At 60.5% G+C, this 115,028-nt stretch overlaps 3 protein-coding genes and 7 long non-coding RNA genes across 31 annotated transcripts; 4 read left to right on the top strand and 6 right to left on the bottom strand.

The window, feature by feature from the left end:
- Positions 1-7,914: 7,914 nt before the first annotated feature.
- On the bottom strand, positions 7,915-36,462 carry ABO (ABO, alpha 1-3-N-acetylgalactosaminyltransferase and alpha 1-3-galactosyltransferase). Its single transcript, XM_082696137.1, has 9 exons — positions 36,334-36,462; positions 34,425-34,623; positions 27,142-27,214; positions 23,535-23,585; positions 22,774-22,815; positions 22,314-22,361; positions 21,441-21,476; positions 20,269-20,397; positions 7,915-14,207 (listed from the first exon to the last, which is right to left on the bottom strand). The coding sequence occupies exons 2-9, from the start codon at positions 34,435-34,437 to the stop codon at positions 13,520-13,522; spliced, it is 1,080 nt and encodes a 359-aa protein (XP_082552263.1). The 5' UTR covers positions 34,438-34,623; positions 36,334-36,462; the 3' UTR covers positions 7,915-13,519.
- A 158-nt stretch (positions 36,463-36,620) lies between these two features.
- On the top strand, positions 36,621-41,248 carry LOC309846744. The gene is made up of 2 exons (XR_014302119.1): positions 36,621-36,759; positions 36,952-41,248. It is a non-coding gene; the product is annotated as an uncharacterized lncRNA (long non-coding RNA).
- LOC309846736 lies at positions 37,377-41,957 on the bottom strand. Its single transcript, XR_014302111.1, has 2 exons — positions 38,731-41,957; positions 37,377-37,840 (listed from the first exon to the last, which is right to left on the bottom strand). It is a non-coding gene; the product is annotated as an uncharacterized lncRNA (long non-coding RNA).
- A 1,680-nt stretch (positions 41,958-43,637) lies between these two features.
- Positions 43,638-51,531, top strand: LOC309846727. The gene is made up of 4 exons (XR_014302101.1): positions 43,638-46,878; positions 47,363-47,466; positions 49,761-50,055; positions 50,424-51,531. It is a non-coding gene; the product is annotated as an uncharacterized lncRNA (long non-coding RNA).
- Positions 51,532-51,713: 182 nt separating this feature from the next.
- Positions 51,714-59,316, bottom strand: LOC309846735. Its single transcript, XR_014302110.1, has 3 exons — positions 59,244-59,316; positions 54,278-54,364; positions 51,714-53,357 (listed from the first exon to the last, which is right to left on the bottom strand). It is a non-coding gene; the product is annotated as an uncharacterized lncRNA (long non-coding RNA).
- Positions 59,317-59,350: 34 nt separating this feature from the next.
- Positions 59,351-67,465, top strand: GBGT1 (globoside alpha-1,3-N-acetylgalactosaminyltransferase 1 (FORS blood group)). 4 transcript variants are annotated; one of them, XM_082696142.1, is made up of 7 exons: positions 59,351-59,565; positions 60,201-60,388; positions 60,914-60,979; positions 64,037-64,087; positions 64,170-64,205; positions 64,903-65,037; positions 66,224-67,465. In XM_082696142.1, exons 2-7 carry the CDS (start codon positions 60,318-60,320, stop codon positions 66,876-66,878), a joined length of 1,014 nt encoding a protein of 337 aa, XP_082552268.1. In that variant the 5' UTR covers positions 59,351-59,565; positions 60,201-60,317; the 3' UTR covers positions 66,879-67,465. The 4 variants fall into 4 exon arrangements, with proteins under 4 accessions (XP_082552268.1, XP_082552269.1, XP_082552270.1 ...); XM_082696143.1 differs by having other exon boundaries at positions 59,365-59,565; positions 60,280-60,388; XM_082696144.1 differs by lacking the exon at positions 60,201-60,388 and having other exon boundaries at positions 59,368-59,565.
- LOC309846728 lies at positions 60,918-71,277 on the bottom strand. The gene is made up of 2 exons (XR_014302102.1): positions 70,911-71,277; positions 60,918-62,526 (listed from the first exon to the last, which is right to left on the bottom strand). It is a non-coding gene; the product is annotated as an uncharacterized lncRNA (long non-coding RNA).
- Positions 71,278-71,417: 140 nt separating this feature from the next.
- On the top strand, positions 71,418-114,598 carry RALGDS (ral guanine nucleotide dissociation stimulator). 10 transcript variants are annotated; one of them, XM_082696088.1, is made up of 18 exons: positions 71,418-71,723; positions 101,780-101,890; positions 103,068-103,261; positions 103,505-103,564; positions 104,397-104,590; positions 104,836-105,311; positions 106,090-106,305; positions 106,592-106,695; positions 107,089-107,173; positions 108,134-108,202; positions 108,653-108,739; positions 109,262-109,294; positions 109,587-109,708; positions 109,872-109,967; positions 110,201-110,402; positions 110,557-110,799; positions 111,856-111,970; positions 113,519-114,598. In XM_082696088.1, exons 1-18 carry the CDS (start codon positions 71,706-71,708, stop codon positions 113,692-113,694), a joined length of 2,601 nt encoding a protein of 866 aa, XP_082552214.1. In that variant the 5' UTR covers positions 71,418-71,705; the 3' UTR covers positions 113,695-114,598. The 10 variants fall into 10 exon arrangements, with proteins under 10 accessions (XP_082552214.1, XP_082552222.1, XP_082552221.1 ...); XM_082696096.1 differs by having other exon boundaries at positions 103,469-103,564; XM_082696095.1 differs by having other exon boundaries at positions 103,466-103,564.
- Positions 74,068-81,195, bottom strand: LOC309846723. 10 transcript variants are annotated; one of them, XR_014302091.1, is made up of 4 exons: positions 80,120-81,187; positions 77,980-79,182; positions 77,340-77,650; positions 74,068-76,495 (listed from the first exon to the last, which is right to left on the bottom strand). It is a non-coding gene; the product is annotated as an uncharacterized lncRNA (long non-coding RNA). The 10 variants fall into 10 exon arrangements; XR_014302092.1 differs by having other exon boundaries at positions 74,068-75,632; XR_014302093.1 differs by having other exon boundaries at positions 74,068-77,650; positions 77,980-78,204; positions 78,925-79,182; positions 80,120-80,483.
- On the bottom strand, positions 85,824-92,762 carry LOC309846745. The gene is made up of 2 exons (XR_014302120.1): positions 88,288-92,762; positions 85,824-87,609 (listed from the first exon to the last, which is right to left on the bottom strand). It is a non-coding gene; the product is annotated as an uncharacterized lncRNA (long non-coding RNA).
- Positions 114,599-115,028: the final 430 nt, after the last annotated feature.

Genomic DNA, 115,028 nt, shown 5'->3' with positions numbered 1-115,028 from the left:
TGGGTGGGGGAAAATCCACCCCGTCTTCCTGGCCTTGGGTAAAACCGACCTCTGCTGGGAAGCAGCACAGGGCAGTGCACGGCTGGGGGAGCCACAGAGAGGCAGGCGGAACACGTAGGAGCTTTCTGACCCTCAGGCACAGGATTTGACTCCATTGACAAGTCCAGGCTGCGACGGTACTATTAAAGTGAAAGCATCCTGAAACCAGACCTTCCCCACGCCAGGCTTCATGATTGCTGCTCCTTGTAGTTGCTACCCTTGACTTAGTGGCTTTTCTGAACTAACTTTGTCATGTCTGTGTTCTTGTGTGCGGCCCCTGAGGGCGAAGACTGTAAATTTTTTCCGGCGAGATAAACACAACACCAGGCGAAGTGGGTGTAGGGCAAGGTTTATTTATTTATTTTTAGATTTTATTTATTTATTTGACAGACAGAGATCACAAGTAGGCAGAGAGGCAGGTAGAGAGAGCGGGGTGGGGGGGGGGGACAGGCTTCCTACTGAGCAGAGAGTCAGATGTTGGGCTCAATCCCAGGACCCTGGGATCATGACCTGAGCCGAAGGCAGAGGCTTTAACCCACTGAGCCACCCAAGCGCCCCTAAGGCAAGGTTTATTAAAGGTTCTCTCCGGTGAAGTTTCAGGGCCCAGGTGAAGGGGAGCCAAGAAAGTTGCACCGGGAGGAGGTGGGCACCCTCGGGCGAGGTTCCACAACTCTGGAAAGCAGAGTGGGGAAGTCGCGCCCAGGGCAGGGAGGAGGAGGCTTTTAAGGGGTCTTGGGGGGGGACTCGGGGGTCTTTTGGCAAGTTTCCCTTATTCGGATATCTCGCCTGCTCGTCGGGGTCCCATTGGTCCATAGGAGCCTGGGGCGGGGGTCTCAGATTCCTGCTTGAGTCTTTGTTCTCCTGTCCGAGTTCAGGTCTGGTGGCGGGAACTTTCGCCATCTTAAGTAGCCCTTTCTGCCAGCCCAACAGTGACCATGTGTGCCACTGCACGAACTGGCTGGCTGTGACCCACAGCCGTTGGCCGACACAAGGGGCACAAGACAGACAGGAAGCAGGGGAGAGGGAGTGGTCCTGGCAGAGGGCACAGTGCATGCAAAACCTCGGAGTCGGGCCTGTACAGTGCGTGCAGGACGCCCGCAGCCCCCTGGGTGGGACACAGGGTGGGGGGCCGCGGTGGGAGAGGTGAGCTAGAGAGGACGGGCGGGCGGGAGCAGAGCACAGAGGGGCTCATAGGTTATGTTCCGGGAAACCGCTGCGGCTCCAGGAGGAGAATGGGCTCTGTGCAGCGGGGGCCAGGGAGACAGCATGGAAACTGCCGGAAAGACGAGGCAGCCTCACCTAGAGCAGGGCAGGGAGCCCGCAGAGCTACTCTGTGGGAACAGGGAGGTAGGGAGAGGCAGGAGAGGAAGACTTGTTCCCAGCAGTGTGGGGGAGGGGGAGGACGCAGGGAAGATTGCCAGGCGTCCTGCTGGGGCGGGGGGGAGGTGACGCCTTTCACTAAATCTGGGTCTTGAGAGCAGCAGCTGGCCAGGAGCTGGGGGTCATTGTGGGACACACAGGTGAGCCCAGAGCCAGAAGGTGGGACATCAGAAGAGAGGTTGAGGCTAAAACCAGACGGGTGGGGGTCAGACCCTCAGGTGACCCCGTCAAGTCCACAGAAGCAGCCTGGCTGCTCTGGGCAGCCCCGAGGGGAAGAGGATGAGGCCCGGGTCAGCGACGCATTGCCCAGGTGCAGCGTGAGCCTGCCCAGCAGCCCCTGTCCCCCAGCTCACAGCCAGTGCCCCGGGCTGTGACCCTGCCCTCACCCCACTTACCTGGCCCCTGCTCGTCTGATCCCTAGAATCATGCTTCTGAGGCTCGGGAAGCCAGGGCTGTGGAAAGAGCCATCACAGGCCACTGCTGAGGAGGGGCGACCTGGGAGGGCTGTCCACCCATCCCCAGAGAAGCAGGAGCTGGGGCCCGTGCGGGGAGCCCAGCGTGCCTGGCGCAGCTGCCGGGGCTTGGGCGGGACCAGGAGGAATTAACCCCAGCGCAGGGGTGACAAATCACACCCACGGGGCGGCAGGAGGGCTGTCACTGTGGACAGCGCTGCCATGTGACCTCCCGCGGTGGCCAGAATGAGACCCTGTATGAGGACAGTGCAGCCGAGGCTGCTCCAGGGAGCAAATCCTGGCCATGTCCCCATCCTCCAGCCATGGGCCTTTACTCCATTGTTCTAGAAACTTCTCTATGTGGAAGCTAAGAGCATGGCAGGCCCGCTGGCCTTCCGCACTCCCCAGCACATGGCTCCCCATCCGTAAGTGGGAAGGACAGCTCACTCACAAGGGGGGCCTCAGTGCGAGGGTTGGGGTGGAGGGACAGCTCATCAGGCTGTGTCACCACTGTGGGGGCGCTGGGGTGAGGGACAGCTCTGCCGTTGCTGCTTGGAAGGTCCAGACGGCGGCACACGTTTCTTGCCCAAAGAGGACCAAGACTAGTGTTATCAGGAGGAAGGCCACAGTGCGAAGGGAGCGGCATTTTGTTTTTCCTGCGAAGCAGCAGAGGGGCCCGGGTCCCTGCGCTCTGCTCCCGGCAGCCTGCCCACTTCCCTCCTGTGGGCGGCACGTCGCCTCCCATCGAGGCTGCCTCCCGCTGGCAGGTGGCTGGAGCCTTCTGCCCGAATCGGACGACCTGATCCACGACTGGCTTCCCTCCTGCTCACAGGGAGAGGGCAGGCGGCTCCGTGTTCCCAGCACATGGCCCGGGGTTCCCCACGGATCCCGGAGTTCGGCGGGTCTCCCTAGGGCCTCTTTCCCCCGAGCCTGCCCCTACCTTGCAGTCTGAATGCCCGCGCCGAAACGAGCACTAGAGGACGACACCGAAGACGCGACCACCGCAAACACGCACGCGCCCTGCAGCCTGGCCCCAGAGCACACGGGCGAGCGCGGCCACGGCTAAAGGGGCAAGTGTCCACTCAATGGCTGCACTTGGAGTTTCCAAAATCCTACTTCAGTGTCGTGAGGGACGCGGTCAGTGAGGGGCGGGATCACGAGACAACAGCTGGTACAGGAGGCTAGGACGCGCACAAGCCAGCGAGACCGCCCGAGGGCACGACAGTTTTATTTCTTCATTTGGGGGAGGGTGGAGAGTGCACAAGTGGGAGGAGGGGCAGAGGGAGAGGGAGAAGCAGGCTCCCCACTGAGCAGGGAGCCCAGCCTGGGGCTCCATCCCAGGACCCCGAGATCATGACCTGACCCGAAGGCAGACACTTAACTTAATGAGCCAACCAAGTGCCCCCGGAAAGCTTTTAGAAGAAAACAAAGGACTACATTTCTGTCACCGGGGCAAGCAGAGATTTCTTACACATGACACCGAAGCACAGAGAATACATAGAGTTCATCAAAATTAAAACCTTTGCCGTCAAAAACCTCATGATGAAAATTCAAAGACAGGCAACAAATGAGGAAAAAAAAAAAAAACATTTGCAAACCAGCCCTCTAATGAGGACCAGGTATCCCAAATTAAGGAATTCTTAAAATTCAACAAAGAAGATGAGTCCTCGTCTTGGTGCGCCCCTGGTACGTCCATACAGTGGAATGACTCAGCAAGAAAAACAAGCATGGGGAACCCGCTCCGGCGCGGCGGAACCGTGAAAACACGCTCTCACAGACAGAGGAGGCAGCTGCGAGAGGTCACGTGGTCGAAGACTCCATCGATATGAAAAGTCCAGAAAAGGGGAAGCTCCAGGGACAGAAAGTGGTTGCCTGGGGTGGGTTGGAACAGGGAGTGTTGGAGCAGGTGGGCACCGGGGAATTCTGGGGAACATTCCACGATTCAGGACACAGCTCTGGGAACTGCCTACAAATGATGGAGCAGCGCCGTTAGAAGAGGTGCTAGTTATGGCGGGCAAACGACACCCTGATAAAGCTATGACAATAAGGTCATCCTGGGCTCCTGGATGACTCAGTAGGTTACGCGTCCAACTCTTGGTCTCAGCTCAGGTCATGGGCTCAGCAGGAGTCTGCTGAGGGTTTTCTCTCCCTCCCTTTCTGCCCTTCCCCCCCTCAAACAAATAATTCTTAAAAAGATACAGTAAGTGCCATCAACAGAACGCTGGCCTCTGAGCTCCGGGAAGAGAAACCCTAGGTTATTCAGAGGCAGGCCCAGTCCAGACGGAGTGGAGGTCAGGCCTGTAATTCTGAGCGACCCCACTGCTCCCTGAGACCGCCGCAGGAGAGGAGCGCCGGAGCCGGAGCCCTGCCATTTCCCAGGACTCCGGGGCACGGCACTGTCTGTGCTCCAGGGTGCAGGGTCTGAGGGTGAAGGAGCTGAGGACGTCGTGGGAGCCACCCACAAAGCAGCCTGGTCGCCCCACACCCGGCTGACCGCCTGCCGCCTTGCCCGCCCTCTCCACGGCCCTCCAGGTCCCCTTCCTGCCTCTCTCTCTCTCAGACTGGCTCCTTCGCTCAGCCCCTTGTCCTCCCGCTCTCCCCTCACATGCCCAGCTGATCACCGGGGAGCCGTCCCCCAAACTGGGTCCTCTCTTGGCACGCCTGCCTCCCTCATTTTCACACCCCGGGGGGCTGGCTCTCCATTCATGTCTCCAAGGTCACCTTCTCACCTGGCTCCCTGTGGCAGCTGTCCCTCCCAGTCCCAGGCCTTCTGGTACTTATCAAGTCTTTAAAAACACCGGTGGAGTAAAGGGATAAGGGCTGTAGGGAACCTGAGAAGGGGGATCGTTCCCCAGCGTTCTCAAAAGACCTGAACTCAGTCTTCAGGTCTGCATGGGGTCAGTCATGGGCCAGAAGTGGCGGGAACCACAGGGCTGTGGGGACCAGCAGCAGAGCCCTTGGTCCTCAAGAGTCCCAGAGCAGGTAGCACGCTGGTCCCTGCAGCCTGAGGTCAACCCGGACAGCGCAGGACACTGTGAAATGGGGTTCTGGGGTGAACAGTCTGGAAAGAGTTCTTGAGATGCCGTAGGCTCAAGAAAGGTAGTTTTATTAAAGCTCGGGGACAGGCCCCGAGGGCAGAAAGAGCTGCACTGTGGTCACGAGGAGAGACTGATTCTATAGTTTTAGGTTAGGGGCACCTTAGGACGAGGGTGAGTCTGTAAGGAATTTGGAAGCAAGGTTCCCAGGACCTGGAGGGACGAGCTGCGGCTAGGAAGAGCTCACTGCCTCGGGTCCAGTAAAACCTGTCGTGAGACCCTTCAGATGTACATCCTCGGGTCATATGCTTAGGGGATGACCGACAACACATATCTCCAAGGGGACTTTTACAGCATCCTGGGGGTCGGGCTAGTGTCAAACTAAGGCTGCCTTCCGCCTCTAGCGAACATGACCACTGGGGCGGCTCAGGTCCCAGAGGAAGGTCGCTCTGCCTGTCCTAAGGACTTGTCAATGGGTGTAAGTTGTAAGGAAGTTTGATTTTTTTTTTCTCTATTTCTTTTGCTTTGTTTTCCACAGCAAGTTCCTGGGGCACGAGGACCTCGTGGGCAGATGCATGAGTTCTCGCCCTGACTGCAGCCCCCACCCCAGGGGTGTACGTGGGTCATGACTAACTTGGCTGCACACTTCCCGTGTGGTTTGCTGTATCAATGCCGTGAATCCATTTTTTTTTAAAGATTTTATTTATTTATTTGACAGAGAGAGATCACAAGTAGGCAGAGAGAGAGAGGAGGAAGCAGGCTCCCCGCCGAGCAGAGAGCCCGATGTGGGACTCGATCCCAGGACCCTGAGATCATGACCTGAGCCGAAGGCAGCGGCTTAACCCACTGAGCCACCCAGGTGCCCATGTGAATCCATTTTTTGAGGAGAAAAGGGACAGAGGGCCATAAAGGAGGCTGAGGGCACAAGCAGGAGGCAGGAGCTGCCGCTGAAAGGACCTGGACCCCAGGGTCCACTGGGGGGGTCCTTCCTGCCTTGTGACCCAGAGGGTGACTCAGAGCTCCCTCAACCAGTTTTCCACCAGTAAATGAGAGGCCCACTCACCACCCGGCTTTCCTGAGGGTCAGGGGCGGGAGCAGAGCCCTGGCTCACAGTAAACACTAAGGAGCGGGAAGTATTTGGGGGCACAGCGAGCCTGAGCATCACAACCCATGACAGCTACTCCCAGACATGCTCCAGGGCCGCGCCCTTGTCCCCCATGCTGGGGGGGCTGCTCTCTGCGATGCTCCCCCTCACCCCCAAACACCTGTCGGCCCAGGGCGGAGACACGCGCAGTCCTGGACATCAGAGCACTGCGGGGCGGCCCCCACCGCACCTCCTGGCCGTCGGCCCACCACGCCCTGGCCGCAGGGACGCTCGCGCGGCCTGAGCACCCTAGTGCAGGGAGAGGCAGCGGCGGGTGCAGAGGGCCGCTCGCAGGGGCCCCAATCTCCGAGGGACCGGGATCCAGACCTCAGACCTCGGGGGCGCCCAGCCCGCCTGGTCCGGGGAAGCTCCCGACTGCCCGTCGCGGCCCGAGGCTATGGGAGCCCCTGCCCGGCCTCGGGCGCGCTGCTCCACATCCAGACCACGGCCCCTCGGGCTCCGGCGGACGCCAGTCACCGGCCAGTGTCTGCGGCGTCTCGGCCTCGGCCCCGCGTCCCTGGCGACCTCCTCGCATCCTTTTGGCGCCGGCAGGGCTCCTGCCTCTCTGCGACCTTCCCCTCGGCTTCCCGGGCGCCGACGGGGGCGGCTGCGGTGGGCCCGACTCCCCACCGCCCGACGGAGCGAGGGGAGCAAGAACCAGGGCCTGGAGAGGAAACCCTTGGTCCCGGACGACCCACCGGGTGGAGAGGCGGGCGTTCCCAGACCCGCACTGTCCAGGCCGGTCCCAGCAAGCCCGGCCCCGCCCCTGGGCTCGACCCCGCCCCGCCCCTGATCTCGGCCCCGCCCCTGGCCCTGTCTGTGGGCACCAAGCCCGGTCCCTGGTGGAACACAGAGCCCAGACCCCTGCTCCGCCCACCCACCGTCAAGGTGGAACCAGGCGTGGGCGGGACCGTGCCGCCCTCCGCCCGCAGAACGCTACCCCCCACCCCTGGCAGCCCCCCGCGATCCCACCCAACGTGGGTTCCCCATTTCCCAGATCCTAGGACCCCTCCGTGGCCTATGGATGCTGACTGAGTGCCCCTAGGTGCCTAAGCGGCTGCGCCCCAAAAAGTCTGGGCCGTGATATGGTGTCCCTCTTGTGTGTGTGGGGGGGGGTGGGGGTTGCAGGAAGGGACATTCTGAGGACGGGCAGGATAACCACCATAGCCCACTCCTCTCCAGAGCACTGTTCCAGAGGCTTCCTCCCAGTCTGCAGAGCAATGTGGTAGGAGCTCCTGGGATTCTCCTGCCACAGGTGAGGAAGCTGCGACTCAGGGAGCGGAGGCACACCTGAGGGAGGAGGACTCACCTGCCCTCCTGCCTTGCTCAGTCCCAGAACTTCCTTACTCCCCGCTCTACTCAGCTCAGCCAGGATCTTTCCTACCAGAATGTCACCTCCCCTGTGCTCCATCAGGGAGCAGAGCCCTCCGGAAGCCCAGGGTTCTGGGCCTGACACTCCTCTTTCTCACTCTCTGCCCCTGTCCCCTCCCTGTCTCCAGGCAGATGATGACATTCCCCCTGGCTTTAGCAGACGACACCTCCCTAAGGCTCTCCAGTACTGTAGGGACACCTGCACACAGCCTCAGCTGGTCTGTGCTGTGTCCCCAGTGGCCCCCTCTTCCCCAGCTGTAAGGCAAGAAGGGAACATACAAAGGAGCAGCCCTCCAGCTGTGGCTCGCGAGGGAAACTGGGACACCAACGCAACTCGGACACAGTGGGACAGGGTCGCTGGTCATCTGGAGGCTGCTGCGGCAAGCAGACGAGACGCTAAAATACCGAAATGCCACCAAAGGGTGACCCCAGACATGGAAACAAAGACTCACAAGTGTCATCACAGGAGGAACACACAATGAGAAAAAGCGGGGACAGAAGAGATGGCGGCCGGTGCCTTTAATAGCGAGGCAGGGGAAAAGAAAGTCACGGTGAGTGCAGGGGAGCACACAAAGGGTCACAGCAGAATGATTAGTTTGATGGAACTAGAAAGCTCAACAATTGATGCGAACAGAAATCAGGATCTAGGATGGCAAATATAAGCCCGAAATGTATGGATGATCCCAAGTGTGAAGAGCTTCGATGGTCCTGGTAGGAGATAAAGAGGCGTCGATCGTGTGACATGCATTTTAAAGAAAAATAGTTACCTGACAGCTTGAAAAACATTAGCAAGGAGCCAAAATATTATAGGAGAAGGTCCATCAAGAAAATCAGGTGTGTGGGGCGCCTGGGGGGCTCAGGTCTGGATCTCCACATGGGCTCTGTACTCCGCGGGGCGTCTGCTTGAGATTCTCTCTCCCTCTGGTCCTCCCCTTTCCGATACATAAATAAAATCTGTGGTTTTCTGGAAAAGGCATAGCTCCGGAGACCTGAAGAGCTCAGAGCTCATCAGTCACCTCCCTGGCTGGGGAGGAGGGAGGGACAGGCAGAGCACCGGGGATCCTGGGGGACAGTGAAACTCCTCTGTCCGATGCCGTCTGGCAGGTGCACGTCATTCTCTATGGCCCCAAACCCATGGGGTGTACAACACCAAGAGGGACCCCTCATGGAAACCACGGACTTCATGTAACGTGGGCGCACCGAGAGTGTCTCCCATGTCGAATATGACAAGTGCCCCACACGAAGACAGGAGGTCAGCGCTAGGAAAAGTTGTGCTGGAGGGAGGGGCGCAGCCGGCGAAATGTCCGGTGTGCTCAGTCCTTCTGGGCGTCTCAGACTGCTCTGAAGACATAAAACCCATTGAAGCAAAGAGGCAGTAGACACAGAGCATTGGAACAGAAAAGCTGACTGAACCCATGTTACGGGTCGAGTAATGCCCCCCACAAAATACAGCTTGATGTCCTAAGCCCTGGCACCCGTGAACACGACTCGATGTGGACTAGGGGCTTTGTGGGTGCAGTCAAGACACAAATTAACGTGAGGTCATAGCGGAGTCGAGTCGCTCATGACCCAGGATGACTGATGGGCTCACCAGCAGGGGAGAGAAGCGCAGAGGACAGCAGCCGCAGAGAGACGGAGCAGGGAAGCTGCGAGCCCAGGAAGACTGAGGGCGGGCGGCCACCGCCGGGTGCTGGGAGATGCAGGGAGGCTTCTTCTACCCCGAATCTCAGAAGGACCGAGGCTCTGCCGACACCGGCATCCCAGACTTCCAGCCTCCAGGACTGGAGAGAGCAAATTTCCGTTGTTTTCAGCCACTCGGCTCTGGTGCTTGGCTACGACAGTCCTCAGACGCTAATGCAGCCCCACCACCGAGTGTGCTGTGACTGACACACGCGGAGAGTCCTGGTCCTCTTATCTGGCATCTCATCCACATCCGTTACACATGAAATAGGCCCGGCAGTTGTGTACACCCTCCACCGCCTATCCCTGCATGAAAAACATCCGTCCCCTCCATGAAGTCCCCTGGTGCCCCGTGTCCAGACGAGCACCGCCACCTCCCTCCGTGGCAGCCCCTGTCTGGGATCAGTCACCACAGAGGGGTATCGCCCCCGCTTGGCTAGGGCCCGTGGAATCCGACTGCCTGTGCCCTCCCGGGTCTGGTCTCCCACTCAGCATGGCGTCCTGGAGACTCATCTGCGTTCCTCAAGCGCGTGCGACCCATTGCGTCTCTGAGCTGAGGAGTTCTCCAGTCAGGGAACGTCCCACTTCGCTTGCCTGCCCTTCTCTTGGTGGACATCCGAATTGTCTCCGGTCTGGGGCTTTATCAAGAAGGCCGATCGAAACATTCCTATACAAGTCTTTGTGCGGACATGTGTTTTCAGGTCTCTTGGGCAAATACCGGGGAGTGGAACTGAGGGTTTCCAGGGTGGGTGTGTGTGAACTTGCCCAGAAAGTGCCAGTCATTCTCCGGAGCGCTTGTACCATTTTGCCTCCATTCTTTGCAAATGCCCACAACAACGTTTCGAATGATCCATCAGTAAGCCATAAAAGAAGCTCAACACACTCCCCAGAGTTAAAATTATGCACTTGCTCTATGCTTGCTATGAAACTATACATCCAGAAACACACAACTAAAAGATTGCAACAGGAATCACAACCGACTCTTGGAAGTTTTAAGATTTCTTTTAAATAATTCTGAGTTAAAGAGGAAATAAAGCAGACTGTTTGGAAAGGAATGACAATGTGGACGAACCAACCAACAACAGGGTAGAGGCTTCTTTCAACAAATGAAATAAAGCAGATAATCCTGGAAACTCACGTAAAAAGATCAGAAAGGTGGAGAAAGAAAGCACAAAGAAACAGCATTAGCGATAAGACAGTATGATTTTAGATTACAGAGATTGAACGTTACTGTAAAGCTTAAATCCTCTTCTTTTTGCCAACAAATCTGAAAATCAACGTGTGAGGTAGACAATCCTCCGAGAGAATGTAAATGGACACACTTGACTCAGGAAGTAGAACACCGGAATGCGACTCTAGAAGGAACTCATGTGCCACAGAAGGAACCAGAAGAGCCCACCAGGTGTTAGCGCCATCGGTGACAGTAGGCTCCGCGGGCTTTCTGAGCAAAAACAAACCTCGAGATGATCCAGATATCCCAGAGCATAGAAAATAACGTTCTGAATTCAGTCTCCCAGACCATCTGGACCACGATAGCACAGTCTGCTGAGAAGACCCCAAACGACCCCCTTAGATGGGTCCTCCGGGTGACTACGGACAGAAGGAAGAAGAAACCAAAATGGCAGAGTGACGCACCGCCACCGAGTAGGGCCAGTTCCAGATCTGGGAGGGGAATGAAGCCCAGAAATAAGGATTTTGCATTTACAAGTCACGCACATTAATAATAAAGAGAGAAATTATATGATTCTCACAGTAGACTACAAAAAGATTTGACCCAACTCAAAATCCACTCCTGATTTAGCGGGAAAAACTACAGTTTTCATTAAGCAAGACTAGAGGGAAACATTCTCAGCGTAACAAGAGAGGGTGCCAGGCAGCAACCACAGGCAGAGTGTCCTGCGCGGAGTCCCCAGTGACGCTCCACTTCAAGTAAGGAAGGCAACAGGGATGCGCCAGGCCAGCCACGGAGCCCCGCGGAGCACTGTCTGCAGGTGACTCTGGCTGGACACGGCCCGGGGGGCTAGTCCCGAATCGTCATTTCACAGAAGACCAAAGAGTGCAAACTGTGTGGACCAGAAGCCAGGGGGTGTGCAGGGCAGCGTGCTCCGAGCCACGAGAACAGTGGACAAGAGGGAGAGAGAGAAACTGAACCAAAGATGAAAGAAATGGGGAAGCTCCAATTGTTTTTCTTCAATCTCAAGAACTACTTTCTTCATCAAGTGATTTTTGAAGGAAGTGTTAGGAGGGAGCTGGACAGGTAGGTCGTCAGGCCAGAGTCCACAACAAGAAAATATGGAGTCAGGATGGCTAAGATCAAGCAGCGCTAACATCCCATTTTACGGCTTAGACAGGACCTAACTAACATTCTGCTTTATACCTTTGCAGAAATGACTTCAGCAAAACATCCTGAACTAAGGCAATTAACCACAAGGCATTTGTCCCTATCACGGGCAGGGGGCAGTTAAGACATAAGCCCCCAGATGTCAGCAAAAAAGGACCATCAACACATTGACATTAACCTAACAGGGGACAGATATGTGACCAAAGCCCGAATGGCAGGACTCAACAAGCCCTGACTGCTTAAGATAGTTTTGCACAAGAGCTCATAAAACCCCCTAAAGTTAGAAACTCTAGGGGCAGCCCCCTCAGAGCCCCCGCCTCTGGGAGGTTTACACGCTTGCTCAATCTACTTTGCTTTGGTGTCCACCACTCTTCATCGGGTCTGCCTCGTCATTCTCAGAAGCTGCGGGACCAAGAGCTGCGGGCACTAAAGGCAGAGAATTCCTGCAACAGAAGGATCCTGTGTGTTGTGTTCTGTGAGCTCTCAGCTGCTCAGAACGGGGGGCTGGGCACACACGGAGGATGGTCTGCAGAGATGGGGGCGGAGCGGGGGCAGGTGCACCAGCACAGGGGAAGCACCTGCGGCCGCCAGCATGGGCCAGGCGCTGGGGGCGAGGAAGCGGCGGTCTCCCTCCAGCCTCAGGAGGACCCAGCCCTGGCTTGTGAGCCTTCCCGCGGACTGCGCTCCTGAGGCCACCTCCAGCAGCCAGCGGTAGTGCTGCTCAGCTGGGCGCAATACTTTTGAAAACTCCAGCCAGGGAGTCGGGGAAGCGTCTGACTCTTTATTTCGGCTCAGGTCCTAATTTCAGGGTCGTGAGATGGAGCTCCCAGCCGGCCTCCACACAGGAGGAGCCTGTTTAAGATTCTCTCCCACTGACCCACCCCGCCTCTCACTTGCATGCTCTCTCTCTCTCTCTTTCTCTCTCAAAAACATAAATTAAATAAATAAAAACTCCAGCAGGCTCCTTTCTGCAATTTGACAAAAGATGTAAAAGTGACATGGAAATGCAACAGCCGAGAGCCATCAAAGTACTCGTGAGGAAACAGGCGGGAGGGCGTGCGGCCCGGACGGAGGCTGGACTACGGGCCTCCAGTAACTAAGACGGGGGTTATGGCCACAAGCCCAGACCCACAGACAGACCCAGGCCCATGGGGACGGGCGACACTAGGAGGCCGATGATATTGCAAGTCAGGGAAAAGACCTTTCCTCTAAGTTTCCAAATGGGTTTTCAATCAGTGGTGCTCAGATAATGGTTATCCAGAGACAGGAAAATTAAATCAAATCCTGACATTAAAAGCACACACAAATCAGTATCAGTAGATTAAAGACCTAAGTGTGAGGCAAAAACATAAAACTTCTGGACACTATCTTCTAACAGAAGACACTATCTTCATGATTTTGAAGCAGGAAAGGAGTTCTTAAATTCACCCATGTGAAAAGAGTTATAGTAGCAACATAAAAACCAGAAGAAGAGATTCTTAGCTCGTGTCTGAGAAAAGTACTAACACCTTAAGCAATAACAAACTCCCACAAATCCGTAAGAAACAGAAAAACAACCCAAAGCCACCAGCTACCGATACACACAAACCAAACCCAGAAGCGTGCTTTCAGGCTGGGCCTCACCCATTGTCTGGGAACAGCGCCGGGCTTTGAGGGGTCATGTTTCGAGAGTCTCTGGGCATCAGGCACTGTGTGGGTACTGGTGTGTACAAAGAAGAGATCCTCACCTCTGCCCTCAGGAGCCCACATTGTGAGGACCAAGACCAGTGGGAAATGGAGGCCGAAGGGCAGGGCTCGGCCAGGAGGAGACGCTCTGGGCTTCACAGAGACACAGCGAGGAGCCGCGCATCTCAGTGGTAGGAGGAAGAGTCGATCAGAGAAGGCTTCCCGGGGACGGCGACCTTGCAGGCACCTTGAAGGACAGCCCGGTTTATACTGAGGATGAAGGGGGAGCCTCCCGGGGAAAAGGACTCCGAGACCCAGGCGCTCAGGACAGCACCACATCCCCCGTGCCTTCCCAGGGGAAGCCCTGCTAAGGCGGCCGCCTTGTCGGGAGACATCCCGGGCCCCGGGCTCCTCAGTGGCGGATTTCGGCGTGATTCTTGGGCACCGCCACGTAGCGCAGTCTCTTGAGGTAAGGCGGCCTCTGCAGCATCTGTTCGTCCCACAGGTACTCCGGGGACAGCACCTTGGTGGGCTTGTGGTAGAGAAGGTACCTGTTCAGGTGGCTCTCGTCATGCCACACGGCCTCGATCCCATTGGCCTGATCGACCACCATCGCCTGGTGACAGGCCGAGGTCAGCCGGAGAACCTCGGCCACTGACCCCCCAAAAAAGCCTCCTGCGTAGTAGAAGTCACCCTCGTCTCTGGGAATGTAGGCTTGGGACTGCGGCCGGCGCTCGTAGGTGAAGGACTCGCGGGCCGCCCTGAAGAAGCCGGGGTGCAGGGTGCCGAAGAGGGGGGACAGGATCTCCACGCCCACCTGGTCGCTGAACTTCATGTCCACGTCCATGCACACCAGGTAGTCCACCTCGCGGAGGAAGCGCTGCTGTGAGAAATTGCTGATCATCTCCATGCGGTGCATGGACACCTCCTGCCAGCGCGCATAATTCCGGACCTTGAGGACCACCAGCTGCCTCCCTTCGGCGAGGGGCACGTTGGGCACATCGGCTGGCCGGTCGGTGAAGATGTAGTAGGTGACCCTGTGTCCCACCATGAAGTACCTCTCCGCCGTCTGCAGGAACAGCTCCAGGAAGACCACGTACCTAAGAGCAACGACAGCACCGCAGAAAGAGACGGTGGGCATCACACAGACCAAACAGCCACCGAAGAACAGGCGAGCGTGAGCAGCTTATGGCACCACAGCCACACCTCGAGGGCACCCTGCTCAGTGAAATCAGCCAGGGGCGCCGTTCAGGCGCTTCCTGATCGCACTCGCACGGGCATCTAGAATGGGCAGATTCATAGAAACACGCAGCAGGAGGCGGGTGCCAGAGGCTGGGGGCGGGGACACAGGGAGCCAGAGTGTAAGGGTACAGAGCTTCATTCTTCCCAGAGGAAAATGCTTGTGAAGGTGGGCAGGTCCTTTCCTATTGATCACGTAGCCTCAACCATAAGGTATTTTCTTAATCCATGAGATTGGCAAAAATTCAAAGGATGGGTAACATCTAATGACCAGTCTCTCCCAACTAAGGACCCACCAATGGCTTCTTCTCCTTAAAAAAGAAAATGCGAATCAAGATCCTACAGTGGTCTACCAGACCATACAAGGTCTGCCCCTGACCTCGGCTCCTTCCGGCTGTCCTGCTGTGCTCACCCCTGCCGCACCTTGCACCCTCTGACTGGTGCCCGGAACCGCCCGTGCCCCATAGCTCCTCCTGCTGGCAGCAGCACAGGTGCAAGCCGACGGGAAAACGCAGCGGGCTGTGCACCGGACCCGTACATTTTTCCAGGTGGAAATCAGAACTCAATAAAAAGGAGCGAATAAGTCCACAAAGAAATGTGCAAACAAACCTCTCTCCACCCCTGACCCAGCTTGACCTGTTTTAGAGCCCAAATGACCATGGAGCATATTTTGTATTTGTGTTTTACTTGTTCTTCTGTCTTTTCCCACTAGACTACAGCTCCATGAAAACAGGGCCTTCACCTGTGTGGGTAACTGCCTTATCCCTACAGTCCACACACAGTGAGTTTGCAGGAAAGACCTTGGTAACAGATGAGAAAGTGGCTACTTCGCTGTGTGGTTGAGGGCAAGGGAAGGCAGGTATTCTCGTATGCCACTAATGAAAAGACCAATTTTTATAATCCTTTCAGAGGGCATACGAGAAAATATATCAACACTTTAAAGATTTATTTATTGAGAAAGAGTTTGTGGGGGTGGGGGAGGAGCAGACTCCCCGCTGAGCACAGAGCCCAATGTGGGGCTTGATCCCACAACGTTAGGTCATGACCCGAGCCAAAATCGAGAGGTGGACGCCCTACTGACTGAGAACCACCAATATACCAAAGCTTTAAATGTGCCCATTCTCCCCCAGATTCACTTCCAGGACTCCTCTCCACAGATTGGCTCATATGTCGGAACAAAGACCCAAGTATAAAGGTTTACAGGCGACTCGCATCACAAAATTCTGTGGCACATGCAGAGTGGTCAGAACCTCCCTAGATGGTGGATGGGGATATAAAATAGTACAACCAATATGCGAACATATTGGGAATGTTTTACAATACTATACATGATTTTGACCTAGGACTGAGCAATTCCACTCCTGGATGTTCGATCAAGGAAAACTATAATGTACATCCACAAAAGATCTGTCCGACTATCCATATTTATTCATAATGTCCAAAACCTGGAAACGGGGTGTCGGGCAAAAGAAAAATGGGTTAACCAACGACAGTACACCCACGCGATGGATGGAGTGCTGCGCGACAAAACAGAGCTGCTGATGCATGCAAAACTGCGGTAAATCCCCAAGGGATGATTCTGAGTGAGGAAAGACAACACTGAACAGTATGTACTTTACAATTCCATCTTAAAGAGTGGGGAAAAAAGTCAAAACACTCCTGCGGGGGAGGTAGGAGGGGGAGGCATTGGCTGGGAAGGGGCCCGAGGGAACTTCGTGAGGGCTGGTGGGAATGGCGTATGAGTAGAAAGGATTCTGGTTACACAACTATATGCATTTGCCAAAACTCAGCAAACCTTTGTGTATACAATTTACCTGGAAAGAAGGAAAGCCACCAACGCATCTCGAGTTCTAGTTGATGATCACTGCTGATGTCCCGGATTCACCTTCCGTGTATATCAAAAGCAGTAAGAACTGACAGGTGGACAGAAGGGTGACAGGTGGGCAGATGAGCGATCATGCCAGCATAATAAAATGTTCCTCGCAAAGCTTACAGATTTATGGGAAACCATGAAAAGAAAGAGTGTATGCAATATGGGAATCCCAAAAGGAGAAAAGAACGAGAAAGGGACAGAAAATGCATTTAAAGCAATAATGGCTGAAAACTTCCCAAATGAGCCAGGGACATCCAGATTCATGAGGCTCAAAGGACCCCAAAAAAATCTGAACCTGAAAGGAATTAGAGAGAGATACATTAGAATTAAATTGCCAGACGTCAAAGACAAGGAGGGCGCCTGGCTGGCTCAGTTGGAAGGCGGTGAGGCTCTTGATCTTGGGGTCGTGAGTTCGAGCCCCACATTGGGAATAGCCATTACTAAAAAAATGAATAAACCTTAAAAAGTCAAAGACAAGGAGAAAAATGTCAAAGTAGCAAGAGAAAAATAAAGTCACCATGTATAAGGTAACCCTTCTCTGAAGACTACGGGAAGCTTTCTCAACAAAACACTGCAGGCCAGGCGAGAGTGAGAAGACGTATTCAGAATACTGGGGCACCTGGGTGGCTCAGTCGGTTGGGTGTCTGACTCTTGATGTCAACTCAGGTCGTGATCTCAGGGCTGTGGGATCAAGCCCCTCGTCAGGAGCCTGCGTAAGATTCTCTCCCTCTGCCCCCCCTTCCCACTCCCATGCTCTCTCCTTCTCCAAAAAACAAAAACAAAAGTAAAAATATTGAAAGAATCCTACCCCAGCAAAGCTGCTTTTCAGAAACAGAGAGATAAAGCCTTTCCCAAAAAAAGCTGAGGGGGTCTGTCAGCCCCAGCCACGCCTTACAAGAAATGTCCCAGGGCATCCCACTCTTCCAGCAGAAAGAAACCGGTTCCAGTGACTTCCTATGAGCCTACTGATGCATGTAGACAACTCACTGGTAACGGTAAGCGTCAGTCAAAGTAAGACTCCCTAGTGTCACAGCAGTGCATACGTCACTTGCAACTCTTCCTCGAAAGTTAAAAAAAAAAAAAAAACCATAAAAACAAATCGTAACCACAATAATTTTTTCACGGAAACACCATATTTAAAAATGCACAAATTGCAGCATCAATCACCAAACATGCGAGGGGGAGAGGATGAAAACCAGAGCTTATGGAGGCTATTGAAGTCAGGTTGTTATCAGCTGGTTATTGGGAGAAGATATTTTATGTAACCCGACAATCACAGCAGGAAAGCCGGTCACAGACACACAAAAGATTATGGTGAGGGCGTCAAAGCTAAAGAGAAACGAGCAATAAAGGTCCACAGGTAGAAAACCGTGAGCAAACCGGTGAAAGTAAGTCTTTCCCTCTCGATAATTACTTTAGACGTTTCTAAATGTAAAAGGATTCTGCAATCAAGAGACACTGAGTAATAAATGGATATATATATATATATACATATATATATATATTTTTTTTTTTCCCAAAGATCCAACGATATTCTGCCTGGAAGAGACTCACTCTAGCTTTAGACACACAGAGCAAGAGCAAAAAAAACCAAAAAAGCTGTTTCAAGCCAACAGTGTCTCCAAAACGGGGGTAGCTATCCTGACATCAAAGTGGGCTTCGAAGTAAAAATGATCAAACAAGATGAAGAATGTTATGATCTGATGATAAAGTGCTCGATCCCGGACGAAGAAATGACAACTGTAAACTCTTACGCACCCGACATGGGCGCACCCAAACCCATAAGGCAAATACTCACAAAACTAGAAGAGAAATAAGCAGCAATACCGCATTGATTGGGGACTTTAGTAACCCCACTCCCAAGCACGGACAGATCATCCAGACAGAGACGCGGTGAGGAAACAGCATCTTTGAACAATGCTGCAGACCCAGCGGACCTCCCGCACACACCCAGAATGTTCTATCCAACAGCAGCAGAACACACGTTCTTCTCAAGGGCACATGGGACACTTTCTGGGTAGACCATATGTTGGGCCATGAAACAGATGTTAGCAAACTCAAGAAGTTGAAATCAGACCAAAGAAAATGTTCAAATGGCCAGGAGGTCCATGAAAATGCTCAACGTCACTCATCCCCAGAGAAATCCAGTTCAAAACCACAACAAGATGTCACCTCACACCTGTTGAAAGGCGAGTGTCTGCAAGACGGGAGATAACACGTGTTGGTGAGCACATGGGAGAAAGGGAACCCGCGTGCTCCGTTGGGAGGGAAGGCAAACCTGTGTGGCCACCGTGGGAGGCAGTAGGGAAGCTCCTCCACAGTTACAGAGAGAAGGGCCCTGGGGCGTCCGGGGGCTCAGTTGGTTCCGAGTTGGACTCTTGGTTTGGGCTCAGGTCCTGCTCTCAGGGTGGTGAGACTGAGCCCGCATCGGGGTGTCCGTCGGGCCCTGTGCTGAGCCAGGATCCTGCTTGGGTTTCTCGTTAGCTCTGACTCTCCTCTGCTCACAATCTTTGTCTCTCTCAAATAAATAAAATCTTTTTTTAAAAAAAGATTTTATTTATTTATTTGACAGATGGAGATCACAAGTAGGCAGAGAGACAGATAGAGAGAGGAGGAAGCAGGCTTGATCCCAGGACCCCGGGATCATGACCTGAGCTGAAGGCTTAACCCACTGAGCCACCCAGGTGCCCCAAATAAAATCTTAAAAAAAAAAAAAAAAGAACTGCCCGAGGATCCAACAATCCCACTTCTGGAGGCATAGAGGTAGGTGACAGAGACAGGGATCGGGACAGAAGATCAAAGCTGTATCTCCAAGCGACAACTTCTCTCCCATGTGTGCTGCGTCATCGCTTACCAGAGCCAAGACACGGAAGGTACCGAAGTGCCCATCAGCAGCTGACCGGACACACAAGGCGTGTGCGCATGACATGCGTCACTCCACCACGATAAATAAAACAGCCCTGCCATGTGCAGCAACAGGCTTAAAACCTGAGGCCACAAGGCTCTATAACATGGGTCAGGCAGACGGACGAACACCGTACAACCTCACCCGCACGCGGAACCTAAGAAAACCTGACCCACGGCAACAGAGAACTGGCGAGCGGCTAACTAGAGGCAGGACAGCAGGACTGGGAAGTGGTGCAGGGGCTGCACCGTAGAATCTTCCAGACGGAGGACGGGTAAGTTCTAGGAACGAGACACGCAGCTGCGACGGCAGCTAACATGCTGTGCCCACGCCCGTCAAATCACCGTGCCGTTCGCTCACTCTGCACCTGCTCGAAGTGACGTGTCCGTTATAGGCCAATGACACTAGGGAGAGTGTCATTGGCCTATAACGTCGGGGTGTCGGCGGCCGGACGTGCACACGCTCCCGGGACACTTCCTGCCACTCGGCCGCACGGTTAGGTGTCTCGTGCCGCGGTGTTGTTTGTCACAGCGCCGCGTGGGCCTCTGCAAAGCAGCCCGAGCCGGGCAGGGCACCCGGGCTGGAGAGCGGGCTGCCCACCAAAGGAACGAGGATGGTCCCCCGGCGTCCGAGGGCAAAGGCGCCCGAGCAGCGGCGCGTGAGGGTGAAGATGTGCTTCGTGAGACACGAGGCGGTTTGCAGAGCAAACCAGCCATCCCAAAGCCCTGCCTGCAGCCTGGAGGGCTCGGATCCAGCTGGGCCCCCGCCCCCCGGTAAACCCGCCGAGGCCAACTAGGAGACGAAGCCTCGGGTGGCGTGTCTGGGACGGGTTGGGGCGACAGAGCAGCTGCTGAGGGGCTGGGGGGATTCGGCTCCCGGCCCGGCGGCTGGCCCCCGCGGGCGGTCAGTGGAGGCTACCCGCCCTCAAAGGCCGGCGCTCTGAGCTCTGGGGCGGGTGACTCTCGGGTGTGCGGCTGCTAATTCGAGCAGGGGTGTGCCTAGCGGCCCCTGCAAGTCCCACGGAGTTCACCTGCACCCCAAGCCACCCCTGCCTTCCTGCCCCCCAAGAGCATCTCATCCTGGAAAAGAGCGACACCTGGTGACACGCGCCCCTCTTCAGCACGGCTGCCCAGACCTTCCTTACTTTTTGATGGCGAACACGGTCAGCCCGATGGTGGTGTTTCTGAACTGCGCATCCAGCACGGTCGAGTCGAAGACCCCGTCCCAGACGATGGGAGCAAACCAGGGGGTCATGACCAGCACGTCCGCCCTCCTGGGGGAAGAGAGCTGCACGGGTTAGAGCCGGGCGTGGACAAGCGCGGCGGAAGGGAAGGGTTTGTCCAGAGGGTCACCGTGTGGGAGCAGCAGAACGAGAAGCAACAGGACCCCAACCTGCAGCCCTGAGCCGTGACACTCCCGCCCCTCACTGCCCTTGCTTGGAGTGTGTCCTGTGCACCCGCCGGGGGCCGGGTCCCACGGGACACTCCTGCTGGGAGGCTGCCACCCTGATTCTGGGGGGGAGCTGCATCTCCGTGAGGCAAGAACTAAGCCCCTTTCCCAGCAGATGGTAGAGTTTACATCCTGGAGGAGGCTTTAAATCTGGGGGTGCCGAGTGCTTCAAACCCAGCGTGTTCCCCCTACAGCCCATCTCTCTCCAGAGCGGTCACGTGTCATGTGCTCGTGGCCTCACGGGGCTGGTGGCTCCAGAATGTCCGGGAGAGGCGGGTGCCGCTTCCAGAAGGGCAGCGTGCGTCTCCAGCTCTCCCGGCGGGGAGGAACCGCGGCGGGGCTGGATCCCGCCTGCCTCTCCCCAGCTGCGGGGCCTCGGCATGAACCTTCACCTCTCTGAGCCTCAGTTTCCCTGCTTGTACGGCGAGGGCTGACCAGGGAGGCCTCTGGGTGACCTTCCTGTCTGAGGCCCCCGCGACGGGCTGCCGCGCTGTCTTGGGCAGAACAAGCAGGAGCCGTGGGCGCGGGCGCCGGCTCCGGAGGCCTGGCTGTGGGGACTGGCCCGGAACTGTGGTCCCTGTGACACCGGCAGCCTCGGAAAGACCTCAGGGCCCAGCCTGCGCAGGCCCCTGTCCCCCGTCCCCATGAAGAAATAAGAGGACACGCATGGCACCCGGGACCAAGGACGAGAGGAACCTTCCCTGGCCCCGGACCCAGGATCCATGAACCCGGCCCCCGTGAGACAGTGCGAGGAGGGAAGGAAAGGCCAGGAGAGGCCACGGCCCCGGAGAGGAGCCAGGCACCGGCGAGCCCGCGGCGTCGGTGACAGGGAACCGAGGGCCGGGCGGCAGGGACTCGCTCACTTACGTGGGATTGAGGACCTGGGCCTTGGGGTAAGCCAGCCTGCGGAGGAGAGGTGCGTCAGGGACAAGGGACGGGCACACCGAGACACTGCGCGGAGCCCGTCAGTCTGTGCCCGCAGCTGCAGGGTGCCGGCCTCCCCGTCCAGCTGGCCTGCTCGGTGGCAGCCGGCATCCAGCCCCAGGCCCCCACCCCCTCCTGCGGGCCCGCCTCCCTGCTCCCTCCCCCCTTCCTCCCCTGTTCACTCCCAGACCCCCACGGCGCTGCCCACCCAGCCATAAGGATGCTTCAGGCTTCCCGGGGGTACAGGGATGAGGCTAACGCCCCAGCAAAGGGAGGGGCCGCCCCTCACGGTCTGTGAGGACTGCTGAGGTTCTAGATCCCCGCACCTCCTCCTCTCCCTGGGCGCTCTAAGTTCTCACACGGGTCTGCCTCATTGCGGCTGAAGTCCCGGGTCCTGCTCTTACCTGCGGGCTGGGAGCATGAGGGCCGGCCCGGCCCACCCCATCCACCCCTACACTGCTGGCATCTCCCTCACGGCCCTACCCAACACCCACCCACTGGCAGCCTCCTCGGTCCCCCAGACCCCGATGACCACAGCCTCCAGTTTTCCCCTGAGCTGAGTCCCCCACAAGTGCCACACCTGAGCTGGGGTGGCCACAAGGCCTGAGGTCAAGAAGAGACTCCCGTGACTCCCACCATCGAACGTCTCCCCCTGTTTTGCTTTGACCCTCATTCTCCTGCTCTGCCCGGGTCCCCTGTCCTTCCTTCCCTGTGAACCAGCCTTGGGAGGGGCTGACGGGTGACGGAGGGGAGGGAGGCTCCTGCTCCCTTACTTGGAAAGAGACACAGAAACAGCCGAAAGAAGTGTCGCCCTACCTGGGTACCTCAGGGACTCTGCAGGTGTCCCGGTGGCAGTCACTTTCGCTGAGAGAAGAAAACAGTCCTCAGAGCCCAGGGCCAGGTCCCGGGAGAAACGCTGCCAAGCCAGACGGGCAGGACTCCTGCAGGGGCCCCCACGCATGGCCCCTGCAGAGGAAAGCTCCCGTGTGAGGCAAAGCTTAGGCCGTGTGGCCAGGCGAGAAGAGTAGGCGTCCGCCACAGGACAGAGGGGCCCTGGACACGCTGGCCTTGTCTGGGAGCTGGGGCGCAGCTCCGCCCAAGCGGCCTTCCCACCGGAGGGGGACAGCAGCCCGGGGAGAGCCCCTCCCTGCAGGGAGGCGGTGCGGAGACCAGAGGGTAGAAGCTGGGGTGCCCGGGGGGCCCCTGGAATCCCCAGGAACCTGGCAACAACCCCCAGGACCTCCCGACCCTGGGAGCCCAGCTCCCCGCCCCTCACCTGGATGGCTTCGGCTGTGGGACCGCAGGGTGGTCATCCTGGCTGCGGAGAGGAAAGGCGTCAGCGCACGAACAGCAGCGACCGCGAACACTTAAGGGGGGCACCCCGGGCGAAGGGGAGGAGCACACCCCTGCCCCCATCCCTGCGGACCCCAGCCAGCCCCGTGAGGCCGAGGGAGGCCCGTCTCGGCGAGTGGAGAGGGGCCATCCCTCAGAGGCGGCTCTCCCTCGGCCCTGCAGGCGGGGGCCTGCTGCAGAGCCCCCCGTCCATCCATCCTGCCTTCCCTGGACAGAGGGGGAAGAGCTGGGGTGGGGACTTGGCTCCCTCGCGCTGCTGGCTGGGAGTGCTCGCCTCCCCTGCCGGCGGCCAGCCAGGAGAAATCAGCTCCGAGAGGACAGCGGGGCCTCCCCTGCCTGGGCCCTTGTGGGGTCAGAGGGTGCCCCATCCCCGGTTGGCCCCACTGACGCAGCTGGAGGGAGGCCGGAACCAGCGCGCCGTCCCTCCCGGATTCCCGTGCATCCGCTGGGCCGCGAGTTAACTCCGTGACCGTGACCGCGTCTGCTCCGACAGAGGTCAGAGCCCCGCCCTGTCCTTTGTCACGGTTTGAGAACACACGGTGGAGGGAGGAGCTCGGAGTCACCCTGGGAACCGAGGGCCTCTTTGGCTATAATTACCTCGAGTTTGATACATACGTGTATTTCTACTTCGGTTCTAGATCTTTCTAGAAGGAACCACCCTGACTCCAAAGACTCCGCCATTACCTTTGAGATGCTCCTCTCTGCCCCCATCCGGGAATCAGCCTGAAAACATTGCTGGGGACAAACAAAGGTGAGAAGCTGAGTCTTCTCCGGGCCGGGCACAGACCGGGCTGAGACTTGCACACACGTACTCTGAGCCTTTCGGCCTCTGGCTCCTGAGGGAATGGACGTGGGGCCCAAGCAGAGCCCTGCTGACCTCCCCGCCGCGCGCCCTGCCAGGCGACCGGGCCATTATAACCCTATCCTATCACCACAGTCACCCATAGCTTGGATGGGGACCCCGGCATCAGATTCACCTAGATGCGACCCCAGGCCCCGCACAGCCCTGAGCCGTGAGGAGGGCCTGGGTAGAAACCTCTCTTGCGAACCAGCCCCCGGGGGCTCTGCAGGCGCTCTGAACTCAGAGCCCTGCCTCCTCTGTTTTCTAACAAGTCACATAGAGGGCAGAAGCCGAAGGGCAGGTCACCAGCTCTGTGGCTCACCAGCTGAGCGACAGGGCAGGGAGGCAACCTGGGGACGCAGCGGGGGTGTGCCATGTAGCGCTCGTAACCCCAGTCTTGGCGTGACTCGCTCTCCTGCCCTCCCCTCCCCTGCCCTGGCTTCCCCCATCCAAGCACAGCTGGTCCCTCCTCCAAGAAGTTTCTGTGCGTCCCTGTGAAGGGGCCTCCCCCTGCACTGTGGGTGGGATTTGGGTTAGGGGGCCAGTCAGGCCTAACCTCGGCCCCTCCACATGGCCGCCTGGGGGGCAGGGACAGGGCCTGAACCGCCTTGGGGTCCCAGGTACCCAGGCTGGAGCCCCACAGGAGTGGAGGGAGAGAACATGTGAGCAAGACAGGGGTGTCCGCACAGAGGCAGCTGAGCTGATGATGGCAGCTGAAGACGCCGCACGGGGAGAACGGGGGTCTCTATCCCCCGTGGCCTTGCCCACCTCGTGACCTCATCTGCTTTCGGACAGCAGCACCCACCGGTGCAGACGGAAGGGGGGCTCCGATGGGCACAGACCAGACGGAAGAGGTCACGACCCCCCCAGGAGCCTGGGGGCAGACCCCTGGGGAGTCAGAAAGGAGACCTGGCTCCGTCTGAGGCTCTGTCAGTGTGAGACTTTCTTCCTGCTGCCAAATTAGATGGTGATTTTCCCGTCGAAGAATTCTGTCCTAGGATTTATCCTGGTTTGCGTGAATTAAAAAAAAAAAAAAAAAAAGACGTCGAAAGATTTTAAAATCACTCTTTGCATTTTGAGGTCATCTTTTAAAAATGTAAGTCTTCATTTGAAGAAAGAACTCTTATTGTGAGCTCTTGAAAAGTGCCCTAAAGTATGGGCTTATTCACATCAGGATGGGATTTTTAAGTTACACTCAAACAAAACGTAAAAATTCTACACCCACAGAAAATAGAGGCAAAGTCCAGGCGGGAAAAAATCTGCTCTAAAAGAAAACTTATATCCAGAAGGAAATAATCAGATGAATCTTTTGGTTTCTAAACTTTTACCAGTCTAAAAAAATTAACAAGGCAATGCAGGGTATGTCAAAATGAGGGGAACAGAAGATAAAATGAAATGTAAACATGGAACAATGCAGAGGGAGAGGGAGCTGGACGACTAAGTCAAATGAACCCCTGCATCTAGGTCAAGAAGAGAGGCCAGACCCCTGACCCAGGGTCCCAACCCAGAGCCATCGGGCCGCCGTTCTGGGCACCTGGCTGTCACATCCATTGTGAACAGCAAGGCCAGAGCGGGTGAGGGGTTCAGAGCTGGGTCACAGCAGGAAGCTGCAGGCCATAGGGACACGGGGCTCCAAATTCTTAAAGGCACGACCCGGGAGGCAGCAGGGACTCTCGGCGCTCCCCGGGGTCCTTATGTTATGGGAAGAACAGGTTCTCGCAGTGAGAGGACGCGCTCCGAATCCGACTGCGGGACGGGCTGCTTCCCGAGGGCGCGCCTCTCCTGCTGCATGAAGCTCCAGGGGGACCCGGCTCACCTGCGGGACAGGCCGTGGAGCCAGCTCAGCCCCCGTGACCCCAGCACGACACAGGCAAGCCCCGAGTGGGGGCCAGGGCCCCCGGGAGGACAGCACGGCAGCTCAGGAGGTCCCCCTGCAGCTGGGCAGCCCCCACGTAGTGGGCAGAGGCCCCCTGGAATGTCACGAGCCCCGTCTCTGTTCCACATGAGGCGGCTGCCCTTGTTGCTTAGGCCAGACTCGCTCTAGGAAGCCCCAGCAAGTCTCCAGCTCTGGCAGGTCAAGGAGTGTCTGCCACCCCGGCCGGAAGATTGCTCACATGACAACCTATCTCTGTCCACTCGCCCTGCCAGACCTGACGCTGTTCACGGGGATCTGGCCACTTCCCGCCTTGGAACCTGGGTGTCACCGGAACCTCTGGGGCCTCGGTTTCTCGGGAGTAAAATGGGGACAATGATGCATGTCACCCTCTGGGTTGCCAGAGAAGGCACGAGAGCGTCCATCAGCGTTTTGCTCAGAGCCTCGCACAGAATGAAGGTCCGGCAGATGGAACCTCCCTCGAACAGATAGATTCCTTTTCTTTTTTGGAGAGAACATAGGCGTTGTGGGGAGGGGCGGAGGGAGAGGGAGAGACGTTCAAGCAGACTCCCCTACTGAGCGCGGATCCCGACGTGAGGCTCCATCTCACGATCCCGAGGTCGCGACCTGAGCCCAAACCAAGAGTCGGACCCATAACCGTTGGAGCCGCTCAGGCGCCCCAGTAACCGATTTCTTTACGGAAGTCATCAGTGACGAGTGTAGAGCTCTGAAGCTGAAGCCCGAAACGCGAGCGCCTGCTTATGGTCTGGACTCCACCTGCCAGCGTTCAGCGTCCGCCGCAAGTGGGGGCGGGGACAGTGTCACCTCGCGGGTAAGGACGGTGAACAGAAGAAGGATCCACCAGATCCTGTTTTTCTAAGGGGATGCAAGTTACTAAGTTTGATTTAAAACATAAAATTTACTGTTTCTTTTAAGCTAATAAAATGCGGTTTTAAAAAGAAAGTCTTGTCCGTCGTCCACAGGTGTACGTCAAGCGTCATGGGAGTTCCGTGCGCTGATGTTAGAAACAGGGGTTTCTAACAGGCTCTCCAGCTCGGCCGTCGAAGCCCTCCACACCCCTGGCTCCTACACGAGCCCATAAGTCATCGGGGAGCCGAGCAGGGTGCCAGCTGCGAGCCGGTGCCCCGCCGAGTGGAGGGACCTGAGGCTGGGGCCCCACCACGCCCCCTCAGCTTCCTTCTCTGCAAAAGGAGAATGGTGCTGGTCACGCCTTCTCCGGGGTCATTGCTGTGGGCCAACCCTAGCTGGTTTCGGGAACTTCAGTCAAATACGCCATCCTAAATCCCCACCTGGGGGCGCCTGGGTGGCTCAGTGGGTTAAAGCCTCTGCCTTCAGCTAAGGTCATGATCCCAGGGTCCTGGGATCGAGTCCCATATCGGGCTCTCTGCTCAGCACGGAGCCTGCTTCTTCCTCCCTCCTCTCTGCCTGCCTCTCTGCCTACTTGTGATCTCTGTCAAATAAATAAATAAAACCTTTAAAAATTTTATTTTAAAAAATTGATAAATCCCCAGCGGCCATTGGGGTCCCAGCCCCGCGCCCCCCTCCATCCGTGTTACCTGTAGAAGCCCAGGAGAGCGGCGAAGAGCAGGAGCCCGCACAGCCAGAGGTTGGCGCTCTTTCCCCAGGCGCCTGTGGAGGGAAAGCCTCAGTTACTCGGGGCTGGGTCACCTCAGTCACTTTGTTGAGGCCAAAACTGGGTCCTGGCCAGGGACGGGCTCAGGGCGGCTCCAGCTGGAAGCCCTCCTCTTTGGGATTCCCAGGGAAGGGGGGGTCATCTCTCCTGGAGGCACCGAGCCCTGCCCTGCAGCCCCCCAGCCCCTGCCCCGGTGCCCCTCCTTGCTGACAAGCCCCCAGGGAATGGGTCCCCTCTTACTGCTTTATTCTAAAGAGGGAGAGTGAACAAGCAAGAGCACAGGGGCTGGGGGGAGGGGCAGAGGGAGAAGCAGCCTGTCCGCTGAGCAGGGAGCCCGGTGCGTCTCCATCCCGGAACCCCGGGACCATGACCTGGGCTGAAGCCAGAGGCTCAACTGACAGCCAGCCAGGGGCCCCGGGGCCACCCCGGGGTGAGGGGGAACGCAGCGTTAACTGACTGATGACAAGACACATGAGGTCGGACAGACAGGGCGCACCAACCCAGCAGCATCGAGGGCCTTCCAGACCCCACGGGCTCCTCCCAGCCCTGACGTGGTGGGTGTTCTCGCTAGAGTCCCCCGTAGGACGCCCCGGCCAGAGAGCCCCCTGCAGCGAGACCCCTGCCGGAAAGACGCACGTCGGAGGGAAGCCACTGCATGCGTTGGTTAAATCTCAGCTGAGGGCAGTGGGTGTGGCAAAACCCTCCACGGAGGAGTCTCCTCCTCCACGGCCCCTACTGTTGGTCTCACAGCACCCAAGTCCCCGGTCCCAGCAGCCAGAGTCTCCTTGAGCACTAACGTGTCAGGGGTCCCAGGTCATGCACTGAGAAATAAAACACTGTGACCACGGACGGCTGGGGGCAGCCCGGAAACCGTCACCAAAGAATTCCACTCGGTCCAAGACAGATGTGTCTGTCTCCTCTAACAGGAAAATGTGAAAACCCAGGGACGTATCCCAGTGGGGAATCTCAGAGACGTACGCACAAATAAGAGTAGGTTTCGTGGCCTTGGATGAGTCCAGGGTTTTAAAACTGTGACACCAAGGGGCGCCGGCTGGCTCTGTCGGTGGAGCGTGTGACTCCAGATCTTGGGGTCTTGGGTTCGAGCCCCACAAAGAGTGTGGAGATGACTTAAATAAATAAATAAATAAATGAGCTTTCAAAAAGAGAAAAATATAATACCCAAAGCAATACCCATAAGAGAAAAACGCATATGTGGGGCTGGATGAAAATTAACAAGCTCTGTGCTTTGAGTGACACAGTTAAGAAAATAAAAAGCCAAGCTGGGCCAGGAAAAAAACTATTGCCAAATCCCATATAGGGGAAATGAGGTTTATCTCAAAACTCAATTCCATGAAAACACACTCCACCCCTCTACGGTACACATCTCATGGGTATGTAAGTTCTGACCACGCGCTTCACTGAAGACGATATGCAGAAGCCCTGAGCAGGTTTCACGGGAAGCATCCTGCGCCGGCAGGCACGAGGCACCGCACGTGCAGACCACAGTGACTTCCAACGACTTAACTCCTGGAATCAGCCAGAGTGACCACACAGAATGCCGACGAAGATGTGGCCCAGCGAGTTCTCAGATGCTTGTGTGGGGACACACGCCGTGCAGCTGCTTTGAAGAACAGCTGGTCATTTCCCACGGTACAACCCAGTCATTGCAGGAGAAACAAAACCGTGTCCACGCAGAGACGTGCACACACGTGTCCACCAGCAGCCTTATGGGTCAAAGCCCCAAACAGCAAACCACCCAGATGCCCATCACCTGAAGAGTGGGTCACCCAGTGGGTCACCCTCTTGAGATGCGACCACAAGACAGCCAAAGGAAGGGACTGGGGATACGCCCCCCTCTGCGCAGAGGGATCGCAGGACAGGGACGCTGAGAGACGGGGGGATGAAACGAGTAGTCACTGTCCAATTCCTTTTGCGTCAGATTCTAGAAAATAGAAACTAGTGTGCAGGGATGGAAAGCCGGCGGTTGCTTGGTACGGCAGGGGTGAGGCAGAGTTGGATGGATTGCGAAAGGGCAGGAGGGAGTGTCTGGGGGTCTGGTTATATCTTGATTTGGGTAATGACTTCATGTATGTACACAAATGTTAAAATTTATCTAACGGCACACTTTATGCGTTGTTTGTTATAAGTCAATTAATCTCGGAGCTGGCTAAAAAAAAAAAAAAAAGCCACAGTGAGGTAGGATCTCTCACCACATGAAAGCCCTGTCCCGGGCTCTCTGGGGGCTCCTGGGATCACGGCCTGCCTGCACCGGGGGTAGCTCTAGCCTTCTCCCGGCAGGAACAGGGCATAGGGAGCAAGGTCAGGGGATGCCACCCCTGAGGAGCTGACCATTGGTTCTTGGGAATACAAAAACCCCTTAGACATGAATGACGTCTGCCTCCCAAAGCTTACCTTAACCCAGCAAAATCTTACTCCTTAGTACTGCCCCTTTTAGGGACTTAATTTTTTTTTTAAGTAGGCTCTGCACCCAACATGACCCCAAGATCGAGAGTCCCAAGTTCCTCCCACCGAGCCATGCAGGTGCCTCTCTCTCCTCAGGGGCGACTTAAATTCAATTTTGTCTTCCTCCTTACAGTGCCATCGCCCAGGAAGGGTGAGGCTTGGAGACGCCGCGGTAGGGCGCGGAAGGAGGTCGGGCCGGTCTCCACAGGGAGGGACACCTGGCCGTGTTTGCCCAGAGCCAGACTCACTCCACATCTGACCCGGCGAACCCACTTGTGGGGCGCGACACTCCCGAGACCCCTGCCCACGTGAGAAGCCACTGCTGCTCAGAACGGCTGTTTGCAGAGCGGTGAAGCCGGGAAGTGGCCGCTGTTCCTCGTGAGGGGCTGACTGAAGTCGCCAGCGGGCGGCCACCGAGGCGAGGCCGTGTGGCTCTAAGGAGGGGCGGGCGGCCTTGGCACAGGCGGGTGGGGAGAATGCGAAGCCCAGAACAGCAGGAGCAGCACCAGCGCGCTGCCCCCTGGGTGTTATTCATGCTCACCGGGAAACCCCAGAGTGTGCACCGGCGTAGCCAGAAGCAGTTAGCTACGAGGGGGAGACCCTTTCTGAGTTTGGCCCCGGATTTTTTTTAACAGTCCCAAGCGAAGACAAATGAATATGACCCAGTGAAAATAAAAATTGGAAGCAAGGTTGAAAAAAAAATCGTGGGGACAAATTTAAAAAAAAAAAACAGTTTCGAACTCCTACCCCCAAAACACTACACCCTTCACAACAGCAGCTCCTATGATTTAATCAGTAACAGCAGCTGGTGAATTGGGTTTTATGTTTAAGATTTTTACCTCTAAGTCATGTCTACACCTAAGGTAGGGCTTGAACCTACCTACAACCTTGGATCAAGAGCCTCATGTTCCACCCACGGAGCCACCCAGAGGCCCCATGAGCTGTTTTCAAGGGCAAGTGCCACGGGGCGACAACTCACATTAAAGGCATTCCAGCTCCCCACAGTGAGAGCAACACAACGGAGACAGTCCTGAGAGGCCAGGTGTCCCCCGTCAGGTGTGCCCGGGGCACCGGCCAGCCCGCCCAGGTAAGGTGTGTGCCAGCAGGTGAGCCGGGAGACCAGTGAGCAGAGCAGGGCCCGAATGGCCCAGCCGCACGTCTGAGAAGCATTTGCTTCCCTCCTGACCTGCCCTCCCGGGGCCCTCCCCGTGCTCCCTCTCCCCGCAGAGGACAGCTTGAAACGTCATCCCCAGGCCGTCCGTCCCTCCTCCCAGTCTCCGGAACCAGCCTGTCGCGCCAGCCACCCACTGGGACTCCTCTGTCTCTGGCTGGTTCCGCCCCACCTGCAGTCCTAACCCCGCACTCTCCCCTCTGCCCCCGGCCAACTTGACTCATCAACGCCATTGCACTCTGGTCTGCCCTCTGGACACACCTGTCGGGCCACCTCTGCCCCTCCCCCACGGGAGCACAGTTGTTGGAGGCTCCGTGCGTGGTCCCAGCCTTCCCCGCCGTGCAACAGAGCGGTATCTGTCCCATCTGGGCTGCTGCCCCCCTCCCGCCATTCCCCAGCCTCCGCCTGTCTGCGGACCTCGGACTTGGAGACCTCAGCACTCATGGGCGTTCCCCGCAGAAGGGACCTCAGCCCTTTCACGGACAAACAGGCCCGTGGGTCCCCATCACCCCTGCCCCCCGTGGGGAGCGCTTCCTGTTTCAGGGCACCGGGACCCCCGGAAAGCTCGGGGCCATCTTTCCACCTTGTTTCCTTCTACCCCGAACTCAGCCCTGCAGCGCACCGAGTCAGCCACACCTTCAGAGCGCGGGGGCAGCTGCTGGGGCGCGCGGCCAACGGCGGAGAAAGTGCGGCAACCCTCCACGATGGAGCACGGGATTACCTCACCACCCGGCAGTCCCACGGCCGGCTCTCTGCTACTTGCCCCCGGGGTCCTGCGTGGTCTCCACCCTGCCCCGGGCACCAGTGCCGTGGGCTCTCACGCTTCTCTTGCCCCCGCTCTGGACAATGCCAGCCCACAGTCGGAGCTCAGCAGACGGCTGTGGGTGGGACACCTCCAGCCCACACCTGGAACAGCCCAGCGGCCCGTGGCTCAGAGCGGGGTCCGGGGCGTCCTGGCCCTTCCAGCTAACTTTCTGCCTGCCCCTTCTGACACAGAGCAGGCCGGCCCAGGTGAACCTGAAGGCCCCGTCGGCTCACTGGTCGGGTTGGCCGCACGCAGGGGGCTCTCCTGTGATCCCGGATGCAAGGCACACACGTCCCGCGCACTCCGGAAGAAAGGAGGGAGCGCTGAGGCGGCTGACTTGCTGGGGTCTAGCGAGCCAGACGGGGAGAACACAAGGAGGAGAGGCAGGAGGGGCACAGGGGCGGGGGGCAAGGTCAAGGGAAGGGACCGACAAAACTGCAACAGCAGAAAGTACCTGGTGTCCAAGGACCTGGGGGTCGGGGCGGAACAGAGGCCCTCCCCAGAGGGACTGGAAGCCAGAACCCCGGGCCCCAGGGGGTGGCCTGCAGCACTTTGACCAGGGCAGGTCTGAGCAATCAGGGATGAACTGGGCGCCCCACCAGGTCCTGACTTTCAGACCAGAGTCCCCTCCTGTGAGGCTCTAAGGAGAGGTAGCCCTGGGCGAGGGCCGGCAAGTCGGAGGCTGCCAGCCTTGTCTCCTTTGAGAAGCTCGGCATCAGAGCCAACGCCTGCCCCTAGTGGACCCCACCAGGGCGTGACTGTCCCCAGAGCTGTGGTCCCCACCTTCCAAGGAACCAGGAAGCCCTTGGATGCTGCCCAGGGGCTCATGCCTTCTGGCCATGGGATTCGGCCGGCTCTAGGATGTGCCCTTCCCACCACCGACCGCCCACACCAGGTCGCTGCGTTGGTCATGGAGAGCAGACACACTCTAGAGCGAGGACGGGAGTAAACAGTGACGGCCCGGCACGTCCCCCCCAGCCAGCCCGGGAGAGGGTATCTTCAGGGAGCCTGGCTCCAGGCCCAGCCCCCGCCTGGCCGCGTCTGGCTGCCTCCTATCCACAAAAGAATTCTGATGACTAAATATCAGGAAATGCAGTGGCTTTTGTCTCTGGTTTTCTCTTCTGGGAAGACATGTGCAGTCCTGCCCCGGCTGCACCGTGACTCCCGCAGGGGCCGGAGAAGCCCCATCCCACTCTGCGCCTCCTCCCAGGCTCTGGGGGGCACCCACCCAGCCAGCCTGTCCCAGGAGGCTGGAGGGGACAGAGGGAGGACCCCAGGGCTCTGTCCTTGTCCCCTGGATGTCTCTCCAAAGCCTCTTCCTCCTGCTCTCGGGGGAGAGGGCTGAGCAGAGCGTGGGGGGCCTTCCTAGAGGCCACCAGGATGTCCTCTCTCTCCTCCGGCCGAAGGAGGGGTGACTGCAGGGCCTGGGGTTCGTCCCCAGCTGTGGGAGGCACCTGAGAGATCTGGTTATACAAGGCCCAGTCACTTCCATTAAGCTGGGCTTCGGACGGCTGTTCTGGAAGGTTCATTGAGACCACACTGTGTGCCAGGCCCCTGCAAAGGGCCACGGATGAGAGGCTGAATACAGAGCCAGGTCCTGGGCATTCACAGATGCCCACAAACAAAGGTCAGACCCTTGCCCTCCTGGTCACTGAGGAGAGGCAGCTGGGAACAGGGTGGCCCCGGGCAGAGCTCTGAGCAGGTGGACCTGGCGCTCTCCGTGCTGCCGTAAGAGTCCCTGAGGGGGCTCACTACTGTTCCCATCGGGTGGGGGACTTCAGATGCCCAGCCCTCCAGCAGGGCTGCCCCTTCTACGGCCACAGGGGCTGGGCCCCAGGGCCTGCTGGTCCTGCTGAAAGGAACCAGAGTTGTTGATCTGACTTGAGTCCGGAGAACAGCAGAGGTGGCAGGGACAGAGGGCCAGGCAGGGACAGAGGGCTGAGAGCCAGAGAGAAGCCTCCCTACCTCAGCCAGAGAGGCAGAGGCCACCGCTGGGAAAGGGCAACAGACCTCACCATCCTGGCCAGTGTGGAAGGGGAGGGGTCCGGGCCAGAAGGGGCCTTCCTCCTGTTCCCTCCCCTCCATGTTCCTTCCTTCCCTCCCCTCTGCCCTTAGATGACAGCCTCACGAGGTGACCTTGGGCCAGTTCCTGGCCATGGATCTGACATCGGGAGCCTGCCCGTACCCACAGGAGACTCCTGTTCCCTCAGCCTACTTCCTCATCCCCCCTCTCCCGGCCCCCTTCCCCCCACCCCACCCCAACCCCACCCAGCAGGTGCCCCCGCATCCCCACTCCAAACCCTGGCTGTGTCTGGGATCTGAACTGTTGGGAGGGACTCTGGGCCCCCTCTCTCACGGGCAGGCTTCACAGCAGGAGGAGGTACCCTCCCGGCTACCTGCTTCACCCCTAGGACTCTGACAAATACAGAAAGGAGAGCCCAGGGAGGGCTGGGCAGGACTCCTGGGCGGGGAGCTTTGCATGTCAAATCAAGACATTTCCCCCAAGGGTCTGCCTCCAACCCCAACACTGCTCTTGCCACACTGTCTGTGATACTCCCCTGGGCACCACCGTCACCCCTGCCCAAGGGCACAGCCACTCCCACGCACAGAAGCAAATGTAGCTCCCAGACCCTCCCTGCTCCCACTGCTGCCAGCTGTCCCCACCGAGGCCAGGTCTGGACTCCAGATCCTTGCCGCTGAGAAGATGGTCAGAGGCCCATGGAGGCAGCCTTCACCCCATGCTGGAGGCTTGGTTCCTCCCCCTCACCTCTGGGGTCCATGGCTCCTCTGAGGACCCACAGGCCAGGTGCCCTGGAGGCGGAGGCTGGGGTCGGAGGTGGAGAGCTCCTGGGCAGAAGCTAAGCGCAGCTCAGACCTTAGGCTCAGATCCAGACCAACCCGAGGAACAAAGTCCCAGTTCCCTTCTGGGTGGGAGGAACCTCAGCAGGTTTCCGGTTTGCCCAGACCTGGCAGAGAGAGGCAGCTAGGTCAGTCCCATGACAAAAACCAGACTTTTCAGCTAGATGCCCATGGCTAGCTGCCCAGCTGGCACAGAGGCGGAAATAGCCCCCTATCTCCGATTACCGAAGGGCCCAGCTGGGGGGTTCCCCGCGCTCTCAGGGCCAAGGTGCCTATATTATGGACGCTCTGCACACACGTTCACAGCAGCAGGATCTCAGGGGCTGATGGGTGGAAACAGCCCAAACGCCCATCAACAAACAAATGAGACGCCGTCTGTCCACACAATGGAATATGATTCAGCCATAAAAAGGAATGAAGTCCTGCTACAGGGAAGGAATCGCAAAAAACCGGGCTCGGTGAGAGAAATGAGACCGAAGGTCCGCATTCTGTAGTCCCACTTCTGTGACGCGTCCGGAGGCGGTCACTCAGTGGGGAGGAGCGCAGGCTGGTGGGTGCTGGGGTGGGAGGGAGGAGGGAGGGGGAGGGGCTGCTTAATGGGCTCGGGGCCTTTCTGGGGGTCACAAGAGCGTCCTGCAGCAAGAGAAGGGTGGCAGCCACGCGACAGCGTCAACGCGCTCGAAGCCATGGAGTCAGGTGCTTTAAAACGTTCGGTTTTCTGTTATATGAATTCCATCCTAACAATTTTTATTAATTTTTTAAAGATTGTATATTAGAGAGAGCACAGGTGGGGGAGGGGCAGAGGCAGAGGGAGAAGCAGGCCCCCTGCTGAGCAGAGTGTGGCGCCCCACGCAGAGACTGGCCCCAGGAGCCTGAGACCATCACCTGAGCCACAGGCAGACAATTCACCAACCGATCCACGCAGCTACCCAGGCACCCCCTCCTAATAATATTTAAAAAAATCAGCTGTGTTGGGACGCCCAGGGTGCTCAGTCGGTTTAGCCACTGCCCTCGGCTCAGGTCATGATTCCATGGTCCTGGGAGTGAGCTCCTCATGGGACTCCATGCTTCGCGGGGAACCTGCTTCTCCCTCTGCCTGCTCTGCCTGCCACTCCCACGGCTTGTGCGCGCGCGCTCTCTCTCTCTCTCTGACAGATAAATGAATAAAATCTTTTAAAAAAAATCAGCTGTGTTGTATTTTCTACCGTTGGCTCACAATGAACCAAAATGACGTCGTGTTTTCCCTGCCAGCCCAGCCCCTGGGTCTCCTCGTTCCTGGTTGGGCTCCCCCGGCCCTGGGGGGAGTGCTGGCCTCCGATGCTTCAGGGGCCGAGGGAGCAGGCGGGTCCCCACTCCCACACCGAGTCTGAGAGGGCTGAACGAGCGACGGAGAGGCTGCGTGAGAACCAGCGGGGGCTGGTCACTGACACGGGCCTGGGCAGCCCGGCAAGGGCCCCCAATGTTCCAGCCTGAGGTTGGGGTCTCAGAACCACCATGTGGTACCATGAGGCTGAAACAGTGGTCCAGACCAGGAGAAACAAAAGAGCACCTAAATGTCAACAACACAGACTGGGCCAAAGTCCCCAGTGCAGTGCCCACAGGTGGGGCAGAGCCAGATCCAACAGGAACTAAGGTGGACCAGGGGTGATGCGGCCCATGCACAGCTGGCAAGGAGCCCTTCCCTGCGGTTACAACCGCTTAACAGCTCGTCCCATTACGGTTTCTTCCCTCAAAACCTTCTCCCCACGCTGCTGGCCTGAGAGACGTTACATTCACCCGGTTTTCTCGGGGAAGTTTTCTTCTGGTTGAGAGCTCACCTGCGTCACATCTTTATAAACTATGTTCCTTCCACACGTTACTGAGTTCAAGCTGGCTCTGCGGTCCAAGTGGAACCTCCTTCCCTCTGATAAGGGAACAGGACGGATTATCAGTGATGACGGCTGTGTTTACTCTCTGCCCGTGACGTTCTTCCTGTTTGCTTTGCTTTTTATAGCTTGGAAGGACCGTTTTCTTTTCTTTGTGCTCTTTGTTGGGCCCTTTCCTTGAGGATACTTTGGTGTTTCTCTTTGCAACTACTGAATGCTTCCCCTTCTTTTATTTCCTTGTGTGTTTTGTCCCTGCCTCTCTGTGTCTTCATGGGTGAAATTGGAGGAGTGTGTAGTCTTTCTTATGCTGCTTCCGTTTTACTGCGGTGATGACCTTTCTCCCATTCTGACCTTGTCTGACATATTTTAGAATTTTTTGTATTTTTTAATATTTTACTTATTCATTTGACACAGATCACAAGTAGGCAGAGAGGCAGGCAGAGAGAGAGGGGGGAAGCAGGCTCCCCGCTGAGCAGGGAGCCCCACATGGGGCTCGATCCCAGAATCCTGAGATCATGACCTGAACCAGAGGCAGAAGCTTAACCCACTGAGCCAACCAGATGCCCCTAGAATTGTTTTTAAGTGACTTCCACACCCAGTGTACGGCTCGAACTCACAACCCTGAGATCAGAAGTCACATGTTCCACGGACGGAGCCAGCCAGGCACCCCTTGCCTGATATTTTTTAATCCTTCTGCTTTTAATCCTTCTATTGCCTCTACAAGGTCATTTTTCTACTTTGGGCTTCCTTTAGAGAGGTGATTGGTTTTTGCTTCTGTTTTTTGTTTTTTTTTTTTTTAATTCCTGAAGAAATATTTGAGCAAATTCACTGGCACGTGTTCTTCAAGTGCACCTGTCCCTGGCTCTCTCCTTTGCACCGGGTGGTATTCCCACACAGATCTCACGCAAATTCCCACGTGGACACCCATGACAGAGTAAGGTTCTTCCCCGCGCAGGTATGTGCACGGGTCACGGAAGCAGGAGGAGACGTGATTATCTTTCAGAGCAACAGGATTTTCCTTATAACCGAGGGCTGGGTGTGTAGCTTCAGCTTTTACACCCCCGAGTCGGAGAGAACAGGAAGCTGTGGGGACAGTCTCGGAGCAATGTCGCTGCCACCCCACCCCCACAGAGGTGCTCCGGCCAGGTGGTTGAGTCTTTGTCCCCATGCCGCACTCCGCTTCCCAGGCCCAAACTCCCACACGGGCTCCAGCTGCCATGCTGCCCCTCACACTCCCGGAGCTGACACAGGCTTTGCATCTGCCTCTCGGAGCGGGGACTCACGGATCCGCCCAGAGAGCGGCGACCGAGGACATCCGCTCCTCACTGCATTTTGCTCCCGTTCGATTCCTGCTGGCTTCTGCGCCGTCAGGGGCTGTGTGGGTCGGGACGCCAATGCCTCCTACTTACAACAAGATCGTCTTGTTTTCTGCTTTTATTTTCCTCGCTGGCTTTGGTGCCTTCAGAAAGAAGAAATACCAGCTTCGTGCTGACTTCTTCAGGGTGGACGTGCCCTAATCTCTTAATCCCCTTACCGCTCAGCCCCACAGACTTGTCATCCACAGCTTGCCGCGAGAGCCAAGCCTGATGTAGAAATGTGTGCCAAGGGCGCTGGCCGCCAGCCTCTGCTCAGGAGGCATCAGCCTCTTCAAAGCATCCTGGCCCTCCCCCCGGACCCTGAGTAGGTTGCATTTCGGTGCCCACTGGAAGTTGGGTGCAGCCGTGGGACTGGTTTGGGCCAGTGAAATGGGAGAACATGTGGCGCTTGCAGACAAAAGCTTTGGATCCCACGTGGAGTCTGCCTGTTTTCTTAACTGGTGAACTTTACCAGTTGAGCAGACCAGTTTCAGGTTCCCTGAAAAAGCGCGAGGAGCCGGCTTCCTCATCGCTACATCCATCTCGCCTTCTATCTCTAGACCTGCAAGCGGGGTCGGACCCCAGCAGGCCCCGAGTACCCAATTACAAGGTCAAAACAGGAAGGTTGAACTCACTAAGGGAACAGAAACATTTGCTGCTTTATACTGGGAAAAAAAAAAAATCAGCGAAGTATGTGGGAACTGATCCTGGAAGTGCTTGGCCAGGAGGAGGGACGCAATCCCAGACCGGCTGGCGCGTGCGACCAAGGTCCGGCGCGCTAGCTAGGGAACCAGGACGGATTCAGTGCTCGCCTCTGCTGCCCACACAAAGCCTGGAGTCCACTGAGGTCTGCACTAAGGTAAGTGAAGCTCCCAGACATCCCCGGAACAACAGAAAGGTCAGATCCCCATGGAGAGGTAGATGCGGAGGAGCCTGGTCGTGTCACCTGCTCACCCACCCAACAGATGGTCACAGGAGGATCAGGAAGACACACCTTTGCCACAGGCAGAGCTCAGACGCCTTGGAAAAGCAGCATGGTGGTTCCTCTCTGAAGCTGGAACGCTGTGAGGCCATAACTGAGCTCCCAGGGCCAACGCAGGTGTCTGTCACGACCCAACAGCAGAGAACATGCAGCGAACTTTTATTTCCACAGGCCACGTATACAAGGTTCCCATGACTTCCTGCCAGACTAGAGCGGTGAGCTGGATGAGACGACCCACTGGGGTCTGCGGATCCTCGGTCCCCCATCCCCAGGTCTGGCCAACAGACGCCTCACTTGGGCTACCTGATTGGTCACAGCCCCTCTCTGAATTTCTGAACATGCATTAGTTCAAGTCCTGCGGCCCCAAATAGGAGGGAAGGCCGGCTTCCTTCTTCCCAGCCTCACCCAAAGAACCAGTGCCAACGAGAGACTCCTGCTGACCTAAAAACCACCAGTACTTTGCCCCCAAAATGGCTTTATTCAGGAATAGCAGAGAACTATAATTTGGGACATGCAAGCTATAACAAAGCCATCGTGAAACCCAACAAAGAAAGGAGAGTTACTTAATGAGGACGCTAGAAGGGGCTGTCCTGACCCGAAGTCCCCTGGGCGGGAGCAGGACTTCAGGGCGAGGGCAGGTCCTCACCGGCTGAGCCGCTGGGCTGGTGGATTTCTCGTCGGAGATGCAATGTCCCTCCTTCCCTGTTGGGTCCGTCCTCGTGATTCCCTCTTGAGGTTACATCTCCTGGGGTTTGGGACGACGGTTCTCCCTGGAACAGACTCTGGCCGGCACAGTGCCCAAGAGCTCCTCTTCCTCCCCTCCTGACTCCACTTCAGTGAGCTCTCCCCTTACTACTTGTCATCCTACCACGACGTTTGGGACTGTTGGAACCCCAGTGCCCGTGCAGGAGGGGTTCGGAATAGGGCAATCTTCATCCACTTCCCTCTGCCCCAGGAGAGTGGGCTACCTTTGAAACTGGGGACTACCACCATTTGGTTCTGGAAATGTTTCTGACCTTTGGTCCTTGGACGATTTCTCCCACGATGCTACACGCAGGTGTCACCACTGAGGCACACAACACCCAGCTTTGTCTCTCAGGCCTCCGAGAACCCCTTGTGATTTTCTGACCCTTTCTTCTCTATTGTCCACATGCCATCGTCCACTAAGGCCCCCGAATGAGCTGCTCCTGTTGCTACCTGGCCCAGGACACATCACGGGCTGCCCTGCCCCGCACACCAGCAGCCCCGAAGCTCTGGGCCAGGGAGGGACGTGACTGGCCAGGCCTGGGGAGGCCGAGAAGGTGAATCAGGGTATTTTCAGGGTTGACACTTGGGGTTAGGTTCCAAGACCTGCAAGTAACTTAGAAGTACGTTTTCAACTTCTAAATGTGGAACTTAGGCAATCACCTCTTGACTCTAACAACTAAACCCTGCGACAGCCAGACATCATGCCTGGGAGGGCGCCGGTTCCTTGATACGGAGCTTGCTTCATGGACCAGGCGGTGAGTTCTCGTTGCTGCCCTAGATGTGGGTGGCCAGCCGGCCGCTTGTGTCCAGACACAGCACTCTGGGTCCTTAGATCAAGCTCCCAGCCTGCATCTAGATCTCCCCAATCCACTGGTTCCACTGGTGTTTCTCGGCCTGAGAGAGGCACCACATAGCCTCTGCCTTTGTTTGTGGGCAGATTTCCCCTGGGGGACCCGCAGCTCCGTCACTGGGGGCGTCAGCACCCCCGATGGAGGCGTCAGAGCCCCTCCATCCTGCCCTGACCTACCTTAGCCTCTGCGGGGCTGTGGATCCTCAAGTCGGCTCTGGCCAGGATGGCCACGCCAGCCTTTCCGTTACCGTCGATGTACTGGAGCTCCGCCAAACAGTTAGGAACGGCTTTACTGAGGAATGACTCATGAGCCACGAACCCCCGGTCTTGCGTGTCTGCAGTGGCTCTGCTCCCCTGCAGGGGTGTGTGGAAACCCTCCGCCTCCGTGGGCGGCGCGCATCACCCCGCCGAGTCCTGGCTCCCAGCCGTCCTCGTCTGCTGCCTGCTCCGGCACGACACCCTCCACCCGCCCCGGCTCCCCCTTCCTCCCGGCACGGCGCGCGCCCCGCTCGTCCTCCGGCCACCAGCGTTCTCTCCACCGAACACTTATTTATTTCAGAGAAACAGCACGAGCAGGGAGAACCGAGCGAGAGCACGAGAGATTGCGAGCAGACTCCACGCTGACGGGGGAGCCTGATGGGGCCTTGATCCGAGAGCCCTGAGGTCCAGACCTGAGCCAAAGGGAGAGTCGGGGGCGCCTGAGCCACGAAGCCACCCAGGGGCCCCCAGCGGGCATCACGGTCTTAACACTTCCCGTGTGGCTGTTCGCCTTTAGCTCTGACTTCGCTGCTCTTGCAGAGACTCAGGACGGGGCCCTCCCAGTCCCAGCCACGCCGGTCCCACCCTCTGCCCGTGGCGAGGCCGTTGCCAGCCTGGACTTGGGCTGCAGCAGCTCTGAGCTTCCTCCCTTCCAGGGGGGCTTTGGACGGACACCGACAGTCCCCAAGGCCACACTTTCCCGGCTCGTGTCCACACGGCAGGGGAAGGAGGAGCCAGGGAAGAGCCCCTCAGCGCTCGCGCCCTCCACGCCTCGCCACCCCCCAGACTTGCGGGCAGCTTTGCGGCCTCCCAAGAGAAGGCGGGAACCCGGACCCGGTCAGCCCCTTGCAGGCTCGGAAGGACCCGGGTCTCTGTTCTCGGTAACTCCCCCATCCTTCCCCCAGGGGCACTGAGCCTTCCCAACCAGCTTGGGGGGAGCCCACGGAGCCCCCGACCGCCGAGGAGCGCAGACGAGTTCCCGCCGCCGGCCCACGAGCTGGGAGGGCAGCCCCCGGGCCGCAGACTCATGCCAGGCCGGCCCGTTCCAGGTCCTGGGGCAGGATGCGGCCCTTCCTGCGGGCCTCGTCCAGGCGCCCAACCCCACCCCCCGACGCGGAGCCAGCGCGGGCTCCCACCGCAGGGCTGGGGCTGGGGGGCTGTGCGGGCGAGACCAGATCCAGCCCCGGCTCCAGGGACAGAGCCCGCACCGGCCCCACCGCCGCTCCCGCGGCGGAGCCACACCCGGTGCCAGGTCCAGGACCAGCGTCTTCCTGTCCTCTCCGGGGAACGCGCTCCTTTTCCTTCGGGTTTTGCTTTTTTTCTCTTTTCATGATTCAGGTATGTTATGTTTCAAACCTAATATAAAACAAACGGTATCTTTTTAACCATTTCCAAGTGTGCAATTCCCTGATTATTAACTACCTTCCCCGGGCTGTGAACCATCTGCACCATCCAGGCCCAGAACGTTTCATGCCCTGGAGAAAACCCCTGCGCCCACGGAGCGGTCCGTCACTGGCCAGCCCCCCTCCCGCCTGGTCCCGGGCAACCACGAGTCTGGCGCTGGGCCCACTCATTTACCTGTGATGAATTTTTCATACAAGCAGTATCAGGCAGTATATACTCTGAGTATATACTCAGTCTTCCACTGAGTATAATGTTTTCCAAGGGACCACGAGTACCAACACTTGGTCCTGCTCTGGCTGAATGAAGCCCCTCGTAGGAACACGCCGAGGCGTGTTGATCCACTCACCCGTGGACGCCCACGGGGGCTGCTTTCCTCTTTCGGGTCTTGTCAGCTGGGCTGCTGGGAATACTTCTGTGCGGGCTTTGTTAGAGCGCCTGCGTTCAAGTCCTTGGTTTGGACGACCAGCGGAATGGGCTCAGTGAGGACACCATGCCTACCAGCTTGTGGACCTGCCACCCCTCGGCTCCTGTAGCTCCACCATGTTACGTCTCCCCCAGAGACGGTTCAGGGCTCCTGTTTCCCGGACTCCTCTGCAACACTGGTTCCTCCTGCTTGGTCCGGCTCGCCCCTCCGGGGTGGGGAAACGTGTGTCCCGGTGGTGTCGGCTTGCGTTTCTGCACCATCTGGTGAGGGTCCCCTCCCGTGTGCCTGCGGGCTGTCTGGCTGTCTTCTTTGGGGAAATTATTTTGAGTGGGATTGTTCATGTTCTTAAATTGTAGGAATTCTCGTACATTCTAGAGGCAAGGCCCTTATGAGACTTAGGGTTTGCAAACATTCTATCACGCTTTGGGCTTCCTCACGTTCTCTTGAGAGCGCCCTTTCATTCACAAACGTTTTTTACAATAACGAAGCCCCATGTACCTGTTTTCTCTGTTGTTCTGCTTTGGCTGCCGTATTAGAGACACCGCTGCCAGGTCCAAAGGAATGAAGACGTGCCCCTAAGTGCTCTTAGTTTACTTCTGAAGTGCTCAGAGTTTCTGCTCTTAAAGTTTGTTCCTTGATCCCTTTGGAGTTCACTTTTTTACATGGTGTGAGGTCATGCTCTGACTTCATCTTTGGATGTGGACATCTGGTTTCCTCACACTGGTTGTCGCAAACAGTGTTCTTGCCTCCTTGAATGACCCTGGTATCCATGTTCGGAAACAACTGGCCGCACACGGCTGTATTCCTGGATTCTCACTGGTCTTCCATTGGCCCATACGTGTCTGTCTTCTCTGCTCACACCTTCTCAGAAAATGTTATAATCTCACATAGAGGTGTTTTTTTTAAAATTCTTTGGAGTTTTGCATATAAGATGATGTCATTTATAAATAAACACTTTCTTCCATTCCATTTTAATAATTCACCTTGTATATTTTCTCTGACCAAATTTCAGTGACCCTATTGACATGAAGTGGTGGGAGTGGGCATCGTTGATTAATTTTGGATCTTAAGGAGAAAACTTTTAGCCTTTCACCACTGAGAATAATATACATATGAGCTTTTTAAATAAATATCCTTTATCATAATTTTTAAAGACTATTTATTTGAGAGGTAGAAGGGAAGAGAGAGAGAGAGAAAATGTGAAAGAAGAGAGGGGGAGAGGGAGAGAATCCGCAGCAGATCCCCTGCTGAGGGCAGAACCTGCCATGGGCTGGACCGCAGGACGCATGACATCATGAGCTGAGCCCAAACCAGAAGTCAGACACTCACCCCGTGGAGCGACCCAGGCACCCTCCTTTATCACAACGTAATCTTCTATTTCTATTTTACCGTGAGCACCGATCATGAAGAGGTTTGGATTTTGTCAAAACTTATCCTAATCAATCGAGATGATCACGTTTCTTACTGATGTCGTTACGACATTAACTAGCGACGTTGAACAGCCTTGGCACTCCCGGTGTATGTCACCCTTGGTCATGATGCATCGTCCTTCCCATGTGCTGCTAGATTCTGTCTGCTGGAATTCTGCTGAGGATTTTTTTATCTCTCTTCATAGTGGATTTTCACTAGCAGTTGTCTCTTCCTGTAACGTCTTTGTCAGTCTGGAAAAAGGACGATTTGGCGTTCTAGGGTCATGGGAAGTGTTCCCTCCTCTTGTGCTTTTTTCAGTTTCAGAAGGATTGCTATGATATCTTCTTTAAATGCACGGACAGATCACCGGTGAAAGCCTCAGGTTCTGGACTTTTATTGCTGTGAAGTTCTCGTTGCTGCTGCTGAGGGAATTTACTCACTGGAGGTCTACTTGGGGTTTCCATTTCCCCTGGAGTCACTTGGGTAGTTTGCATACTTCTCTGAATTACCAGCTTCATCTCAGTGAGCCAGTACGTTGGTCTAAAATGGTTCCATTTTGGCCTCTTTTGTGAATTTGGTAAATCTCTAAAAGAACCGATTTTTCGCTGATTTTCTTGAGCACTCTTCTCCTCCAATTATCTCTGCTCTAACCTTCCTAATTTTTTTGCTCTACTCACATTAGGTTTCCTTAGATCTTCTTCTTCTTCTACTGACCCAGAGGAAACTAATAACCACAAATACAAGTCAGCCTCAGGGCCACTGTCCAGGTCTGGGTTGTTGGGTGGAGAAGCAGTTACAGACCCCCGTGGATCAGGCTACCTTGGCAACTCCTACCTCAGCTGGCAATCCAGGCCACCCCCAGACCATCACGTCAGCCTGATCCGCCCCTGCTGCCGGGCATGACGCCCAGCAACAGATTGCCCTGCTTCCCATGAACCATGCACGACCTTAGGCACCTTCTGTGCTCGACGAACAAGAAGACTGGCTGAATTTTGCCAAGGAGCATGCCCACGGGCAGAAAGCCCTGCACGGCCCAGGGCACTGTCTTCTGTGCACTTCCTCACACCTTCCTGCGTGTGGGCCACTGCCACCTGGGCCCATACGCACCCAAGAGCACCCACTCAGCAAGGGCGTCTGCTCAGTGCAATGTCAGCCTGTCGACTCCACCACCAGACCCCGACACAGCAGCCAAGACCGAAAGGAGCCCCCACTCCACGTCCTGTGAGCAGCTTGGACGCAGCCCCTCCCCACCCAGCAGGGACACTGCCTCCCTACTTGGGTGCACTCAGGCAGCTCCTCCAGCCCGACGTGGATGTGGAGGAGATCCACATGGGCCCCATCGCAGAGTCCCTGACGGCCAGGAAAAGAAGGTGACTGTCCCACCCTTTCCCCCTGACAGATCGCTTCCTGGAGCCCGGGTCCCCACTGCACACCCACCAGGACCCAAGAAGCCTCAGTCTCCAGGAGCCTCTGGGCGAGATGCTGCATGGAGTGTCCGGCACGATCCAGTGTTTCTGACAGTCCTGCAACTCCTCTCATTCCGGTCGTCCCTGGAGACCTCAGGCCCCATCGCAGCCTCGGGCAGCAGCACCTCCCCCTCCTCAGCCTCCTCCCAATCGGTGGCAGCCTCGGGCTCCCACGAGCTCTGTGGCTCAAGGTCTACAACCACAGCTCCTCGCTGCCACCCACCCAGCCGGGGGCGAAGCTGCTCCTCGTAGGCCTGGACTTGCGGACTGGCACCACGCCCAAGAGTGTCCTGCTCAGCTGGGCAGAAGGGGCGTCCCTTTGGTCCTCTCACTCAGACCTCTTTGGTACTGGCCGCTCTGGAACAGCTACTGACCAGGAGCCATCTCTGGACCTTCCGGGCAGCACGCCCAGGCCTGGGAGGAGGCAGGCGACCCCCAGGGACCCCACTCTACACAGGAGGAAACTGAGGCAGCCTCCTCAGCCCTGGCTGGTGCTTGGTGATCCACACTTGAGTGAGGGCAGTAACATGCCCACCAACCTCCCTCCAAATCTTGGATGAGTGGCTCTGATAAGACTGCCCGGATTGTGTCCCTTGAACCCCACATCCTGCAAGGACCCCGCCTCCTTCCCCAACATCCAGAGAGCCCTGCGTGATGGGGTCCAGATGCCCTCCCCAGAGAGCACCCTTCACCCCACGCCAGCCTCTACAGGGCGTTGCCCCCAGGGAGCCCGTCAGGAATGTGCCACTCAGCGCCCCCTGCCGCCCCTCCCCATGGCCCCATCCCACATGGCCTAACCCCAAGGCTGCACTCAGACGCTACTTCCTCGGGCTCCTGTGTAAACTCACGCTTTGGGTCAGATGGATCTGGTTCAAACCCACAGCAGGGCCATGCCACAGCCCGGTGCCAGGCAAGCTCCTGTGGTAACGTTGGGGACCCCAGGTTTCTACTTTGAAAATGGGGTCAGGGACTCCCACCTCAGGAGGGCGTGTTGGGGATTAAGGCCGGCACATGAAGGTGTTCGGGGGGCTGGACTTGGGGAGAGGGGGCTGCTGCCAGGAAGACGGGGGAGGGTCCCCAAGGAGGAAAAGGCGGCCTGGCCTCCTGCCTGCCCAGACGGGTCCCCTCCAGCTCCCCCTCCCCTGACCCCGCCCTGCACTGAGAGGAACAGGGCAGAGGAACATGGGGTCAGGACACAGGATGGGGGTATGTGTCATTTCTCTCTAGTGCCCCGGTCTCCACGTCCACTCAGTCATCGCCCCCGCCTAAGAGAAGGGGAGGGGGGTCCCCGAGCAGGCAGTGGAGACCGGGACACAGGGACCCGCCCCGTGGGAGCCCCCCTGCCGCGCACGCCCTCGGGAGCCGGGGTCCCGCGCATGCGCTGTCTGCGGGTCCCTGCGCGCGCCCGCAAGGATCCACCTGCCACCGCCGACCGTTGGCGGGGGCGCCCTGCCCGCCCCAAACGGTCCTGCGCCGCGCCCGCCCCGAAGGTGGGATCCTCCAGTCCCGCGGAGCCCACTCGTCGAGTTCCTCGTCCAGCCCCTCCTGGGACAGGGGCAGACTGAGGGCAGCAGCGGCGGGGACTGGCCCGGACCCGACAGGTGAGCAGAGGCTCGAGGAACAGGGAGGGTTTCGACCCCCCAGGCCCGGGCTGCCCCTTCCCGAGGGGTTTCCTTGGAAAGCACGCCCCTGAGATCCTGGGGGACTCTGCCCGCCGTTCCCATGTGGGGCCCGTTCCTCTGGGCATCTCCGTGTGGGCACAGGTGCCGGCGCGCGCCCCCGCGGACGCACACAGACTCCCTCCGCAGGTGGGGTCAAGGGAGAGCGGACCCCGGAGGTGACCAGGGGAAAGAAGGCCGAGGTTGGAGGCGGCCAGGCTGTGGGGTGTGAGCGTTGTCTCTTGGGAACATACCCAGGGCCGTGGTCTGGGGGTGGGGGACATGCCAGGCTGATGGCCAGGGGTCCCCAAGATACCCAAGGGGCTGCCACGGGCACCCCCATTCTACAGGCAGCCCCCATCCAGTTCACTAGACTGAGATGCTCCGATGGACAACCTGTTGTCCTGCTTTATCCTGATGTCCGTAGGTCGTGGTCTCAGGGAGCCGGCAGCGAGGGCCGTTTCCTACACTGCAGACTGTGGGTCAGGTCTCACCCGGCTATTCTGGCCGTTTGCCTGGAGGGCCCCAAAGGTAAGACAGGGAGGCCCAGAGCCAGCCCGTCCCGCCAGACGCTGCTGTGATCCGACTGTGCAGCCGCAGTTCCCCTGCCCGCGTGTGTGCGTGTGTGAGTGTGTTTAAGACGGATGGGGGGGGACGGCAGGGGGCTCAGCCCGAGCAGGAGCAGGATGCTGAGGGGTCAGATGCCTGCTGGGTGGGTCATGTTCACAGCCCAGGTCAAGGCTGACTGGGTGGGATGGGGTGCAGGCTTCCCATCCGTCTCCCCAGGATTTATCCCGAGTGCTGTAGGTGTACATGCCTGCATCCCAGGTGCAGGGCTGTGATCCGGGAACAGCAGGGGACTAGGTAAAGGACAGCAGGGATGGCGGGGCAGGGCTGCGATACCTCCGGGGCAGCTAGGGTCCCTTCCAGAGCCCCGCGGAAGCTGCACTGTTTTCTGCTTCTGCACCTGCTCCTAGTGGCCTTCGGAGGCATCTCCTCCATCCAGAGCTGCTGCTGAACTTGGAGCCGGCCTTAGCTCCTCAGATGGAGCCGCTGGGAGAGGAGAAAGGTCTCCCGCGGGCCTACCTCTGCGTGTGCTTTTGCACGGACAGGACCCAGACTGGGGCCTGCCAGAGAAGCCACAGCCAGGAAGGAACCCTCACTGGGACATCTCCCCGATCGCAGTCCACCTGCTGGGTGCTCTAACCCAGTCCTTGCTCCTGATCCCAGCCCAGCCTGTGGAAGCTCCTCTGCGGGGGGGGCCCAGCACCGATCCATCCTCACAATCCCACAGGCACGCAGCCCCGGCCTTCTCACCCTCGGGCTCGGCCTCCGCAGCTTCCAGTTTCGGAACTGCTGTCCAACCTACTACCAGTAGGGACAGTGACCTGAGCAGTGTCACAGGTTTCCCCAGGCAGTCCCTAGCACCTGCTCCTGAGCCCCGTGTGCACACTCCCTGCACCCGGGAGAAGGATCCGGGGTCCTTCCGGATCCGCCGGCCTCCGCCGCCGGCCCTCTCCCAATCTTCCTGAAGGACTTCTGCAACGGCAGAGACCAGTAGCCAGTCTTGAGGCATCACGCAGTGCCATCAGCTCCCCCAGGGACCCGGGGCAAAGGAGGGGGCCGCAGGCTGTGTGGACCGTGCACAGACCCTCCGACGTGCCCGCGGCCATCCCTCGAGAGCCCAGCTGAACACACTTGAGTCCTGGCGACACTCACCTTGGGGTCGCCCACGCAACACTCCCTGACTGACAAGGACACACTGAGGCTGCCTGGCCTCTGGCCGCCCGCACCCTAGGGGTCCTCCTAATTTTCAGTGCAAAGGGCAGTGGAAACAGAACCCAGCCCCTCCAGCTCCTGACCTGGCCTCGGGATGCCCCAGCCCATCAGCCCCATGGCCATTTTGCAGACCCCCTGGCCATCAGCTTGGCAAGACTTCCCTCCTGGTATTCTGCATGCTGAGCATGTTGCCAGGACAGACAGAGAACAGAGACACACAGACACACAGAGAATGAAGGAATCCATGAGAGGGAACCAGAAGTCCCAGACTTCCCTCCATCGGCCGGGAAATGACATCCCATCATTTCGCCCCATTCTCTTCCAGAGAGCGCAGTCACACCGGCCATCCAGCCTGGGGGGAGGGAGTCCACAGGGACGTGTGCGTAGGACTCGGGAATGCCTGGGAACCACTGTGGGGATGGCCCAGCCTATGGGCACACGCGAGGCCCTGGGACCGGGACATACCCCTAATAGGAGCCCCTGGAAGTCTGTGTCACCAGGGGACAAGGTCAGAAAGTAAATGGCAGCCTTCCCCATTGGGTCCAGGACACGGGCAGCAGGGGAGTGGCTTTGCCTGGACCCCAGAGCAGACCCGGGGCCCTCTGAGCTGTGTTGCATACCCAGCCCAGCCCCTGCTCCCCCTTGCATTGCCAAATATGTGCACCAGCCTCCTGTGATAGCAGGGACGGGTCGTCTGTAGAGTCCTTCCCCAGATGGCGTCCCGAGAAGTAGAAGCCAGAAAACCCCACTGCACAGATAGAGAGCCTGGGGAGGCCCTGGGAGGCACAGGTCTGTTCAGGGTCACAGTCCCGGGTAGAAGCAGGAACCCGGACTGAACCCAGCTCTCTGTCCTCAAAGCGAGGACAATGGTTGCATCAGGACTCACAGGGGACGTGGGTGGGCTGTGTGGGTGCCATTGTATGGACGGGGCATGGGGTGGAGGGTGAGCCCCGAGCAGCTGGGGGAGGGGCCCTCGGGGGCTTTGCTGGGAGGAGGAAGTCGGGGAAGGGGTCCCAGGAGCGGTGACCTCACTTCCCTGACCACAGAGCCCAAAAGAATTGGAACCCGCGTCACCAGACACTCACCTACCAGAGACAGCCCCCTCCCAGCTCATCGCTTCGGACATCGTCCAACAAACAAGATGTTTGCGTGTTGCATCCCCAACTCGGAACGGTGCAGGCAGAGGACTGCGCGCCTGGCAAGCACTTCCCCTCGCTCAGGAGGTCGTTTCAGGACTGCCGGACGCCTTTGGGCATTGTCAGGAAGGACCAAACAGTGACACCAGGAGGCCAGAGCCGGTCACCCAACCCCACACGCTTTGTTCGATCTGAGTAGCCCCAGGTATCCCACCCCCACGTGAGTCTGTGTGTGTACATGTGCGTGTGCATGCATGTGTGTGGAAGGAGGACTCACGTGGGGTGGGGCCTTCCCGAACAGGAGCAGGTGGATGACGGCTCAGATGCCTGTTGGGAGGGTCATGTTCAAGGTCAAGGCTGGCTGGGTGGGACAAGGTGTGGGGGCTACGCACTTCTGCCCAGGGTTTATCCCGAGAGCTTTACAGGTGTGGGTCACTGTCCTTGGTGTAGGGCTGGGCTCCAAAGGTCTGTGTCTGATGTGGGAGCAGCAGGGGGACGGGGCAGGAGCACAGTGAGGTCGGCAGGGCGGGGCTGTGATGCATCCAGGCCAGCGACCGGTCCCTATCTTTGCAGAAGGCCACGGATGACAAGAGGAGGCTGGCGGACATGACGTCTTCCCTGACAGAGGGACTTAGCAGTCAGGGCTCCTCTGGAGCAGGAATGGGGGACAGCCTGGGAAAGCCTTCTCCACCTCCGAGGCCACTGTCCCCAGTGGTAGGATGTTGGACAGTGGTCCAGGCCCGGAGCCCACGGAAGCTGAGCCCGAGGGTGAGAAGGCCAGGGCTGGGTACCTGGGGTTGTGTGGGGATGGGTCAGTGCTGGACCCCGCAGGAAGGACCCCCAGAGGCTGGTATGGAGGCAGCACGGGTCCCCCTCAGACTGGCAGGTGTCTGGCCTGAGCACCAGCAGCCCTGGGGAGAACATGAGGACACAGAGGTCCAATGCAGGTCCCCCGGAGAGAAGGGGGACGGGCACCCCTGTCTGGGACAATGGTGGGCAGCGCCCATCCCAAGCCGCAGGGGCACCCAGCACCTAGCAGCGCTCATCCTGGGACTCACCCTGGAAACTGGCGCGGTTCTTCACAAATGTATGGTCAGGAGTGCTCAGCCCAGCGGCGGTGGGGACAGCAGGGAACGGAACGGCGCTAATGCCCGAGGAGAAGGACGGGTCCACTGCCGCCTCCAGACACAGCCGCCCCCACCACCACATTCTCTCTTTCTGGGAGCCACACCCTTAAGGACAGCCTCTGGCCGCAAGGTCCTCCATCTGCCCTGGTGATAGGTGGTGACACACACCTGTCCGCCCATATCCTCCTCCTGGGGCTCTGAGAACAGGCGTCACCGGACACGGGCTTGTGGCGAAGGACTGTGTCTGCTGGTGTCTGCTGTGTCTGTCCTCATGTCCTTGGAATAAACCACTTCTTGTCCATGGGACTTGTGTCCTTTCCTTCAGTCTCTGGGCTCCTTCGGCCTTTGGGGGTCACTGTGCACGCAGCCCCTTCTGGGAAGAAGGCGGACATGCCTGGGGCTCTGGAGCAGGCTTTGGGGCTCTCGCTGCTTCTGCCGCCGCATCTGCCCAGGAGTGTTTGTCAGCTCTAGGCCAACGGCCAGTTCTGCATCCTAAGGCGATGCCAAAGCAGCAGGAGGAGAGAAGGGGGCCAGCCTGACCGCCTGGCCCTGTGCCTCCGCGAAGGGAACAGCCGCGGCCTTCCGGGCGGCGTTGAGCCGGCTGGAGAACTGGCTCCCACGCTCCGGCTCTGCCGCGGGCGCTGGAGCCGCGCTGGCGGCGGGAACGGGTGCGCAGCGGGCTGTCCTCGGGAAGGGACGCCGGCGCTCGCTTTCCCTCTGGGGCGTCCGCGGGCCGGAGCCGGAGCGGCTCTCGTCTGTGGGGACCCGGCTCGGCCTCTAGAGCTGCTTCCACGGCTGGCTCGAGTCCCGCTCCAGGACAAGTTCTAGGGCGGGACGTGGTTCTAGATCTTGACTGACTGCAGGCAGAGCTCGCCGACCCTCATCCCTGGGATCAGCGAGAGCAGGTCACAATCCTTCACGCTTGACATCCTCACAGGAGGTTGGGGTGCCAGCCCCAGGACGCTGGATGACAGAGACTGTAACCACATGTGCACAATCTCACGTGACATTTTGATTCCTGTGAATTTCTTATCCAAAATTGAGGATTGCACCTAAAATCCTGGAATTTGGATTTCTCTTTAAAATCAAATCAGGGTGGGGGGGCGCCTGGGTGGCTCAGTGGGTTAAGCTGCTGCCTTCGGCTCAGGTCATGATCTCAGGGTCTGGGGATCAGTGGGGAGCCTGCTAACCCCTCTCTCTCTGTCTGCCTCACTGTCTACTTGTGATTCCTTGCTCTCTGTCAAACAGAGAAAGAAAATATTAAATAAATCAAATCAAGTCTGGTGCGGTGCCAGGGTGGCTCAGTCAGTGAAGCGTCTGCCTTCGGCTGAGGTCCTGATCTCAGAGTCCCCGGATCCTGCCCCGCATCGGATCCCTGCACAGCGGGGAATCGGCTTCTCCCTCTGCCCCTCCCCCATGTCATTCCCTCCCTCTAAATTAAATAAATAAATGCATTTTCAAAAGAAAGAAATAAAAAATAACATAAAATCACGTCTGGCCACAGGGAGCCAGCCCTCCCAGGCCGCACCGCTGCTGGGAGCTGAGTCCGGACTGGTCTGCACGCTCCCCACAGTCTCAGGCCTCCTTTGGAGGACACACTGTGCACCTTGGAAGGTGGGACCCCTGCTCAGAGAGCATTCTCTGGGCCCGAGCCCCTGCAGAAGCACAGGAAAGGCGCCCTTGGCAGGTGGTGAGTCTGGGCTGAAGGTGTTCTGTGCCCTTGCCCGTGTGTGTGCTCCTGGGAGGGCCTCTGTCCCACTCGACAAGTGTGCCTGTAGCATGGCTCTGGGTCCCTGTGTGCCCCCTGTCCCACCCAGAGAGTGGGGCGAGACAAGGAATGCAGGGGCCGGGAGTGCCCGTGGGCTCAGGTGATCTGGACCGAGCAGTGCCATCAGCTCCGCGAGGGGCCCGGGGCAAAGGAGGGGGCCGCAGGCTGTGTGGACCGTGCACAGACCCTCCAACGTGCCCGCGGCCATCCCTCGAGAGCCCAGCTGAACACACGTGAGTCCTGGCGACGCTCACCTTGGGGTCGCCCACGCAACAGTCCCCGACTGACAAGGACACACTGAGGCTGCCTGGCCTCTGGCCGCCCGCACCCTAGGGGTCCTCCTAATTTTCAGTGCAAAGGGGGGTGGAAACAGAACTCAACCCCTCCAGCTCCTGACCTGGCCTCGGGATGCCCCAGCCCATTGGCCCCATGGCCATTTTGCGGACCCCCCCCCCCCGGCCATCAGCTTGGCAAGACGCCCCTCCTCGTATTGTGCGCGCTGAGCATGTTGCAGGGTCCTGAGGGCCACTGGCCCATGGCCTGGCTGCCTCCAACCTCTTTCTTCTGACCCTTTGTCACCTTCCCCATATGCACTCCCCTTCTGCTCCCAAACTGGGCAGAGAGAGAGAGAAACAGAGAGAGAGAATGAGACAGACAGACGGACTCTGTGTGTGTGTGTGTGTGTGTTGTGTTGTGTTCTGGTTTTCCTGTGGGGCTGCCATGCTGGTGCTGACCACCAGGGGTCAGGCTGTGCCCACTGTGTTCAGGGAAGCCACCAGAGCAGGGAGGGGACACCCAGGGGTCATGCTGGGCGCCCCCTGCATCTCCCCCAACAGGCTCCTCGGGTTGGAGCCTCCACGTCCACCACGTGAGCTGCTCAGAGGCAGGAGGGGCTCTGACACCCTCTCGTGGACACATTCAGCTACCGTGCCCCTCACACTCACCCTAGCAGGGGCTGTGCGAGGCCTGGGGGGGAGGCTGGAAGGTCCCCAGGAGGGACCCTGTGCTCCAGGAGGTCCCAGCCCAGAGAGGGGGATGGACCAAAGCGCCAGAACAAATCCAGGTGAAAGGGAGGGGCGGGGCCTGCAGGGACGTGAGGCACGGGGGAGGGGGGCAGGCAGGAGCCCCTGGCAGGGGGTCTCACAGCCTCCAGGGTGAGCGTGATGCTGGGAGCAGGGTGGGAGGAGCGGTCTTGCCCCGTCTGAGAGCAGTGTGTTGCGGGGGAGGGTCGGGGGCACAGAGGGTTTGGCCAAGAGGAGCTGGGAGAGAGCTGGACATCGCTCTGGAGGGAGGGGCGGGGGCCAGACCCCAGCCTGCAGGGAGGGCCTCCCGGCTGTCTGTGCCGTGGGACCCACGGGCCTCCCAGGCACCTGCTCACCCTCCGAGAGCCAGAATCCCGACTCGGTGAGGAGCCCCTGCCTCCTGGTCCCCCAGAGGCCAGGGCTGCAGTCCCCACTCAGGCCCCACTGGGGCGGGCTCCGTCTCCAGGACCGTTGGCGGGTGTTGGCCAGAATGGGGGCAGCAGGACTTGCCTGTCGGTCGTCCTGGGCCCTCGGTAGGTTCTCTGCACTGGGGTCTCCCAGGGCGGCTCAACCGTATGGACTTGCGTCTCCAAAGCCCTGGATCAAAGAGAGACACAAGGACAGACAGAGAACAGAGACCAGAGACATACACGGAGAAGGAACCCACGAGCGGGAACCAGAAGTCCCAGACTTCCCTCCATCGGCTGGGAAATGACCTCCCATGGTTTCGCCCCATTCTCTTCCTGAGAGCGCAGTCACACCGGCCGTCCAGCCTGGGGGGAGGGAGTCCACAGGGACGTGTGCGCAGGACTCGGGAATGCCCGGGAACCACTGTGGGGATGGCCCAGCCCATGGGTGCACGTGAGGCCCTGGGACCGGGGCCTACAGCTAATGGAGCCCCTGGGGTCAGAAAGTAAATAGCAGCCTTCCCTTGGGGGCTGGGACACGGGCAGCAGGGGAGTGGCTTCGCCTGGACCCCAGAGCAGACCCGGGGTCCTCTGAGCTGTGTTGTGCGCCCCACCCAGCTCCCCCTCGCATTGCCAAGTGTGTGCACCAGCCTCTTGTGACAGCAGGGACGGATCGTCTGTAGAGTGCTTCCCCGGATGGCATCCTGAGAAGTAGAAGCCAGAAGACCCTGCTGGGTAAATGGAGAGCCTGGGAGACCCTGAGAGGCACAGGGTCTGTCGGGGGTCACAGTCCCGGGTAGAAGCAGGAACCTGGACCAAACCCAACTCTGTCCTCCCCAGGGAGCCCTCCGCAGAGAGGAGGGGGCAGGCGCTCCCCCAGCAGCAGGTGAGCTGGGGAGCCCGAGGGCACAACACCTTCCTCTGACCAAGAAGCTCTCAAGTGGAGGCCTGGGTCCTCCAGGCTCTGAGCAGGAAACTGACCTTTCCAGATCCGTCCTGGGATGGATGTACCAGCCCAGGATCACCGGCCCAGTGGGCACAAGGCTCTTCCTTCCCAGAGGCCCTCCATTGGGGCCGGTTCACCTTCCCCTGAGCAGGGATGACCAGGCCCTGGCATATCTCGGTCCCCTCCCCCGACGCACACCAGACACAGCCTGGTTGGTGCACGGTCAGGAACCACATTCCCATCGGACCCCGTGCACGCACACACCCACACACAGACACACCCACGCGCGCAGCCCACGAGACCCTTGACCCTTCCTGGGAAGCTGCTCTCTTCTGTTCTCTATTTTGATTCAAAACCGTAGCCTCTCCTCCAAGGGAGCTCACGGACCACAAAGCCATGGGATCTGTAGGGACCCCAGGCCCCCTCACCCCACCGCCACTGCACACCCTCGTGCTATCTCCTGCAGGGCTCTCAGACACAGACGTACCAGGCCAGGTGCGCACCAGCCCGGCACTACATGTGTCCAGGTCTTTCCTCCGGTTTTTTGAAGGAGACAAGCTGGGTAAAAGGGGTGGGCATCTCACACCAGGAGTCACACAGCAGGAGGAGAGCAGACCCCTCCCTGCGCTGTGGAGGGGGTGTCCACTCTGCCAGCCACCTGAAGGGCTTCAGGTGTCAGGGTTTGGGGAGGACACTGCGTGGGTGTGGGCTCCCTGCCCAGCCAGATAGCTCCTCTCCTGGATGTAGGGTGTGGGGGGCTCAGATCCATTCCTTTGGGGGTACTCTCCTCTCCCTGGGTCTGCTCCAGGGGTCCAGGCATGGTGACCTCAGAAGGGCTTGGCAGATCTGCTCCCCGTGACCAGGCTAGTGCCAGAAACAGGCGCTCAGTGGGCTCTGCCCCTGGGCAGGCCTGGCTCAGCCAGTGCGGGATAACGGGACTCCGACTGAAGAGTGCCTGGCCCTCAGACTCAGCGGGCTCTCAGGCGGACCGAACAGCCAGCTTGCTCCCCTACTTGCTCTCCCGAACACACAGGACAACAAGGATCACAGGAGCAGGGTCCCCGAGGGTCAGGGCTGGCCCAGTGCTCATCAGCCCTGACGTTTTTTAAGCCCCACTTTTTGGGGGGGTCGGTGTATATTGTTCTGATGATGCTGAATGCAGAAGCCCAGTTTCACAAACGGGGTGAAGCTGGGATGAGACTTGGACTCCCCCCAAGGAGGAAAGTGTAGGGGCAGATACGGTGCTGCCCGTGTCCTAGCCCCCATGGGAAGGCTGCTATTTACTTTCTGACCCCAGGGGCTCCATTAGCTCCCCAGGGACCTGGCTCCCTGCCCTCCAGCCCCTGGGTTCCAAGAGGCCCAGCTTGACAAGCACAGAGGAAACTCATTGCCTCCTTTTATACCAGGAAAAACAGGTTTTGTGAGACTGGAGGTCTGTCCTCAGGGACACATCTCCTGTTGCTGCCCACCCCCCCGGGACCAGGGCCCAGCAGATAGGCTGAGATGGATTCCGCAGCCTCTGCTGGGCTCCCAAGAAAATGCTGGCCCTTGTTCCAAACAGAAGTTTCTTCCTCACGGTAAGAAAAGGGAAGCCGGGGGCTGGAAGCCCTGTCTCCACCCAGGTAGACCCTCCACCTGCCCCGGGAGATTAGGGTCTAGGGAATCCTGCTACTCCTGATCATTCTAGGGTTCTAAGACACGCCCCTTCTTCCTGAGAGACACTCTGAGGCACTTTCGAGGACCCGGGTGGGTAGGTCAGAGCAGGGGACCAATTGTGAAGGTCTGTGGGTGGTGGGGGATCTGAGGACAATCTTTGAAGAGCCTCCAGCCCAGCTTGGCCACTAACCAGAAGAAGAACCCTAACCATCCCCCTGGGACGTTGCCCAATCCCCTTGGGGAACTCAAACCTAGGGATCCCTTCCCCTGGAGTTACCAGTGGGGAGACAGACCAAGGGGAAGTTCTTCCTTATCAGTCTGGGAGAGTCAAGTTCAACTTCATGGAAAAACCTAGAGATGGATTTCCTTACACCCCCCTTTTATAGATGAGTAATCAGAGGACAGGTGAGGGGGGGAATAGACACGTGATTCTCGAGGGTAACACGGACATGACCCCTCCATAGCAGGCCTCCCCTGGATTGGTCCTAAGCTGCTGGACAAGGTGGCTGATCCCAGCAGCAAGACCACACATCTGGGACCAGAATTCCCCATTTAACCCCTGCTCCGGTCAGCTCCATGCGAGCAGGAACGACGTCACGTCATTGCTGTAAGCCCAAGGCCCGAGAACAGTGCCTGACCTCTAGCAGACCCTTACATTTTCTTGACTCAATAGACAAACAAATCCACGTACGGGGCCGCTATGTTACAGAGGAGAAGCCACTGCGTCTCTGTCCGTGTGTGGATGCATTCGTGTGTGGACTCGGGGCCCCGGACGCTCCCTGCTGTCCGCAAGCACCTGGTGTCTGACAGTGACCCCAGCGCCGCCTGACAGCCCCACCCACCGTCAGGAAGGGCGCCGGCAGCCCTCGTGGCCTTCCTCATCCTAAAAAGATATTTAAGGAATACTTAATAAAAGGTTTTTCTAATTACATATATAGGGGCAGAGCAAGTTGGGAGGAAGCAGCTGACGACAAACCAGGGCACCAGTCCCGCCCGCCGCTCCCTCTGCCCCTACACTTTCCTCCGTGTGGCTCTTGTTCTTTCGGGTTCTCCTCGGGGCTCCCTTGAACGCTTCAGGTCTCCGCCTGGATTCCTAGCTTAGCCGCCTACACTCTCGGATTAGGACGCCATCCAAATGCGTGCCCTGCGCTGGGTCCGTCTTCCTGTCCCTCCCAGTTCTTAGTCGCCGTAGTTTAAGGTCACAAACACCGAACATGCCTTCAGTCTTCCTTCACCTTTCCATCCACCTAGCTCCTCTCAGGCCAGCCCTGAGGCTGTCCTAGGTTGGATTTGTCTCCTCCTGGGAGATGGGGGGGGGGGGTAGGGCCATCGGACAGCGCTGGTTGGGTCAGGAAAGGGCCGTGGCCGGCTGGCAGAGGGCTGGCCCGTCTGCCAGGGCCACAGGGCTGGGTGAGCCCTGTCTGCATCACCTCTTTATTTCCAGGGAGGAATCACTGTTTGCAAGCCAGCTTGAGCCTGGCTTCCCAGTGGCATAGACCCTTCCAGTCCCGACAGGTCCCTGTGGTTGCGATAACAGTGATTCCTGAGCCTCAGCCTGGATGGAGGCTGCTGGAAAATCTCCGGGCTACGCCCTGGTTACACAATTGTAACCAGAGTCAGCAAAAAACAGTCAAGAGTGGATAAAGCATGTGATTCTTGATCTCAAGGTCTTGAGTTCAAGCCCTACATTCAGGGTAGAGCTTGCTTAAGAAAAAAAATAGATTCAGTCCCAGACTGGGTCCCAGAAACCCAGTGTTTGCTGCTAAAAATGGAAGCAGGACCTTTCAGCCAGCACCCACCAGCGCCCCCAGGCCTGTGCCAGGCCCCTGCATCCTCTGGGGACAAAAGCCCTGCCTTACAGGACCCTCTGGTCCTCAAGGGAAACCCCAGGGACACAGTGACACCCCTGCAGGACGTGAGAGGCTGTGCCCAGGAGCCAAGAAGACCTGGGTCTACAATTTCATGCTGCATCACTGTGACCTTGAACAAACCTGTAACCTCTCCGAGCCTGATTGACCTTATTTCTTTCCCCTGCAATTTCTCTGTACCCAAACCGTTTGGGCGCCTCCCTTTTTGTCCTTCTGTATGCCTCTCCCTCAACAGCACCCAGCAAAGGCCTCTGCCTCCCAGGCCTTCTGGCTCTTGGAGAGCCGCAAGAGGGTCCCCCCCCCCGGCCCCAGGAATCAGGAATCACCGGTGTGAACTAGGGTGTCAATGCTGCCTGGCAACCCCTTTTGGGGGAGGAGGGAAGGCTCAGGGAGATTTGGGAGGCCCTGAGCTAAACGGCGTTTTGCTGGGTTTTCCTTCTTGGGATTGTTTCGAAATTCTTCTAAAAACAAAGTTTTTCTGATTTCTCAGGTCCCCACCCTCGCCCTGAGTTCCCGGACCGACTCTTCTCGCTGCGGGGGTGGGCCGCCTGCGTGAGAGGCAGCGGCCCGCCGCGCGCTAGGACCCCGGGGACGGGTACCGTGGCCGACGGGCGGGGCGCGAGCTGCAGGTGGGCAGGGGCTGGGACTGGCGGCCGGGTACGCGGGTGGGCGTGGCGGGGGCGGGGCGCGCATGCGGGTGGGCGGGGCATACAGCTCCTTTCCTCTCGCGGGCCCCGCCCCCCATTCCCGGGCCGGAGACCGCGCGCCCAGCCGCCCGCCCTGCCCCAGGGTCAGCCCCGGTCGCGGCTACAGGCGCGGCGCGGACCCCGGGTATCGCCGGAGCCCTGGCGAGCTGAGTTCCTGGCTTCCGGGCCGGGGTGCGCCCCTCCGTCCGTCCTAAACCCCGTCCGGTCGCAAGGGGTGAGTCTCCAGCCGGCGGGGACAGTCGCGCTCCCCCCGTCCCGCGTCGCGGGGCAGTAGCGGGCGAAGTGCGCTGTGCGTCTGGGCCCCAGGCCACCGGGTGCGGACACGTTTGGCCGAGGAGGACACCGAGGCTGGGGTGGAGGGAGAGGAGGGTGACTTGCCCGAGGTTCCCGAGCCCGGGAGAGTGCACGCGCGTTCCCGCCGTCCCCTGGAGAACCCAGGCACGGCCCTTCCGGTGGAAGACGCGGCTGCCCGCGCCCGCACCCCATCCCTACTCCACCGCACCCGCAGCACGGCCGCCCCTCCCGGCGCAGCCCCCGCCCCGGCCTGGTGTGTCCCCACTGGGCCGGCTCAGGGCTCGATTTCCGGTGTCCCCCTGGTACCCCCTGGAGTCCACCAAGCCCCGCCCGGGCGCTCCGCCCTGCGCTGCGAGGGCGGGGATTGAGGGGGAGGACCTGAGAGTCCAGACCGGGGGACACTTGGCCTCTCCAAGGCACAGCTGCAGGATTTAGCTGAGCACGGAGCCACTGTCCCTCTGTCCGCCTACCAGAGCTGTCAGAGCTCGGGCCACCCAGGGGAAGGCAGGGAGCAAGGAGGGATCCCCTATCCCCTATCCAAGCGTTCCTTTGCAGGTGTTCCTTGAATCCCGGAGATACAGGCTCAGAGCCTGACAGCCCTTGGGAGAGGTGGACTGACTCCAAGCCCCCTCAGTCTCTCCTAGTGCCCAGGTTCAAAAGCTTGACCCAGCAATGCGCTGCCGCAGATTGGCCCTGGGCCTAGGATTCTGCCTGCTATTGGGCATCGCCCTCTGCTTTCTGTGGTGAGCATGTCCCCATGGAGCCCTCCCTTCACCCCAAACTCCTCCATTTCTTGGCATCTCAACACCCACATCGTGACCCCTTTATGGATTCCTAGGTCCCCCCCAACCTCTCTTGGAACTCCAGTCCCCCAACTGCAATCCCAGTAAGACCAAACTAGTTTTGCTTTCTGGATTTTGATTAGCAATGGCCTCAGGGCCTCTGCACCCCCCCTTTCCTCGGCTTGGACCATTCTTCTAAGATCTCCTGTACACACACCACAATTCACCCCATGTGTTCCCTCTGTGAAGCCCTCCCAACACGGCCACCACCACCCCCTTCACTCCCTCGTGGTTAGGGCCTGGCATCAAGAACATTCCCGTCCCTGGAACGAAGACCGCACGGGTGGATAATGGCCACATGGCAGGAGACCAGGAGGCTTTGACCTCTGAAGTCAACCAGACCCAGGGAGTGGTGGGGGATCCCATCAACGTGCACCAAGTGGGTTTTCAGCCTCATGAGAGTCAACAGGTGTTTTTCCTTCCCAGGGTGTATGTGGAGAATTGGCTGCCCTTTTCCTATGTCCCCTATTACCTCCCCTGCCCAGAGATCTTGTAAGTACGGGGCGGGGAGAATTGGGGCCCTGTGGGTTGCCTGGAGTGGGGCCACTGGGAAAGTTTTTTGGGTCACTTTGCAGGTTATGAGGTCCTAAGCTCATGATTCTGATCAGTTTGATAAGTGCTGGGTCATGTGTGGGCCGTGGAATAAAAGTCCCAGGTCAGTCCTCCCGTGGCCCTGCAGTGGAGGCTCTGTGCTTTGACCTTGAGCATGCCACAGTGCTCTGAGCCTCACTTGCCTCCTCTGAAGAATGGGATGATGGCGGTGCCCTCCGGGGCCACCTGGAGCATGGAGCACGAGGACAGCTGTAAGCCCTCATGCAGCACGCGCCCCATAGCAGGTGATCAGGAAACAGTGCTCTTAGGTCATGTGTTCGGTGTCGATCCAAGGAACAAATGAGCATGGGACCAGACTTCCACCGCACACCGAAGCTGACTTTTTGACAGTTAAGAGTGACAAAATGTGCTCCAGGGGGATCTCCACGATAGCAAAAGGCAGGTTTCAAATTTGGATCATGGACTGCTCAGGAGCCGCGAGGCATGGGTCGCCGTCCTAAGCACAGAGTATAGTCCGTCAAGAAGCTGGCCTGGCCTGGAGGAAGCAGTGGGTGTTCCAAAAAGCAAAAACCAGAACACCTTGCTCGTTCGAGACACGGGGTGGGAGAACACTATCTCCTGAGTTTCAATTTTCATTTCCTTGATTTCTGCGGAGGATCTCACCTCCCCCAGCCCTCCCCATGAACTGAGCTCCCTCCTCCCTGACGCCCCCTGCCGTATGCCTTTGCTCCCCGACCCCCTGCCTGCTCACAGGGGCTCAAGCACTACCTTGGGCCCAAAGTATTCGCCACATTCTTTTTCTTCCCGGTTTGTCTCTCGTTGGGGTCCACTTAGCTCTTTTTTTAACAGATCGAAGTTGGAGAATGTTTGCGAGTGTAAATGGTCACCTTTGTCTTTTCATGTGGAATTCTTCACTTCTAGTTTTCCTGCCTACGGGTGCGAACATGTGAAGTTGGCTTTTGTTTTGTTTAACTTTGGGGTTTTTTTTTTTTTTTTGGTTTTTGTTCTTGTTTTTTGGCTCCAGCTCATCTGTGGCTTCAGCTGATGGCTGCCGAGCTCTCCAGTGAGGCTGGAGCGTAGCTGGGCTTGGGGGAAGGTGGGAGCCCACTGCCCTCTCCCTCCTCACTTCCTGCCTTCGCCGCCGCCATCACTTTCTGAGCGGGGACCTGAGCGCTTGTTGGGGTGGAAACTAGGGCAGACAACCAAGGGGATGGACTGACTCTTAGAAACTGTTGATTCAAGAGTTTAAACTGATCACGGAGGACAAGCATGTATTGCAGGATCCCACTTATATGAGTTCTCTAGAATAATCAAATTCGTAGAAGCAGGGGTGCCTGGGTGGCTCAGTGGGTTGGGCCGCTGCCTTCAGCTCAGGTCGTGATCTCAGGGTCCTGGGATCGAGTCCCGCATTGGGCTCTCTGCTCAGCGGGGAGCCTGTTTCCTCCTCTCTCTCTCTCTGCCTGCCTCTGCCTGCTTGTGATCTCTCTCTGTCAAATAAATAAATAAAATCTTTAAAAAAAAAAATTCATAGAAGCAGAAGTAGAATAACGGTTACCAGGAGAGTCGGAGGGGAGCCAGTGTTTCATGAGGACAGAGTTTCAGTTTGGGAAGATGAGAATGTTCTGGAGAGGAATGGTGGGGACAGTGGCACAACAGTGTCCGTGTGCTTCAGGACCCTTAACTGTGTACTTCAAACTGGTTAAAATGGGGACACCTGGATGGCTCAATGGGTAAGATTGTTGGACTCTTGGTTCCAGCTCAAGTCACGATCTCAGGGTCATGAGATCAAGCCTCACGTCAGGCCCCAAGTTCAGCAGGGAATCTGCTTGAGATTCTCTCTCTCTCCCTCTGCCCCAACCCTTTCTTTCTGTCCTTTGGACGAAAAGTTGGTAGGAAAACTTAAGGAGGCTTAAGCTATCCCGTTAAAGATGCCACATTGAAAATTCCTCAGGGAGGGGCAGGCACGGTATGCTCAGGTGGTCTGGCCGGACAGCTGACCTCGGGCCTCTTCTGCAGCTGCTGCCCTGCCCGGGTGGCCTCGGGCAGACCTCCCTCTGGGGAAGGACATTATTGGGAGGACTTTCAAGCCCGAGGAGTCCAAAGTCTGGCCCCGGGTCCTTCCAGCCGGCTGGTGGCAGGACCAGGGGCTCCGTGCAACCCGCAGGGTCCTCCCCCTTACTTCTCCCCTGAGGCTGCCCTCGGCTGCAGCTAGTGGAGGCTGGCCACACAGCCTGCCTGCCAGGAAGGGGACAAGCTGCCTTCACAAGCGCTCACTCAGTGCTGGGCATGGGCGCATCCCTTGGTCCCCGGGCCAGCTCGGAGGGTGAAGGATGGTTACCCATTTTACAGATGAGGAAGAGTGGGGGCCCGACTGGTAGAGCTGAGCCAGCCTGGAATCCGGGAAGCAGGCCCCGGGGAGGGCAGGCTGGGGCTCGGGCAGGTGCCGAGGCTGGCGGAATGTCTTCACGGAAACCTCAGCTCTGCTCTTTGGGCCTTTCCACCTGGGTCAAGCGCACCCAGGCCCTGCAGGCTCCTCTTTACCCACGGCCGGCCGGTGTAGGTGGTGATCACGCCCACCAAATGCTGTCGAAGCGACGCCCTGAGTGGAGGCTGTGTAGCTGGGTCCTGCAGGTGACCTTCCCGTGGGCTCCGGGGACTCAGCCCAGGTCCCCAGGCGAGAAAGGGGCAGAAACTCAGGTCACCGGCTCTTTGCAGCTTCTCAGAACTTCTACCCACTGCCAGGCCCCTACAGAGCGATATGTTTGAAAGAGCCTCAGCTTTGCAGACAGAGGACACTGGGTATCAAGCACCACCCTCCCACTTAGCGATCTGGAGGGACTGCTTCTGTAGGAGCCCAGCCCCCCCGGGGGGGCGGGGGGGGAGCAGTGGGGAAGGAGTCGGGGGCGGGGGGGGGTGCTGCTTCTCCACTCTGTCCTTCCCTGAGTAGCTCTGTCCCCAGCCCTGGCACTAACAGTTCTCTCTCACCTCTGCCCCCAGCAACATGCAACTGCAGTATAAGGGGGAGAAGCCATTCCAGCCCGTGACCCGGTAAGTGACTGCCAGTTCCCCCTTTGTGGCCCCAGGAACCTGGGGGCTGCCTCCCCTCACCACTGACCCTTCTCGGTTACAGGTCCCTGTACCCTCAGCCCAAGCTGCTGGAGCAGAGGTGGGTGTTGGGTGGGGCCTGGGTGCAGAATGGAGAGTTTGGGGGGAGGATGGGGGGCCTGGAGGGGGTGGGGGGTGCAGGTATAGTGCTCCGACTTATAAGCTGGGGTGGTGGGGGTGTCAGGTGGCCTTGGGGCCCAGGTAGTCTGGGACCTGGCTTCTGGTCCTGTTCGGTCACTAGCTCTTCACCTTGGGCAGACTGCCCAGAGCCTTTTGTGTACAAGTGGGTAAGAATACCCGCTTCGTGGCCGACTGGACAGAGAACTAGATGAGATGGTGTTTGCAAAAGGTGTAGCTCCAGGCGCCCGAGTGCCTCAGTTCATGTGAGTGTCCGACTCTTGATCTCAGGGTGGTGAGTTCAAGCCCCACGTGGGGCTCCACGCTGGGCATGAGCCTACTTAAAAAAAAAAAAAAAAAAAGAAGCAGCACTGCATAGTAGGTGCTCAATCTGGGGTTCCTTGCTACCCCGTTTGGATTAGGCACTTAGCAGGTGCCCGAAGTGCCAGGGTCCCTTACACAGTGGATGTGCGTTCACTCCTGGTCCTCTTGACCACGCCAGGGAGGAGCCATCGTCTCCACTTCCCATAGGAGGATCCGGGGCCCAGAGACAGGGATGAAGCGTGGGAGGCAGGACCAGGATGAGGCTGTGGCTCTCCCGAGGGAAGGGCCTCAGCCCCTACGGCCTCCCCTGCTGCCAGGCCTGCGGAGCTGCTGGCGCTTACACCCTGGTTGGCACCCATCGTGTCCGAGGGAACCTTCAACCCCGAGCTGCTGCACCACATCTACCAGCCTCTGAACCTGACCATCGGGGTCACGGTGTTTGCCGTAGGGAAGTGAGTAGTGGGCCGGGTTGGGGGTTGTCACTGAGCCCTCAGAGCTTACAGCCTGGGAAGGAACAGGACCGGGACACAGGTTCCCGCCTGGACACCAGGGAAGACCTGAGCCAGGCACTGTGCACGTGGGAAGGTCGGGAGCAGAGGGTGATGAGGGGAGGGCTTCCCGGAGGAGGGGGTCTGGCCCTGGCATGGAAGCAGGAGAAGGCCCAGGTGAGGGAGCAGCAGGAGCCTTTGTGAGGACACCCCGTGGGCCTCCTCACCCCTCTCCGCTTCCCCAGAACCGTCGAGGCAGGCATGAAGGACTAGAAACACTTGAGACGACCTCACATAACTGGGGGTCCGTGGTCAGGCCGCAGGCAGGTCAAGCCCCGCACCCAGGTCCCCCTCCCCCCTCCTACTCTGGGCCCGCCACTCTCTGGGTACCTCCTGGTTTCCTCTCCTCCCCCTCACCCCGCCTGGCCTTGCCTTTAGCCACCACCAGCCTCCCCTTGCGTCTCATTTTCTGGTTTCCTGAGGGAGAAATCACGACGGGGCCCCAATACCTCAAGTGCTGGTCAGGTGACAGGTGGCCCGCCTGGGGTCAGGTTCTATCGGCTTCAACCTGGGGGGGCACAGCCCCAAGCCCCCAGCACCACTCACCCCGCCCTGACGCAGCCACTTAACCCGCCAAGTGGTCACTTTCCTCTCTCTGAGCCTCGGTGTCTCTGCCTGTAAAATGCAGATTATTGGGGGACCCCGGGCTGGCTCAGTCACTGGAACGAACGTTGTTGATCTTGGGGTTGTGAGTTCAAGCCCCACATTGAGTGTAGAGATTACTTAAAAAAAAAAAAACAATAAACTTTGAAATGGGGATTGTGGTGCCTGCCTTAAGGGAGTTTGTGAGGCTGGAAGGAGCTGAGAATCCCTTCAAACACTGCCCGGCACCTAGTTCAGTGCTCACGGAAAGTCAGCTGGGTGTGCAAATGGGAGAGTCCCTTAAGCATCCTTCGTATGAAGGAAGAGGTCAGTACTGTGACTATGGGGGTGGGACAGAGGACCCCGAGGTTTCAGACCTGAGTGGCATCTCCAGGTGAAGAGCTGGGAGGTGGACCCCAGCCTGGGGTGAGCCGTGCCCCCACTCCCCCTGCCCCGCCTGCACGTGGTGGGGCGGGGCCAGCAGGGCCGATGACGTCATTCCCACCAGGTACACGCGCTTCGCGCAGCCCTTCCTGGAGTCCGCGGAGCGCTTCTTCATGCAGGGCTATCGGGTACGGTACTACATCTTCACCGATGACCCCGCAGCCATCCCTCAGGTCCCGCTGGGCCCCGGCCGCCTGCTCAGCACCATCCCCATCCAGAAGCAGGCCCGCCGGGAGGAGATCTCCATGCGCCGGATGGAGCAAATCAGCCGGCACATCGCCGAGAGGGCACACTGGGAGGTGGATTACATCTTCTGCCTCAATGTGGACATGGTGTTCCGGAACCCATGGGGCCCCGAGACCCTGGGGGACCTGGTGGCCGCCATTCACCCCGGCTACTACGCTGTGCCCCGCCAACAGTTCCCCTACGAGCGCAGGCATATTTCCACCGCCTTCGTGGCAGACGGCGAAGGGGACTTCTATTACGGTGGGGCGGTCTTCGGGGGGCGGGTGGCCAGCGTGTACGAGTTTACCAGAGGCTGCCACATGGCCATCCTGGCGGACAAGGCCAATGGCATCATGGCCACCGGGCAGGAGGAGAGCCACCTGAACCGCCGCTTCCTGTCGCACAAGCCCTCCAAAGTGCTGTCCCCTGAGTACCTCTGGGACAGCAGGAAGCCCCAGCCGCCCAGCCTGAAGCTGATCCGCTTTTCCACTTGACAAGGCCACCAGCTGGCTGAGGAGCTGACAGCAGAGCCAGGGCTGCCCTGGAGGGGTCCCCAAGCCCCACAGCCAGTGCGCCCCAGTGCCTCCCTTCTCGGGCCCCAGGTGAGACCAGTCCAGCCCTGCCTACCTCCGTCTCAGCAGAAAATGGAGGCGGAAAGTCTTTTGTAAACTGTAAAGTGCTGCACCCACATGAGAACACAAAGCTCACACAGCCAGGCAGAAGGGAAGCAGAGGTGAAGCGGACAGGGCCCGGTGGGCCCTACCCAGTGGACGTGCCTTTTGGGGCAGGCTCTGGAGTCAGCCCTCCTCCGTGCCTGAGAGTAAAAACTCCGTGCCCACCTCTGCCCCGTTCCACTGCCTATTGCCCTTAAAGTTGCACTTCCAGGCGTGCCTGAGGGGTTTAGTCGGTTAAATGGCTGCCTTCAGCTCAGGTCATGATCCCAGGGTGCTGGGATCAAGCCCCACATCAGGCTCCCCGCTCAGCGGAGAGCCTGCTTCTCCCTCTCCCTCTGCCTGCTGCTCTACCTACTTGTGCTCTCTCTATCTCTCTGTCAAATAAAGAAATAAAACCTTAAAAAAAATTTTTTCACTCCTGAGCCCCTGGTGTGAAAGGCAGCCCAGATCCCTCTTCCCTGGCTGCTGGGGTTCCTGGGTCCTGTGCTGTCCTCCACCCACATGGACCCAAGCCTGTGCTGGGCCACGGAAGGCGCCTTGGCAGTGGGACAGGCCTGGCTCTCTAGTCAAACCTAGCCTGTACCGCACAGTGGGCCACACTCCCTGGCACCAGCCACATCCTTTGTAAGAGGGCTTGGGCAGCTTTTAACAAAGGTGGCATGGAGGGTGCCTGGGTGGCTCAGTCAGTTGGGCTGCGGACCCCTGGTTTTGGCTCAGGTCATGATCTCAGGTCCTGGGATGGAGCCCCACCCCCACTACCTGGGGCTCTGAGCTCAGCAGGGAGTCTGTGTGAGACTCTTTCTCTCCCTCCGCCCCTCCCCCCAGTCATGTGCATGTGCATACGCATACACGTGCACGCTCCCTCCCTAAAATGAATAAATCTTAAAAAAAAAAAAGCTAGCGTGTGCTAAGCGCTACCCAGGGTGTTTTTCCCCTGCACATCTGCGGGTAGGTGCGGCCAGCCACCAGGAACCCGGGTGGCCTGGGTTTCAAACACAGTCAGCTTGTGGGGGTGCAGAGAAGGTCCAGTTGTGCAGAAAGTCTGGACTAAAGCTGACCACTGCCACAGACGGATTCCGTTCCTGTGAGCCCATCAGCTGGGCTCTGGTGGCCTCTTGGACCCCGAGCCCAGAAGACAGGTGTCCGCGGGCACTCCCAAGGCCAGTGTCAGCCTTGGCCCCATGAGGCCGCCGATGGGGCTCCCAAGCTGTGGTGCAGGCCCAGGATTAGAGGGCCTGGGTGGGCAACCTGGCCAGGGCAGGGGCCCCAGAGGGACTTGCAAGCACAACCCCCCCATGGGTGTGTCTGCCTGGCAGGACAGGGTGGGCGTGGCTTCAGGCCCTGGTGGCCCAGCACTCACTCCTCTGGGGGCAGCTGCTCCTTTGCCATGGAGGGTGAGGGGGGTACGCTCTGGCCACATTGGGAAGAAGAGGCACCCCCCCGCCACTTGGCCACCGCTGGCAAACCTGGGGTTCTGCCCAAAGCCTCCTCCTGTAGCCTGTGGTCTGGCCGGTGAGCAAGGACAGACAGCCAGAGCTAGCAAGGACAGATGGCCAGAGTGTGAGTAGACCAAGCAGACAGAGTGAGCAAAGGAGACTGCTTGGGCTGGGAGGACAAGTCAGGGAGAGGCTCTGGGGGCACTTCCCGGGGAAGCAGGACAAGGCGGGCCCACAGCCTGTGTGTCCCAGCAGCGAGCCCCTTCCCAGAGCATCAGGACCTGCCCTGTGACGTGAGTTGTTGAAAAAGCAGGACTTGCCTTCAAGGGACTTCCACCTTGGGCCAGGGAGAGGCCCCTTGGCCTGGAGACCACAGAAGGCCTCTGGGTTGGGGGTGGGGAGGTGGCCCTGAGGCCCAGGTGGCAGCAGCAGGCTTGCAGGGGAGAAGGGAGCCCCTGCCTCACTCCCAGCCCTGCCTCTCCTGGACCCCGCTGATTTCCCACCTCAGCCTTGCCCCAAACCCCCAAGGATAAGGTTGACCCTCGTCCCCGCCACAGGGCACAGCCCTCAGACCTGAGTTGAGGGAGTGACAGGACCCAACTCTTGGAACCAAACCAGGGTCCAAACTACTTTCCAAAACAGAGCTGAGGGCTTGGAGCCAGAGCTGCTGCATGGGAGGGAAGAGGTAAGGAGTCTGGTGGGGGTTGGGAGGGTGCAGGGGGACAGGGCCTTAGCCTGCAGACGGGGGGGGGGGGGGGGGGCACAGAGACTGTCCCAGCAGTCTGACGGGATCAGATCCGAGCCCCAGGCACCACTCTTGACAGGACCCATCCGTTTTGGGGGCTTCGAAGTTTTCTAAATTGCAAAGGTACTTCTTTAAGGAAGACACAAAATCACAAATACAAAATGTGTGCAGCACAGGCCCCTGACACTCAAGCTTCCTGTCCCTTACGGCCAACTGCCTCCTCCCCACATGTGACAGTCCCACACCATCGCTCAGCCGCCAGGCCTGGTCCGTACACCTCTACTCACCTTGCCCACCAGTCAGGTCTGCCTGTCCCGTTACCCTGCTGACTTTTGGGGACTCACGCCTGATGTCCCCTCCAGGAAGCCTGCCTTGATTTGTGCCCCACTCCAGAGTGGATGCCTTTTAGCTTTCCCACGAACCCTTCTCACCCCTGTGCCATTTACAAGGTCTGCCCATCTCCACCCTGGCCCAGTTGGTAAACTCCAAGACGGGACAGACCGTGGCTGGCCTGGTTTCCCCTGGTACCTGAAACCCAGGAGGTACTCTGTGAATATTGAATGACTGTGTACGGGGTGACAGCTGAGAGAACACAGGATTAAGAGTGTGTCCTAGCACCTATGGGCTGTCGGACAGTTCCTGTAAGGCCCTGGATTAGACGAGATTATGGCTGGAGCTCCACCTGGGCGGCTACTTCAGGACGAGGCTCGGTCTGGGCCCTCCAAACAGCCTGCCCCACCCCGGAAGGAGGCAGATGACCGTCATAGCCCCCATACACAGGAGTAAACAGCCTGCTCATTCCTACTTGGTTTTGGGGTTCCATGCTTGAGTGAGGGCAATGACATATCCACCAAGCTCCTTCCCAATCTAGAACTCAATGCCTCTGATAAGACTGCCCTGCTTGTATCCCATGTCCCCCTCCTGCAGTGACCCCAGACTCCTTGCCCAACGTCCAGAGCCTTCATGATCTGGTCCAGATGCCCTCTCCAGTGGTCACCCCTTGCCCCACCTCAGCCTCTGTAGGACCTTCCTCCCCCAGGGAGTCCCCCAAGCCTTTGCCCCTCAGAGCCCCCTGCAGCCACTGGCTCTCACATGGCTCCCATCCATGCCAGCCTCACAGCCAAGCCTGGGCTCAGAGGCCACCTTCCCACGCCCCTGTGCAAGCACAGCCTTTGGGTCAGATCGAGCTGGGTCTAAACCCACAGCAGGGCCGAGTTCCTGCCCTGTGCCAGGGAAACTGGTGGCTGCTCGGAGCCTCATTGAAAATGGGGTCTCTGATCCTGAGTTCAGGAGGTGAGCTGGCGGAGCCCCAACCCAGGATAAGGCCAGTGATGGTCAGTGCGGGGGCTCAGTGAGGGTGAAGAACAATGACCCTGAGTCCCCCGTTCACGTCCACATCCGGACTTGAACTCAGAGCTGAGTGACCTTGATCTCTGGGATCACTGCATGTATCAAAAGGGATGGAATCAGGAGCGCCCAGGGAGTTCCTGGGCAACACTAAGTACACTCAACACTCCCGCACCCCCCGAGGTGGGCTCCTTCCTTTCTGGGCCCCTTCCCAGCCCTCTGACTCCAACCAGGGCTGCGGCCAGGGACAGGCCAGACCTCATGTCCAGGGTCCTGCCAGGAGAACCAGAAGAGATGTAGGGGAGGAGTAAGGGGCAGACTGACCTTCTTGCCTGTACTTGGGGTCCTCGGCCGCCTCCAGGTCCTCTGGCCCAGCCGCGCACCCCGCAGGCCTCTGCAGGTTACATGTGGGGAGCAAGACAGAAGGATAGCGCTCTTTTGGCGACTCCCGTGTAGATCTCCATGCCAACCCGGCCCAGCGCCCTATGGCCCTCCCTCGTCCGCTTGGGTTTGGGGCAGCACGAGGTCCGGGCGGGCGCGGAGACAGAGTGCAAGCAGCTGGGAGGGCCGCGGGGTACCCGCCGCGCGCTGGACCCTCGGTGTGCTGCGGCGAGGCGCGGCTCCCGCGCACGCGCTGGGCGCGGGCCCCCCACAGGCCCCGCGTGCACGCGTCCGTGGACACGAGGCTCGGCGGCCCGGCAGTGCCCGCCCACCGCCGCCCGCTGGAGAAGACGCGCGCCCCCCGAGCGCGCCCCCGAGCTCGCGCGGCGGCGCCCGCCCCTCACACCTGCGGCGGACCGGGCGGGGCGGGGCGGGGCGGGGCCGCGGCTGTCCCCGCCCACCGGCCGGAGCCCGGGAGTCCGGGCGGAACCAGGCAGCGGAGCCCGAGCGGCCGGCGGCGCAGCGCGGCGCAGACAATGGGAGCGGCGCGGACGGCGACGGCGGCGGCAGCAGCGCGGGCGGCGGCGGTTGCAGAGCTCCGGGCCCGGCGGGGACGGGAGGCCGCGCCATGAGCCCCGCAGCCGGGCGCCCCCCTGCGCCGCGCGCGGGCCGAGGCGAGCGGCTTCTGCGAGCCCCGGGCCCCGCCCTGGGGCTGGCGATGCGCTGCCAGGGCTGAGGATGATGGTAGATTGCCAGGTGAGTGCCCCGGCTCGGCCCCGGCCGCCCTCCCAGCCGGCGGGGGTGGAGGGAGGACCGCATGTCCCCGGCCCACACCCCATCCGGCGAGGAGGGAGCACGGCGCCGGGTCCACGCTGAGCGCGCGCTTACGCAGTTCCGCGTCCAACCCCTCCTGGTACAACTGGGAAACTGAGACCAGGAGAGCCGGGGACTGGCCCGGGGCGCGTGAGGTGAGGGGAGTCCGGAGAAGAAGAGAAGGTTCTGGCCTCCCAGGCCGGTGCTCAACACTCCCGTGGGGTTTCCAATGGCAATGAGAACCCCTAAGATCCTGGGGGACCCCGTTCACCCCCTCGCATCTGCAGCTGTTTCCTCTGAGCATCCCCATCCGCCCCCAGGTGCATACACACATGGACTTCACAGATGGGGGCCATGGGATGGGGTCGGAGGAGGAGTGGACACTGGAGAGGTGCCAAGGGGCGAAAGAAGAAAGGCATTGGAGGCAGTCATGGGGCAGGGACATCCAGTCTCCTGGGAGCATGCCCAGGACTCATCCATGGGGAGGACAGCCATGTCAGACTGGTGGCCAGGGGGTCCGAGAGGTGCTCAGGGGGCTACCCGGGCTGGGCACTTCCCCCAGGACACCTGGAGAGGACAGGCTCTGGGGTGCTGGGTATACCACTTTGGGCACCTGGACTATGAAGAGACCACCCCCCCCCCCCAGTTGGAGGGGCTACAGCACAAAAGGTCTCAGCTTACTCTTCTGTCCTTTGGGCTGTCGGGACAGAGTGTCCCTAGGGTCCCACAGGCTTGTGGAAGGGTCTGTTGGCTTTGGATCTCCATCCCGGACACACTGTGCTCACAACCCTGGGAAAGTGCTTGGTACTTCCTTGAGGTCCTTCAGAGGAGAGGACGGGGGAGCTTGGGCGGCCTGTGGGGCTGAGGACCTGGGGAGGCAGAACGTGGCAGAGCACTGACCACTGGTCTGGGTACCAAGGTCAAGACCCTCCTTGCTGCAGCCTGAGGGGCCCCATTTGGAAAGGGTTCCAGAGTCAGTGTCCTGCCCAGGGTGAGGAGGCCTTAGGAATGCACCGATCTCGAGGACTGGAGAGAGAAATGAGGGACAGGGGAGGCTTCTGAAGCTCCTCACATCACCCCCAGAGCCCCCAGGTCCTGCTCCTTTACCCTCTAGGGGCAGGGAGAGTCGCTGCCTTGACTACACCCAAACAAAGGTGTGTGTGTTGTTTTCTGGTTTTCCTGTGGGGCTGCCATGCTGGTGCTGACCACCAGGGGTCAGGCTGTGCCCACTGTGCTCAGGGAAGCCACCAGAGCAGGGAGGGGACACCCAGGGTCATGCTGGGCGTCCCCTGCATCTCCCCCAACAGGCTCCTCGGGTTGGAGCCTCCACGTCCACCACGTGAGCTGCTCAGAGGCAGGAGGGGCTCTGACACCCTCTCGTGGACACATTCAGCTAGCGTGCCCCTCACACTCACCCTAGCAGGGGCTGTGCGAGGCCTGGGGGGGGAGGGAGGCTGGAAGGTCCCCAGGAGGGACCCTGTGCTCCAGGAGGTCCCAGCCCAGAGAGGGGGATGGACCAAAGCGCCAGAACAAATCCAGGTGAAAGGGAGGGGCGGGGCCTGCAGGGACGTGAGGCACGGGGGAGGGGGGCCGGCAGGAGCCCCTGGCGGGGGTCTCACAGCCTCCAGGGTGAGCGTGATGCTGGGAGCAGGGTGGGAGGAGCGGTCCTGCCCCGTCTGCGAGCAGTGTGTTGCGGGGGAGGGTCGGGGGCACAGAGGGTTTGGCCAAGAGGAGCTGGGAGAGAGCTGGACATCGCTCTGGAGGGAGGGGCCGGGGCCAGACCCCAGCCTGCAGGGAGGGCCTCCTGGCTGTCTGTGCCGTGGGACCCACGGGCCTCCCAGGCACCTGCTCACCCTCCGAGAGCCAGAATCCCGACTCGGTGAGGAGCCCCTGCCTCCTGGTCCCCCAGAGGCCAGGGCTGCAGTCCCCACTCAGGCCCCACTGGGGCGGGCTCCGTGTCCAGGACCGTTCGCGGGTGTTGGCAGGAAGCATCTGGGCAGTGTGTGGTGCAGAGAGATATTCCAGGGGGATGTCCTGTGGTCAGGCTGGATTCAAGGCAGGGAGCCTGAAGATGGGATGTAATCGGGGCCGGACTCTATCAGGCCCTCTCACGCGCTCTGTCCTCACTGCTCTAGGTGACCTGCTGAGTCGCCATCAGTTTCCTGGGGCCCGGAATGCTGGCTTGGCTGCACTTGGCCAGGGTGGCCGAGGTCGGGGTTCGTCCTGGGGGAGAGGGTGTAATCCGTTTTTGTTGCTGCCATAACAAGGTACGACAAATTGGTACGACTTTGGCTCAAAAGAAATTTATTCTCTGTTGGTTCTGAAGGCAGAAAGTCCCAAATCAGGTGTCAGGAGTTCTATGCTCTCTCTAGAAGCTCTGGGAGAGCTTCTAGATGTAGCTTCTAGAGCTACATCTTCCAACTTCTGGTGGTGCCAACCCCCCACAGCATTTCTGGACTCACAGGTGCGTTGCTCCAAACCCTGCCTCGGTCTTCACATAGCCTCCTCTGCGTGTGTGTGTCCAGTTTTCCCCTTTTGTAAGGACACCTGTCACTGGGTGAGGCCCATCCTAACCCGGTGACTTGCAGGAAGACACCGTTTCCAAGTGAGGCTTATTCACAGGTGTTGGGTTTGCTTTCTGGGGACACAGTTCAACCCACAGTAGGAGCACTGGAGTGATTCTCACCCTGAAGACTAGGCACCCAGGTGCGCTGGGGGCTGGGGAGAGCAGTTGGGGTGTGGGGAACTCGCTGGTACCCCTCCGGGGCAGATGCCCGCCCCCCTCCCCGCGCCAGCGGCGGGCTGTGGTGTGCCATCAGGAACAGCAGGTGGCGCCGTGACTCCCCCCTTTGCCGCTTCCCCAGCCCAGCTCCGCGCACCGCCCGGTAGACAAAGGTCTCACCTTCCAGTTGCGAGGAGACAACACTCAGCTGTAAACACAACAGCAGCATCGTCATTTCAGGGGTGACACACACCGCAGAGGAAGTCAAATAAGGTGGGGCCACACGGCAGTGACTCGGTGGTGCCCCGGAGGGGAGGCCCGGGAACCTAGCAGGGCCAGGCCCCCGCGGGTGGGGAGTCGGTGTTTCCTTCTTCACCGGCAAGCCAAGCTGTCCCTTCGCAGCCGTTTTCAGGGGCTCCTCGCAGGGCAGCTCCGGTTACCCTCTGTGGTTTCCTGGCAGCTCACCGGTTCCTGCCGGCCAGGGCGGCTGTCTCTGATGGCGGCACTTGGAAGCCAGCCATCCAGAGACCTTGCCCAAGGGACGGCAGCAGCTGCCTGAGCCCCCCCATCCCCGCTCACCTGGTGGGGTTCTGCCCCATCCTCCTACAAACTGGAGAGGGCCGCCTTGGGCTGAGGAGAGGGGCCCCGGGCTCCCCACGGGACAGTTGCGGCTTCTAGGGGCATCAAGGAAATGAAGCCAAGTGCCCAGCGTGTTCCTGGCCCCAGAAGTGGGGCAGTTTCCTACCGTAGCCCCTGGGCACTCCCTGGTCCCAAGAGGCTGAGGCCGCTAGCCCTTGACCGTGGGTCACTGACTAATTCCCACAACGGATACTAACCAAGAACCTCTGCAGGGGTCGCCTTGGCGGAGAAGGCGAGACCACGGCGACGAAATACAGGAATGGGGGGTGTAGGACAGAGAGTAGGTCCTAGGAGAACGGCTGGGGACCTGGGGTCGGTCGCCACTTGGCCATCAGCAGCATGCCAGCCACTGGGCTGTGCCCTGCACAGTAACTCCCAGACCCTCCCCCACGTCCGCAGGTGCTGTGGGCAGCGGGCCTGTGGCGCCTTCCCTGAGCCTGGCCTTGGGCTGCGGTGTCGCATTGTATCCGCAACGTGGGTACCACTGCCGTCTGCATATACCGAAGGGGAAACTAAGGCACTGGACGATGAACGGTCGCGGCAGGGCCGGTGGAAACATGTCCTAGTGTGCAGACAGGCCCGGGGAGGGGGTGCTGGGCCGAGGGGCTGGCACCACATTCCTTGTGATTGCAATGAACTTCCCATGTCAGGGCTGGACAGGCCCCGAGGTGATGGTTAACAGTGGGCGTGGAGACATAAACAGAGTTAATGAGCCCCTTTAGCCTCCCACTCCCTCCCCCCCCCCCCCCTAATGAAGGCCTTGGGCTCTGCGCTCTGCGTTTTCTCAGTTCTGAGGTTTTGATCCTCCGAATCTTCGCTTAGGGTCGCTGCTGGGTGCGTCTCCGTGGGGTTGGGGCTGAGCTTCTGGAACCGAGACGTCTCCTCCCAGGGCAGCCGAGCCAGAGTGAGGAGGTGGAGAAGAGAGGGCATCCCCCGAAAAATGACAAGCCCCAGAAGGAGGGAGAGTCCCCATGGCAACCTGCAACCTGGAGCCGTTGCCTGGCAACCGCGGGCCCCCAAACACTTGCAGGCGGGAAGGCTCAGGACTAGGGCTTTCCAGTGGCCTCAGTAGAGACCCTAGCTGTAGGGTCTGATCCACGGTCACCCACAGCCCCTGCCCTAGATCCTTCCTGAGGGAAACCCCAGTCTGCTTCTCCCTCCCCCTGACTCCACCCTGCCAGTCAGCCACCTTCTGTCATGCCGTCCCCCTAGCAACAGAAGCTACTTCCTGGATACCTGAGCCCCGTCGGTGGTCGGTGGTGGCGTCGGTGGTCGGTGGTGGCGTGGTGTCAGAAAATGTAGGGTCAGAGGACACAGTAGATGAGCAGGCTGCCAGCCCGGGGAAGAAGCTGGGCTTGGGGTCCAGGGAGGGTGGAGCGGTTAGAGCCCCACAGTAGGGGACTCCGGTTCTGTCCGGGCCAGCTGAGGCTGACTAGCTCTGTCGACCTTGGCAAGTCGCCAACCTCAGTTTCCCCATCTGTGGCCCCATCTTCCCCCATGCCTGTGTGTTCACCATTCGGTGCATGAACACTGGGCTATATATAAATCATGTCACTACTGGGGCTTTGGGGTGGTCTGGACCAGACTGGCCTCTTGAGCTTGCTTCTCCATTGGCCTGCTTCATACCTGGGTGCCCGGGGGAGGCAGGTGACCTCATGGTTAAGGCCATTGGCTCGGAGGGCGACACCTGTGTCCGTATCCCAGTGCAATGCTTATTACCGAGTATCCTTGAATGGGCGCTGAACCCCCCTGAGCCTTGCTTTTCCTCCCACTGTGAGCAAAGTGGAGAAGAAGGAACCCCAGCCTTGTGGGCTCTGTTAGGGCCCACTCTCGCTTATGGGCACTGACCCCGTCCCTAGCAGTGAGCACGCAGACCAGATTGTCTCCACAGGGAGGGAGCAAGGAACCCCCTGCCTTGCCTTGGAATGGAGGAGAGAGGGGCTTTGGGGTTTAGACTGCCCTAGGGGGTGGATTTTGGAGCTGGGAAGCCTGTGAGGCCCAGGTACTCTCAGGTGTTCGCTCTGGGAAGGGCAGTGATTCGTGGTCTCGTTGGTGATCTCAGGGGTTCGCCAGTGCCCTCAGGAAACCAGGATTCTAGTCTGACCTTGACCATTCCTTCACTCTGTGGTCTGGGGCCATGACCCCGCCCTCTGAGCCTCCCAGGCACCCTCTGTCCAAAGGGGAGAGGACGTGCCCACCTCAGGCCTTGGGTGGCATCCTCTGCCCTGTGCCGGGCCCACACGTTGGATCTGGGGCAGTGGGGTTGGCTTCCATTGCTCCCGCGGCGCGTCTCTGCCCACTCTGGCCAGCCGCCCCTCACTGGTGCGCGGCGGGAGGAGGGGCGGGGCGAGGACGGTGCAGACAATGGCCCCGGGCCGGGCGGCGCCCGGAGCGGAGACCGGTGGTCGCTGCAGGCCGGCGCAGGGCGACAGCAGGAGGCGCGCTCCTGTCCTTGGCTCCAGGCAGGGTGCAGCCCCTGCCCGAGTTCATGCTGGTGGTCCCGCTGAGCCTGCGGGCGGACGAGGTGAGCCTCAGCCAGGCTTGCAGCTGGGGAGGGGGGACGGGGAAGGGCCACATGGTGGCGGATGATAGGATGTGGGAGCGCTATCCCCCGCCCGCCGGACCTGAGAGGGGTGGGGATCCCCTTGGGGCTGGAGAGCACCCGGGTTCTTCCCTCTTTCTGGGCCGGGATCAGGAATGCATTCCCTTGGGGAGGGCGGACCGGATCTTCTCTGCGTGCCGCCTGGGGTTCCCGGTGTGCCCACCTGACCTGTGTGTGCGCTGCTGGGCTGGGGAGGCTGTGGTCGTGGCTTCTGAGTTCTGAGTCCAGAAACCTACCCACCACGTTGGGGATCCTGTGGTGTGCAGGCCTTCCTTTGTCCCCTGCGGTCATCTGCCTGTAACCGCCTGTAACCGCCCTCAAAGCCCGGAGGGCGGGACCAGGATGTTTAAGCCCTGGGAACCGCCGCTACCTGAGCTGCCGCCCACTGCACCCGGCTGGGCCGGGGAGGGCAGAGCCCAGCCTTGAAGCTCTCTGTCCATAGCTCTCAGCATGCAGGAGGTCTAGGGGGAGAGAGAGCGCAGGCTTGGACTCTCAGGATCCCAGACCGGTGGTTCCCTCAACTCCCCCGTGGACTCAGGGATGCCCAGGTGTGTGAAATGCCCCGGAAGCCCCCCGCTACCGTCTGCAGCGCAAACCCCCCGCAGGTGGCAGGAAATGTCTCTTCCCCCTCGAGGAAGGCAGATGCTGGGGTGGCCCACCAGCTGTGAAGACAGGCGGTGTTGACTGCCCCTGGGGAGCAGGGGGCTGGCCTTGAGTCGAATCCACGTGGTTTTCTAGGTGGGGAAACAGCCCCACCCCACCCCCGGAGAAGCTGCGTAGATGGCCAGGCCCTACCTGAAGGCGAACTCCACCCGGATCACCTTCTCCCCTGGGGCCAGAGTTCTAGGGTGTGCTGCCCAGGAAGGTGCCCTGGGGTGCCCTTTGGCCCTCTGGTTGTTCAGGGCTGAAGTAGAAGGGTGAGGTCGTCCACCTGGCCTGAGGCGCTGGGTGGCCAGACAGGTAGGTGACAGCTGCGGGCGGCAGAGCGAGGTGAGCGGCCGGGGAGGCAGGCAGCGCCCAGTGCAGAAAGGCCAAGCTGGCCGCATCCCCCACCGGCCCCCACCCTGCAGCAGAGGACTGTATTTCCGCAGGATTTCAGGGAGTTTTCTACACAGCCACATGGGGCCAGGAGATCCTTGCACAAAGCGCACGTCTCCCCCTTCCCTTCTCGCCGGCCCTGCCAGAAGCAGGCGTGGGGCAGGCCCTGAGGGAGCAGGCTCCCGGGTCTGGGGACCCAGGGTGGCCACCGTGTTCAGGCAGACGTGCGGGGTCTGGGGGTACATCCGAGGCTCCGGGGTACCGTGAGCAGTCCAGCACCTGCACGCAGGAGCCTCTCCATGCCTCCAGGGGACGGCGCGCACTGGAGTGACTCTGTGGCCACGTGTATCCTTCTGTGTGCCAACAGTGGGCGTGACAAGCCTAGTGGCAGTGGAGCGCGCCTGTGTGGGGAGGCACTCGTGTGGGGCGAGTGGAAACGCATGACTGATTACGGGGTGGGGGAGAGACAGCACACGCACGTGGGGCACGCCAGTGCCTGCGTGTGCGTGTGTTTGTGCCTTGCTTTTCCAAAGGACGGGGCCCAGGTTGTGACCACGAGGAGACCCGCGTGTTCCTGCCACCATCCACTGGCCTGTTACCGGGTTTCTCGGCTGGGAAAGGGGTTAATAAGTGTACACAGCTCGTGAGGTTGGGTTGCCTGATGGCAACCTGGAGACCTGTATCGCCCTTGGAGGGTCCCCAGCACAAGGGGCATCTCGTAGACGTCTCCCATGTAGGAGCACGTGGAGGCGGACAGGAGAGGCCCAGGGACCTTGCCAAAGAGGAGAAATCAGGGAAGGGCCAAAGTCGTGGTCTTGACCGAGGGTCAGTGGGGGACAGGAGGGGGACAAAGGCTGTGTCTCTGAAACTGTCACTCAGCCCCAAGGCCCTGACCACCCCCCTCCCCGCCCCCCGCTCCTCCGGGAAACTTCCCTGCCGGAAGAGGGAAGCAGGCCCCAGCCCGGCTGCCTCCTGGCCGCCAGCTGGGGCCCCAGATCCCTTCCAGAGCCCAGGGCAGCTCTGGAGGTCCCCCTCTGAAAGCAGAGACCTCCTTCCCAGGCCCTGGGCCCCCACGTGCAGGCAGCGGGTGGGTGACGGCACCGGGCACACGGTGTCTCTAGCACAGCGGGCAGCCTCCTCACCACAAGGGCCCATTTGTCCCAACTCCTCGGCCCTGAAGCCCCAAGTGACCAGGCCCTGCTGGGCACAGGGGCCTGACTGTGGCCTCAGCTCCCCCCACCACCCTCCCCTCCTCAGCCCGCCCTGCCCATGCTGCATGGACCGGCTGCTTAGTCTGGGCCAGACCCCACGGCCGTGGGCCGTGCCACCTCTACTTACCCCATGAGCGGAGACCCATTTCCCCAAGCACTCCTGTCGTGCCAGGAATTTCCAAAGAAGCGAAAAGCCCAGGCTGAAGCAGAGCTGAGCCGCCTGCCTCCCCACCCTGCTGTCCTCCCACGGCAGGCTGGCTTCTGGGAACCTCCTGGCTCCTGCTTCCCAGAAAGCCTGGCTCGCCTCCAGCCTCTGCTCCCAGCCTCGCTCTCTGGAAAGCACTCGCATGGCAGGTTGGCAGAGAGGCATGCCCTTCCCATGCCCTTCCTCCTTGCCATCCCTCGGGCTCCTCTCCAGCCTTGCTGCCTCCTCCAGGAAGCTTCTCGGAGGATCTCCCCATGAGCAACGCGCGTGAGCCCCGAACTCTGAGTATTTTCCAATCTGGGGACTTTGAAACTGGAGGAGCGGTGTGGACCGTCGAGCCTGCTGGTGCGTCCCGGGGATTTGTTGAGGGCCCGCTGTGTGCCTGGCTCTGTTGGGGGTCCCTGCCTGCTCTCAAAGAGGTCATACCCCTTCCAGTTCTTAAAAAGAGGGAAGAACCGAAAACACACTTAGAACACCAGTGCTCCTTCCACTCCTGTGACGGCAGCACGTGCGGGAGCAGCAAAGTCCCCCGCTTACCCGTGAGCGGCTGCGGGAAGGCGTCTCGGGCCCGGCAGCGTTCCGGCCCTGGCACGTGAGGGGGAGCGGGACCAATGCTGCCCCCAGGGAGCTTACAGCCCACGTTGGGGGGTGCTAGTCTGTGAACTGGTTTTTTATCCCCTTCGGGAGCCTTCCTCCTCACGGCACTTCCTAGCTCCCCCAACCCACGTCCATCAAAGGACGCAGCAGGCTCAAGCCCTCTCACCCTATTCTGTGTTTTCTGCTCCAAAATATCCACCTTCTGACGCGCATTTTGCTTCTTATGCCCCCAGACCAGAAGGTGATTTTGACCCGTTTTGTTCCCTGGGATATCGCTGGCACCCGCCCCCGGCCTGACGCCTAGCAGGGGCTCAGGGTGCCCGTGTGGGCTGAGTGCTGGAGTTGTAGCCCAGGGCTGCTCTGGTCTGCGATGGGGATGCCACACACCATTGCTGGTCCTCAGGCCCGTGGGGTGAACTGAAGTTCAGAGACTTTCACAGCAGTTCGAATTTGCTGGGAGGATTTTCTAGTGCATTTTCTGAAGGATTGGTTGTCCCTGACTCAGTGTCCCAGGCTGCTTCGGGGTCATGTGGGGCCCTATCCTAAGTGCTTCCATCCAGTACTTCAAACTTTTGGGGTGGAGGCCAGACAGGGGTCAGCCAGTGGGAGGCCTTAAAGTCAGACGATGGGCTCACTGTCAAGATGGGCATGGGGGCAGGCCCCAAGGGGCAGGGAACTGTCCTCGCTGGCTCAGTGGTGCCCTTGGCAGGGCCGGAGCCTGCCGGGCAGGGAGCCTGCGGGAACAGCTGGGGCAGGGCCTCGATTCGCGGAGCCTCAGCCTCTTGGCAACCCGTGTGACTCAGTGGGCTGGTAAAAAGGGCCGGCCGGCAGGCGGCCAGCACAGGGGAGCCCTGGGCAGCCAGTGAATCAGCAGCGGGAGCAGCCCACCAACCTCCCGCTGGGTTACCGTTCTGCCTGGAGTAGGGCCAGGCCTCAGCTGCCGAAATAGCCCCTCCTTGCCTTTCTCCCTGCCAGCTCTCCTGGCCGTGTTTCTTGTGACCCCACCATTCCAGGGGGTCCCCGGGTCTCCCCAGCCTGGAGCAGGGGAACGGGCCTTCCTCTGGCCCCTCTTGGCCCTTTTATAAGCAGTGCCCACAGAAGGGCACCGGGGGGCTAGGATCTCGCTCACCTCTTACTGTATAGAGCCGGGGAGCGGCTGAGAGCCCAGCCTCCCAGCCAGGCTGCCGTGTGACTTGGGGTGAGTTTGCTGCGTCTCCAGGCTCCTGTCCCTGAGCTCACCCCCTGAGCTCCGGTCCTGGCCTCTCACGTCGTGACTCTTAAATTATATCCACGCGGGCACATCAGTGAATGGTAGAAATATTAGGGGGAGGGGCGGTCATCGATTCCAGCTTAGACACTGCATTGCAGGTGGGGGGGGTTGGGCGGGATGACAGGGGACATCAGAATCAGAATCCCAAGCTGGGTGTCATACTGGGGGGCAGACATCTCCCCCGCTGCCGACAGGGACCCAGCAGCCCCAAGCCAGCCTCTGCTGCCAGGAGCAGATCCACGTGTGACCTTGAACCCAGTCCAGAGCAGAGGAAATTGAGCTGCCTTCGGGGCCAGACAGGACAAGGCATGCACCTGGCCTTGGAATGGACCCCCTGTGCCTCCTTGGGCTAGTGGTTTGCCCTCTCTGGGCCTTGATCTTGAGGTGATTACTGGGGCTGTATCTGTTTGACAGATGCTTCGTGGAAGAGTGCTTTGCCCCCGTCAGGGACCCCCAGAGACAGGGCCAGGCTGGGCTCGTGGGAGCCGAGGGGGTGACAGGAGCTGTGTGTGTGTGCCTCCAAGGCGTCTAAGTGTGGGCAAGCCTTCGCCTTTGGCTGCAGGCAGCGGTGTTTACAGGGCCCTGGGTCCTGGGCCTCTCTCACAGCTGAAGGGGGGGAGAGCCAGAGTAGGCGCACCCCAGTTCTAAGCCCTTTCCCGGCTGTAGGGGCTTGTCTCTCGCATGCAAGGCTGCGGCGTCACCTGACCCAGCAGAGCCTGAATGGCAGTGGCCGCAGGTCCCCAGAGATGAGGGGGCCGGGAGCTGGGCTGCCCCACGCCCCTGGCGGGACCCTGAGTTGGGTCAGGAGGCTGCCGGAAAGAGGAGCCGAAGCCAGGCAGGCCTCTCCTATCTGCTTCCTGGACAGGATGTTGTGCCGGGTAAACAGCTTAGAGAAGAGTCACTGCTCTGGCTCTGAGTCACAGCTCCTAGCGACAGCCACTAGTGTTTATAAACAACGTGCTTTGTACCCACCAGGGCCTGTCCCCCGGAGCCCGCAGGGGGTTCCCCCAGATGTGGAATGCAGCAGCCCACCCAGGAATCTGTCCCCGCCGGAGGGCTTGGGTCTGGGTGGCGAGGAGCGGTGGCGCGTCTGTACACGCATGCGGGTTCAGGAGTGGGGTTTCGCTACGTCTGGGCTTGTGTGTGGCTGCCCAGGTGCATTTTCCTAGAGCCATCTGGTACGGCGGGCAGGGCCGAGGACCGTGGGCAGGTCCCAAGACCTGGGGTTCCGGGACAAGCGTCTCAGGGATGGTGCGAGTGTTCCCCCATGTCCAGTAGCTGCACAGGAGAAGCTTGTGTGTGCTTGGTCGGGGGGGCAGCCCCAGTAGGTGGCAATGTGGTGGGAATACAGGGGAAGCGCGCCCCCGCCCCCCCCCCCACGCCCCCGTCCCCAGCCCCCAGAGCCCTGGCGCTCCGGGGCTGGTCTTTGGTTCCAGGCAGTGACAGTGACTCGGGGCACCATGTGGTGACACCAGACTGGCAGGGAACAAAGGCGCCTCTGCTCTCCCCCTCTTGGCTGGGGGGAGGGGTGGACGCGCCCCGCCCCGCCCCACCCCTCCCTTGCCCCGCCTCCTCAGGGCTCCTGCTCTCTTGGCCTCTAGCTGACAGCTGGTCTCCCGCAGCGGCTGCCTGGGCCTTCCCGGTCAGCCGGGCCCCAGTGAGCTCTGCCCCGGCAGAGCTCCTGAAGGACTCGCTCGAGACTGGGTCCTGAGGCCAGAATGATCGGTGGTGGGGGCCTGGGGTGGGGGCAGGTCAGGGTACCCAGTGTGGACGGCTGGGGATCTCTGGACAAGGGCACAGAGAGCCTTGTTTGACACTCAGGAGCCATGGAACGAGCGATGGTCCCTCACCAGGGGCCCGGTCCCCAGGAAACGCCCAACAGATACACCTAAGGGGCAGCCCGGTTCCCTGTTGGTTCCTACCCTGGACACATGCTTCCTCTAAGGGCACATTCGCCCAGCTAGAAGCACTTTCCCGTCCACTGACCCCATCCGCAGCACCGGGCTCAGGGGCGCACCTTGCACTGAGGAGGTCAAGCCTCAGAAAAGGCCCTCCCTCCCCTCAATTCATCTGGAGCCCCCAGAGGCACGGGCGAGCTTGCCGGTACCCACAGGGCAGGCAGGCTGCGTCAAGCGATGCCCGAGGTCCCGCAGCTAGGGGACAGCCTCTGCACCCCCGGACCGTCTCCCTCCTTGGAGCCTCCAGCCCGGCTGCACCCTGGCCTCTGCTTGCTGCTGGGAGACAGTGAGCATTTCTGAGATCTCCACTGAGATCCAGCGGCGGGGCCCACACGCTCGCCCTGCACGGGCCTCACATTGCCGTTTGGCGCTCGCTCTGGGAGACGGAGCCAGCAACATCTGTTGAGTGTTCCTTACGTGCCGGCGCCGGAGCAGGCTCTCGACCGTGGGAGTGATCAGGATGCACATTGCCGAATCCCCAGGCACCCTTGGGCCGATTTTACAGATGAGGAAACTGAGTCAGTATGAAATGCTAAGTCAGTGGCCCAGGGGCTCAGGGTGGGCTGATTCAGAGCCCGGTTGCCTCTGCTGTGTCTCCCAGGTCAGAGTTAAGCGTCACCGTGTGCAGGAGGCCACAGTGGCTGGGGGGGGGGACCCCCACCACCCCCTTCACCCCCACCCTCTCCCACGTAGAGGCTGGAGGCAGGGAGGACTTGGGATTCTCTTGCGGGCAGCGGGACAGAAGCTGTTGGAGGGATTTTACTGCGTGGGGAGCCGGTCTTGGGCTGTAGGCACAAGGGTGGCATGAGGGGGGTATGTTCCACCAGGAACCTTCAGCTCAGTTTCTCTGATGCCCACCCAGCCCCCCAATCCTGGGATGCCCATGTCCCCAGGGAGTCCTACCTTGTGCTCACAGAGATTCTTTCTTCTCTATAAGAAATATCCTCTGGAGCCCAGTGAGGAGAATTCCAGGTCAAGAGAGACCGTGAAGCCGGGGTGGGGAAGAGTTTGTGTTTGAAAAACCTGCGCATCTCTCCCGCCCACCCCCACATCCATAACAGTTCAGGAAACTGAGGCTCGGAGAGAAGAGGAACCTGCAGGTCCCGTGGGAAGGCAGGGCTGGGCGGGGACAGGAACCCGGTCGGGCTTGGAGCGGCCCTCTCCGCCGGGTCCCCTGCACCCCACAAAGCCACCGGAAGAGGATGTGAAACTCAGAAAGGCAGAGCGAGTGCTGGCGGGGCTCCGTGTCGGAGCGGCATGGTGGGCTCCAGCACCCCCGCGGTAGGCAGGGGACCTGATGTGCCTCCAGGCCGGCTCCGGAGCCCCTGCACCACCCTCTTTGCTCCCAGCCCCCGTGGCACCCTGGCAGCCAGGAGCAGGACATCCATCCGGCCAGGGTCCTAGCAGGGTAAGGAAGCCACCGTGCCTCTCAGCCTCTGTCTTTGCCCTGAGACCTCTGGGTCTGGGGATTCAGGCTCTGAACACTGGTGGAAGGAGCGTCTGGGCATTCTGTGGGGATGCAGACAGGTGCAAGTCTTGGATTCCCCCTGTGAGATCTCAGGCAAGTCCTTGCTTCCCTGGGGCCTCAGTTTTTCCATCTGTCAAGTGGGTGTATTGGGCTCGATCCGTGGTTTCCAATGGCTGATTTGCAGCCAAATGGGAAAAATGGGCACAAAATCGTGAGCTTTTCTTAAACCAAATGCCTCCTTTTAACTGCTGCTAAACGAATGGTGTTTCTGACAGTGTGTCCTCCTAGATAACTTTTGGTGGTACCTTTTCTGGAATAATGGTGATGATGTTTGGTTTCTGGCTTTTTTACTACCCTGCTTGGCAGGATAGGCAGTTGGCAACCTCGGTTCGTCCTTACAGTTTAAAATGAGATCTTACGCCCGGGAGCCAGGGCAGGGACGCTTGAAGGGAGAGTGCCGGGAAGGCTTCGGGAATGAAGCGGTAGCTTGGCATGGGCGGGGTCCTCCGTGCCCCCCCCCCCCGATGGCACCGCGCCCAGCTCACAGCTGCCTGGTAGCCCCATGGGCCGAGCCCTGTTTTGATCTCGGTGACTTGTACCTGCTGCCTTTCTAGCTCTGGGAGAAGGTTTCCCGGCAGGCAGTGGGAATGGGGATGGGGCCTTGGGGTCCTGGGGAGACAGCGGGGCCCACCCGAGGACCTGGTCTGAGCTGGAGCTGCTGGGCCAGCTCAGGACAGAGCCCCGTGCCCCCGGCCTTGGCAGGCCTGTGGCCTGGTCCCAGCGGGGATTCCTGGCCCTGCCCGTCATGGGCCCGTCATGGGAGCAGGTATGACAGCCACGCCGATGACACCAGGCCTAGGCACTCGGGCGCCCGAGCCATCGGGGCAGGCAGGCACACAGACGGGCAGACTGGCAGAGGGCCTCCGCAGGAGCTCAACCCCTGCCTGGCTCCCGTGCCACCATGGCCCGGGAAGCCGGGCCCACTGCCCCCAGGGCCAGGAAGGGCTGGGTGTTCTTTGCCTGTGTCTCTGTGGTGACGGCCAGGCGCAGGGCCACCGCCCACCGCACCACTCTCCAAAGCCCCACACGTTGGCCGGCACCTGTGCCAGCAGCAGCCACCGAGGTGAGTTTCTGGGGCAACTTGCGCTTCTGCCGGGAGGCCGGGTGGGTCCCAGACAGTTCGGAGGCCCGGGAAGTGGTTCCCGACCGCCACCCCTCCCTCCCTCAGAACTTGTTGAAGGAGCCTGGTGGGAAGCCAGCAGGTGTCCTCAGCCCCCATCCGGGTGTGAGAGGAGTGGGCACCGTGAACCCCGGCCCAGGCCGGCCTATTGACCTGCCCCCAGCCTGGGCGGCCGCTGCCGGGTGGCCGTGGGTTGTCCTAGCAGTTCCTGGTCCTTTGGTGCTTCTCAGATTTCCAAGGGCTCTGTGCGTTGTTTTATTGTCTGCTCTCCTGAGATCCAGGCGATGACAGTATTAGTATCTTCCCATCTTCCTGATGGAGAAACTGAGGCAGGAAGGTGCAGAGCAGGGACTTGAGCACAAATCCAGGCTCCAGATCTTAAGAGAGAACTTTCCAAACCTACAGGCCCCCTCCTCGGTGTATGTGCCGTGCTCCTTGGACGCAGGCTCCGCAAGGGACGGGACCCCCGCCTCCGCCTCTGCTCGCCCACTGTCCTCTCTCCGCCACGCTGTTTCAGGCTCTTGCATTTCCCTCTGTCTGTGTCCCCTTCTGCTTCTTTCTCCTTTCCTCCCGTCACCTCCAGCCGTCACACGGCAGATGGGCGGCTCGCAGAAGTGTCGGGTGTCCATGGTCCCTGGGGCGTTGGGCACTGAGCAGTCCAGGAGTGGCGGCGGCATTGTCAGGGTGGCCCCGTCCCCCCTCTGTGGATGGCGTTTATCATGGTGAACGGGCTGCACTGTGTTCCTCTGAGTAACGCCACACACACCCTGGGAGTTGGGGTCGGGGTGGGCGGGTGAGCACCCACTTCCACGGGAGGCCAGCGAGGCCCCAGAGCAAGCTCAAGGCCGATCCGGGGCCCATGGGATGCCAGTCCCGGGCGTTTCCACGGCTCCAGGCATTGATGTATTTTGTTCTCCTTGCCCCCGGGACAGTAACGCCCTGTGAGATCAGAGATTGGGGGTGATAATTATGTCACATCCCTCCACCCAGGATGGACTCCTGGGGGTTTGGACGCCTCATTTTCTGCCTCCTGACCAACTCCGAGCTCGCCCTCGGGCCTGTGGGAAAGCCCCCTCCCCCCCCAAGGAGGAGGAGGAGGAAGAGAAGGAGGCCCCTGGAAGTTCCCAGGAACCCGGAGACAGAGACGGAGGGGGTGGGGCTCAGCCCACGCTCTGGGCCCAGGTGTCCCAGCCCCTGCCGCGGTGTGTGCTCACCCGCCCACAGCAGGCCAGCCCAGGAGCCAGGCAGGCCAGGAATGGTGACGCTGACATAAGGAAGTGACCCAGGAGCCCGGACAGGCTACACCCTCTTCGTGTGCTCCTCGGGATCTAAATATAGCCCACAAAGGACAGACAGGGGCCCTCCACCTGCCCAGAGGAAGGTGAAAGGTCTTCCCCCGAGGCCTGACCCAAGTCTGGGTGGCCACCAGCGCCCTCTGTGGCCTTGGCCCAGCCCAGGTGGGAGGAGGTGATAAGCAGGACCTGTGGCCCTGTTGCGGCTCCAACTCCTCCCCAGCACTGCGGCCGGGCCCAAACCCCATGCCCCGGGACCCCGTGCCACGACAGAGCTGGTCTAGAGTGGAAGGACAGCAGCACGTAGGGGTCACCTGTCACGTACTGGGATGGGTGGCAGGTGGGAAGCACGGGCCCGGCAGGAGACCGGGGCTGGCTCGAGGCTCCAGGGATCGAAGCAGTTCTGTGGGAGCCTGGTGGGGCGCTGTGAGGGGCCCCAGATGGAAGCCAGAGCCACTCCAAGCAGTCGGTCTTTTGCCCTGAAGGTTGTGGGGGCACTTTTGAAGGGTCAAGACCCCTCTGACTGCCATGCGTCTGGGGGACCAATGGTGGGTTGGAAGCAGGAAGGAGACGGGGCCCCAGAGGTTTAGCCTCCGTACCCCCCTCCCTTCAACTGCTGCTCGGGGAGCCTCCCAGCCAGGCAGTGATGGAAGGCCCGATGGGCCCCGAGCCTTGCCCAAAGGAGACCGCTGCCGGTCAGCTCCCGCCCAGCCTCCCGTGGCTCGGGGACACAGACCCCAGGTGACCGGATGGTCTGAAGTTACAGGAGAAGCAAGAAATGTGGATTTTTATATGAAATCACCTGACCTTTACTGTTGGCTCAAAAATTTAAAAATACTTTGCGAGCCAAACAACACACACGCGTGGGCTGGATGTGGCCTGCTTCCAGCCCCTGACTTGTCAGTTCTCAGCCCGTCTTGGAAGCTTCCTCTGCAGGGAGCATCCTGGCCCCGGAGCGGTCTGTACAGCATAGCGCTGTTCTCGGGCCACCTTGTGACCCCCGAGGAAGGGCAGGTGTACTCCCCAGGGAAAGGCTGGGAACCTGGGACCGCTGGGGTGGGGCGAGCTGTGAGCAGGATGAGGGACGAACGGAGGGCCCCAAGTCCAATAACCCCACACCTTCTACAGTACTTTGTGGCGCTTCTCCCAGCAGACCGTCCAAGGGCAGGGGCAGTCACCTTGGTTTTCACTCACCAATATCACCAGGCTGCCTCCAGCCCCAGGTGAGCCGTAGGGCTGTTTCCCAGCACCCACAGCCATGGCCTCCAAAGGGAAGCCCGCAGCCTTATTTGTTACGACTATGCTCAGGGGGCCCCTAGGCGTGGGGCGAGCCAGGCACATGGATAGTGGGGAAGCTGGCCGGGTGTGCACTGCCGTGACCTGGGGTCCGGGGATTGTTGCACTCCCTCAGTGGCTGCTGGGAGCCTCAGGAACCTCAACGGTGAGGCTCAAACTCTGTCCTTTTTCCTTTTTTAATTTCTATCATGGCAACTTCCAACTAGACAGAAGAGTGGGGAAGTACATCAATACATCCCAGCCGTACCGCTCCCCGGTGTTCCAGGACACTCTGGGGTCCGCTCACCACCCACCGCCCCAATGTCCCGCGTCCCCTACGGCAGATGCTGTTTGCACAGATCCCAGGCACACAAATTCCAGTATGTCCCTCTAGTCGGCACTGCATTGCTACGATCATGCCCAGACGGCGATACTGAATATCACCCAACATCCAGCAATGTTCAAATAATCTCGATCGTCCCTTGGGTTTAGTGGTATTTTTTTTAATAGTTGCCCTGTTCAAATTACCATCCAAGTTGATCCAGTGTTGCATCTCGTGACGTCTCTTACCTTTCTTTCAGTCTACGGCTTCCCCTTTGTTTATTTTTTCTCCTGGAACGAATTTGTTGAAGAAACTGGGTGGTTTGTCCCATAGAGATTCCTACCGTCTGGAATTTATGGACTGTCTCCTCCTGGTGTGTTTAAAAGGCAGCAGCGCAGCCTCCTCCCACCTCCCCCATAATTCCCCCAAATGGAAGTTACATGCAGAAAGCTGGTAGGGTTCGCGGTTGGCTTTTGGCAAAAACACTTCATGGATGACTTTGTTCTTCAGGTAGCACCTACCGCCCTGGGCTCCTCTTTTGGGCTGCCCCTGCCCGTGGTAAGGGGTCTGCCCCACAGCTTTGGGGCAGGATCATGAAGGGAAGTGCGTGACGGCTCAGGAGAGGGTCTCGCAAGCCGCTGGCGCCCCGTGAGCCCCGTGAACCGCAGCCCCAGTCACTGACCGCGTGGGGTGGAGTCATGGGGACCCCGAGCACCTGTGTGAGGGGCTTTACCGGTTACCTCCTTAGTCATGCTCCCTTTACGCAGGAGAAAGCAGCCTCGGAGGTGCGGTGATTTGCCTGGGGAAGGGGGGTCCCACAGTGAGAAAAGGGTGGTAGCTCGGCTTCAAACCCCGGCATCTCGGTGTGCAAGCCTGCCCTCGGCCACACCAGCACTCTGGGAACTGAGACGTGTGCAGTGTGCATGCAGCTGGAGCCGTGAGCAGGCTTGCCAGGAGCCCAGAGGAGAGCCCCCAAAGGGCAGAAGGACTGGTTGAGTAAAGGCTACGCCGTCCTGCCCCCCTCCCCATGGATAATGTGCAGGTAACCTGGGATGGGGGGGCAGCCCAGCCAGTTGTGTTGGGGCGGGGCGGGGGCTGGAATTCCCCCTCCTCACCACGCCAGCCCACCTGGACCCTTCAGGCCCCGGACCTGGACCTTCAGGGTTGGAGAGGCGGGGACAGCCGGTGCATTCCTCCAGTCCTCGGGAGTCACTTGGCCTGCACCTACCCTTTTCCAGGCAGTAAAATGGGCTTGAGCTTGCATCCAAGGGCCCTCCCTGGGAGAAGGAGATAAAGAGAACCGAGCAGAGGGAGATAAGTGAGCATGGGCAGGTGCTGAATTCCCTCCAAATTCCCAGAGGCGGAAAACTTGGCCCCAGGAGAAGGAGTGGGAAAAGGAGCTTCTAGCCAGAGGGCGGTGGCCCTTGGCCAGGTCACCTTTTTGTTGCTCCATGAGGAGCTCCTTCCTCCAACTGTGCCTCCCAACTGGCCCTCCCTGGGGGCAGAGCCCAGAAGCTTCCAAAACAGCCTCCCCAACTAAATCTACTCATCTTGCTAAAAAAACAAAACAAAAACCAAATAGCATTTATTACATGTGCATGATTATTACAGTATTGTAGAAAAATTAGAAAACTCTGGAAGTGAAAAGAAAAAAATGTGCAGTGCTGTTCAGAAATAACTACTGTCACTCTTGCAGAGGAGGTCCCTCTGGTCGAATGCATGTGTGCAACGTCTGGTCTGAAAGCATGCTCGGCAGCCTGGTTTCCCTACTCCCCGGTTACATACACCACGCTCGTGGCTCTCCGGGTGCACAGGAGCACCGAGGGTCCTGTGAGTTGGCCCAGGGCAGAGCTGTAATCCTCCCTTCCGTGAATATGCTTGTACAGGGACCCATGTCAGTGCCTCTGATTGCGTTGGCCTTAGGGGGAATTCCTGAGTGGATCATTGAGTCCAAGGGCAAGAGGATTTTTAACGCCCTTAATAGAAAGTGCCAGGTTGTCTTCTACCTGTCTTTGTCAAGGCCTTGCTTCCTGGCTGGAGGGTGCTCAAGCTCCCCGTGTGGAGAGCTGAGTCTTGGCACACAGCGGGCGCACACAACCGCTCCTGCTCTCTCGTTTTACAAATAGAGAAACTGAGGCCCAATAGTAGGAGACCGGTTCTGGGGACATTGGTAGCATTGCCAGGGTTGCTCGCAGCAATGGCTGGGGCTCTTTGAGGGCTGAGGCCAGAGGCCAGGCAAGGCCCCAGCAGTGGGTTAGGTGTGCAAGACGGTCCTACTGATTTATGCCTGTAAATACCCTCGTGAGGGGCGCCTGGGTGGCTCAGTGGTTGAGGCCTCTGCCTTCGGCTCAGGTCATGATCCCACGGTCCTGGGATCGAGCCCCACATCGGGCTCTCTGCTCAGCAGGGAGCCTGCTTCCTCCTCTCTCTGCCTGCCTCTCTGACTACTTGTGATCTCAGTCTGTCAAATAACTAAATAAAAATCTTTAAAAATAAATAAATAAATACCCTCTTGACCCGGCTGTTAAGTCCAGCCTCCCTCTAGACCTCACAGGCTTCTAGAAGGTGTAGCTGGGGCTCCCTAGCCCTGCAGCCTGACTCCCACCCTCACACTGCCCTGAGATCTTGACCACTCAAGTCTCCAGTGGCCCCAGCCGACCAGCCAAGTGACCGGTGCTCCAGCAGGCAGTCGTCCCTCTGGACCCCTTACCTTCTTGAATGTCTAGAAGGCTCCAGCCCGGTGACATCTGTCGTCTTCTACCCCCGCCCCACCTCCTTGACAGCTCTTCCACCTCCCTTCTGCTCCTACCTGCTCCTGGGCACGACCATGGGGCTAAAAGGCAGTACTGCAGACAAGGGTAGGGCTTCTCCCCAAACACACACAGCAGTGAGGGCTTTCACGAGCACGCGTGCGCCCAGCTCACAGCCGGGCGCAGGCACCAGCCGGCCAGGGCCCTGCATCAGTTCCCGGGTGTGACCAGGCTCAGAGAGGTAAAGCAATTTATCCAAGGCCTGGCTAAACTTATCCGAGCTAAACTTCACTGGGATCCGTGGGAGCCAGTTCTGACACCAGGGCGGCGCGACACAGGCACCGCACCCACGCAGGGTGTCTAACCGCGGCCCCCCCGCAGCACGCACAGCACGTGCGCTCCGGGGCTGCCCTCCAGCCGGCTGGCAGGGGCGCGCGCGCGCGCGCACACGCAGTCACGGGCCCCGGCATCTGCGGCCCCGCCCCCACCACCGCGTCGCCGGCCCCGCCCCGAGGCCCCGCCCCCGGCCTGACCTCCGCGGGGGGCCGGGCCGCGGGCCCAGAGCGCAGGGCGACGCCGAGCCGCGCGGGCCGCCGCCGCCCCCGCCGCGCGCCGGGCGGGCCCCCGCGCCCGCGCCGCCCTGGGTCCCGCGGCCCGGCGGGCCGCCCGCGCGCCCGCGACCGTCCATGGTGCAGCGCATGTGGGCCGAGGCGGCCGGGCCTGCGGGCGCCGCCGAGCCGCTGTTTCCGGGCTCTCGGCGGAGTCGCAGCGTGTGGGACGCCGTGCGCCTGGAGGTGGGCGGCCCCGACAGCTGCCCGGTGGTGCTGCACAGCTTCACGCAGCTCGACCCCGACCTGCCGCGCCTGGAGGTGGGTGAGCCCGACGAGATCGCGCTCCTCGCGCCGAGCCCCGGGGCAGCGAGGCGGGCGTGCGGGCTGCCGCGCGATCGGTCCGGACGTTCGGGGACCAGAGCGCTCTCTGGCCCCGCCGAGCCGAGGCGCGCCGGCCCCGCGCCCCTACCGCCCGGGTAGACTTGGTCCCGCGGGCTGTCACTGGTGACGTCCCCGAACTTCTGACAGCGGGGCCTGGGCCGCCGTTCTCCGTCGCCTGCCCCGGGGCCTGCGCCGGCCGTCGGGCTTCGCGGTGCAGGTGGTGAATAGTGATCAGGGCGGCGCACTCGTCGGCAGCTGGGACCACAGCGGCCTTCCAGGCGGTACCCCTTGCGGGCAGACGGAGATCCGATGTTCAGGGCTGCCGCGAGAAGGGAGGTGGAGGGCACCAGGCAGGCTTCCAGCCTGTGCTGCGAGGTGTCCAGGCAGGGAGGTGGCGGGAAGGGCCTCTCAGGCTGAGGGCGTGACTCATTTCTGCTTGATTAGAAAGTATGCGGACACCCTCGTAAGGATTGGGGAGGATTCAAAGAAGGGGTCACGATGAGGGGTGGGGGTCACTAGGTGAGGGCTGGGTCTCTGGTTTCTGGTGTGCTGTGGGCAGTGGGGCCCAGTGGGTCATGGGGTCACAGTGGGTTGGGGGGCTGCCCTGCCCCTCGAATCTGTGCACCTGACTGCCGCAGAGGGGGCAGAATCCAGGGATGGGTCCCCTGGCCACATTCCGCCTGGGCATGGGGCCTGGACAGAAGCCATCTCTGGGTCCAGGGGCTCAGCACATATCTAAACCAAATCAGAGCCTTAATGGTGAAGTTTGAAACCCCTGCTGGTTAGGTACCCCTAACCACCGCCTTGGTGCCCCCCACCCTTCCATCATGTTAGGCCGCAGTACCAGGATGGCCGGCCTGGATCTTGCGCCTTGCCTTGACCGGGAGTAGATAGATGCCTGTTTGCCCAGGGATAAAGCATGTCTCCATGCCCTTGGGGGGAAACCTTGGTGGGGGAACTGTGGGCCTGGGAGATTCCTCCTGAGCTGGGCGGGTGGCAGGGCCAAGCGAGTTCTCCAGCCCTCGTCCAGCCACAGCTCCAGTCTTTGGCGGCTGGAGCGACCCCCAGGGACGGTGGGGGTGGGAGGCCTGACACCAGCCCAGTACTCATCTGACTTTCATTACGTCTGGCAGCGGCCTGGGCTTTGTGCGCTGGGAGGGTCTGGCCTGCATGCTCGAAGGGGCCAGGCAGGTTCCTGGCCTGGGTGGGGCGGGCCCTTGCTGCTTCTCTTCCTCTCTCAGTCTGTCTGCATCCCAGAGGAACCGAGCCGTACCCCTGCCCAGGGGTCTGCCTTCCCTCCGATCTCCACCCCCCCTTCCCCTCCCCCTCTCCAGCTCTCCCTGCTGCTCTCCCTCACCCGGCCTCAGCATCGAGATCCAGGCCATGGCGGCTGTTTAGAAATCAAAGGGGAAGCTTCTGGCTGGGGCAGGAAAACCAGGGTCCTGGCAGGAGAGGAGGCCACTGCCGGAAACCAAACACAATGACCATTTACCATGGGCCGAGGGGAGGGGGGTGGGCTGGGAAGTCCCTGTCCGTCCTGCCAACACACGCCCGCCCCCCATCCTGGAGCTGATTTCCTGGTCTCTGTAGCAGGCCAGAGCCAGAGTGACCCTGCTCGGGGTCCCTGTCCTCTCTGGAAACCACCAGGCGATTTCTGCCTGCCCTATCCCCGGCCCCATTTCCTTACCGTGCCTTCCCTCTCTCAGCTGCCGGATGTCCTTGCGCATCTGGGCAGCCTCCCATCGTCATGATCGTGAGCCGGGTCACAGCTGGCCCAGCTCGGCCAGAGGGGCTCTGTGCTCTCCGGCAGTCCCCTGGCCCATGCACTTGTCTCTGGGCAGGCCACTGCCTTGGCCAGGCAGGAGGAGATCTCCCTGTGCAGCAACTACAGGCTGCGGGCCCTGCTCCCACGCCCCAGCTGCCTTCGACGCGGCCCTGCAGAGTAGTTGTCCACCGCACTTTATAGTAGACGGCGGGCCAGCGCAGCGGGGTCGCTGCTCTTAACATACGCACAGCGAGGAAGGACGTGCTGCCAGGTCTTGAATGGGGGCCGTTATTTATTGGGCTCCTGCTGTATGCAGGAGCCCACTGCAAGGATCCGAGAGGGCTAGGGCAGAGCTCATGGTCAAGGCAATTAAAAGTGCATGGGGCCCCGGGGGTGGGGGCACGGTGGGAGCTGCACGGGGGACGGAACCAAACACCGCAGACAGGAGCCGGTACTCTATGAGAGGCTCCGTGCTAAGTATTTTGCATGAGTTTTTGTCTCCTTGCTGTCAGGATTGCCCATTTAACAGACGAATCACCTGAGGCACTAGAGCTAGATAGCACAGACTTACCGAGCTCGTGAAAATGGCAGAGACGGGAGTCTGGCCCCCGTCGTGTGACCCTGCAACCGCAAGGCCTGAGCACCGTCTGGGCGGCAGGGAACACGGAGGGCTTCTCTGTTCCTCAGGAGAAGTAACTAGGAGAGGCCGCCGCCCACCACCACCCCCAGCCTCCTGCCTCCTTCCTGGCTGGCTGGGCTCTTGATCACACTCTGTGCTGCTCTGCTCTGAAGTTTAAGCCCCAGGGCTCATTTGCCTTTGACCCTGGAGGCCTTAGAGGTGCAGCCTTGTTGGGGGTCCTTGTCTGCAGACTGGAATCTGTGAGGAGGGCTTCTTAGCTCACTCCAGACTGCAGGGCCTTGGAGGGGACTGACTGCTACCAGCTGGGCCCCCACGGACCCTGGGGTTCCCCTCTTGCTCAACTCCTCAGGGGTCCCAGGAGAAGAGGAAGGGGGGCCAGGCTGGCTGGCACTGGGCCCTCCTTCCTCCTGTAGGTGGGAGGCATTGAAGCATGCCCGGCTGGATCCCGGAAGCAGCGGGGACAGTGGGACTCAGCCTTGGGTGACTGCTCACAAGCTGGGCTCGGTTCGATCCTCTACTCGGAAGCCGGACTTGTGTTTCCAGGCCCTGTCTTTGGGGCTGGTAGAAGGAGTTGGAGTAATTACGCACCGGCCCTGGGCAGCCTCTGAGCAAGCCGGGTGGTGGTGGAGTGGGGGCGATTTCAGGACACAGTGCCCAGGAGTCGAGGACGGGCTCTTAGGGGCTGCTGGCCAGCTGCCCAGATGGCTCCCAGGACACGGCCCTGCACTGTGGCCACCCTGCCCCGGGCTCGGGCTCCCGGCCTCCTGGGCTCAGAAACGCAGTGTTCCCAGACTTGCAGCTCTGGCGACGGGGCTCTCCCGGCTCCCATTCGGAGGGTGGGGAGCCGAAACCTGCAGCCTAGTGCAGGAGGGGCAGCACTTTGAGCGGACCCAGTCCCGCAGCCCTCCGGGCCGGCCTGCAGCTGGGCGTGGAAAGAGGCTGGCTCGAAGACGGCTTGGTGAGCAGGAGCAGGTGGGGGGCTCCAGGGTGTAGGTGTTGCCTCTGCACTCTGGGGAACGGGGAAGGGTCGGACACACCTGGAGCCCTAGTGTCCTCAGAAGCAAGGGCCAGGTTCGCACACACTGGTCAGAAGTTGGAGAGGAGAGGGAGCTGCAGGGGAAGGCCAGCTGGGCTTGCAGCCCTGGACCTGCTCCCACTCCTGGAGCCTCACTTGTCCTCATCTGTAAAATGGGCCCGAGACCAGTTCCTCCCCTAGGATTCAGGTGAGGACCAAGGGAGCCTGGCAGCCTGACAAGTGGTCCCACAGTGCCTGCCTGGCACAGTGTCCAAGCCAGACAGGTGGCAGTTGCCATGATTGTGTTTTCTGACAAGGTGCCAGGGCAGTGTCCATGCTCTGGGGTTTGAGGGCAGAGTTGGCGTGGCGCGTCTCAGACCCGGTTCCCATAGTTGAACCTCAAGGCCCGCAGCTGGAACCCCAGCAACAGCCACTCCGGGGAAGGGTGCCGGGTACAAGACAGCTGGGCCCCTCCATTGCCAACCAGCAGGGTCACCTGAGGAAGGTCCTGCCACCTCTGGCCTCTGCTCTGAGCCCGAGTGCGGCAGCCACAGCGGAGCACGGCAGCAGCCAGGCCTAGATGGGGCGAGGTTCATGGGCCACGGTTAAAATCCGGGCCCTGGCTGCCACTTCCTGGCTCCTGACCTGAGTGAGTTCCCCACCCGACTCCTCCCTCACCCATCAAGTAGATGTGACAAGTGTGTAAAAAGCCTGGCCCCCAGGAAGCATCCACAGACCTCGGACTCTGGTTGGTGGTGGACGCTTGGTTGTGGCTCTTGGGGCTGGACGTTCAGCTGGCCCTGCCCCACACCCCCTTTGGACCCAGGCCACCGTCCTCCTCAGCTGTCACCAGCTGCACTCCCTCAAAGGCCTGACATGGGGTGGCCTGCTAGCCTGACAGCCAGGAGCTGGCCTTGGATGGACAAGAGGACAGGCAGTGGGCACGGCCAGCGTGGAAGTCCCTCCCCCTCCCCCCCGTACTTGAGGCATCCTCCCTTTCTTTTCTGTACATGCTGATGAGTAACTGGGTTCAGGCTGGTGACAGGGGGGTCCTTGGGGACAGCCTCTTGGGGGCTCATGAGGCTGGTCACCAAACTCCAGTGTCTGGGGTCACTGAGCTCCCGGGTTGCCCTGGCCAGCCAGCCCCGATACAGTCCGAAGCCCAGGCTGCCCCTATGGGACGCAGTGCGTGGGGCCAGGAGTGTGGCTCAGCCCCACCCGGGGCTGACCTGGGGTCCCCACTCGGTCCTGTCCATGTCCTCGGACTCAGGGAACAGGACACCCACCAGAGGGTAGGGGTAGGGCCTTGCTACACACCAGGAGGCTTTTCCTTCTCCCCAACTTGTTGGAGCTTATGGTCCAAGAAATGAACCAGGACTCGGACTTGAGAAGTCCTGGGTTCTCTCCTCAGCCCAGCCCCGCGGCCGGCGGCCTTGGTGTCCATTCCACGAGTGTTTGCAGGATGCCTTGTCTGAGTGGCCCGGGAGCCTGGGATCCCAGGAGGGCTGACCAGGCCCTCTGTCCATCTCCCATCGCCACTCCTGCACGTGAGCAAAAGGCCAAGGTCAGAAAGCTGCAGGGCTGGCTTGGGCAGTTTAGGACTCCTGCCCTGTCTGTAGCGGCTGTCCTGGAGGCTCCCACGGGGGCCCTCAGGGTTTCCCCGCTCCGTGTCTGTCAGCAGCTCTGTGGGGCTCTGGTCCACAGGCGGTGCCCAGTATCCTCTGTTCCCATTTCCAGGGTGCGTCACGTGCCAGGTGCTGTGCACTGTCTCTGGACCCTCTGTCGCCCTATAGAGAGCTGCTGCTCGACCCAGTAGCCTAATGGATAAGGCATCAGCCTTCGGAGAGCTGCTGCTCTTGTACCCATTTCCCGGATGAGCTCACTGAGGCCGGGGCAGAGAGGCTCGGCAAAGCTGGAAGTCAGAGCCCTTCATGAAAGATGGTGTCCTGGGGTCTGGTGGGCCCCACGGAGGGTCCTCATGTGCCTGGGGCTGCAGGGTGCCGACCAGTGTCAGGGAAGGGCCTGGGGTGGCATCTGTGACTCTGTGTCCCTGGGTGGCAGCTCAGCAGGGTACATGAAGGACCTCATCTCATGCAGGCGCAAGCCACTGTGGTCAGAGCCACCCCTGCCCCGCCCACGTGGGACCAGGTCTCCACACGTGGCCTAAAGAGACAGGAGGACCCCGTGGTGCAGGCTTGAGCCTTTCTTCTCTGGGTGTCTCAGCCCTGGACGGGGTCTCTGTGGGAGGAGCCGGTCTGCCGAGGAGGCACCTGGGGAGTTTGGAGGCCCCTTACGGCCATCACCCTAAGGAAAGCCACACCCAGGGAGCAGAGGGTGGATGCGAGTGACACTGCCATCTCCCTGCACACAGGCACGAGCCGCCTCCGGGAGAGTTGGCAGGGCTGGGGAAGAGCCAGCAGGGCCCCTCTGGTCTGTCCCAAAATGCGGGTGGGATGGGGCCTGGCCTGCAGTCACTTGGGGACAGGCATGCTGCTGGCCTGTCACCCTGAGAAGGCTGATCAGGTGACATCCAAGTAGTTTCTCCTTCTTCTTGTCCCTGGGGCTCTGGGCTGCACTCAGAGGGACAGTGGGGTGCGGGGCACTTGGGTGCCTGTTCTGCCGGCGTCTGCTTACCAGGATCTGGGGGCACTGCCCCACCCAGACTTGACTTCCACTTGACCCAAGCCGTGGAAGGCCAGGCAGCATGTGCAAGGCCCAGCTGCTAACTGGATCCCAGGAACCTGGGGACATTGGCTCCCCAAGGACACAGCCATCCCTGTGGCGTTCTGTTCCCCTAGAAGTCAGCCGAGCACCCTCCTGCCCTGAAGAGGCCTCCCCGAAACCATCTGTCCGGTCAGCCACGCCCATCCTTCCCCAGGAGCCGCCCCTTCTGCCCTGCCAGAGCACCCCCCACGTGGGCCTGCGGGCGCTGCCCTCTGCCTGCAGGGTGGCCCAGGGTCGCCTACAGGCACAGGGCTCTGCCCATCCTGCTGCGGGGGGGCCCTTGGGGGGACCGATGCCTGGTGTTAGCTGCTTTCCCTCTCAGTCCCTGGAAGCAGGGAGGGGTAGGACACAAATGCCCTGCTCTGCCACTTCCTGGCCTGGGCCCCCGGGCCCTTTGCTTCAGAGCCTGCCCCTCTGTGCAGGAGGTGGTCACGGGCTCCTGCACCCGGCTCTGGGGGTCTGCTTTCTTCCTGCCGTGGCTGTGGCTGCCCAAAGGAGCCAGAGCAGCGCCCCATCTGTGTGACAGGGCGATGACTCCCGGCATCCCGCCCCGCCCCCCCCCACCAGCCGGCAGAAGGGGGCCCCTGGGGGTGGGGACGGGGGAGGGGCTTGGGGACCACATACTGCGCAGGCCAGCTGCTCTGCCGGCGAGGCCCAGGGCTCACTGCGGGGGTGGGGGGTGCTGCTCTCTGCACTTGCCAGGGGATGGCCACTGCCTGCCCGCAGCACCCAGAAGCCGGGGTGGAGCCCCACTAGGAGCCAGGTGCCCTGTGCAGTTCAGGGGCAGGGCCCTCTGACGGGCCCACCGGTCCTGCATGGGGCCCCCCAGCTCACTGCCCACAAGCCGGGTGTTCCTCCAGCTGAGCCACACGTGACTAAAATAACCATGGAGAAGACCAGGCCCTTCCAGCCCCGGCTTGGCCTCCGCGGGAAGTGGGCTCAGACCCCTGAGGACATGACAGGGTGGTGGCCCCCCGTCCAGCAGGGAGACAGCTGGTCTCTGCAGCCTGCGTCCTCTGAGGGCTCTTCCAGACGGGGGAGGGAACACGAGTATCTGTCTCAGCTTTTCTGCTCAGGAAGAGGCTCCCCTGTCTAGTGGAGGGGTGTGGGTGTAGGAGGTGGCACTCGGGGCACCTCTGCCCGTTCCCTGCTAACTCTCCACAGACAGGCTGGCTCTCTCTCCAGAGAGAATGTGATGGCAGCAGCTTCCCCGTTGGTCCAGTGCCCAGCATGAGAGGGCGGCCACAGGTCAGAGGAAGTGGCCTTCCTGAGGGGAGCTGGCCTCCTGCGGCGCACAGGGGCGACAGGAGGCGAGAGGCCCCAGTACCCCGTCGCCGACCCCAGAGGTGCAGCAGGGGCCCTGCCAAGGCGGCGGGCTTCAAGGAAGGCTGTGTGGGTGGGCTGAGTCAGCACCTTTGCCTGGGTCTCCTGTAAGCTGCACACCCACCTTGGGCTAGGGCAGTGATGCGTGGTCCCAGCCGCTGGTATGGACCGTGCGGTCGAGGGCCCTGTGCCGGCTGGCACGTCCCAGCTCCTCCCTCAATCCTCAGAGGCCTCCCTCCCTAATGCAGCACACCCCCCCCCCGCCGTGGGGGGCCGGACAGGCAGCGGGGCTTGGAGATTACGGCCCGAGGCCAGCCTGCCCAGTGGAAGGGGTCACTGACGCCTAAAACAAGGGTCTTTACTTCCTGTCCCAGGCAAAGTCCCGTGGTTTAGGGCCCAGTGAAACCCCAGTCATCTGCCCAGCCACTGCACCGTCACTGTTTGCCCGCTGTCCCCACGCACATGCCGCGGACGGGAAACCAGGATCTCCTCTGTTGCCCAAGAAGGCACAAGGGCATGAATGAGCAGAAAGGGAAGGAAGTGGCCTTGGATGTGGCCATCGGGGATGCCCTACGCCTGCCCCTGACGCGTGATGCTGACTCCAGGGCTGGGCCGGGAGGAGCTGCCCATGCCTGCTGAGTCAGCTGGGGAGCAGGGAGGAGGGCCTTGGGGGTCCTGGTCTGTCATCCACCCACGGTGATGCGTCTTTGGACAGGTCGCCCCTCTCCCAGTGTCCACGTCCTCATCTGTGACATGGCTAGAAGGCAGTACCCCTCTTGGGGGTAGAGGGGGTGACCCTGGCCATGAGCATGTTGCTGGGGGTTTCCAGGGCCTGGAGGGCTGGCGGCTGAGGGCGTGGGAAGGGGCGGGCTGGGGGCTGCGTTCTCCTGCGTTCTCCCGCCCCAAAGTGACTCCTGGGAGTCACCGGCCTGGAGCTGCCAGCGCACTTCATCCCTGCCAGGGGCCAGGCCGGGGTGGGGCGGGGGGGGGTGGTGTGTGGACGCCGTGCCTTGGCTGGGGACTGGAAGGCTCACGGGGGCAGCCCCTGACGGCCCCACCCCGTCTCTCCAGAGCTGCACGCAGGAGATCGGTGAGGAGCTGCTCAACGGCCTCATCTTCTCCATCTCCCTACGGAAGGTGCAGGCGCAGCCCGGGGCCAACAAAGGCCAGCGCTGGCTTGGGGTGAGTGCGGCCGCAGGGCTCCTACCCCCAAGAACCCACAGTCCCGCTCCCAAAGGAGCCTGGGCCTCCACGCCCTCCCCGCTGCCCAGCTCTGGGCTTGGGCAGGAGCAGGGTCACTCTGCACGGGACACCCGGGAGGCCCAGTCGCTGAGCGTCCAACTCTTGATTTCGGCTCAGGTCACGATCTCAGGGTCGTGAGATCAAACCCCGCATCGGCCTCGCATGGTGCGTGGAGCCTGCTTGAGGTGCTCCCTCCGCCCCTCCTGTGCACATGCAGACTTTCTCTCTACAAAGAAAAGTTCATTCACACCTGCATGAACATCTAAAAAGACACCTTTTTACTGCTTCCCCTTGACATTGGGCCCCAGGTGATTTTGTATTTGTGCCCCAGTCCGGCAGGTTTTAACTCCCGCCCCCGGCTGTGGCCGTCCCAGTAGTCGGCAGCCCCACCTTCTGCGGCAGCCCCACCTTCTGCATCTGCACAGGGAAGGGCCAGTTTCCCCCCAAGGCAGGGAGGCTTGAGCTCCTCTACAGTTCGCTGTGGACCCGAGCACGGCCACGTGACCCCTCCGGCTCAGAGGGCCTGACTCGGCCACATACCATTCCAGAAGGGAGGCCAGTTGTCAGGGTGATTCAGCCCTTCAGTGCCATGGGCCCGGGCTGCACAGATTCCCTCCCCAAAAGGAGCTTCTGTCTTCTCATCTCAAGAATGGGCATGTTTTGCCAGAGCTCAGGGGGTTAGTGCTTTTCCTCCTCCAGCCAACAGACTGACCCGGAAGGGTTGTGTCTGCATGTTTTGTTAGTCCCCATATCAAATTCTCTTTGTTTGTTTGTTTGCTTGTTTTAAGGTTTTATTTATTTATTTCACAGAGAGAGGGAGAGAGGGAACGCAAGCAGGGGGAGTAGGAGAGGGAGAAGCAGGCTTCCCACCGAGCCAGGAGCCCGATGCGGGGCTTGATCCCAGGACCTTGGGATCGTGACCTGAGCCCCCCAGGACGGCCCTCAGATTCTGCTTCTAAAGCTGAGCTTGTTTCTCAGCTTGCGGCAACGCGTGTCTTCTTTCCAGCCTCACATCCCTGCGCCCTTGGGATGTCATCTGAGCTCGGGCCCCCCACCCTCCTGGCCGCCCCGGGCACTACCGCTGACCACCCCCCTCCTTCGTCCCGTCCCACCCCAGTGTGAAAACGAGTCCGCCCTGAGCCTGTATGAGACCTGCAAGGTGCGGACGGTGAAGGCAGGCACGCTGGAGAAGCTGGTGGAACACCTGGTGCCCGCCTTCCAAGGCAGCGACCTCTCCTACGTCACCATCTTCCTATGCACCTACCGGGCCTTCACCACCACCCAGCAGGTCCTGGACCTTCTGTTCAAACGGTGAGCGGCCCCCCGCCCCGCCCCGCCGGCTCCGCACCGCAGTCCGGGCAGGGCAGGGTGTCTCGGCCGCAGCCCTTCCCCGCTTGGACACCAGGCCCCTGCTGGACATTTTGCATAGTTCTGTGAGCGGGGCAGACCGGCCTCCCTTCCCTCCTGGGCTTCCGCTGTAGTCGGGGGGTCAGCTGGTAACCCTAGACGTCATAGCAGGTACGGTAGACGTGACGCCCTCACGGCCTCCTCTAGATACGGATGTATCCTCCCTTACTCTGACGAGGACGGCGGCCCCCAGGACCAATTAAAAAAGTGAGTGGACTTTGGGTCTGATGGGAGGGTCCCCTGTCTCCCAGGTGGGGGACATCTGGGGCTTTGGTGGGGGCAGAACCCTGGCCCCCACGTCTGTGACTACTACTGGAGGGCTGCGCTGTGGGCGCCTCTCCTGCAGAAAGACAGGAATCAGACCGCTGTGGCTGGGCTCCCGGGGCCTGGGGGGCAGAGGGGAGGCTGGGGGCTGGAGGCCAGGGTTGGGCCCTGAGGCCATGTGTCCCCACTGCCCGCCCCAGTCCTGTCTGCTCTGCTGAGATCCCGGGGCCACCAGCTCACACGGGGGCCTCGCGCCTCGGTGCCCCAGGCCAGCCACCCTCCTGCGGTTCCCGAGAATAGTATCGGTGGGAAGAGGAGACCCCAGGCGCCTGGAAGGGGGTCCGGCAGGCATCGGAGCAGGCGCTGGGAGTTGCAGGGCCACGAGAGCCCAGGCGGGCTGGGCAGAGGGACATCGCCCGTTCCCTCCTCCCCCACAGACTGCTGTAGCGCCTACCATGTGCCCCAGGGCTGAGACAGAGCAGACTCCGTGCCCCCTCCCCACCTTCCTGGGGTTTACGGTGCAGCAGGAGGGACCCCAGACAGACAGAGGAGTGGGTCAGGCCCCCCGGGGAAGGCAGGGGTGCTCACACCAGAAATGGTCTCCCTCCCGTGGAGACCCGCACCTGCTGGCCAGACCTGCCCCTGCCTGGATGGCCGGTGGGGGTGGGCGGGGTGGGCCCGGCCTCTGGATGGCGCATCCCCGGGGGTGCCCCAGGGGGCTGTGCGGAAGGAAGGGCCAGGCCACTGACGCTACCACCTGCCCGCCTGCCTCCAGTGCCGTCTCCTCCATTCTGGGCACCTGGCTGGACCAGTACTCGGAGGACTTCTGTCAGCCTCCAGACTTTCCCTGCCTCAAGCAGCTGGTGGCCTACGTGCAGCTCAACATGCCCGGCTCTGACCTGGAGCGCCGTGCCCACCTTCTGCTGGCCCAGCTGGAGCGCGCAGAGCCCGCGCAGGCCGAGCCTGAGGGTGAGAAGGCCGGGGCTGGGTGCCTGGGGCTGTGTGGGGATGGGTCGGTGCTGGGCCCCACAGGGACGAGCCCCACAGGCTGGTGTGGGGCCAGGAGCAAGGCCTGGGCTCAGAGCACCCAGCGGGTGCACCGCGCTCGGGGAGCCGTCCCGCTGAGGCTTCCTTCCTGGGTGCGGCTTCTCTGGGAGGCCCCGGGCTGAGCTCTGTGTCTGCAAAGGGACATGGAAACTTCTCTCCTCCTGTAGCTCTGTACCCTGCTCCAGCGCCAGCGCCAGTTCCAGAAACAGCTCCAGAACTAGAGCCAGCTTTAGCACCAACTCTCCTGCCTACTCCGGAGCCAGACGCGGCTCCAGCACGAACTCCAGAGCCAGACGCAGCTCCGGCTCCTGCTCTAGAACCAGACGTGGCTCCGGCTCCGGCTCCAGCTCCCACTCCAGAGCCAGATGTAGCTCCAGCTCCCACTCTAGAACCAGATGCAGCTCCGGCTCCTGCTCTAGAAGCAGACGTAGCTCCGGCTCCTGCTCCAGAACCAGACGCAGCTCCAGCTCCTGCTCCAGAACCCGAGCCATCTCTGTCTCAAACTCTAGAGCCAGAGGCAGCTCCAATGCCCGAGCCTCCCTGGCCTTCAGCTGTTGCTGCAGAAAATGGGCTGAATGAGAAGCCTCACCTCTTGGCCTTCCCTCCCGACCTGGTGGCAGAGCAGTTTACCCTAATGGATGCAGTGAGTGCCTCTCAGTGGTGCGACAGGGCAGGGGCACCCCTTCCTCTGGCCTTGGGTCCATGCCCTGCCATTCCCCGGTCCCCAGCTGGTGTCCCGCTCTAGCTCCCAGTTCCAGCAGGACTCACTGTGAGATCCGCAGACTGGGGACATAGAGATGGGACCCTCCCACCCCAGCCTGCGGGGACTGTGGATTACATGAGGGGGAACGGTGGAAGGCTGGGTGGGCCTGGCCTATTTGGTGGGGAAGCAGAGCTCCCTGAGGGGCTGCCTGCTCCCTGGGTCAACCCCCCGATCTGCCAGGAGCACTTATTAGGCACTTATTAGGCACCTGCTATGTACTAGAGTTTCTGGCAGAAACCAGAGCCCTAAGGTATGACACCCACAGCGGGCGTGCACCTGGATGGGGTCGGGGGGGGGGGGCAGGGGGGCGGACCCAAGGCATGATGGGGGAGCCGGAAGTGCTCCCTGCTGTGCAGCTGTGAGGCCCCTTCTGGTGCTTGGAGTCGGTGAGGGCGGGCTGCCGAAAATGCTAGACTCTCCTCCAGCGTGTCATCCGGGGCCACTTGTGCTGGGGGCCTGTGGTAGGCAGAGAGCAAAGTGCACACACACACACACACACACACACACACACACATGCCTGCAAGGCTCCAGGCACATCCTGCCCCACATCGTCCGCTCCCGAGCTCAGCCCTGACCAGGGGCTCTGCCTGGGACGAGGGGAGCAGGGATCCTGAGCCGGGGTGTGGCCGAGCTGCGTGACACACCCCCTGCTCCCCAGGAGCTGTTCAAGAAGGTGGTGCCCTACCACTGCCTGGGCTCCATCTGGTCCCAGCGAGACAAGAAAGGCAAGGAGCACCTGGCTCCCACCGTCCGTGCCACCGTCACCCAGTTCAACAGCGTGGCCAACTGCGTCATCACCACCTGCCTGGCGGACCGGAGTGTGACGGCCCGGGGCAGGGCCCGGGTGGTGGAGCACTGGATCGAGGTGGCCAGGGTACGCCTCCGAGGGGCTCTGGGGAGCCCCTGTCTCACTTGATCTGCCCTTAGGGAGGTGATGTGGCATCCCGGGCCCTTCCTTTCTCCAGGGTGCGCCGGCCTTGACCAGCGTATCCCGACGCCCGGGTACTCACTGCCCCACGACTCCCTCCTGTGGGCTGTGCCGCGATCCCCCTCCTGGGAGTGCTGCCTCCCTGGGCTCCACCGGCATCGTCTCCCCCAGGTCGGGAGCTCCCAGCCAAGGGGACCACAGCTACGTCTCAGCCCTGCTTTCCCTCCCCCAGGAGTGCCGCGTCCTCAAGAACTTCTCGTCCCTCTACGCCATCCTGTCCGCCCTGCAGAGCAACTCCATCCACCGGCTGAAGAAGACGTGGGAAGAAGTTTCCAGGTGGGCGTGCCTCTCAGCAGGAGCCCCAGGGGGGACCTGGGACCTGCCAGGGGCCAGCGAATCCTGGGCCAGCTGGCAGGGCCTCCGATTGTCTGTTGGCCTTAGGCAAGCAGTTCTGCCTCGGGACTCAGTTTCCTTATCTGGCAGCTACGAGATTGGGCCACACTGGAGATTTTCCTGGGTTTGCTCGGCAGCCACACCACTCTGTCCTCTTAAAATCCCAACGGGTTGGAACAGAGGCCCCCACACACGGCTCTCTTGCCCGGGGCCGCAGAGCGGGACCCTGTGTGGAAACCACCCACCCGGGCAGTTCAGGGCCTTGGGCTCTGAAATAAAATGGATTAGTACGCAACCCCTGCGTGCCGGTCCCAAGCCTGTCCTCCTTTCCCGCAGGGAAAGCTTCCGAATCTTCCAGAAGCTGTCGGAGATCTTCTCCGATGAGAACAACTACTCGCTGAGCAGAGAGCTGCTCATCAAGGTGAACCCTGGGCGGAGGAGGGGGGGTCTCAGAGGAGGGAGGGGCTCAGCGAGCAGTTCTTTGAAAGATTCCAGTCCTGTCTTGTCTGGACTCTGCAGAGTGGGATCTTTTTGGTCCCTGGCCAGTGGGGGGGGGGCAGTTTGGGAACAGGAAACCCTGGTAATGGGATGGTGGGGGTGCAGTCAGGGGACGTTCCAGAAGGGATAGGTGAGCTGGCAGGATTAGCAGGTGTCCTGCTTCCTCCAGGCAGGTGGCTGGATGGGGCCAGGGGTTGGGGGCTCCTGTCTGCCACAGCTCAGGGGAGGGCTCCCTGCCTGCCTAGTGCCAGGATGCCACAGGGGAGGCCAGAGCCCACATCGCAAAGGGGCTGCCCGCCTTGGGACCAAATGAGCAGACCCAGGACGCAGCTGTGGGTACGGTGGGGGGCTCCTGACTTTGCCCCGGGCCAGACACCACAGATGGATCCCAGGGAGTCTTGCTAGGCTCCCCCCACAGGGCCTCCAGTTTGCCAGAAGACCAGTTAGCAGGAGTAGGTCTCCAGCTGGGAAGGAGGAGCCCACTGTCCTCCGAGTCCCTCTGAGACCTCGGGCGAGTCCCTGCTCTCAGAAAATGGAGGTGTGAAGAGCCTGGGGTCCCTCTGGTCTCTTGACTCGGGGAGGCAGTGAGGCACGAGGAGAAAAGAAACGGGCATGAGTTTTGTGCAGGGCTTCACCCCGGGGCAGGCGAGGGAGAAGAGCGACAGGAGCAGGTGTGGGATGCAGAGTCCTGGGAGACCCCAGGCGGCAGGTGTCTGCTCGTCCGCGCTTCCCAGACGAGGAAACGGGCTCAGGGAGGGTGGGCTGCGGTCCCATGTTCTGGCACCACGTTGGTACCAGTGACCAAGGCCCAAGGTCAGGTCTGTTGGAGGAGAAGCTGGGGAGGAGAGGAAGGTCTCGCTGACCCTGTCCTCGACCCTGGCAGGAGGGGACCTCCAAGTTTGCCACCCTGGAGATGAACCCCAAGAGAGCGCAGAAGCGGCCGAAGGAGACGGTGAGTGTGCGCGAGGCTGGGAGCCACAGGGGCTGGCCTCCCCGTGAGGAGAGAAAGGGCCACCCCCACTGCCCTCCCCACACCGTGCTGCTGCCGTGCGGCGACCTGCCGGCTAGACCAGACCCCCTCTGGGCCCTGTGAGGGCCAAGCCCTGACCCGCTGCTGTTGACGGCGCTGTTGACGGCGCTGTTGACGGCCACCAGAGCAAGGGCCTGGGAGAGCCGGGCTTGGGACGGGTTTAGGGGTGACGAGGGTCACCAGAACCTCGGTGACTTGCCAAACCCTGGGCCCAGAAGGTGACTAGGGGAGCTGGGGGCCCGTGGCTACTAGGAAGGAGTCTGGGGGAGACGGCTGAAGGTCCCCAGGCTGCTCTGAGTGGGAGGCCGGGGTGGGGGCTGTGGCCGAGGGGGGCCCTGGTCCCGGCTCATCGGCCCTGCCTCCCGGCCGCAGGGTGTCATCCAGGGCACCGTTCCCTACCTGGGCACGTTCCTCACAGACCTGGTGATGCTGGACACCGCGATGAAGGACTATCTGTATGTGAGTGAGCCCTGCGGGCCCGGCCGGGGTGGGAGTGGGGCGGGGGTCCTAGAGCCCTGGAGGAAGGCGCCCCTCACTGAGCCCTGAGCTCTCAGTGCTGGGCACACCGCATCTGAGAGCCCCCAGCCACCCCGTGCCCAGCTCCCCCATGAGTGGAGAGCTAGGTGCCCAGCTGGTGGGGCCTAGAGCTGCAGGAGGCTCGCAGTCTGTCCTCAGGCAGTGGCCATGGACAGAGAGGGGCTGGCCATCCAAGGTCAGGCACTGGGGCGGCCAGGCTGGGCCGTCTTGCCCCAGGCCTCAGTCTCTCCTGTCCTCAGAGGGTTGGGCAAGAAGTTCCTTAAGGCTCTGCCCGTCCCCCACCCCCACCCAGCCACCCTCAGATCCCAGGACCCGCCCAGAGCTGGGGTGTGTGCACCCACCTGCCCCCTGGTGGTGCAGCCGGGAGTGCAGCCTGAGAGGGGCTGAGGGGCAGTCCTGGACAAGGGGACACTTTCTGAGGGTCGCTGGCTGTTGGCTTTTCAGGGGAGATTGATCAACTTCGAGAAGAGGAGGAAGGTGAGCCTCTGCAGCCCCTACGTGTCGGCGGGGGTGTGGACTTGAGACCCACGGGTAGAACGCTGGGCCGCACCCCGCTTCCTCTCGTGTTCCTGGGGCGGGTGTGATACGCAGAGGCTGGGGGGCCTGTCCCACCGGAGGGCAGGTGCGGGAGGCCGGAATCAGGGATGACTCCTTGGGAGGGCTGCTTGGACCCGGCTCTGAGAACAGGATGGGCCTGGGCGGGGGGGGAGGGGGCATGCCCAGAGCCCTTTCCATGCCAACGCCCTCCTGCCCTGCCCTCTGGCCCCAGGAATTCGAAGTGATCGCCCAGATCAAGCTGCTCCAGTCGGCATGTAACAGTTACAGCATCGTGCCTGAGGAGCACTTCCGGGCCTGGTTCCGGGCCATGGAGCGGCTCAGCGAGACGGAGAGGTGCGTCTGCGCAGGAATCGGGCGCACTGGGCGGGCTGTGGTGTGGGATCGTGGTCGGCGCTGGACCGACTGGGCGTCCAGACCGCCCCCTGCCAGGCAGGTTCTAGGAAGGAGACCTGGGTGTGCCTCCCCGTAGCCTCACAGCCGTGCCTCTGTCCCATAGCTACAACCTGTCGTGTGAGCTGGAGCCCCCCTCCGAGTCCGCCAGCAACACCCTCAAGGCCAAGAAGAACGCAGCCATCGTCAAGCGCTGGAGCGAGTGAGCACCCGGGGCTGGCAGGACGGGCTTCCTCCCTGCTCCGCGCAGCCTCGGGCTGAGCGTGCTTCTGCATAGTAGGGTGACCCTGACCCCTCAGTCCCAGAGCAGGGACGGACATGGGCCTGATGACGGACCAAGCGCTTGGCACAGAGGCTGCACTGTGGAGTGGAGGGGGCAGGGGCGGGGTGTGGCCCCAGGGGAGGCCCCCCAGATGAATTGATTCTTCCACGCAGCCGCCAGGCCCCCAGCGGGGAGCTCAGTACCAGCGGGAGCTCCCACTCCAAGTCCTGCGACCAGCTCAGGTGCGGCCCCTACCTCAGCAGCGGGGACATTGCCGACGCCCTCAGTGTCCACTCGGCCGGCTCGTCCAGCTCCGACGTGGAGGAGATCAACATGAGCTTTGTCCCGGAGTCCCCCGACGGTCAGGAAAAAAAGGTGACTGCCACACCCCCTCTCCCGGGGTCCAGGTCCCCACTCCTCAGCCCCCTACAAGTGGCCAGGAAGCCCCAGCTCCTACACGGAGCTCTTGGGGTCCCCGCAGTGCTGGGCACTGACCAGGGCGCCCCTGCTGATCGTGCCGTCCCCACAGTTCTGGGAGTCGACCTCCCAGTCGTCCCCGGAGACCTCCGGCATCAGCTCGGCCTCCAGCAGCACGTCCTCCTCCTCGGCCTCCACCACGCCCGTGGCCGCCACGCGCACCCACAAGCGCTCCATGTCCGGGGTGTGCGGCGGCAGCTCCTCGCTGCCGCTCTACAACCAGCAGGTGGGCGACTGCTGCATCATCCGCGTCAGCCTGGACGTGGACAACGGCAACATGTACAAGAGCATCTTGGTGGGTGCCCGCCGCGACCCGGCCGAGCGGCCGCGGGGCTGGGAGGGGCCGTCGAGAAGCTTCCCTGGAGGGCGAGTGCCCCGGAGAGCTTCACGGGGGGAGGCGCCTTGGGGGGAGCGGGGTGACCCAGGGGTTGGAAGGAGCGCAGGAGGCCTGAGGTCAAGGGCTCAGAGCTTGCGTCTGGATCTTGGAGGGAGACAGAAGCTGGTTGGAGCGGAGGGCAGGCCACGGGGACTTGGGGCTTCTCTATGGGGGTGGGCTAGGGCCAGGAGGTGCAGGGAGGCCAGTGGGGAGGCAGGGACCATGGCAGGCTGGTGGCCATGGAGGTGGCTAGACCACGGAGGTCCTTCAGGGCTTGAGACCAAGCCAAGGGGCTTTGTCTCCAGACACTGTGTGTGGGGAGTGGAGGCGGCAGGGGGACTCATGTTCCAGAGCTCAGGCTGCAGAGAAGTCACATGCACTCCCCAAAGACCCCCCCACCCCGATCCGCTCACACCGGGTCAGGTGCTCCGTGACACACCTGTCCTGTGCTGAGCTTGACTGTCATTAACGGGCACCCGCATGACCCCATGTCTAAGGCCCGTCTGCACTGTGGCCTCGGGGTCGAGGCAGGAAGGGTCAGACCACGCTGACCACCCCTGAGCCTCCAGCCAGCGCAGACCTGGCACAGAGGCGACCCCTGGGCTCCTCTCTTCCCTCCAGGGCTGGGCCTCGACGCTGTCTCTGCCCTGGGTTCATTGTTCCCCTTGTCCTGCGGGGACAGGCTCAAGGGGAGCAGCCCCCAGGAGCGGGCAGGTTTCCGAGGTGGCATGGGAAGAAGGTGGCAGGCTTGTAAGAGAATGAGAGGGGCAGAAACAATTGGGAAGAGCGCCCCATCCCTGCACAGAGGCCTCCCGGGGCAGGACGAGAGGGAGGGGTCCCTGGGGACCTGGCACCCAGCCTGAAGCTGAGCCTTGTTCTGCAGTGTGAGGCATCTCCAGGGGTTCCCGGGGCTACCCCCTGCGGGGGGCTTCTCCAGGCCCTGCACCCTGATGGTCTGCCCCTTCCCCAACCCAGGTAACCAGCCAAGATAAGGCTCCGGCGGTCATCCGCAAGGCCATGGACAAACACAACCTGGACGAGGACGAGCCGGACGACTACGAGCTGGTACAGGTCATCTCTGACGATCGCAGTAAGTCCGGTCCCGCCGCGTGGGCCCTGGGAGCAGCCCCGCGCCCCAGCCCCAGGGCCCACGTTCCCAGAACCCACGCAGCCATCTGGGGGTTGGGCAGCCTCGCGCAGGCGCCCTCACCAGCCCCCGGCACGTGCGTGCCCTTGGCTGGACGTGGACAGGCTGCGGGAGGCCGAGCTCCAAGCGCCTGGCACCGCGCGGCGAGGGGAAAGGGCTCTTCCTCCGGGGCCGGGCAGCCCAGCCGCGCGCCCAGGGGCCGCTCACAGGAGCGCCCTGGCTGAGATGGGGCACGAGTGCTTCATTAGGCGTCGTGCCCGCTGTGCACCTGAGCCTCAATACGTTAAAATCCACGCACACGTGACATTGTCCGTGTCTGCTAGGGCTGCTGTGACAGGCCGCGGCGGCCGGGGCGGCGGGTGGACGAAGACGCGTGGATCCCAGCGCACAGTGTTCTGGGGCTCTGGCGAGGACCTCGCCCACAGGGAAGACAGCCACCTTCTCCTGGTGCCCTCACGTGGCAGAAGGGGCGAGGGTCCCCTTTTATAAGGCGTCCGTCCCATTCCTGATGCTCCAGTCCCAAAACCTTTCACAACCCAAAGGCCCCATCATCTGGGTGTGTGGATTCCCACCCAGATTTGGGGGGACACATTCAGACCACAGCAGACACTAAGCACAGGTTCTGAGGGGTCCCGCTCGGTGGATGAAAGCTGGGAAAGCGGCAGAACCAGGGCCAGCACAGACTAGGAGGCCGACGGCGGGCCTCAGGGAGCTGGGGCACGGCCCTCCCGTCGCCTGTGGTTTCCTCATCCGCACGGGGGAGATAACGAGCCAGGGGCTGATCCATACAGACCTCTAGGGACGTGGGGCTCTGTTCTTTGCCATGAGCTGCCAGCCATTAGCCCAGACGATTCATGGTGACCCCCAGCACCCCCAAAAGTTGTTTCTGGACTCCTCTCTCACCTTCTCGCACCATTTTGGTAGAGCAGGGCAGGGGTAGCCTCCATCTTCAGGACAGGAAGCCTGAGGCGCAGGGCAGGGTAGGGAAGGGGAGGCAGGAGCAAGAAGCTGCGTGGTAGCGGGCTCCTGGCCACAGCAGGGAGGAGAGGAGCAGCTGCCCGGGGGTGTGGATTCTCCCGGACCCTCGCCCAGAAGACCTGGGGCAGGACCTGCCCATTGCTGGTCCCCAACCTTGGTCCTGAGTAGGGCGAGACTTAGGGGAGGTGTTCTGGATTCTAGAAATCTTTTGGCTCGAGGTCACGGTCAGCAAAGGCAGCAGGGCGGCGGGACGGACGGCCCTTTGCCCACTCCAGACGGAGGTGGGGACTTGGGGAGTCAGAGTCCCTTTTCAAACAAGAGTGGTTGGCTTTCCTGAGTGCCCCTCGGTCTCCTCGGCAGGTGTCATTTAGAGGGCTCATCGTACTCCTGATGTTGGATTGGGGGCGTCTCAGCTCTTTGGCTCAGGCCTGCTCTGGGGGGCCCTCAAGTGGTGGCTGTTCTGTGGGGCCCTTGTAAGCATCTGTGACCCTCTCCCCGCCCTTCTCCCACCAGAGCTGAAGATCCCTGACAACGCCAATGTGTTCTATGCCATGAACTCAACGGCCAACTATGACTTTGTCCTCAAGAAACGGACCTTCACGAAGGGGGCAAAGGTCAGGCACGGCACCAGCTCGACTCTGCCTCGCATGAAGCAGAAGGGACTCAAGATTGCCAAGGGCATCTTCTAGGTAGTCCCCGGCACTGGCCAGCCACGGGACCACTCTGTCGGGCGCTGGCCAGCTGGGTGACTAGGCACTTAGAGACTCCAGTGGCCAAGGCCAGGCGGGCGCCTTCTGCCTGACCTGCCAGCTCAGGCCACCCCCAGACTCCAGGTTCACCCTGAACCTCCCCTGCTGCCGGGATTGACGCCTGCTGTTTGCTGGGCTGACCTGGCCTCCCGTGGACCACTCGCTGCCTTAGGTGCCTTCAGCTCTCTGGAACCAGAAGACTAGCTGACTTTTGCCAAGGAGCACTGCCGACGGCCATGGCGCTGCGCCTGCCGCTGGGCTCCGCCCTCTGTGCACTTCCCCTGCACCTGCTCAGGTGTGGGTCACTGCCACCTGTGCCCAGGGGCACCCCAGGGCACCCACTCATCCACTGGGTCTGACCACTGCACTTCTCTCCTCATGCCCACGGGCGCTGGCCCGTGCCCTTCTCGGGTCCCGGGCCCTTTTTCCACCATGCTAGCCTTTCCCAGGCTGCACCAAAGATACCACCGTCGGGGCCAACAGAGCGAGGGAGTCTCACCCACCCCCGGCCCAGCCCTCCCCCAGGAGAGGAGGGCGGGGAGCCTTTCCACAGATCACACTCTTCACCCGGCGCGCGGGGACAGTCTCTGCCGAGGCCCGTTGTCATTGACTCTCACGACACTGCGAGTGCCACCCACCGCTGCGCCCTGGGCTTCACGAGACCACACGAGACGGGGGTTAGTGGGAGAGGAGAATCGGGGGAACGGGGAGGGGTGTTGAATATTTGTATAAAAGGCAAAAACAAAACAAAAAAAGTTTACCAGTGGGGGAGGGGCAATATTTATTTGTTGTAAATAGCAAATGCTAGACTTGAATCTTATATTAAAATCTGGTTTCTACTATAGCTTGGGAGTTGCGATTTGGTTCTTTCACTTCCTGCGCTCGTATAAACGAGATACAGACTCTCGCGTTCTATGTGCAAACAGGAGATCTTGCGTGGTTACCGGTTCGTCGTATGTGGGACAAGTGCGAAGAGCCAGCCACCCTTCTTCCCATTGACTTAAGGAAACGTGCAGGCCTAACTTCCACAGAGCAGATGCTCAGCCTGGGGTCATTAAGCTGGGCACTGAGCTGGGTCAGCCCCCCAGCACCCTTGGGATTCGAGGTTGGAGGTACTTTCACAGGGCTTAGCAACAAGCCCAGAAGCCTGGGTGTCTTTAAAAATAGCATTTGTGGGGCATGCAGGTGGTTCAGTAGGTTAAACGTCTGAGCTCAGGTCATGATCCCAGAGTCCTGGGATCGAGCCCCGCCTAGGGCTCCCTGCTCAGCAGGGA

Source organism: Mustela nivalis (assembly GCF_964662115.1).
Source record: "Mustela nivalis genome assembly, chromosome: 13".
Taxonomy (NCBI): domain Eukaryota; kingdom Metazoa; phylum Chordata; class Mammalia; order Carnivora; family Mustelidae; genus Mustela; species Mustela nivalis.
Note: the sequence above shows the minus strand (reverse complement) of the source record. Positions and strands in the feature narration are given on the sequence as shown.

Excerpts from the sequence above, each read along its gene's own strand:
- ABO (XM_082696137.1), bottom strand. Across the intron at positions 23,586-27,141 it reads GCTCTCCTGGGCTTCTACAG|CAATGTTTTCAGGCTGATTC; the intron begins GTAACACGGATG and ends GTTTGTCCCCAG. Across the intron at positions 14,208-20,268 it reads ACCGTGTTCGCCATCAAAAA|GTACGTGGTCTTCCTGGAGC; the intron begins GTAAGGAAGGTC and ends CGTTGCTCTTAG.
- GBGT1 (XM_082696142.1), top strand. The coding sequence starts at position 60,318 with ATGCGCTGCCGCAGATTGGCCCTGGGCCTAGGATTCTGCCTGCTATTG. Across the intron at positions 60,980-64,036 it reads CTCCCCTGCCCAGAGATCTT|CAACATGCAACTGCAGTATA; the intron begins GTAAGTACGGGG and ends CTCTGCCCCCAG. Across the intron at positions 64,206-64,902 it reads CCCAAGCTGCTGGAGCAGAG|GCCTGCGGAGCTGCTGGCGC; the intron begins GTGGGTGTTGGG and ends CCCTGCTGCCAG.
- RALGDS (XM_082696087.1), top strand. The coding sequence starts at position 92,996 with ATGGTGCAGCGCATGTGGGCCGAGGCGGCCGGGCCTGCGGGCGCCGCC. Across the intron at positions 103,262-103,465 it reads CTGGACCTTCTGTTCAAACG|CAGGTACGGTAGACGTGACG; the intron begins GTGAGCGGCCCC and ends TAGACGTCATAG. Across the intron at positions 109,968-110,200 it reads ATCGTCAAGCGCTGGAGCGA|CCGCCAGGCCCCCAGCGGGG; the intron begins GTGAGCACCCGG and ends TCTTCCACGCAG.